Raw genomic sequence first — 105,431 nt, 5'->3', positions numbered from 1 at the left:
TTAAATTTATAGAAGTTAGAATAAAGTGTAGGAAAGGATGTGCTGTGGGTCCTCTAAAATTCTTGATTTCTTCCATGTGTTAAATGACTGTTCCTTGCATTCATGAAAGTGTTCTTTCCCACTCCTACATTTCATTTTTTCCCCTCCAATTTCATAATGAGATTAGAGATATGGATCATTGAACAGATATAAAAATTTTAAGTAGGTGGAATTTAAGTGTGGGATGGATAACGGTGTAGGGAGAGTTGACTGAATGGCACAAAGGTATTTACATTACATTAATTCTGTGTGCTCTGCATGGTAAGGAGGTCACCCCAGTTCAATGTTGTTTGTTTAGCTATGCTTTTTTTCTTTCTTTTGTGCTTGAAATTAGGAAGAATGAACATCCTTTTCAGGGTAGGGTCAGAAATAGAATTGGGAAGTAAGATATTAGACAGGAAATTAAATGTAATCTTTCTGGATGAACTCATCCATGGTGAGAAGAATCAGAAAATGTTTTTCTTCACATGGGTTTTTGTTCCTAAAATAAAGGAGTATGTGGATAATTCGTTACGAAAACACACTTGGATGATTCAGAGTATCAGACCTGGCAGAATAATGAGATATCATATTTTACTCCACTTATGTACTTTCCAGCTGAGAAGAGTAACCATATCATAAAAAAGTAAGCTCTTAATCAGTCCAGACAAGGTAATGGAGTCCTAGCTTGCCAGTTGCTTTGTTTGTTTGATTGTTTTTTTTTTAACTGAAAAGCAAGAGAATTTCTCTGTCTTGATGTTTACAATAACTTAAAGGCCAACTAGATTGCTAGCTAATTTAGATTCCACTCATGTAGTAGAAAACAGTCTATCCAATTTCTAGGTATTTAAAATACACTCTCCGGTCTCATGTATTTGTTACACAAATTTATGATTTTTCTGATGCCACCTCTATAAGCAGACATCTCCAAGCCATTAATATGATTTTCTGCTTACAAAAGTTATACTCCAATGCAGACCTATTGGGTTTAGTGAGCTATATTTATGTAAACATCTTAATAAAGTGAGAATGGTGCCTAAGGTTTTTCCCTGTTATAAAAGTATATCAGAAACACAATAAATCAAAAAAGCATTTACAGCAAAGCAACCCCTCATTTACTTTTCATCACATCACCACTTCCTTATTTTCTAGACATTGGTGTGGAGAGAGCAAACTACAGCTGATCATGCTCAGAACCCCTCCATGCCCTATCAATTGTATGTGATGGTGGGAGCCCTCTGCCTGGACACTAGAGTGCACCTCTTGTGTTGCAGGAAAGGGCCATCTCACCACTGGGCTGAATTGTGTGGCCCACGTGTGCAGAAACAAGGTGCAGGGCTGCTGAGAATTGATGTCTCTGGCTTCCCTTGGGAGTGGGAACATGAACTCTCTGACAGCCCCAGCTTGAGGAAGCATGGCATTCCTGGCTCTAGGCCACAGGTAATATTTTACAGTACAAAACTTTTATGGTCAGGAGGGTTGATTGGGTTTTCAGATATCATGCCATTACTTGGATTTTAGACACTTGGTACTATTTATCATGCCCTCTATCATTATTTGCATCTTACTGTCTCCTGCTAAAAATCCTTAACCACCACTTTCTTCAGCTCTCAGTACTTTTTTAAAGCTTCCTTTCATCCTTTTTTCCCATGCCTTCTCAATTTTTCTGTGCTTTTAAATTTACTTTTTTGCTTCATTTCAATTCACAATGTATGCCTACTGCATTTCTAATTGTTGCTGATCATTACTTTGTTACTAAACAAGAACAGCTGCAGCTTCACTTAACCCTTCTTGGTTGAGGAACTGTTTCTCAGCAATGATTACAATCCATTTCTGATTGCTGGTTTCTTGGCAAACACCCTTGGATTAACCAATTGTTATCTTCACCTCATAGAAGGGGTGTGATATAGAAATACCCAATGCTGCATACAAGATACCTTTATTGGATGTTATAACTCATAGAAGCTCTAAGGGATTTCACTTCAGCCTATATTCTCTCTCTTTTGAATCTGGTTAATTCAAAGAGACACAGCCATGCCAGTCCTCCTTCTGCTTATTCCTAGTTAGCACACTGGCTATGCACATTAGAGATTGGCATTAAGCAGTTCAGATTTCTCAGAAACTGCAGATAATGGATGTCCTTCTGTCTCCTCCCTTTCCCTTGCACCACATATGTGTTCATTGCTTTTGCCCGCTCTCCATCCAAATAGTCATTTTAGCCTTGGCCTATAGACCTTCCGGGAGTGTCATTATACCTAGGTGAATTTTGAGCTCTGTGACTAATCACAAAGTCATATAAGCATCTTTATGAAATTGGTTCAGTTTTGTTTGAAAGAGGATGAGTTGTCACTTCTCCGTTGCACTGTGTTATAGAGCATCCTTCTATGCTTTATGTCCAACAACAATCTGCTGGAGGCATTAGGATTTTAGTCATTTATGACATAATTGCATTTGTGGACTAAAGGTTCAGTTTATTGCTACCATTTATTCAGAGATGGGTTTACCGGAAGTGAGAAGAGTGTACAGTAAGCACTGTGTAATGCAACCTTAGTCCTGTAGCCTTCTTTGTGTAAACAGCTGTGTGCCAGACTTTGTGGCCCCTTGTACATGGTGTTTAGAGATTTTCAGAACACGTTCCCATATGTGAGCTTTAAAAGTCCTCTGGGAACACAGGTAATCTGAAACCCAGAACTAGCAGTCTATTAGTAATGTTATTTTCATTCCAATCAAAACAATGAAAGCAAAATGAAATTGAACTAAATAAAAAAGTAGCTACCCAAAGGACATGTATGCAAAAAATTCATTGCTTATGAGAGATTGAATCTTCCATCTAATCCTCCTAAAATTTTAGGTGATTTGTCACAATTTATCTGGATGATTAGTATTTGTCTTGTGTGTTCTTGATGCCCACATTGCTGCATGTTGCAGAGTGGGTCAGCAGAGGTTTCTAGGACTTTATAGAGGTGTCCATGGTATAAGAAGCTAGTATCAGTACAATATATTGTATTGTACAACCATAAGATGTTTGCCAATTTCTTTGAAATTACAATAGGAGGTTTTCTACAACCTAGTTTCAAGGTTCTCTCAATTCTTCTATTACAAGCAATTTAGTTAAATAATTTCTTATGAAAGCACTAATTAAATTGTCAAATGTTTATATTTGAATTGAAATATTACTATGAGTGCTTAATGGAAAACAAAAATGCTGAGCTTTATTAATCAATGTTCATGATTTATGACACTGCACACTGAGTTTTTGTGTTTTCTGTTTCAGATTAAATCAATTACATGAAAGAAAGCTATCGCATGACAAAACTAAATGTCTCTACAGCAGTGTTTAATTCTTCTCTGACTTATGAAATAATACATGGTAAATACAATACATACATTGAACCATGGCAGGAGTAGTTGCTTGAGAAATTTTGCCAAATAAGTTAATTTTAGGTTTACTTGATGGATATACACAAATCATATTGTAGTGTAAAGGAAATGTAATGTCAAAACAATTTCCCTTGGAACTTCTTTTCATCTGTAGACTGGGACTCTGAAGGCATAAAATAAACTATGAGAAAAATTAAGTTCTGCCTGTAAAATTTCATTTATAGCACAAAAAGTGATCTGTTAGTGAGAGGGGGTAGGTGTTTTGATATTTCCTTAACAGAGCAGATTTACTTTTCAATTTATGAAAACCGTCATCAGTTCCATTCAGTATAAAGAAAAGAAATCAATCAATCATTTGTTTTATCTTCATGTAGTGAATGTAGTTGGCAAAGTGTATGTTAGATGCCATTGAGGCTTTTGCAATGGTTAACAAATGGTGAGTCCATCTGTGGGTGTTTCAGTCCTGAATGAATAAACGTATGCAAAAGTTTCTCTATTTTCTAAAGGAACAATTGCAAGGCACCAATGAGAAAATAAAATTTGGTACGGATATCCTCATGTAATTCACATTTTACATTCTTTAATCATCTGCTCTATATACTTTTTATAAAGTTTTAGAAAAATTAAGTATTATATGGGCAAACAGTAATTTTTTAAAGGAGTAGATAGAGAATCAATTAAACCTTTGTGATGTGCATTCTGTTTTAATTAAAAGAAGTTTTTCCAATCATATTTGTGACTGTGGTGCAGCTGAGCGTCTTTCTAAAGTTCAGGTTACCGTGAAGGTAGGTTTGGTTTAACTGTTGTTGATAAAATTAAGCCTTCCACTCAGTTTTATTTAGTATGTTAAACATTTACAACTAATGAAGTGTTTTTCTTGATAATAACATGAGTCCAAATCTGTAAATCACATCTTGTGCTGAAATACATAGAATTTTTGTCTTTATTAGGCTATGAGATTACAAGACCTGGCTCATAATACCTGTGGCCTTACATAAAGACAAAATGCTATGTAGTTGTCTTGGATGAAGAACAGTTTCATCAGTCATTAAGTAATCTCTTTCATTAGTATATATAAATACATATATAATAAAAGTAATGGTGTGATATGAATCCCATCAAAGAATAATTCTTCCCTAATACCAAAAATTGAAGGTCCATAGCCCTTTTTAAAAGTTGGGTTTTTTTTTTTTTAATAATATCCTGGTTACTAATCAAACAATTGAAACCACTGACTTTCTTATTAAACTTAGTTTGATAAGTTCAAACTGCATCAAATCATAAACCAATCTTCATTTATTATAAATAATTCAAAAGGAAATGAGACCCAGTAGAGTGCTTCTGTCTTCTGAATCTGGCATAAAGGCAATGAAAAAGTGTTTTTTAGTTCAAAATGGTATTGAAACTGATTCACACTGTCAAATAAGGTATGTTTCTTGTTTGCTGTTTCTTAGATATTAACGTATATCATGAACACAGCTCAGCTTATATCTGCATGGATACACTTCAACAAAACAGACATTTCTGTGAAGCTGTCAAGAAAACAAACCTTTTACCACATAAAAATACATGCAACACTCCAAATGCTTTATTTTAATGAGTTTATTGTGCTATGCTTATCCCAGGCTGTGAGGCAGATGACAGTGATTTATAACTTGCAGAACAGTAGCCCTGATAGGATGATGAAGGACCATTTCTCCTCATTATGCCAGCAGAACTTCTTTTCATCTCTTCTCTTACTCTCTTTTCACTGTTCGCTCTCGTCATCATCAGTCACCAGGCAGTACAGTTTACAAACACTGTTTTGGCTGGCAGAAAATAAATTGTTCAGCCAATGGTGTGAAATTTATCAAATTCCTACTGCATCTTGAAACCCCTATTCAAGCTCTTGTCTAAGGCTGATCCATAGTTTAGATAACACTTTACTCCTAAGGGATAGATCCTTTCCCTTCTCACTTGTTACTCAGAGAAAGACGCATTTCCCTTAAGCTTTCTGTAGGCAAAGGCTGACCAACTTCCAAGAGCTGTAGAGACAAAATCATTTATCTTTGGACATAAATTTGTTACAAAAACCCATGTAGACAGCATTATGGAGGGAGAGAGAGAGCAATATTTGAAGTTCCGGGTAACCAAGTACAAATAACAGACCAACCTAATAAAAAGTAGCTGAACTTCATTGTTGAAGAGAAAAATATATAAACCAGAAAGGTGACAGGGACAGGTCCTAAACCAGAAACAATCCAATTGTCATGTTTATCTGCTTGTTAGTATCCACATAAAGTCATTTAAACTATAGTCACTTTTTTTCAAATGCCTTGGTATAATTCACAAACAAATGAGTTGACTGCAAATAACTGAAGACACTGGATGGGGACTTAAGTACTTATATATTTAAAACAAAAAAAGAAAAAAAGTCTGCATAACAAATCTGAGTGAAAGTACAGGCTCTGGTATGGCTTTCCTTAAATAATCCAGTTATCTGACAGAGTTGGTGTGATCATAATGTGACTAGAGACAGACTAGATTGGAGGAGTAAAGAAAAGAATTTGCAGAGTTTGAAGGCAGAAAGACAAGTGGTGTCTTCCAGTGCCATACATAAATGCATTTAGAACTGTGGGAACAAAGCCTTGAAAATACTCATTAACCATCATTATTGAGAACTATGGGATTGTACACAGGGAATAATGGAAAAATAATGTCATCTTTCAATCCACTACCTCTATATCTTATTGTTGTGGTTTAAACCCAATAATGGAAAAATAATTTCATCTTTCAATCCACTACATCTATATCTTAAATATCCATTTGAATGATTTGAAGTATGTTGAATATTAGTTTGGCCTTTTTTCTGTGGTACCCTCATAAGATGATGAACCTGAATTTATTGCTAGGTCTGTGTTAGTTTGGAAGTAAGGATAAAAAGAAAACATTTTTTCAGTGTTCTGACCTGTTCTACACTCCTGTTAACTGAATTTACTGTTTATAGCCCACATGGTGGTGATAACAATGATTAAAATCTTTTCTACAATGAAGCTAAGGAATAGAATGAGTATTTTTCAAGAGTTTTGCTCTGCACAAATTTCTCATAGGCGTCCATAATTATTTGCCATTAATAACTGGACATAAAAATATTCATAAAGTAGCCAGGAGTAATAGTTTCAACCCCCTAAGCAGTATTCATTAAGTTTGCAGTAGGTTATATGTGTGCATCCCATGCTCCTTTGCTTTACCTGTCTACAGTATTAATGCTAGGATTGCAATATATTCTGAAGGCTAGGGTGATTGGCACCACAGACCAGATACACAGATTGTGTGACATGCGGTGTGTCACCCCTGTACAGAACTGAATAACTTCAGCTGATCTTAACCGTTTCAGTCTGCTGAAGACTTTGCTGTGGGGTGCTGAAGGCTCAGTGCAGGCGAGCCCTGGAAAGACAGGTCAGGAGGGAGATTTCTCAAATCCTGTGGTGCATCATGCCAAATAGACTCCCTGATCCCAAATAAGACATTTGATTCCCAATTTTGTGACCAATTCACAGTACCCAAATGTCTAAGAATGCATGAGTGTCTCATGACCAGTGAAGAGTTTAACTGTCTCACTAGTCTGGGCTATCTAGAAGTTTCAGACCTGCTGCTGATTCTGAAGACATGGTGCACAGCCAACCCCACCCCAACCACTTCGTCTGGTTAGCTTTTCAGAAATGCATCAGCAACAAAAATTTTAGTGTGATCATTCTTTTTGCTACAACAACCATTTGCAGAAGGAAAGACTTGAAGAGAGTCTGTCCCTCAGAATGGTAAAATTTAGGATGAGAAACATGTTTGCTGTAAAAAATTTTGGGGGCTTCTGAAGTCCTTTTAAAATAACAGGGAAGTATGTTTTACTCTTGGTAAGTTTAATTAAGTGCCATATAATATCTCTCTCATTCCTTCTGTTTTAGTCATCGGACTGCCACAGCTGTCACAGATGTGGCTATCAAACTGTCTGAAGTATTTGTTTTAACAAATGAATTTGTGCTTTGGCAGCTTTCTCAGGCAGTGAAGTTGGTGGACTTTTAAATTACTGCTTGGATACTTATGAGATTGGCTGCCAATGTCCATTTAATTTGGGTTTTATCTTTCTGTGTGCACAGTAATTTTTATGAGATTTTCTTTGCTCATTTCTGAGGGAATTATACAGCTGCTTTTTGGTTTTCTGTATGCTTCCAGCCCTTTCCAGGATATGCAACTCTGCAGATGCCTTCCCTGCTGGAAATGTTTGAAATTTATCCTGTGAATACAGGGCTGGAAGAGAGTACCCATGTCACTGAGTCCAGCGTTCAGGCAAAGCAATGTTGTTGACACTGAATTCAGCACATTCATTCTGTTACATATCACTAAAAGATCCTAAAACAATGTTACACTTCAGCTACTAAAATTAGACTATAAATATGTTGCATACAGTATGTAAAAACAAATTACCTGACCAAATGTTATAAAATACTGTTGTTAAATCCTCATGAGAAAAAAAAAATACACAAGGTAGCCATCATTCTAGCATTTGCTATCAATGAACATTTAATATTGAAATTTCAAAAACTTTCTAAATAATTGTATGTACAATAAAGTACATATAAATTTTTCTATATTTTAAATGTGTATTCTTTTTTAAGATATTTTAATTTTTTCCTCGAGAAAATGTCCCTCTTAGCTTCACATTTTTAAGAAGGTTCTATTTACTTAAAGCTTTGCAAAGAATACAGGCATCTACCTCTATGAATGTCTCATAGTGACCTCCTAATATTTATGTCCTCCATATTTAATTGGAACACATATTGGAGTCTTGACATGATTATGACTTCATCCATATTTAGTTCTTGTAGAGGTAAGAAGGAAGATTATTTTTCTCCTTATATGAGTAAAGACTGAGGGGGAAAAAAGGGATCTTCACCATCTGAGTTACTAGATGCTGATTCTCAGAAGCATAGTTAGAAGTCTTTCATAAATAAATAACTGCAGTTCCACTTCTCCAAAGATTTATCCTACTTGAGATGTAACAAAGAAATTTAGATCGAGAGAGCTTGTAACATCCATGATGTTGAATTGCCAGAGTTCAGTCATATCTTTCTTAATGGATGTAAAATACCACCCTTAATTTTAGTGTGGAAATGTAATTTGACAGCAGTCTATATGGTGCTAATGGTTGTAGAGGTTGAAAAGTCATGGACTACTAGTATGTATAATTTTTTGGGGGACCACTTTTTTTAGTCAACTGTGGATATGTAAACAGCTGAAATTGCTATGGAGTCACTGTATGACACTATTTATTGCTCTACTGTTTTTCATGCAACATAGCCCTGTGTCTGCAGTGAAATCTGTATTAAAACTTCAGATACAACTTTCTCACTAAACTTACATAAAATGTTCTTTCCCATGCTTCCTTCTAACACTTGTTAAATGCAGAAATTTTTTACACTAATATTACTTGTATTAGGATGTAACTGGCATTAATGAGCATACTGAGTTTCAAAAATGAATTCTAGACCAGTAGGAAGGCCTGCAGACTCCTGAGTCATCTCAGTGGTTTCACATACAGAATGAGTGAGAAACTGCTAATTATTTTCAGACACCAGGAAGAACTGCTCTAGGAAATTCTTCCATATATAGAGTAACATCTATAACTGTTTTCCTCTAATGACAGTATTTCCAAGTAGTATTATTAATAGTCTAGAACAAATATATTTTTATTCTCCATCTTATGCCAGAAAGTCTCTTTCTGATCTTCGATTTAGTATTTCCTAAGTACATCTGTATGTACAGCAACAGCCTCTGAAGCTTCTTTTACTTAATATTATTTTTTCCTAATCATTCATTATTAAAATTTTGATTTTTTTTCAGTTTCTAATCACCAGAATAATAACATTAAGAACTCTTTGAATATATCAAACCTTCCAGAATCACGTTTGAAACAGTAGTTTCAAATTCTCACAAGCTTTGGAAATTTCTCTCCTTTTTATTCCTTCCTCATATGAAACAGAACCCTTTCAAAGATTCATTCTTTCCAGTAGACAGCTATTCTTTACCTCTCCTTATCACTATCTGAAAACCATGCAGCTCTTCCTCTTAGGAAGTCTCTCTAGCCTATTTAATCTGGTGGCTATAAAGCTGAATATTAAAAAAAAATAAAAAACTGGAAGGCTATTGTGCTTTTCTGAGTATCTGCTTCTCTTTGTGAGTTTCTTATCACGGTCTGTTGCATTTCTGGAAAGTTCAAGCTGTGCTGAAATGCTTTCTATATTTTTCATTTGTCCCTTCTAGTCTATAGTCTCTTACTTGCAGTCTTTTATGCATGATGAATGATAACAGTATATCTGAATTCATAACCGTAACAAGTCTATCAAGTAATACGTAATGACCAAAAGGTATGGAAAAGACCATGTGAAGACAAATGAAGTTTTCCTAGTGTTAGCCTACTCATAAGTGAATACTCAATCTGATTCTAGTCACAACTGCTCCTGAATGTGACATTTCCATCCAGTCAAATCTGTTTGAGTGATATAGTTGTAAAATCTAGTTGAGTTTTTTAATCCAACATAGGTCAGAAAATTAGAAGACTATGAATGAAAACCTATAAAGTTCCTTCACAGAACTATATTTCTTCAGAATATATATATTTCTCATACTAAGTTATTCTATTAACCCTTTAGATATTTTCTTATTGTGCTGTTTTAACAATGCTGTATTTTTATGTTTGCACATTCCCATGTAAAAATTATAATGGAGTCTTCCTTGGATATGCTTTAATCTCTTCCCTTAAGCTTTTGAACATTCAGCAAGGTTTTTTGTTATAACTTGTTTCCAAAGGAAACGTTGTAAATTTTATGCTAAATTTTACATGCTGTATTATGCTGGGCAAAAAGATAAATTAATGGGAATAATAGTTCCTCTTATAAGTCTTATGCATAAATAAAATAAAATTAAAAAATGACAATAAAGACAGCTTTAAATATAAATGCCTCAGGGTGTATATTTTAATTATCTTTTCTAAGTAAGGAAATTAATATGTCATCATTCTGGTAATACTTGCCTGTCTCTCTCCTGAGTGCTTAACACTTTCCTTGCTAACTGTTCTGGTGTCCTTGTGGCACTTGGGGTCACACAGATGGGGAACACCCCTACCAGACCTAGGCAGACTGTTAACATAAAGCTTTTCCTGTGGAAAAACTGGCACTTGCTCTGGAGTGCATTTTCTCTATCCTTCACTTTTAAACTGAACTGTCAGCAGGCAGTTGCACTATATGACTTATAGTCTATACTATATGACTTATAGTCTATACTATAGTCTATACTATATATATACTATAGTCTATACTATATAGTCTATATACTATATGACAGTCTATAACTATAGTTATACTATATGACATATGACTTATAATATATAAGCCTACTTTATATGCTATTCATTAGATGTCCCTTAATAAATGACTGACAAGCCAAATCTGAAAGGTTTCATCAATGATGTGTCAAAATGTAGCATGATTAACTCTCAAAACATAGAAGTTACTGTGATGAGGTTGTCAGTTTGTGTTCATTTTTTTGCTTTACTTGCTTTGACTTGCAAAACCTATCATTGTTTAAAATCATGAACCTGAGACTATCTCCCTGGTTCATTTGGGTTTCAGGATGGGTTTCTATGCAGTGCTGGAATCAAATACTTTACAGTGAATTTGTAGAGGAGCAGATAGACAAGTCTTCTGGGAAACCCAACACTTTCACACTTTATTTTAGTACCCTCCCTTAGCCTGCACAAGAGTATAATTTATCCTTTAGCTTATATCACCCATGAAGAGCCATTTCAGAAGTTAGAGAAGACTTATATATGACACAAGATTGGATTCTGGTTTCAAAGCTTATTAGAATCTAAGATTTAACACTGATTCAAGTAACTTTGAATCAACCCTTTGTTCATGGTGTTTTGTGAGTGCTGTTTTTAGCATTTAAGATGTCTTACTGTATGAGGTAGAAATTGTGATAACTGCTGTGTACTATGCATGCGTCCAAAACTTGTGCTGTGGCATCCCTATAATGTTTTTCAAGAAGTCTTAAACTGAATTGATCTGAAGTCAGCCAGGTACAGAGCCCAACCGAGAGAGCAAACTAACAGCGTGGCAGTAGGCTTGATTTCGAGTCTAGTATGTAAGATCATTCCATAATCATCTTCCTTTATTATGGGTGTATTTGTTATAGATACACGCAGTCATATCTACTGTGTATTAATAGGCCATATTGCAAAGTACAGATATAGCATGTATGAGCAGCACTTCAGTTAACCTCCTCTCAGATGAAACAAGGAGGCCAAAATGGAATTAAACACTGATGCACTTCCTTATCCTACCTTTTGCTGATAAAATACATCAGTGATAGACTAAGTCTAATCTATTAAGTACTCAGGAGAAGGAGCACTTAACGTCCCTTTAAACCAGTTAAGTTGGGTTTCATGGGTTTTTGTTAAGCTTACTAGATTTTCTTCCATGTTGTGTATCAATTCTTCTGGTGGAGATCCAGCACATGAAACTAAAAAATGAAGGTCATATATGTGTTTCAAGAGCTGTGGGTATAATGGGCTATTTTACTTCAACACATATTGTCAACATACATTTCCTAAAATCTTTAGATCCACTCTGTATCTGCTTTGAATTGTTGTGGATGAGAAAGTGCAGATTTCTTCCACGTGTATTTCTCTTGCTTAAAATAGTTGCTGCTACACAGAACCAAATCCTGAAACCTTTATTCATTATTTATTATGCTAAAAGTTCATTTATTTCTGAAAGATTTCTGCATGAAGTTTTGGTGGTAGCTGAAAGTTATGGATATGTTCTAGCATCATTATTTAATATTAGATTCTCTTGTTGGATGTCTGGCCTGGATTGATCCTACCTGGCTGCAGGTACCCACATTAAGAACTTTGTTGTTTTATATTTTTTCTATAATAATTTAATGTCTGAGTTACCTTGTGGAATTGCTTGTCTTTCCCTAATTGCTTAGAAGGAATTTAGGATGACAAGGCTCCTAATTTAGTTCCTGGATACAGGAGAATAAAAAGCTAGCTGAGCCCAAAGGACAGCTTAGCTTGAAACAAGGGGATGGAAGATAGAGCTCTAATTGCAGAAAGGGTGTCTTTCACTCTAGAAATTATTTGGTATAGGTGAAGAATTGTTCACATGGAAACATATTAAGAAATTCCAAATAATTCAGATTTTTCTTTTTTTTTCAGAAAGTCTGTATCACTAGGAAGCAGGCAATTTACAGGTCAAACATCCAAAAAATATAGCTTTATCTTTCTCAGGATTTTGGTGTAACACAAATGCCAGTTAATGAGTTGAATTGCTGTGTTTACCAAACTTATGCAGAAGCTTTATTTATGTTTTCAAGTGATTTGGGTACAGATTTGATTCTTATTTTAATGTTTCTGGGAAAAGTAATTAGAGCTTTTCCATTTTTACAGCTTTTCAACTGGTTCAGCAAAGACGTTTGTTGGATTTTTAAAAACTTATTCAAGTTAGCTTATTCAAATCTTGGTCTCAGTTTGTGTTTCTCTTCTCAGTAATGGTGCCTGATATAAGTCCTTCTAAATATAGTTGAACAAGCTAAAAGACCACAAGAGCAAAGAAACATGAAGTCATCTCTACTTCATCTAAGCAAATATGGATGTTAAAACATCTAGACCCCCAACTGCTTTACATTTCTAACTTAAGAAATAGAAATGTGATACATGCTGAGAAGGTCTGACTGCAGGAAGCTGTTAAAATAATGAGCAATTTATTTTGAGGGATAATAAGGGTTTAGGTCTGACTGCCTACAATGAGAAAAAACAAATGTAATGCAATTGAAGTATATGAAATTACACTGGTGTGAAAGAGCTCAGAATAAAGGGTTCTAAATGTATTTTCTGGTTCAAATATATCGATAAACAAAGTTGAATTTTTCAGGTAATATAAAAAGTTTGTATAATCGGGTATATTAGGATTAATTCTATGGCTTTTCCACTGTTCATGGAAAGTGCCTCAGCTTTATTGCTTATATCCGAGGCCTGGTCCTTTAACTACTGTTCACCTTGAAATGGACTCTATTCAAGTGAAAGCATTACAGCCTGTAGACTCACTGAGGTGGATAATGTTTGAAGGGCTCAGCCTTAAACTGATGAGTTGGTTTTTAAAAAAGTCCACATTAAATTAAAACACAGTTATGACTTTATGGTTTAAAACAAAGTAGCTTATTTTCCTATTTACAATCAATTCACACAAAAATTGAAGTATATCTAAATACTTTATGATGCATTTAAATCCTATTATAGAAGTCTTGTATGTCAAAACACCCACAAAGTTCGTTTTTTTATCTTTTTCTGTTGGGTTATGGAAAAATTCTAGAGAGTACTCTGTCATCCTATTATTCTCTGTGTAGCAACAAATGAAAATGCTGGATAAAAGTATTCTATTTTTACCTAGAAGAAGGCTAAAGTGAAAAAGAAAAAAAAAATCTATAATATAAAAGCCCAAACATTCTTTGTAGGTTTCATCAGGTCACTTCACTGTGTAATGTACTGTCATGTCACCTCAGATACAACGGGAAAGGATTTGGCATGATGTCACCTGAGATCATTATGATCAGGACAGACTCTTTCTAGCTTAGAAAAAAAATTATGTCAGTTATAAGAAGACACTGGGGATCAAAAAACATAGTTTCTGACATTTCTCACTTGGAAATATTTAGAAGAGCATTTTATAACATGGCAAAATTAAGCCAGTATTTTCCACAATGGTGTAGGTTCCACCCTTCACTATAAACAGTTATAATTTTCTAGGAAAAAAACCCAACTTGATTAAACCAAAGAAGATTCTTCTCTAATCAGTAGAATATGTTGCCCAGTGGCAAGACACCATGTGTCTCTCTCCCAGTATTGTTGAAGAAGCTAAAACTGGAATTTTATTCCTGTTTCCCATGATTTTGAGATATTGTTTGCTTTCAGATAGTTCTAAGTTGGGTATTCCAGTACGACAGTTATTCTGACAGGTTTGTTCTCAATTTCCCATGTATTGCAAAGGGGTCACATGTAGACCTGCAAAAGGCATCTTGAGTTAATGTAATTCTTAATGATCAAAACTAGCCCCAGATCTCCAGTTCAGAGTGGCATTAACTGTATGTTTTTTTCCTTACAAGAAAACACCATCAGGATATCAGCTCTTGCTCCTTGCTCCTTTTGTTACACTGCTGGTGTAAGTAAACTTCAAATTCACACATGACAATATGGTTCCTGAAATTATTGTGTTACATATACATCTCGGTTAAATTTATATATATAAGTTGTAATTTAAAATTACTGGAATTGGTTTCAGCTAGTAAAAATCTGTATGGCACTCTATGTAAGTCACATTATGTAAAGTCCTGTATGTCACATAATATAAATACAAAACTAAAACTTCGTTTTGTCTAGGCAGCTGTTTTCAAGCTAGTCATAAATGAAATAACTTGGCACAACTAACTGCTTCTGTTGTTGTGGGCCATTCTTACCAAAACAAACTAAGTTTGAAAATCATCTGTTCAAAGGATGACAAGTGGAAGTTTTTTAGGCTAATTTGACATTGTTCTGGCTTGTGTTCAGCATTCTGGTTTCTGGCAGAGGAAAGATAAAAGCCCACTGGGAGAGAGAACAAGGGGATGTTTTTTTTCCTTATCTATTTATAATAGTACCAAAGAAATCACTTTTAGAAAACCAGCTAATCCTGAAGTCTTGAGGAGAAAGTGACAAAAAGTCATCCTTTGCTGCACAGATGGTTCATGACAAACACAGCAGGAGCAACAGCAAAGCATTAATTTGTTCAGTTCAAGAGATCTGCTAGTCTGCTGACAGTGTCACAAGAAATATAGCTGAACAGGTAGAAGCAGAGCTTCAGATTCAACTGGTTTATATCTTAGCTAAACTTTTCTCTAAGTTTTGTATCATTGAAGTCTTAATTCATAAGCATGTTTAAATTTTAAATATGCTTCTAAATTAATTTTTAATAAGATTGTACTCCTTCATGAATGAGAAATGTTCTGTGCGGTGAAATCAAAGGCAATCTGAATGCCAAAAAGATACATGGATAAATAAATAAATGCAAGATAATTAGTGTTTGTGGATTTGTTTTTAACGTCTCAGTTATCAATGAGTTTAAATTATACAGATTCTTTGTATGCATTATATCATCTAATATTTGACAATCATTGTGTATGTCTGCAATATTTTGTAGCACAACCATTACCAAAATATCAGCTTATTAAAAAATTAATGAAATGCTTGTTTCTGATCTTCAGATTTTGGGGACTACATTTAATCATTACATAGTCATGAAATACATGGATCCTTGGAGTGGTAGATACACGTGTGGAATAACTACTGGGATCCAATCTACAAATGGATGATTGACATCTGTGCCAACAAAGAGGGACAATATTAATGGCCACCATACACAACTGTGGGCTTCCACAGTCCAATTTTTCAAGCTTATATTTTCAGAAACATTAATTTAAAAAAATTTTTTTTTTTAAAGAAGATCTTTCTTTATTGAAGAACTTGTATTTAACATATGGCTTTGTATTTATACACTTATATATTTGAAATAAATGATACCATATTACTTTTATGTTTATAGGTGCAGGGCATAGAGTTCATATGATCAAACAAGGTATGCAAAAGTGAGTGTTTTTTTTCTTCCAGGTACTTGACAAAAGGCTTGTACACAGAGTTACTGAAAGAAAAAAAAAAGCATGAGATTTCATGTGTCCTCCCCTAGCCTTAGTGTTTGCTACTACCTTACTCTAGACCATTGCTCTTAATCCACTTCCTGAACCTGGATCTTTCAGACACTATTGTGTATTCTGTTTGAAGGACTAGAAAGCTGACGTTCAGCCCATAGATCGTTGCAATTTTTTGAACACTCTGGTTTAATTCCTGAATTTATCCTTGAACCACATCTGGACAGATAGATGCAAATTAAAACTGGAGAGAATTAACTACATATTTGCTTTTTTTTTTTTTTTTAATTGATAGAATGCTATTTGTCCAAAACGTAGGTTTAAGATTATTGTATTTAAAGGAGACAGGAAACTAATAATAGACTATACTGAAAAAAAAACCCCACAATGGAGAAACAGTCTAGGAAATTATTCTGGCATACTAATTTACAAATAAATATTAAGGATGCGTTATTTATAACCAAGGAAACCCAACTATCATTTCATCTATAAAATGGTGGAAAAATCCTGTTTTTTCTGAAAGTTTTTGTTACCATAGTTGAGAGTTTTGTTGCTACCCTTTCACCTTCATGATGTACATGCAAAGAGCCTGTCTGCCAAAGGCATTGGTTTAACAGAACAAGTGTAATAGCTGCTAATACCATACAAACCCAAGGAACTATTCTTTAAATCAGCAGTTTGGTTGATGAGTGCAGTCTCTGTCTTTGACTGAAGGAGAATCAAGGCTTAGATCTGTGGTGGTTTTGCTAGTCTCCAAGGTAGAGTGTGCATATTAACCTAATGTGTGAAATTACAAGTGTTACTAAAGAATACATGCCTAGCACCAATGGTGAACTCGTGTTTAAGAGAGGCAGAGATGTTCCTTTAGCAATGTATATGTAAATGTTCTGTGAATATAGAAAAAGCAAATCAGAAAGGAAATAATTCAATAATGGAGATACAAAAAATTCTAGTCTTGCTTCTGATGCTTTCCTGTAACTTAAGGAGTGAATTTTTAACCAAACATATATATATATACACACACACACAAACAAACACACACACAGATATGCACACATCTGAGGGTGCTAGTTCTCTTACAGGGAAATCAAGGACAAATTTGCAGAAGCCAATTCTGAGACTGGCAACAGTGATTACTGTCAAACCTTTTCAGAGGAGGGGGAAATAATAATTTTAGATTCAGATTCAGGAAGAAATATGGATTGACTAAAAAGCTGTAGTTTCTGAAAAGAAAATGGATATATTATATGAACACTTTTATGTCAGAGGCTAAACATTTCCTTTTTTATATTAATTTGATCTAAGTAGTCCGACATTCCCGGAGAATGTTAATATCCAGTGTTATGGGACTCCCTGCTCTGAAGTTGGCAGTCTCTCATCTCTAGCCTCAGCTTGTCTGTCATAGAGGCTGAGGTACCATGTATCCAAATTCATCACTGAAACACTTGTGAGATAGAAATAACCATAGAGCCATCTGTAGTTCATTACCACTAATGGCTACAAACATCCTCTTCCCCAAAACAGAGCCAAAAAAAGGATTAGGATTTGGAGAAAACTTGCAAATTCTGACATATGGTCAGAATAATCCCACCACTATATAAATGACAAATGAAATTTACAGGATTAGATTGTTTGCTATTCTTTGTCAGCAAGAATGGCAAGATCACATGCAGCAGAGGTCTTTGGCATAAATAACACTGATCAGCAACCAAAGCTGTGCACCAATTGCTTATGAGTGTAGGCAAATTATGAAATTGTCTCATCACATATTGAACCAGGTGCAAAATAAACCCTTATTTTATTGCTTTCCTTTTTGAAAAATATTTGTCAAATATTTTTAAAACTAATCAACATTCTATCAAAAAAAATGACAAGCTTTGCCATTTAAGATTAGAAGAAATCTGAATAAAAAGTAGATTTCTTCCCTGAATCCTGAAGAAACTATTACAAGATGCCAAAAGCCTTTCAGCTCTGGTCCCATCTCAGGCTTCCAGTTCCCCACTAGTAAGCAGTAAGCATCAAGTTTGAATAACACATTAAATCAACAGAGTTCAGCCGCAGGCACCGAACAGAGATTACATTAGTGGTATTAAACTGTGACCTACTTGCAAGATCCTGGCCATGGTAAGAACTTGTTCAAAGTATTGCTGTCTGCGCTGATTTTAACACAGTGAATTACAAAATATTTCTGACTTGCCTTTGCAACACAGGAAAAACAGATGGGTTTGTTCTCTCTGACTAAAGCCAAATACTGATGGTAGATACCTGCTGTTCCCCTATCAAGGTATTCTGGGTAACTCCTTAAAAAGGGATTGCATTGTTTCAGTAATAGTTGATCTCAGGACAAACATTTTCTCTTACAGTCCTATGTAACTAGTATCCTTGCACTGTTACAATTATACTACCACAGCACCATCCTACATGGTTGTTGGGCGTTTGGGCATTTGTGTACTATTCCTGTTTTAACTCAGTATCTCTATGAGGTACCTATGAGATTTTGATGAGGTAAACAGGAGTGCTGAAAGAGAATCTAGAGCACATATTTCAATGATGTTACTTCTACGGTTCACTCTCATCTGGTTAAATTACAACTATGTCTACAGAGTTATAAATTAACTTTTAGGCTGTGATTTTGTGTCACAGGATGAAGCAGGCAGCTTAAGCTCTTTGTACTGGTTTTCAAACCCTACATTACACAAGACATCCACAGAGCTTTCATGACGCAGTCCATACAAGAAGCCCATTCCCTTCTGGGGCAGCAGATCTGAGCCCTATGTTTACATGACTGAAAACCTTTTGAGTTCATGTCACACACATCACACTCTTGCCAGAAAGAAATGGTCCCACTCCCTTTTCCTATACCCTTTCACTACTCCTGGCCATGTTGTCCCACTGTTTAATTTGGGCCAGCTCTAACAACCTACTGAATTTGTGTGTCCACGTAACTCATTAAAACAGAGGACATACAACACTATGCAAAACCTGGGTAGTTTTCTTCAAGGTTAGTGAAGTAAACTGAGACAGTGAAAGATTTCAAAGTGTTCTAGTGTAGCACACTGTTACGTTTTCTCCACTGTCTGTGGAAGTGCAGTCTTACATAAGCAGAGAGCTCAAAATGAGAGAGGAATCAGCTCAGACAGGAAAAAACTAAAATTTAAATAGCTCTTTACACAGGCAGCCATTTCCCTGGGGAAGTGCAGGACATCCCTGATGCTCTGTGAAGACTTTGGTGACTGATACTGACTTTATGAGCCCCTCTGTTTATTCCTTGACTTAATGAGAAATGTGCAAAGGGAGTTATATAGAATCTGAAGGCAGCCGTAATCATTCACGCACCCAGCTTAACATATACACAATATAAAGTGCATTCAACTGTTCTGATGGAGTGGAACAGCTATAAGGGAAATATTTATAAAATGCTTAACAAATATTGTGCTTTACTTGAAAATGAATGCCAGAAAGATGTTTCTGGCGTGAACAATTGTGTGTGGTATTAGGCCAATGGCATCACGGCTAATGGTAACTAGCAAGCTACATCCATTTCTTGTCTCTCTTTGCTGTAGTTTTGTTTGGTTTTGTCGTGGTTTTTTGGTTTGATTTTTTTTTATTTCCTCACCACCATAAATAATAATACTGTCTTAATTGCTGCAGTTAAAAAGGTAAAAGCTGCTTCTAAGCCTGATTTGTGATAGTTTTCTTTAATTTTACTCATCATGACAAAATTGTACTAAACAAACTCTTTAGTTTGTTAGATTCAAGATGCAGAATTTCTGCATAAAATCACAACTGCCTACAATCCTTGGTTTAATGATAGTCAGTAAATAAAATTTTTGAACTCTCTCATCCTGAATGAAGAACCTCACAGTTTTTTGCATAAAAACAAAAATTTAATATTGTAAATCTGTTCTTTCCTATGAAAGGCATAAAGAAATATCAATCTCAATAACTGCTTAGCCTTTCCTAAAGGGAGATACCAGACATAAAAATTGGAAAGATAAAGACATTAAAAAAATATATAAAAAATGCTGTTATGAAGAATGCATTCTGTTACATTCAGATATTTCAAATAAAACTTCAATATCATATTAAGAAAAAACCTCTATAGTAGACAGCAAGATGTACCCAGAGTTGGTTATTTTGTGTGTGATGCCATTTTTTTTGGTATGAAGGAGAACTGTAAAGCAAAATTTTTTTCTGAAAAAAAATTAGATAAATCTGAGGCCTCAGTACCATGGTATTAGATGGAAATTTTAAAGTTAAAATGATACTTGAAATGCTCCAAAGTGAGCTTTTCTTTAGCCCTAGCAAGATTAGGGTTTTGTATCAAAATAGGGGACTTAACACTTCAGTTCTACCTTAGACCTTCTTCAAGGTACAGGTTCCAGTTCTGAGGCACCCATAGATATTACCAGGAGTGACTTCAGGTTTTATTTGTAGGAGTTGTATTGAGAAGTCTGTGTATATCTAAAAAAATAAAATAATCCTTGTTCTGTGACAGTTTCTTCACTGACAGATGCTTTTGAAGGCTGTCAGTTGGCCATTCCTTAATCCACTCAGTTTGGGTTGTACTGATATTTCATAGCAGTCATTATTAAATCAGCTCAGCTTTCTTATGGTAGATTACAGATTGGTCTCTGAACCATCTGTGGCTGTGTATCTGAATGTGTAAGCTCGTGGGTGCCTATTTAGAAACAAGGCAGTAAATTGATGATGGTTCAGAAAGGAACAGGAGCTTGAAAAAGAGCCTGGCTTCTAAACATCTGAAAAGAAATGGTTGTTTTGTGTGGTGCATCTTGCTGCACCAGCATAGTCAAGATCTGCAAGAATCTTCCAAAATTGCCTCAAGTTCCTCCAGAATTTTCCCATTTAGAATGGGATTAACTAAGATTTGTCTTCTATAAACAACCAATAACATTTATTAAAACAGTGTAATAAGTTTTCAGACTAAAATTCACCATGGTTAGGGGAAAAAAACCCCACACATAGCCAGCTGTAGTTTTTTTATGCCTAATTGTTGGTACTGTGGGGGGAACAGAATACTGTTTGAATTTCGAGGACTTCTTGTGCTTCAACTATTTGACAAGAATCTAGTTTTCATAAGAGGGAAACTTTACCTATTCACATTGCTTCATCTCTCCTACTTTCTTGAGAAGTTGGTACTTCAAAAGAAGGATTTTATTATGATAATAATAAAAAAGTCCTCCCACTTTATATTGTGTAAAAAAATTATATCCTTTCTACCTCTAACTTGCTTTTAAAAACAGTTTTGCTTGAAATTTTCCATAAAAAGAGTTTCTCAAAAGGCTGGTATTAATAAGATATTAGGTTATATATAAGTCTGATTATGCGACATTTCAAAAATTCTGACATATTTTTCTAATTCTAGTGATATATACCTCAAAGACATTTGTTTTAAAGCAACAAATGCATTCATTTTTCCTCAGTGAGAACTGCACAAAAGACTCTTTAGCATATGCTTCAAATTCAGTTACTTATTATGCAATTTAATGTGGAATAACTTTTGAGCTAATTGGCTAACATTTCCCGCCTTCTAGAGAAAATGATATCAAGATATATAAGTGGTGTAACAGAAACTTTTACCCTGATGATGTAGAAGATTCCTCATGTATTTACATGTTATTTTTAAAATAAAGTGGAAGGTGATGTGGCACATGGAAGTACAGAACTAGTCAAAGGTATTTTATTTCTTCAGTTTTGTGATTTCATTGTTGTTTTTTAACCAGGTGGATTTTTTTATTTACTAGTTTATTAACCATGCTAGTTTAATGAGACTTCTAGTTGTCATCATTTTTAATCTACAAGATCTAAGACTTTCAAGTTTCAAAGTCATCTGATTTATGAAGGCAGTAAGAGTATGGATATAAATCATCTCTGCAGTGTTCAGAATCCTTCTAAAACTAAATGGTCTTAGTCTGAATCACAGCCTACACTACCTAATGTCAGCTGCATTGACCACAAAGTGAAAAAGCATATCTGTCTCAGCTATGGTCATAATTGGACCTGATGTTACCAGATAGGTGCCTCTGGATGCCTTTGTTCAGGAAATTTAAATTCTTATTCAACATCTTGTTTGGATTTAAAAAAAAAAAAAACAACCCGAATTTTGTAAGCTTTTTGTAGGAGACATTTCCCTGCAGTTGCTGAAGCTTCCTTCTTTCACACATTCTCAGCGTGTTTCTGACTTCCTGCACGACTTCATGCACTGGTTGCTGGCAACTTTGTCCCATGAATCAATTTATGGAGACAGGATATTTCCTGAAAAACAAACTGATTGTGTGTTCCACTATCTCTGGTTTAGGCTCATGAGCCAGAGTATTTTCTTTTTACTCTCAGCTTGTATCTTATGCTTCTAACGCTGAATTTTGCTGGCCATGGGAACTACAATGTGATTTTCTGCCACAGAGCACAGAGGTTCATGCCCAATCTTCCCAGATTGCAAAAAACCCTGTGTGCTCTTAAAAGCTTGTGCCAGTTTTTTTTTCTCTACAGTTCGTAAGCAACTTGCTTTCACATTTTCATTATACATTTATTTTGAATTCATTACCTCTGAGTACAAATCTCTGGTCACTGAAACCAAAAGGCCCTTTATTTCCACCTTCTCCAGGACTACAATTTAGAGGGAAACTATTTTTTTTCCCCTCTCCTTGTGAAGTTCATTATACTTTTCAAGAACCATGGGCCATTCACTTTTTAGGAGAAAGTCTACTTCTTTTACTCAGTAATTATTTGAAATATAAATGTGATGAGATGTGATTTTGTAAATTCAGTTAACTCTTCCATGTTACAGTGGACCTTGGAATACAAGATTAAATAAAATATGGAAACCAAAAACTAAACCAGAGAGTTACAAATGTATAGAAAAATGATAATTATAACAAACTGGCTGGTGTTTCGTCCACAGCTTGATCAGCTGATGTTTTATCCACAGCTCGATGCAGTGAAGTTATGAAGAAACTGGTACATTATGGAATATCTAACTCTGTAACACTTTTACTAGTCAGGCTTGTACAATACTCCTACCAGGTCAAGGACAATGGAGAATCACAAATCTTAACAGGTGGGTCCAAAGCACAAGCAAGAGAGAAGAATCTCTTACCTTCTTGAGCAGATACCATTACTTAATAACACACATGTCTCTGAATATTTGCTACTCAGAAGAGAGACATTTCCAGTTCTCTTTCCCAAGATGATAACCTAAAAAGGTCAGAGGTTATAAAAGACAACATCCAACACTGTTAACCTTCTGTTAGCACTTGGTTCAGTTGGGTGAATGATACTTTAACCTGATTTCACTTTGATTCTCTTCTGTTCCGCACACCAATGACAAGGCTTTTTTTCTTCTTCAGAAGTCTGATCTGATGAGTTCTGGTCCACTGTGATAGAGCTGGTTATAATCAATCAAAATGTGCTTAATGACAGCAAAAATGAAAAGAAGGATTAGTTACTGACTGGAGAAAAACTTTCTACAATTTTAAAGGTAATAAATAGGAGTCTGAAATCCTTTTTGTACTCCTTCCTTTTGTGCAAATAATTTTTCATTACCAGAGGGTTTAGGAGATTTTATTTTAGTCCCATCAGATTGTCAGTACCACAAAACCAGTTTTTAATCAACATTGATTGCAGGGAAGACACCTGTCTGGTCAATCATGAGGCATGGATGAGCTTAGGATCTGTACACACCACATGATGTGAACAGGAAGGCATTTACTTGACAGCTCCTTTTCCAAGGGTAATTCTTGATAGCTGTAGTGCTCTGTAAAGGCACTAGAGAATTTGGGACTTTGGAGGTCATATTCACACACATTCTTCAACCTGCTTTTCCTCCAGTGATTTTGTTCAAATTTGGTGATTCTTCCTGATAGAAAAAAGGAAAATCTGGTTCTAACTTTAGTTTGTATTAGTGGTTCCAGCATACTTGGGATGGTGTCATTTGTGGTCTATATTTACAAAATTTCAGGTTCAATATATTGTATAACTGTAAGCTCAGCTTACCTCCTCTTTCTTGTGAGCTCTGTGATGGTGGTTTTGTTAAGACTTGTGTCTGAGGTATAGAACGTGAGTGTTACACATAAAACAGATTCATACCTTTGTCAAAGTTAGGATAAGTAGAGGTGAAAAGTTCCCATTTAATAACATACAGAGAACTGTATGTTATGTCTCAATGAAGAACCCAATAAAGGCACTGACATCAACCACTAGTTGGTGTTAAGACCAGATGTGGCCAGATCTGACTTGTCTGTCACTTGCATTTCTCAGTCTCCCCAGATACCTGAGACCTCGACCAGCCCAAATTATCCAGCTCTAGCCTCAGCAGGAGAAGGATGAGTGTCAGCTGATGAGATCCCAAAAGCAAAAGAGAATCAATGAATGCTAATTAACTTCACCTCTCCTGACCCTAACACTTGTATAGTTGAGAGCCAGCTCTGCTAGTGATAAGGGAAGGATCTCTGCCTGAAACTTCTCTCAGTGTAAATACTATCTGATGGACAATGTGGACACAATAAATTTGCTTCTTATGCTTAGAAAGTGGTAATAGTATTTGCTCCTTTAAAGAAGACATAAATATCTGGGTGAAAGCATTCACCCTGCAGAGCCGATCTGCAGACCTCAGCCTGTATGACTACAGACCAAATATACTCTTAGTATAAGGCCACTTTAGAGGACCACAGACATCAAAATGTGAACAGGGCTGGTACACACTTGTCTAACAGAACTGGCATTCCACTTCACTCTTAGTTGCAGCTGGGATGTTGTTTTGGGGTGGTCTTACACGTAGAGGCCCAGAGGGAATACTGGTACTGACATTCAGAAAATGTTTGACAATTTTCTTGGTCCAGTTTGAGTTTAGGACACTCTGGTGTTGACTTGCTATGGCAATGGAGGAAAAGGATTCTGAATGGGTTCACCAACACATACTCCTACTGTGTCATACAAATCTCCCTAACCCTTATTATCTTATTTACCTCTTGAGATTTAAAAGGGTATCACACCTTATATTTCCCTGACATGCACAGCAACAGTCTCAGAGCTATTATTCTACCTAGTTTTCGTTAATCATTTACATCCCATTAGCATAGTTTATTTTTTCATACCCATAACATTCAGTAAGTAGCATAGAACCTTACTTTTAATGGAAACAGCAGTTTCAAAGAAAGTGGTATTTCAAAGTTGTGCTACAATGACTCATGGATTTATATGTGTAGTTTCTGAACTTTTAGCTATTTAAACCTTTAAATGACTTTAAATAAAAAAGAATCACAACACACTGCACTACTCTCAAAATTAATTGAGGTGAATAATTGAGAAAAATTGGCTATTTCTCTTTGAAATGACATAATTATCAATAGTTAGTACTCCTTCGTTTCTGAAGTGTCAGAAGCACCAAAAAAACTACTTAAAACAGGAACTTTTATCTACTTTTATGTTGTCCTATTAATCTCTGCAAACACAGACATACTATATGATCTGAGAATTTCATCAAAGACTGGTGAGGCAAATGGGATGTTTTCCATTCAGCAGAGACAAGAGTTCAGGTTTCCAATTAATCTTACAATTACCTGTGTCATTTTTGAATAATATAATGCTACCTAATATTACAACTCTTCTGAAAGTGCTAAGGAAGATGCTGAAATGCATGTCACCCATTACTGATTGCAAGCTCCATTTACTGTTAAAACAACTAATATTTGTGTTAGTTATTTTGTTCCTCTCCCTTACAAATACTGACACTTCTCATAAACAAGGAAAAGACTTAGGGATAGCAACTCATACCAGTGTAAACTGGGACAATATACCAGCTTTCCTCAGAAGAGGTTGACTCCAGTTCTCCTGCTGTTAACTTATACAACCCCACAATAAAAGACCAGAATATGACCATTGGTAATGCTTTGTGAGAGAGGCTGAGAAAGAAAATGTCTTGAAAAATGGCATGCTCTCCTTTGCATGACTGTGTTTATTTTTTAATATGTTAATGTTATCACTGAATTGGTGAAATATTTTTTTCTAGTTTACCATGGCTTAAAGACCACTTCTAAGATTAATTCAGGAACACAGAGGAAAGGTATCCAAAGTTAAAGGAAGCCATGAGATTTTATAACTAGCTCTGAGAGCTTTGAGGAAAAAAAATGCTTAGAAAATGGATGGCCAGTTTGTAGCTGCACTGTAGCAGGAGCAGGTGTACTTTGGATGGTAGTGGGAAATATTTAAAACTTCTTTCTGTTGCAGACACTGCTGCCTGCCATTAATGCCTACTTGCAGTTTGCAGAACACAGGATATTTCAAGAGATGGAGTGAATATTAGAAGATATATGACTGTCACGGCATCTGTGGGGACAGTTCAACATGAATTTTCAGTCCTGAAGAAGAAAAAATGCCTACAGGGGCATAGAGGAAATTGAATATCAATTGGGAAAAGTTACTTTATTAGCAGTTCTTCAGTATAACAGAAAAGTAAAATTAATGAGTTAAGAGGAAAAGGCACTGACAGTCCCTTAAGGGGTACAGATGCTTGTGTGAATGAGTCATACCACTTAGGGGAATAGGAGTCTGGATGTACATACTTTCTCTTTATCTCTGCACAAAGAAAGGATAAAATACAAAAGGGAGATTGTTCTGCAGAGGTAGAAAGAACTCCAGAACCCACAGGACTGCATATATTTTTTCAGAAAGGACAGTTCAGAGGAAAAATTGCTACCATCTAGTTGTTCCTTTTCTTTTATTATGCTACTTTATGGAAATGTAAGTGAGCAGCATAGCCTGCAAATTTAACCTCATAAATAGTGTGAAGATTTAGAGTTGGAGATAACCTTGTTATCTTACTCTGTCTTCCTGTGCTCATTTCAAATCTCATTAAAGTGTGTCATGACTAGGGAAGAAAAAAGTCCTGTTTATACCTAGTTCATTCTCTCTCTCTTTTTTTCTTTTTTTTTTTTTTAACCTGCAGAGATCCAGCCAGAATACATCTTTAAAAAAAATTGTTTTCATCTTTTAAAATTCACTTTTATGCTTCTTCATTTGCCTGCTCTCTCCTTGTTGCTTTTGTACTTCACACAGTTCTGTGTCTTTATCCCATTAGAGGTTTGATGAGAGGGAAAGCAGGCAAACTGCATTGCTATAGAGCTACAGCTTCCAGGCCATTCAGTGTCCAGATCTCTATGGAATCCCCCACGAAGCAACAGTGACACACGTTATCTCTCCTTGTGACCTAGGCTTGCCTTTTGCTTTCACTCACACACAGGCTGCTCTATAAAAAGCAGTTGTGTGACCCATGCTTGATCCTGTTACATAATCCAGATCAGGCAGAGGTGGGGCCGCTGTGGACCAGGCTACACCTTAACTGCACTTTTTAGAGGTGACAGTCATGGATAAATCTTTAGATAGAGCTGATGCAGGATGGCTAGATTGTGTTGGCAACTGATTGCATTTTTTCGGTTCCTTGAGACAAAGGAGAGAAGGAAGTAAAGAACAGGGCCTTCAATTTGTATATTGATAGGAAGGTGATTTATGCTTCAAATCTCCTTCAGGAAATTTCAAGGGAGTGATACCACATTTTGCGTTAGCTGATTTAGGTGTTATACTTGAAGTCCTACGAGTGCTAAATTGCTTGAATGTTTAATCCATGCAGTACAGTATTCATTGCAAAGAATATAAAGAGATATTCTCAGGTACAGACATATACTGATATTTAGTTCACAGAACAATCTGAAACCTTTGATCATTCTAAGGGTGTACTTTTCATAGGTAAAAATAGCTGTTCTTTTCTTTTAATAGCAGGATACTACAAATCAAACAGAGATGTATATTTTTTTCTCTTCAAAATTTCCCTGAGGCTGATTGCAGTGAACTGTCTCATGCCGTTTGACTTTAGAAGTAGGACACTAAAGTCTGCAGATTGCTTGCCTGGCTGACTAGGTAATTTTGTTCTATCACTGTCCTTGTCCTTACGTGCAGTACATCCTCAAAGTGTTGGTATCTATTCTATTTTTAGTGCATGAAGTTTATAGTATATGGACAAGGTCATCTAATTCCACAATCTCTTTCCACTCTCGTGATATTTTGTTCTGATTTGTGAGAATTTGACTGATTTTGAGGAAAATTTTCTCCTGCTGCTGCCTGCATGCTATTAGACCCCATTCTCTCGAAAATTAAGTCACTTTCCCCCAAAATCAGGGACAAAGACAGAAACCAACTGAAGAAGAGTGGGAAGAATTAAACTTCTCTTCGGTGGGGAAGAGGCAGGGAAAGAACAAATGACCTCTAAGTGCCCAGTTGTCTCTTCCCTTTATAAGTCAAAGACCATCTTCAACAGTGTCAATCAGACACACATTTCCTTCCCTGGTCTCAACATCACCAGTCAAAACAGCCCTACAGCACTCTGTTCACTGCCAAATGTTCCTGTCCCTTTCACTTTCAGCTGCCTCTGGAAATGTTTAATGTGGCACTGCAAAATGACTGGTAAAAAATTCAAGAGCATTATTTACTATGGTACTTTGATGTTTTATTGAATGAAACCACCTGCTCAGGAATGCTTCCCAACGTTGTGGGCTAGCTCTAGAATTTACAGCTGCAATATAGCTTGTCTGAGGGAGTTTCACAGCAGAAATGCCACTCAATGGATCACAAATATGTAAGACTAGGTGAGAGGAATATCAAGAAAGCTTCTATTTCCTACTACTCCTATAAACAGTGTCAACTGACTTCTTCATAGTATCCAAAAATAATTGCTTTTTTTTTCCTTTCCAGTCTGATAGCTATGCTTTATGTGCTCTAAAAACTTGTGATTGAGAGTATTTCCTGAATTACTCCAATGCCTCACAGGATGTCAAGTGTCTACTTGTGGCTGATAGCAAAATGCACTGTAGGCAGATTTATGGGCATCCTGCAAAGGTATCAGTAGCAGAAGAAGTAACAATGTGGTATTTCATTCACTTTTTCTTTTATACTGAATGAAGTGGGAGTTTTATAATGAGAGGAATAAATTTTAGCGTCTTCAGCTTCTGAATTACTTGTTGCTTGGAGGTGAAACAAGAGGCAGCTGCTGACAAAAGTCAGCTTTTAGGCTTATTCTGAGGGGTTTATAACAGCTTAGATATGAATATGAATTTTCCTTGATCTGTGATTGTAGCTTGGGCCTTCCTCATGAAAGTGTTTTAAATGTCTCATTGACATTTGCTTGGACTTCCAAGAACAAGAATAAACTTTGAGATGGAGAGCTGAAAGAATGCTTTAATTATCACCTTACTCTATCGCCAAAAAAGACTTTTTGTCAGTAGCCTGAAAATATGCCTTTTGAGGATTTATATAGATTTAAATGATTCATATATTTATATTTAATCTATATTTATAGATTTAAGGATTTATATAGATTTTTTCTAAATATACATAAGTTAAACTCAAGCATTCTGCATCATATGCAATGAGATAGACCATACTCTCAGATTTCTATTTTTCAGAAATGCCTTTGTACTTGAGAAAAAGACTTACAGGTTCTGAGAAAGAAAATTCCTTTAGTCCAAGTCCTCTGCCTACCATCCTACCATGAATACCTTAACCAAAACTGTACTTCCTGCTGAGTCGCAATACCGTAGTAGATTAGTAGAAACAAATGCCATGCTGTGTGAGTAGGCGGTATTCAGTTGACACATAATATAGTCACATACCTACTACTGCAGCTGCAAAGTTAACTAGATAAAGTTGTTTTGAAATAGGAGATAATGAGTGTTTTCCCTTGAAACCAATATATAAAAGAAAAGTGTAAAGGTACAGTGGTACTGCAATTACCTGCTATTCAAACACCCAAACAGTCAAGCAAGGACCAAATCACTTTGTACTGGGCCTTTTCTGAAATTTGGCTATGCTGCTGGAAGTGTCAGCAAGGACTGTGTATGACAAAGGAAAAGTTAGCAATTGTCAGTTTGCTTCCTGATTTTGTTTAGAAACAGAAACACTTAAGAATTTAGCATCTGTCCACATACTGCAGGAAACTTTTTCCCAGCTATGGAACAAAGTTATGCAGAGGATTCATTACCTAAGAAAAGGAAGCCAGAGGCTGAAGTAGCATTAAAAAGTTAGGTTGGTCTCTTGATCAGAGCAGGGATAATTTTGAAGTCACAGTCCAGTAGTTCAGGGCTCCTCTTCTGCAGATCTGAAAATGTCCAAAGATGATGCTGTGCACTCACTCAGTCACAGCACCTGTGGCACCCAGAGATCCATCTTTCCCAAGCCCCCCTAATGTTGCACCAAGGTGACTATATGGGATACAGCTTCCAGAGCCCATGATATTTTAAGATGTATCAGTTTACTGAATTGCCAAACTCACCCCTACACCCCCCTTTGTTCTTTCCTGGGTGGACCAGGCAGTTCACTCTTCCATAACTCTGAAGTTCATAATGGGAATTTAGCAGCAACATTATCTTTAGAACACCTTGCCTTGTCTTATAATACACACATGTCTCTCCTTACATCCCAGAACCTTATCTCTGCAAGCCATTCCACTGGTAGTAGCAATACAACAGTATATGGCACTACACTGAGATATGGATCCAGTAAAACGACCCTAAAAAAATTCCTTGGGTCAGGTCAATTCACACTTCTGGTGTCATAGGGGTGCCAGATGACTTATGGCAAATGAAAAATGAGGTGGAGGTGGGAACCAAGTACATCCTATTGTAGATTTAGGTTATTTACAGTATTTTAATAAATGAAATTAATCACACACACATACAGTATCACAGTATGCTAGAGATTGGAAGGGACCTCGAAAGATCATCTAGTCCAATCCCCCTGCCGGAGCAGGAACACCTAGATAATGTCACACAGGAATGTGTCCAGGCGGGTTTTGAATGTCTCCAGGGAAGGAGACTCCACAACCTCCCTGGGCAGCCTGTTCCAGTGTTCCGTCACCCTCACTGAGAAGAAGTTTCTTCTCAAGTTTAAGTGGAACCTCTTGTGTTCCAGTTTGTACCCATTACCCCTTGTCCTATCATTGTTTGCCACTGAGTAGAGCCTGGCTCCATCCTCGTGACACTCCCCCTTTATATATTTATAGACACTTATAAGGTCACCCCTCAGTCTCCTCTTCTCCAAACTATAGAGACCCAGCTCCCTCAGTCTTTCCTCATAAGGGAGATGCTCCACTCCCTTAATCATCTTAGTTGCCCTGCGCTGGACTCTCTCCAGCAGCTCCCTGTCCTTCTTGAACTGAGGGGCCCAGAACTGGACACAATATTCCAGATGGGGTCTCACCAGGGCAGAGTAGAGGGGAAGGAGGACCTCTCTCGACCTACTAACCACCGCCCTTCTAATACACCCCAGGATGCCATTGGCCTTCTTGGCCACAAGGGCACAGTGTTGGCTCATGGTCATCCTGTCGTCCACTAGGTCCCCCAGGTCCCTCTCCCCTACACTGCTCTCTAACAGATCGTTTCCCAACCTATACTGGAACCTGGGGTTGTTCCTGCCCAGATGCAGGACTCTACACTTTCCCTTGTTATATTTCATCAAGTTATTCCCTGCCCAACTCTCCAGCCTGTCCAGGTCTCGCTGGATGGCAGCACAGCCTTCTGGCGTGTCAGCCACTCCTCCCAGCTTAGTGTCATCAGCAAACTTGCTGATAGTACACTTAGTTTTAAGGGGGTCTTTTTAAAGAGTTGTTTCAAAATAATATTTATCAGCTTTGGTTTAAAATATGTTTTTAAGTAGCATGTCCTATTTTTAAACCTTCTAAATTAATTTTTAATTTGTTTGGTTTATTATATCTTATTTTTGCCTTGATTCTTCCTTTGTAGCTTGGGAATATGAGCAAGATCATACACTCAAACCTACCTGTCTCCTTCTTAAGGTTGAGATTTCTCACAATGTTAATATAATTCAGACATGGAGCTCTCAGGAAAACATGAGTTAGATGTTTTAGCAGACCTGAACTTCTGTGCACAATTATTTGGTGCCAATATCAATTTCAGCTTTGTTCGTACTTTCTTGTTGGTTTTAAGAGAAACATCCTACATGATAGTGATGGCAATATTTTAGGATATGGGATCTTAATCATTGAATGGTTTGGATTGGAAGGGACTTTAAAGATCATCTAGTTCCAAACCCCCTGCCATAGGCAAGGACACCTTCAGTAGACCAGGTTGCTTAAAGACCCCAGCCTGGCCTCGAACACTTTCAGGGATGGGGCAGCCACAACTTCTCCGAGCAACCTGTTCCAGTTACCACCACCCTCATGTTAAAGAACTTCTTCCTAATATTCAATCTAAATCTAACTTCTTTTAGTTTAAAGCCATTACTCATCTTCCTACCACTACTTGCTCTTATAAAAAGCCCCTTGCCAGCTTCCTTGCAGTCATTCTTTAGGTACTGGAAGGCTGCAAACAAAGTATCTACAAGGCAATAGACTATGCACTAGATAGCGTACATTTTTGGATATTTTAACAGGTCACTATACAAAGGTCATGTTCAAAAGCAAATATGAAACAACAAAACAAATCCTGTTTCTGCAATCATTTAAAGATGTTGTCCTGGGTTCAGCAGTAGCAGTCATGTTTCTCCTCCTTGGTAGCTGGTGCAGTGCAGTGTTTTGACTTTCGGCTCAGGAACAGAGCTGATAGTGATGTTTTGGTTTGGCCAAGGACTTTGTGAGCCTCATGCTCTGCCAGGGAGGAGGGGGAGCCAGGAGGAAGCAGAGACAGGACACCTGACCCAAACTGACCAAAGAGGTATTCCATACCACAGCACGTCATGCCCAGGATGTAACGGGGAGTTAGCCGGAAGGGTTGGGGGACTGCAGGGTTGGAGGAGGTATCGGTCAGAGCTTGGTCGGGCTGGGGGGGCGAGTTATCGGTTGACTGGTGGTGAGATGATGTATTCTCTTCCCTTGTTATTTCCTTTATCATTATTATCATTGGTGGTAGCAGTAGTGATTTGTGTTATACCTTAGTTACTAAACTGTTCTTATCTCAACCCGTGGGAGTTGCATTCTTTTTGATTCTCCTCTCCGTCCCTCCGAGAGCAGGGGGAGGGCAAGAAAAGGGGGGGAAGTGAGCGAACGAGTTACCTGACTGGGTTTAAACCACGACAGATGTCTAGAGAGCATTAAATCATTTAGAGAGCAGACTTTGGCCTCTTCAGGAGCCTGCTTAGTAAGGCTCCATGGGATATAGCCCTAGAGGGCAGGGGAGCCCAAGACTGTTGGTTGATATTCAAGGATCACCTACTGCAAGCTAAGGAGTCTTGCATCCCAGCTAGAAGGAAGTGCAGCAGGAGGGCCAGGAGACATCCTGGGACGGATAAGGAGCTACTGAGGAAAATTGGAAAGAGAAAAAGAGGCTTATAAAAGGAGGAAGCAAGGACAGGCAGCCTGGGAAGAGTACAGGGATGTTGTCCTGGAAGCTAGGGACCAGTTAGGAAAGCTAAGGCCAAGTTAGAGTTAAACTTGGCTAGGGATGTGAAAGATAACAGGAAGGGATTCTGCAGGTATGGTGCAAATAAAGGACAGACTAAGGACAATGTGGGCCCTCACTGGAAGCTATGAGGAGAACTGGCTACCCTGGATTTGGAGAAGGCTGAGGTTCCGAATGACTTCTTTGCCTCTGTCTTCACTGGCAAAGGCTCTGACCACACCACCCAAGTCTTGGAAGGCAGACGCAAGGACTGTGAGAATGAAGACTTTGAGGCCACTGTAGGAGAGGATCTGGTTTGAGACCATCTTAAAAACCTGAATATGCAAGAGTCCATGGGACCTGATGAAATTCATACACAGGTCCTGAAGGAGCTGGCAAATGAAGTGACTAAGCCACTGTCCATCATATTTGAAAAATCATGGCAGTCAGGTGAAGTTCCCAATGACTGGGAAAAGGGAAATATAACCCCCGTTTTCAAAAAGGGGAAAATGGATGGCCCAGGAAATTACAGACCAGTCAGTCTCACCTCTGTGCCTGGCAAAATCTTGGAGCAAATTCTCCTGGAAGGCATGCTAAGGCACACAAAAAACAACAAGGTGCTTGGTGACAGCCAGCATGGCTTCACTAAGGGGAAATCCTGCCTGACCAATTTGGTGGCCTTCTATGATGGGGCTACAGAACTGATGGACAGGGGTAGAGCAGTTGATGTCATCTACCTGGACTTGTGCAAAGCATTTGACACTGTCCCACCCGACATCCTTGTCTCTAAATTGGAGAGACACCAATTTTATAGGTGGACCACTCAGTGGATAAAGAACTGGCTGGATGGCTGCACGCAAGAGTTGTGGTCAATGGCTCAATGTCCGGCTGGAGACCAGTAACGAGTGGTGTCCCTCAGGGATCCGTGTTGGGACAGGTCTTCTTCAACATCTTTGTTGGTGACATGGGCAGTGGGATTGAGTGCGCCCTCAGCAAGTTTGCCGACGACACCAAGCTGTGTGGTTCGGTTGATACACTGGAGGGAAGGAATGCCATCCAGAGGGACCTTGACACACTTGTGAGGTGGGCTGACGAAGTTTAACCATGCGAAGTGCAAGGTCCTACACCTGGGTCGGAGCAATCCCAGGCACAGCTACAGGTTGGGCAGAGAAGAGATTCAGAGCAGCCCTGTGGAGAAGGACTTGGGGGTGCTGGTTGATGAGAAAATGAACATGAGCCGGCTTCAGTGTGTGCTCGCAGCCCAGAAAGCCAACCGTACCCTGGGCTGCATCAAGAGGAGCGTGACCAGCAGGTTGAAGGAGGTGATCCTGCCCCTCTACTTTGCTCTTGTGAGACCTCACCTGGAGTACTGGGTGCAGTTCTGGTGTCCTCAACATAAAAAGGACATGGAACTGTTGGAACAAGTCCAGAGGAGGGCCACAAGGATGATCAGGGGACTGGAGCACCTCCTGTATGAAGACAGGCTGAGAAAGTTGGGGCTGGAGACCTCATAGCAGCCTTCCAGTATCTGAAGGGGGGTTATAGGGATGCTGGGTAGGGTCTCTTCATCAGGGGCTGTAGTGGTAGGACAAGGGGTAATGGGTTAAAACTCAAACAGGGAAAGTTTAGGTTAGATATAAGGAAGAAGTTCTTTACTCTAAGGGTGCTAAGGCATTGGAATGGGCTGCCCAGGGAAGCTGTGAGTGCTCCATCCCTGTCAGTGTTCAAGTCCAGGTTGGACAGAGCCTTGGGCGACACGGTTTAGTGTGAGGTATTCCTGGCCATGGCAGGGGGGCTGGAACTAGATGAACTTAAGGTCCTTCCCAATCCTATCTATTTTATGATTCTATGATTCTATGTATTAAACTAGCTGCTTAATAAAAATATAATGTAAGACATGACCTTTTTGAGGCAAATGTGAAGCTGAGAACATTCCTTTATAATATGCTAAACATAATCCAGAAGCAACATAAAACTAAATGAAGATATTTGCTTTAATAAAGAAAACACTGAAAAAAGAGTTTGATTATATGTATATATATATATATATATAAGAAGCACTTTAATCAAAATATATCCATATAGATGTGAACTTGAGATAACATTACTTACAGGCATAACTGCGCTTAAGTCTTTAATCAAAACAGCTAGATACAATTATCTTTCTCTAGAATACAAACCTTGGTCTGCAGTGCCTAACACATTTTAATTTTTGGGTTTGTTGTTCTTATTTTTAAATGGATATGCTGAAGTATTTCCCTATATTTTTATGCATTTTAGGGAAATTATTTATCCTTGTTTACCTTAGAATACAAACAACTCAATAAATTAAAAAAAAATCCATTTGTGAATAAAAATACAAATATTTATAATATAATTTTGTAAGCTAGAACTATGTCTATTCTAGCTAAATATATATTTATTTTATGAAACTATGATAAAAAAGTTCACCTTTGCTCAATTATGAAATATGAGTGTATTTGCAAATTCTGCCCACATGGCTATTATTCTTTTTTCTTATTTAATGCATTAATGACAATTGCTTATTTATAAATATTACCACCTAGAATTTGCTTTAAAAAGCAATAATATTCTATGAGATCTGCTGCAATCAGAAATAACATCAAACATGATGTGCATTTATGTACTGATTTTACACACTAAGGATACTATAACATTCGTGAAATATCCATTTACCATCTACCCACCTACATAAAATTGCTTTTAGCATTTTATTGTTGGTCATAAACTATTAGAATATGAAGAAAAGGTCTGCATATGAATAATTAAAAATTCGTGGGACCAGTGAGAGGTTGACTTTTTAATCTACTAATCAGGGAATAAACTTGAGGGTCAGAGGTCCTCCTTTCAGTTCCCGAGTTAATATTGTAAATATGTATAAACTTCAACTATTGTATGAAGGAGGAACTTGAATCCAGGTATTTCTTCTCAGGTTGATTAGAGCTTTTTACTCATGGTGGTTATTTAATTATTACTTGAAAAACATCATCACAGGAGATGAAGAAAGAATTTCTGAATGTTTTCTAACCCAATGACTAAGCTTTTCTGTAGGATATGAAATTTGGAAGTATTTGAAATGCTTAGAGAAAGAACGTAGTTATTGCATTTCTCAACTACTTTTTTTGTCAGAGACTTGGTCTTTCAAGTGTATTGGCAGAACTCTAACATTGTCCTGTACCAAATTTTAGCCTCACTGAAAGTAATGTCTTAGCTTTCATGTTGCCTCATTATGACTTTTGCAAGGCAAGTAAAAAGAGGTCTTTTTGTTCCAACTCCAAATAGTTTTATCAATGCTGTTAGTACTTGGAAGATGGCAGCTGAATCAAAGGAGGATGGTTGCAAAATTTGAGATGAAGCAAGCTTTGTATTAATGAAAGTATATCTTCAGTGAGCAGCATTTATGGTTTGTTACAGAAACAGTTGTTTTCAGTTCAGCAAAGAACACATGATGTTCATGCCAAAGACAACTCCTGACTACTCCTACCAGGTGCAGGGACAGATGGACCGTGGGAAGGCAGAATGACATGACTCCTATTATAAGTTTTTTTTCATGTTGAATTTGTCAGTCAGCTGTCCCATGCAGCAAAAGATTTGAAGCCATGTTATGCCATAGAAAAGACCAATACTGTCAAAATTGAGTTATAAACAATACTTGATATACAGAACCAGAAACAAACATTTAGACAGCTGGACCAGGGCTGGAGGTGACTCCATAAACGGGAATACTCAGCTCCCCATCATCTTTCTGTTTCTCAGGATTATGTTAATATATCAGTCGAACTATGCTATATGAGCATCTAAAATAATATTTCATTTTTACATATGGAAAAGGTATTTTATGGGCATGGGAGAGTCTCATGACAGAAGTTGCACATAATTTCTTATACCCCATTCAGTGTAGAAAAATATCTTCCTCAACCTGTAAAAAAAGTCGACTCCCAATTTTTTCTACCAAGTTACTTTCCAGAGAATGCTGCTCTAATTATTTTTCCACAAAAACTCATTGTTCTCATGCTTTTACTGTTTAAAACTTCCATCAGAAAATGAAATTCATGATGTGAAGAATAGAAACTGTGTTCTACAAATGTGAGAAAAGCATCTCACCACTATATAACTTATAACACCCCTACATGAATAATTTATTTCCCTTGACTACACTGCCATCACAGCTGTATTGCTGCCATGAGCTTCATGTTGCCATAGCTAGACTGCTATCTGCACCCAGGCAACTACTTCAAAGCTAGTTCAGGTATGGCTACATGGTAGCCATGGCGGGCACCATGTACCTACAGACTTACCATGCGCTGAGTTCTGTGCTGGGGTCTCATCAGCTGGAGACACAATCACAGCCAAACTGCAGCCTTACAGATAACAGTGTTGTCAGGAGGATCCTAATAACTGTCTTTTCTCGTGAAATCAGTGTGAAGACTGGGTAGGAAACAGCATGATGGTGTGGATGTAGTTTGTCTCAATTCAGAATGTGTTCTGAATTGTCAGAGCAACATATATACTTGTACATAGTTCTAAAACTATTATGAACAATCTTAATAATTTTTAGTGTCTATCTAGCTCTTCATCTCAGTAATACTCTACATGGTTTTCCCCTTTATTAATTATTTGGCTTTGTGATGCAAAAGGATTGCACATTCAAACGCCATCGCAAATAGTCACCAGTGTAAAAGAAAGCATTCTGATAATCTTAGCAAATATGAATTTCTTCCATTAAAGCCCATTCAGAAAATGTAGTCATTCTCTAATGTAGGTAACATCAAAATAGAACTGACAGGGCTGAATACAGCATATGGGACTAATAAGTGAGGTAGTGTAATCACTACCTGGTAAAGATGTAATGTAATCATATGATGACTTAAAAAAATCTTTTTGCCTGGAGCATGAAAGAATGTAAATATGACCAAGTGGAATGGTATTTTGGATAATTCTTCATATATATATATGGGTTAACGTTGTAAATTTTATCTACTTACATCTGCTTATATTTTGTTGATATACAACATTTGACATTTTTGTCAAAGAAATAAACTTTCTTTTGCCTTTGTTATTTTTTCTGTAAGAAACCTACACGTAATGCTTTAAACACTGTTAATGCTATAGTCAGATCAGACATTTCCATTTCACATTCCTGACAAGTAGAAATTTTTGTTACAAATCTTACGAACACTTTCTAAAGAAGCATTCATACCCTATGATATATATATATAATTTGTATATTATATAGTTGTGTATATCACCTATGAATTGCTTTAAAGCATGAGAATGTGATTGTTTTATTATAATCACATTATCTTTTGCTATGTCTCGAGCAACGTTGTGAATGATTTTGGTGAAGGTGATTTGGAAAAGATCATAGTTCCTTTCTGCACAAGGACAGGCTTTGGCTGTCAGGGTAGAGATTCATGACAATTATTTCATAATTCCTGAAGTATGAAAGTATGTTATCCTGAAGACTCCTTCAGGAAAAAAGAAATAGTGCTTCAGGAAAAAAGAAATAGTGCTTCATCTGAGAAAACCTAAAGCACTCAACAAGATCATATACAACGCTGTCTGCACTGAGATCATGCCCATTTTAAAAGTGATGGGATTTCATTTGTATCTTCCCCCATTCCTTTTCTGCCTCTGTGCTAAAAGAAAAGTCTTGAAAGGATCTACAGTTTGACAAAGCTTTACACAACCTGGATATATTGCTGTCTTTAATTTACTGGCAACCCATTCGTCAATCATTCTCTAATACCCACTAAGCTGCTTTTGAGTTTTAGCTTATTTAATTTGAATTTATTGTACATGTAAATACAGACTTAGGTTCTCTACCTATAATATAGTCAAACTCAGTAATCTTTTCTTTAAAATTATTCTTCCAACTACTCTGCTTGTTAACAAATTATTGTGGTATTGCAAGCGAGAGACAGAAACATTGACTAATCATTACTTCTTGAGACTGCAGTCCATGGGATGGAAACAGTTGTAAATTCATTGGCTTACTCACCCATAACTCATTTCCAACTTGTCTGTAACTATTATGCTACTAAAGATTAGATAACTATTAACCCATAGTGCCAGGTTCTGGCCTAAATTTGTGAAATCTGTGTTCTTGCAGTGTCACAGGACTCCAAGAGCTACATGAACTGCAACTGCCACTTATGCTGCAATATTTCTGGTTATTTAGACGTGTTGTTTAAATGTGGAGAGGGGCAAGTGGAGATGAAAGTCTCTATCTGTGCATAACTGAATCATAGAAAGGATTTTTTAATTCAGAAGATCACAAAATGAAGGCAGGAAACAGTTTTCTTACCAATCATCCACAACATCTACAGAAGTTAAAAGTCTCTGGTACCATTTCTCATAGTGTGAAATTAAAATTAAAAAAAAAATCACTTCAAAAAAAAGCACTATTTTTTTTACCTTCAAGATACGAGCTGTTCCATGCATATTCCCTGCAGTGTTTTGTATCTACAAGCTGGGAGGGTGATTACAAGGCAGGTGGGATTCACAGATCCTGCAGAACAAGGATGCAGCGTTAAACATCTTAGAATGAGATTCTGTATACATGAGTATACAGAACTCATACATGATTATACTCAAACTCATACATGAGTATGAACACACATAAACTACATGATACACATTCAAGAAATGACTGTGTGTCAATGTGACATCTTTTTGCAATGTGAAGATCCCAAAAGAGGCAATGTGAAGATCCCAAAAGAGGCAATGTGAAGATCCTTATAGGAGCACCCATGTAAATATTCACTAAGGCATCATTTACTGAACAGTGACTGTGCCTGTAATCAGTGGTCAAGATGTTTGCTTTAGCAATAGAGTTGATACCTACTTTAAACTGCTGGCAACATTTCATGTCTTACAAGTACGATATAAACACAAAAGTTTGTGTGAACATGCTCGCATTTCTGGACAACCTTCCAAATCACAGTGCAGAAAAGACAGGACAAAAGGCAGTGGTAATTTTAAAAAGTCTGAAAATCACTTTTATAGACTTTACACTGTCTATATGCACATGCTTTTTGGAACTACTCTTCCAAAAACCTACTTCACTGTGAATAATGCCAATGGCATCTAGGAAAATAGATACTTTCATTCGCCAGTGAACAAAACTTCTGTCCATTAACAAAATTTTTTAAACCAGTTGGATGATTATGGTGACAAAAGTATCAGAGAATCTCTGTGCTTTACCTTTACAATCATGAAGACTGCCTTACGCTCTCCTGCTAAGTCTTTAAGGAAATTCTGAGATTACAAAATTCAGGGATTAATGGAAAATATATACATGGCTGGCAGTTTCTCTGAAGCCATAAATCACATCACAGTGGTAAAGGCCTAAAGATATTGAGATGACATCAGCCATATAAAGCTGAAAAAATCTTTGTTCTGAGGAAACCATTATGTGGCAGGGTAATCTTGGAGGGGCCAGCACTCTTTAGACAGCATTCAGTTCATCTCAGTGATTCCCTGAAAGCTTACAGCTGTAATTTTCCATGTGTCCAGAAATGACCCAATATGCTGCCTCTGCTCCATGCTCATTTTCCGCCGAAGACTGACAAGGACTCAGGCATCATGTTCTCCGAGTGAGCTTAACCTTGTGATAACTCTCGACATGTAGCATAATTGTGATTACTCTAGTTTTTGAATTTCTGCTGGAGAAAGCAAATGTAGACCCACCTGCTCTTTGTGTAACAGTTAGGGTATTGGCTTCATAGACAGAAAATTTGGGTTCAATTAGTGCAAAGGAGTTGGTTGGGTTCGCTGTGCAGTGCTCAGCAAAGTTTTCAGGGTGTGAGATACAGATTAGGCTAATCCGGTTTGACAGGTTGGAAGGCTTTGGAAGCCTGTATATTATTTCTTCTCCTTCTCTCTGTCTCCTCTCACTCTTCAGTGCCACATATGGTTCTCTTCCTTTTTTTCTCCCCAAAGAGTTTTTATCCTAGCTGTACTTACTAGATATTATCCTCAACAAAACAATAAAAAGAAAAGAAAATGAAAATTACTCAGATGCTCTTTTCATGAAATTTTCACAGCACAACATGTAGATTGAGATAAATACAGTCTTGCTACATCTGCTACTGATGTAATCTGAAATTCATAGAATTATAGAATAGTTTGACATTAAGTGATAATTAAATGGCATCTAGTCCAATAAGCAGGGACATTTTCAACTAGATCAGTTTGGTTAGAGACCCATCTAACGTGACCCTCACTGTTTCCAGGGATGGAACATCTCTGGAATCTCTCTGGGCAACCTGGTTCATCATTGCTCTCAACTGCTGCTGTTCATTTGTGTGCTGTGTGTGTTGTACTAATACAACTGGTCAGGAGATCATGCTAGAACATATAATTCAAATGATCCCTGCTTAAAAAAGAAAAAAATAGTCCAAAAGGGTTGTTTCCAGGGATGCAGCATCCACAGTCTCTCTGGGCTCATTTTACCTCATGGTAAAATCTTCTTCCTTATATCTAGCCTGAACCTATCCTCTTTTAGTTTAAAACCATTATCCCTTGTCCTATTGCTACAGGCCCTGCAAAAAACTCTGTCATATTTCTTCTAAGCCCTCTTTAAGTATTGGAAGGCTACAATAAGATCTCCCTGGAGCCTTCTCTTCTCCAGACTGAACAACCCTGAATCTTTTAGTGTTTCCTCATAGCAAAGGTGCTCCAGCCCTCTCATCATTTTTGTGGCTTGAAACCGCAATACACAGGGTACAAATGACGACTCCAACATTGTGACAGAGATGAATAACTAAAGATATTACCAGCTAATTGATTTTTATGCTTTGGTAAAACTACAGCCATTCTGCTAAATCATCTACACAGTCCTGAATAATGTAAATACAAAGAATACATGCAGTGGTAACAGCCTTTCCTATCGGTCTCATGTGGAGTCTGCAAACTGAGGCTCCCTCATGGAAGAGCATGCACATATTTCCCTTAGTAGTACACTTTGGAATTGAAGAGCAACTCAAAAATCTTACAAAGGACCTCCTGTGCTTAGAACATATATTAGGCAGCCTGCAGGATACTGCATCATCAGTCAAAAAATATAAGATTGCTTCCCCATCTATTACTGCCTTTTGTACTTTCAGTCTTAAATATATATGTGGACAATCCAAGTATGTGTACTCTGGTTTGTTTCAGAATGAAAAGAGCCAGACACCCACAGTAACAACAGTTCATCACTTCAGCAGATATCAGAAACTGTTAAAACTATTTGCATATAATAGATGTGGCTACATCCATCACTTTATTTTTTCTTTGCTAGAATAATATTTAATAAAAGTAAATATATTACAGGAAAACCTGCCTGAGTGCCTCCTTACTACTGGAGTTAGCAATGATGACAGAAAGCATAATTGTTTGACAAATATACATGACAAATATTTTTTTCAAAATATCATTAAATTTTATCAATGCTATTTTTCAAAGGCAGTAATGTCTGAAATAAATAACCTGGACATATATAACATCAAACTTTCATTTCTTTTGCACCTCTCAGGGACAAAGAGCACATACACAGGGAAGGGCTACTTTTGAATGTGACTCATGAAATGCAGTTAGAAGTGGGACATTAGCTCATGGTCCTCATCGTTTACTCTCTGTACTGAGGCATTAAAGAGAAGTTGTGGTCAGACTGGTGTCCATGGCATTATTTGTCAACACCCACTGCATTGCTCATACACACTTTTATTGCTTATGCTGCATAACAGAAATTATCAAAGCACTAATGCTAGAAAGACCAGGACTTCGGTCTGTGAACACATCAGTTTAGCAAGAAAAAAAATCCAAATTTGTCATAAAACATTAAGTATGCATATTAAGTACAAACCTGTCTGTCCCATTTTTTACTGTAAAAACATGTAAGGAGTGGTGGCATCTATTTTAAATATATATTTTTAATTTCATAAATTCAATTGGACAGTTAAGTTATGTAAAAACAAAGCTGTTCCACTACAATTTGTTAGATTAATGTAAAGATTGTCTCAGAAATAAAAGTTGTCCAATTGATAGTGGATAATACAATTTGTGTTTATAAAAATCTCAACGTAGTTATATGCTAATATACTATAATTACTTCAAAGATGATAAGTTGTTCCGGATAAAAACTAATTGGAGGCAGATTAAAATTGATTATTTGGAGCATGTGATATTTTAGTTAATAATTTCTCCTAATACAGAGATGAACTTTGGAAACCTGCTCCAAATATGCAATATTAAAGTATATTATCATACATTAAGAAAAAGAGTCTCTTAAACTATATTCCATTTGGTGCTATAAAACATATTTTAAATGTTCCCTGTTTAAAACAAAATTCAGTCAAGGATTTTAATTTAGATCAGCTGAGTGCTCTGGTTTGCAGTGCTCCAAAATAATATAGTTTTGTGAGAATAACATAAGGAGGAGGGGATGGGCTGAGTACGGGTGGGTATGAGGAGGATGGGAGAGAGGAAAGGGCAGTATTTCTTGGGACATCTCTTTCCCAGACAAAATGTATCCTACACCTGTATGTTCAGATTCCTCTGTGAACATGCTGACAGGCAAGTTTGCATTGATGGAGCTCTTCTTCTCTCTTTGTCACTACTTCATAAGTTTTTAATGATTTTTTTCCCCCGTACACTGAGAAACCCTGATCTTTAATTTCACAAAAATGCCTGAGAGCCCTCAGAATGGAAAGTGATTGTCTGGCCAGACAGTAGTGCCTGCCTTCAATTACATCAACCACTTATATGTGACACATCAGTCCTTGGCCTCTCATTTCATGGTAACTCCAGTCCTACCTCTCTATGAGAAGTCAGATTTTTTAAAAATATAATTTAAATGGTATTGTAGGTGGATACTTATGCATGTAGATATGTTCCATTTTGGCCCTCTTTAAAAATTGAATGGTTTGGCCATTCTCTCAGGATGCCAAACAGTTCCAAGACTGAAGAGTAAGAGTGTATCTTGAATGCCAACAGAAGGCATGACTGAAAAGGTGCTGCAGTATGGCAGCAATGGCAGCAGTATCAGAATAACCCTTTTGGCTACTCAGTACTGAAGACTGCCAGTTGCCCAGTTAACTTGCTCTCCCTCTCTGCCTGTATTTTTCCATCACATTATCTGCGCTTCAGCTGTTGCTGTATTTGTTGTTCCTTTTTGAGTCTTCTTGCCTGAAATGGATGAAAAGTCACCAGAGGTAGAGAATTTACTTCAGTATTCTCTAGTGGCTTATTAGGAGGTCTAAATGGGGCAGACTGTGGAGAACTTAGTCTTGACTCGTGTGCCGTTTCTGCCATCTCTGCCAGAATCCTGTCATTCTCACTTTAGTTCCCATGAATGAAATTTATAACTTTCATGTTTAGTTCTTACTATTGCTCTGCACAGAATAATAGTAACAAATTATTTAGTAATTTGCTAAAAGCAGTGTAAGAGCAGTGTATTTGAGTAATATGTTCACATGCAGTCATAACAGAAGTTATGACTGGTAACCATAAATCAAAGCGGATGCACAAAACTGTAGATATCAGTAAGGAAAATGGCTGTCAAATCTGATCTAGCCATAGTCATGAATGATGTAAAAAAAAAAAAAAAAAAACATTGGGTTTTCTTGTGTACCCCCCATATTAAAATGGAATGTTCTTAAGACGGTTATCCTGCCACTGTTAGCATCTTTTGGAAAGCAATGACCTTCATAAATATAATGTACTTGCATAACTGAAGAGTTTGCCAGGAAGTCTTTTTCCTTGCAGATGTGGAACAGGTGATCACTCACTCTTCCTCTGTTTCTTATAGACCCGATTTTTGAGTAAATTTCTTATATTTTTGAAGTGCTATTTTATTTTTTAAGTACCATTTAATTCTCTAGACCAACAGAGAGTACATTCTCCAAACCTGTGCATTAAAGAACACAGAATTACTCTTAAATGAAAAAATACCAAAGCACTTTTTCAACACATACGTTGAAAAAGTTTTCAAAAGAATTAAGCTACCTACCTAATATATATGCACAAATCTCAAAAGACTGGAAACCAGATGATCCTATTCTTTACCTCAGTGATTTTTTAATTATGTCATGTATTCATCATGATACGTTTGCTGGCAAAAGTCTGGGGGAATGATAGCATTAGTTCTGATTTCCTGCTTCTTGACATTTAAATTATACCATTTGGACATTATTCAAAACCCCTTGACGTAGATGCAGCAGGTCTCATCCACTGAAATGAGACAGTTGAAAATTGAACGACAGAAATAAAAGGGATCTAAAAAGTTTGATTACAGTGATGTGTAGCTGCTTCAGTCATTACAATGTCACAGTAAGGTTATGAGACATTTCCATTTTTAACAATCTTAATGGGTTCAGGTCCTGAAGTCCTTATCAAATTACAGTACAATTGATTTGTCAGTCTTAGACATAGCTTGTATTTCTGAGGTGGAAGAATAGATGGTAATGAGACCTGTCTTGGGATTTAAGCAGGATGCTGCTAGTAGTATCAATAATAATAATAATGAGTAGTATAACACATAAGTATACTCTCTATATGGAGTTTTTAAGTGTAACACTGTCACTGCCTGAAAGTTTCTGAAGCAGTGAAAAAAATTAACTGCCATCTCCCCATATCTATGAACTGTGAATAGGTGCCCAATCAAAATTTATATTCAAGAATAATACTAATTAAAAAAAATCCGTAAGAAAAGGATAGAGATTGGACTAAATTTAAGGAAATTTTAGAAAGAATTAATTCTAGAATTTTACAGAGTTTTCCAAAACCTTACCATTTTTAAAGTTTTATAAGCAGTCATGAGATATTTTGTCCTGTTTTTTATGTTTGTATTCACTATCACGTAACCTCAAGTTTACCGCTTTATAGAAAGCTCCCTGCTGAAAAGTAATAGCAAAAATGAAAGTGAGAACTTATTACTTTTCATCCTGTGTGTTTCAGTTAGCATTCTTATTCTGATTGTCTTATACTGGTTTAACAAAACCAGTATATTTCAACCAGTATATATCAATGTTAAAATATTTAAATTATAACAGTTCAAAAGCTAAGTGAAAGCAAAATTACATACAATTTAAATATTGCTTGCTTTTGTATATCTCTACTGTCTTTAAGCTTTCAAAGTTTAGAATTTCCCAACTTAACATCACATGTTTTGCATGTAATAAATTTCATTAATAGAAAAAATAGAAGGCAATAATTTATAGAATCATAAAATAGTTAGGGTTGGAAAGGACCTTAAGACCATCTAGTTTCAACCCACCTGCCATGGGCAGGGACACCTCACACTAAACCATGTCACCCAAGGCTCTGTCCAGCCTGGCCTTTTCTTTATGTCTCAGAAAACAAATTATTTTCAAAATAAATACATTTATATTACTATAACAAGAAATTTATGTGAATTTTCATCATAATAGAGATTTAACATTCTAAGTAAAGTTCTGTTTGTTTTTTAAGTATAAGCATAATATTAAATGACATAAGGTGCTGCAGTTATTAAATATGTCCAGAGTAGACATATTTGTAGCTGCTAGAACATCTGTGGTTTTAAGCTTCTTAATCTAAAAAAAAATGAAGCAAAATCCTCACCTGTCCATGGAAAGTATTGCAGGTCTGCACTCAAATGGAACATTTGAAATGGGAATAACAGAAAAACAAGTCAGGAAAAAAAGCCTATTAAATACAATGATAACCATTCCAACATATCCTAGTGATATAGATAATCCTAGAACACTAGATAAGGATTTTATCTATGTCCTAGAATGCACTTTCATCATTCACATGCATGAGGCGCAGCACAGCGCATTTTTCATTTTCTATACCTGACACATAATGCAACACGAAGACTTACACATTGCTTCCAATTACTATATATGGTCTGTCTTTTCTTGCAAAGATGACCATCACAAAAATGATGCTAAAAAGCACACCTTAAAAGAGATGAAGAGCAAAATATCCTCATATTGTTTACAGTCAAACATTTTGAAAAAGCAGAAGTGAGACCCATCTCATTTTCATGCACTGATTCACCTGGTATGGATGGTGAGAAGCAGACTGCACACTGCAGCGCAGGTAGTACTATTTTTTCCTTTAAAAGATAACCCTTTATGATGGCAGTAGTTTCTAGGAGTGCGTGCAGCATGCTCTGAATGACAGATACCTCATGCAGCAACACAGACTCTAGCTGATATTAGATCTCAGAAATTAAAGAGGCTTTCAGCATTTCCTGCATAAGCAACAGACCTGCATGCAGGGGCTCACTCAGATACACTGTTTAGTGCATGTCAGTCTCTCAATACTATGTGATACTTTTCCTTTTGCTAGAAACTCTGCATTGATTGTGCTGTGCTAGTACAGGCCACTAGAATAATCCAGACAAATCTAAATATTCAAAATTTTACCTCATAAAAGCAATGTGTTTGATCATTATGTAAGCTGTTTGACTGTCATTTAATAAATGGGAACTTAAAAAAGCCCTCCAGGTTTTCTGTGCCAGAAAGCCTGCTCCCAGAACCCACAGCACTAAAACTGAGGACAGAGAGCAAGTGCTAGGACTTTAATAGCATCCAGTGGCGGTTGCTGGAAGCTTTATAACATTGCCTGCAGGCATATTGCTGAGTGTGGTAGATCAAAGTCAAGTCTCTTTTAACTAGATGCAACAGGGTTTGTGCTTACTTGGTGAGCTATGCGTACTGCACATTTAAACCTATTCTTTAATATCTCCATACATTTATTTAACCAGCAATGGGTAATTTGTCTCATGCTGATCTTCACATTAAAGATTACTTTTACTTCAGCATTTTATAGTCTTTCTTAATTTTTTTATTTGTAATAGTATGCCTGTAAGCATATGGATGGTAGGCGCTAAGGGTCAGATGGGATCATCATACCAGGGTCTTTAATTTTCTGCTCAAACAGGAAAAATTAAAATGTGAAGTTGAAAAATTCTATTCCTATTCTTTCAGATATACAACCTTTTTGATATACAACACTATCTCTACTACAGTAGTAATTTCAAGTATTTAAATATTGGGAATGGTGGGTATATCCTTATTTCTAGGAAAATATAAGAAACCAATAGCAGGAAAAAAAAATATATGGCATTTAAAAAAGAATGTTTTAAATGGCTTCTGTGAGAAGGGCTAAGCATTTATTTTCATTTACAAATAGCAAGCACTTTGCGTTCTAATTATTCACAATTATTATAAAGGCTTTCTAAAATAAGACATAATAGTTTAGACTGGCAGTTTAAAGAGCTGTTTGATACATTGAAATGAAAAGTAAGAATATGAAAAATACATTTCATTACTTCCTGCTGCCTCAGTGTCTTGGGGCATTAAGTTTCCAGGGGAAAATACTGCAAATAAAGTAACCCACAGAGTAATTTTATGGTGGACATTTTCCCTTGATGAATATAGCAATTTGACAACTTCTTCCACATGTATGCATGCTGTACTGCACTAGATATAGATGTCATTTAGTGAAAGAAATGAAGAATTACAAGAAAGGGTTGAGTCTCAGCAGATGTCAGAGAACTGGAGTGCAGAAGAGGAAGCAATTATTTACTTGCAACAAGTGGGGTGTGCAAATTGCAGTGAACAGACTGGATTCTTGCATTCATGGGGGACCAATAATGTATTTCTGATATGACATTGCCACAACTGGAACTCTGTCTTATTTGAACAATAATAAAGTTGGGGACTGATTAGGTTAAAATGTATATAAAAAGCCCCCAAACTTCTGATCCCTTAGGCCTCCAGAGTTCTCCCAAATGTTGTGGGGAAATAGACCAAACCAAAACGTGTTGTTTCTGCTTTGTTTGGGAACTGCAGCTGCTTTCTCAGCTGTAGAGAGTTAATTATGGGCTTAAAAGCCAAAGACTTAACTTCCACACAGAATTGCTGTTGTTTTCCCCCAAAAGAGCATTGCAACCCTCGCTGCCTATTCCAGGTGGTAATCAGAGCAATTCTTGGGAGATGGAAACTTTCCTTGTTTTGAATTACACCATCAGCAGCAAATTATAGTCTGTTCTCCAGTACATTTCATCATGATACCAGCAACCAGCAAGTCCCGTAGGTAGGAGATGATGTCTTTAGTGCTGCTATAATATCATAACATTTCTGCTCTGCCATCCAATCCAGCTCCCATTGACTCCAGGTCTTTATGAGCAGCAAAAAGCACCATAAAGAAATCAACTCAACTTTTATTTTGAACCTAATAAATTCAATGAAGAGCTATTTTTGTGTACTGTAGAGAGAATCTTTAACCTAAACTCTGGTAGAGGAACATAGACAATTTTATGACACTACCATTATCTCTTATTCTATTTTTGGCTCTCTGCCAAGTGCTTTCCACTATAGGTATGAAGACAGGCTGGGGCTATAGCTTGTTCTATAGGCTTAATTAGTAGAGTGCTGCTGCTGCTTAAAGACATCATGAGGCAAATGCTGTTTCATTAACTATTTGTACTGAAACTGTTCTCTCCAGCTGGCCAAAAATTGCCATCCTGGTGAAAAAGAGCATGCTTTTATAATTAAGACCCATTTCTGAGATCTCTTCCTACTCTCTCAGAAGATTAAAGGCAGAGAGGAAGCCAAACCCAAATGGAAACTGGAAACTAATTGAGAGAAATTGTGTTTCTGGCAACCTGGAGTAAATGAAGAATGGAAAATTATTTCTGCTGGTGACGGAGGTCATTACGGGCTTACAAGTTTGGAAGAAAACTTAGAAGAGAACCTTGGAGGTATGATCAAGGTGCCAGGTACCCCTGCAACCATGACAGTGCAGAACAACAAAAACATTAAACAGAATGGATGCAAGAACAACATTATTAATTTGGACAGAAACTTGTAGAAATCAACTACATGGCAATGGGAGCAATATGAATAATGCCTGTTTCCAAGCCTAATTGATTTTTGAAAGCTAAAACTTATCACCAGATAAGTTTTATTATCTTCACAGGAGGCGGAAAACAACAATTCTAAGAATATTTTACTGCATAATTTTCTGCCCCATAAATTCTTTAACATTTTGTTTCTGAACCATGAAAATAATAGGTGTCTAATGTGTTTATCATCTTTAATAAAGAGAATCAAAACATGGTTATTAAAACTCATTCTGTTATTTTTGCACTTTTGGTATTGACTAGTGATGTCATAATTTAAATAACTACTTTTACTAGGAATATTTAAGTTTTGCTCCGGGGAATCCTATTTCTTATAGTTCCAGTTATTTCTTGATTATTTCCTATTCCTCAAAGATAGGGTAAATCCATCTACATATTTAATAATGCCACTGAAGCTATCCTCTTAGAATTTTCACAAAAAATATCCTGTCAGAAATGGGTGAAGTGACCCATATAAGGCAAAAATAGTAACTTTCTGTCCTAGCTTTGCATTTTGCTATTTGCAGATTTTTAAAAGAAATCTTAAGACGTTTTTATATGTGTTTATACCTTTGAATGAGCAGAGGTACAACGAAGAAAGCTAATTTTATATCATTTTTAATGTATCTGGAACCAGAATTTCATGAGGCTGTGCTTTTGAGCTAATTTAATTTCTTAGTTTATGGCTTTTAACAGCTTTGTTATATATCTTGAAATGTGACATGGATTCGTGTTTGTAGGTCTTGCCACATACATTTGCAAGGTTAAATTAATGACAACATTTTTCACAATGACTTCTCTGAAATTTTAGAAGCTCTGTTAGGAAATTGTCGTTGCTATCTGCTCCACTTAAGACCCACAGTTATCAGGGATGGCTATGAAATATGATTCTTATGCATGTATTATAGATAACTGCAAAAGATAAAATTCACTATTCAGTGAAAATTAATGCTAAATGCTACATTTCTTTAGTTAATATTTATTTGTTTGTATTTTTCAGATGTGCATTTATTAATTTTAAAAGTACTATCATGATTGCAAATAACTTGGAACAGTACAAGAATTGCATTAAGAAATTAGGATAATCTATGAGAAAACCTTGGGAAATTTGACTCATCCATGGGAGATGAAAATCAGGGGTATCCGAAAGAGTAATATGCAGTAAACATTTGCATATAATACTCATGCTTATACGTAGTTTTTACTGCTGCTAACCAAAGGGATCTGGGTGGTTGCACTTTTAGGACTTAAGTCTTGCTGCCATGGCAAATAAAGCTTTGTCTGGATTTGCTGAATATATTTCAGGGAGATGCCCTTGTTTTGCAGTTAATTGTCAAAGCAAACAGGGCTGCAGTAATTCTCCATCATGTTTACTCCAGTTTTACCAAAACAAGTGAAGTTTTCTGATCTTAGTTGTTATTTAGGAGTTTAGCATATTCTCTGGAAATCCAGAGGGACTTTGACAAGTTTGAGAGGTGGGCTAGTGCAAACCTCATGAAGTTCAATAAGGCCAAATGCACGGGTTTGCACCTGCATCAGGGCAATCCTAAGCACAAACACAGGCTGGTTGGAGAATGGATTGGGAGCAGCCCTGAAGAGAAGGACTTAGGGCTGTTGGCTGGTAAGAAGCTCAACATGAGCTGGCAATGTGCTCTTGTGAAAACCTACCTGGAGTACTGTTTCCAGCTTATGATGGGCCCCCAACATAAGAAGGAGGTGGACCTGCTGGAGAAAACCCAGAGGAGGGCAGTGAAGAGGATCAGAGGGAGGGAGCGCCTCTCCTATGGAGACAGGCTGAGAGAGTTGGTGTTGCTCAGCCTGAATAAGAGAAGACTCCAGAGTGAGCCTTCCAGTATCTAAAAGGAAACTACAAGATATCTGGAGAGGCACCATTTACAGGGGCATGTAGTGATAGGACAAGTGCGAATGGCTTTAAACTGAAAGAAGGTATACTTACATTAGATATTAGGAATTTTTTTACTGTGAGGATGGTGAGGCATTGGAACAGGTTACCCAGACAATGTGGAGACCCCATCCATGGAAGTGCTCAAGCTCAGGTTTGATGGGCTTTGAGCAACCTGGTCTAGTGGAAGGTGTCCCTGCCTAGGGAAAAGCAGAGCACATAAGTGTACGTTCGTGCTACATGAGCACCATGGTTGGGGCTGGAATGCTGCTTTATCATCTGGTGAACTTTGAACTGAAAAAACCCCACAGCCTCCACTCAAGAGAAAATGCAGTGTCCAAGAGACAGACAGACCCCACAGAAGTCCTTGACCAAGGTTTATGACATCTAGCTGATTCCAGGCTGCTCTCTCAACAAGTGTGAGGACAGGCCAGCTGGCCCAAGGACTACTATTCTTTCCCAAATGCATTATCAAAGGATAATCACAGCATATTGCAATTCACCTTGAAAAAGAATTAGAGTAAGCCAGGACAGTGTTTATCGGTTTGTGGCCTCTTTGCCAATTATGCATTGTAGATACCTGGGTGCTTAAACCAGATTACCATTCCCCTATTTTAACTGATATTAAATCAGGGTAAAAACCAGAAAGAAATACATCAAATATTTTTCTAAAGCTACAAGATGGAGCAAGTATTTTGCATGGATGCTATGCACTCATTCTAGGGAGGAATTATGTGACTAAAATAGGAGCACTGTTCATTTACAGTTTGGCATTCAAGTGAGCTGCTGTTTAACAAATACATTTTTTTCTTAATAAAGTTGAGGTTCATTTGATGATTTCCAGTTTAAATGCCAGCACAATTAAGTCCATAGCTGCTAAATAACCAAGCAGAATGCATCCAGCAAATATGCTTGTTCATTGTGAATGGATGTAACACAGCTTGTTATATCACTGAATAGACATTCCCTCAGACACTGCTTCTGGGAGACAGATGCACATTCAAAGGCAGTCAACACCCACTGTCACTCCCTAAAAACTGAGACATCTGGACTGAGTATTTTCTTTTGGGAAAGAAAACACATTGAAGATGACTGGCATCAGTTTAGAGAATGCAATGGAGTGAAGCACTGCCTGAGATTTTTGGGTTTGAGATGAAGAGATGCGATATAAAAATGAACACACAATTTCTCAGTTGGTCTCAAATAAACAGCCTTCAGATGCAAGGAAATTTTTCTGCAGGAAATGGAAACATATCAGTTCTTTATACATTTGAGTAAAAGATTTGGATAATTGGAACAATTGGTTCAGCATACAAGTGTTACTGATTCTCGTGTTGAAGAGTAAACAAGAGATCTATCACATCTTTAGATGACTGAATGTAAGCAAGTATCATGAGAAAGGAATGCATAACTAGTTAATGAAAGTATAACTAATGGAAAATTTTTATCTCTCTTCACGTATACATTCCTTGCTACAGTTGTAAAGGATACCAATTTATTTTAACATACTGTTATTATAAAGGGATTGTATGTAGCCCAAATGTATAGAACTATATATATTAAGAAACAGCCATTTTTCACAGTAAGTTTTTAAATTTTCAGTGTTAAAATAGTGTATCTTCACTTCTTTTTTTATATAAAAGGAAGCAGTTTCTGCAATACAGATTTTTTCTTGTTTTGCATGGAAAAAATTTTAACACATATCTTTTTGTGAGTGTTGCTCATTTTAAGACGTGAATGAATATTTTTCATACTGGGCAACCAGAGTGATTTTTCCTACAGTAGCAAAGGAATGAATGTAAAAAAAAAAATAAATTATTCAGAGACTCAGCCAGGCTCTTATACAAATACAGTTCATTTATACAACAGCAGAGCTAGCTAGAAAATAAAAAGAGGAGGGAAGTCTTTGTTGGAGTAACACAGAAAAAGAACTCACTAATCCTCCTGTTTTTTACACTGACACAACTCTTCCAAAAATCTATGGGGGTCTACCAGTCTAGCAAAGGTGGAAATGTCACTCATTATAAACAAAATCTGTTTAGATATTGGCAGATCTCAGGGGGAGAAAAATCCCTGTGGATTTTTATTATTCTGAACAATGAATAGTTAGATACTACCCAGTGTTCTCCATAAAGAATAAAAATTGTCCAGGATTACTGTTTTTTTTTTATATAGTCTTACACTTAAATTAACAACAACAACAACAAAAGAAAATCTCACAGAAGAAGGGAATAAAACAACATTACAGCTGGTGTCTAAATCGGGCTTTCTACAGGTCAGGTTGTGCAGTAAGCCTGATCATGAACACTATTCAGCAAATGAAAATATATTATGAAATTAGGCAAATAAGTAATTTTTTTACTATTAAAACAGAAATTAAGAATAAACCAGAAAGTTTTTCCAAACACAGGAAAAACTGTATCCGGCATATGTATCTATATTTTTAGATTGTTTTACCAAAGAGCAATATATACCAGAAGAAAACATTCAGAATATTTACAGAATGCAGAGAAAATTCCTAGTGACTTGCTGATTCCCATTTCTTTAATGGAGAAAGAGGAGAGAGAGACAAAGATGTTTTTGTCATACCTTTCTGGAGGCATAATCTGGTAAAATACTTGCACCATCTTGAAAACTGAGGCTGCTTACTCCTTAGCAGAATGAAAATTACTGTCCTAGATGAGAAAGATGATGCACTTGCATATTCAGGTAACAGGTGATATGGCAAAACTTCAGGGAGAAAAATAGCCAGGAGACATCTAACAAAAAAAAAAAAAAAAAAAGGGAGAGCCTGGTGTAATTTTTTTAATTGGTTATAACATTCACTTTGGGGAGATGCAGAAGCAGCTGTACTTTATCAAGGTTTAATTCTCCTCTCCCTTACACACAATTTACATTGCTTTGATTAATTTTATTTCTGTGTTTTTCAATCTATGTTTATGTAAAAAAGGAAAGATACCCAGTTTATACTCTGTCTTAATGATTCTGTCTCTGTCACCAAGCTAAGCAGAAAAATGAGCTAAAATGGTTACTTTGGGTTTCATTCTTGGAGATTTTCAGTGGGGAGCTCTTCCTGGAAATTACTTACTAGACAGGTCTGAGACATAGTTGTCTACCCAAACCATCACAGCATTTCACAAGCTTCTTAGTGTCATCTATCTTCCCAAATACAAAATGCATGAAGCCAGTCATGAAAACTACTGCAGTAAGATTTGATCTTTCTCCCATTAATGGCACAGTTTTTCTACCATTTCTAAAGAAATAATTTCAAAAACTGTGACAAGTAGTCTTATTTTATTATACAGTATTATGGTAGTTAGCAACCTGAATTGTGCTATGATCTAGTGGCACGTAGTAGGCTTTCATAATCTGCAAGTATAGCTAATCCTGGAAACCACATGAGCTGTGACTGCAAGGACTGAACAGCCTGTGCACTTGGCATTGCTTCTACTCTATTTTTTTCACACTCTATTTCTCATTGAGAAAACAAACAAGCAAACAAGAATTTTCTGTCCATAACATAATAAAAATGCTTGTACAAGCTCAAGCAGCAAGATAAGCTGATTATTTTGCCTTTTAGTTCTAGTGTCAGCTTGTTTTCAGCTGCTATCAAACACTGTCACACCAGATGCCCATTATATCTGTTACATGGCAAAACTGTTTCAGTACATAAAAGACAAAGTGCGTGATTTTCTCAATTCTCTCTGAAATCACCAAAGAACTATTCATGATAGCCGTTTGCTTACACCCACTGCAGTTCACTTTAAAGTTCTTTTCAAGTTCCCTTTATCATCTTATTCTCTCATGCTCATGTATGTGCATTTCAAAGTTATGACAAGTAACAAATCTTTAAGTTATGTGGGCTTTTTTTTCATGATCGCTTTTGCTTGGTCATTTTTCTAAGTAAATTTACTCTGATGACTAAAAATTGCAATGGTGTCCTTAATGTTGTATACTCATGATACAAATAAAACCATATTCCTTTATTCATTTTTTGTGTATTTCTTTACCTCTTAGGATGCCTATTTCAAAGTTTCCTTAAATACAAATACTGAATGCAAGCGAGCAGATGACCTCAATAGAGACACTATTTGCTTTGCAAAAGGACTCTTCTACTTAATGGTAAAATAATTTCTTCCAGATTCTTCTTTGCCAAGCCACTAACCTAACTCTTAGTTTTACTCTGTAGATATGGTTGAAAGTCATTAAAATTTTATTTAGCCAAGTATGCAATACTCTACCTGTACTCACTATCACTTCTGTCAGCTATAGGAACTTTTTAAAAACCTGTTTCAATAAAATCTATAGTTTATATTGGCTAGAAAGTATTTCTAGATATGCAAGTATGTTTTTCAAGCTACAGACTCAATATGGCCTTTTATTTACCAGTGTAAAGAAATGGCATCCAGCTGAGACAATTCCATGCTAGGCTGGAGTGTACATGGCTGAGTGAGCAGTATCATGCCCTCACCTAGGCTGCTGTGGAAGAAGGGGAAAAAAGGGAGTTTTACGCCTTTTGTTCTGTCAGTGGAATTTAAAGGAAAATGCATGCTTTAGCCAGTGACCAAGCAAGCAGCCAAACATGATGCTGGCCACAGACAAGATGACCTGTTCATTTGGCTGCAGATGCAAAACTCTTTGAAACAGCTGTATCATGGCGCAGCATTTGATGGTTTGCTTAAACACAATAAGCAAAGGCCCTCACACGTTAGAAAACAGACAAACCAAACACATGCAAATGCAATGATATCCATTGCCATTTATCAATTGTCACTTTGGCAGGTCACAGCAGCATGGAAGGGAGCCATCAGTTGAAATCCTCTATTACAGACTGGAAAAGTGACCTGTTTTTTTTTTCTTCCAAATATATCCATAAAGGAATTTTTTTCTAAGTATAACAGGAATACAGGGGCATCCAACACAGAAAATAAACTGCTATCCGATGATCATTTATTTATTCTTATGTATGGACACTCCTTCAATAGAGCCGCTGTTACTAGGTATTCACAAATGTGAATGTCATGACTATTTTGAGCTGTTACTAGGTATTCACAAATGTGAATGTCATGACTATTTTGAGCTGCTTTAACTGAATGCATATTTTGCAAGACAGAAAAGAGTTTTCTGATTGTCTTAATTTCATTTAGCTTGACCAATTATTTCAATCTGAAAAGGAGACAAAAATCCTGAAATACAATCTTAAAAGAGTTCACCTGAGGCTTTTTTAGTAAAATATATATTCCACTTCTGAAATATGAAGACAGCATAGAAATTTTCTCCAAGGTAAGATTAATACAATGCAGAGTGTCAGAATAAACTCTTAATTCCATTTAAACAGTAGGGAGACCTTTGGCTGACTCTACCAAGAAGTAAATTTCTTCCTAGATACAGATACCAGTTACTTTATGAAATAGGGTATTGGTCTTTTTTTCAGAAGCCCCAGAGGCACATTTAAACACAGGTGAATTCAGAGGAGAACTATCATTACGAAAACTAATGTTGTGTTGTTTCTTTCAGGCCAAATGACAAGCTGAATAATTTCATTAAACCTGCTTCTACAGATTTTCCCTGGTAAATTCATACAATAACAGCATTGTGTGTGTGTGTGTGGGGGGGTGTGGTGTGGTGCTAATTCTTGCATTTCAGTCATCAATTACTAAAATTGCTAAATTTTCCATTACATGTTTGCATAGCTAAGGGGTTAACTGATGTGCAGTTAAAACAAGCCAGTTCAGAATGCTTTGACTTTCTCTTATATTCAGTCTGTACACTGTTCCAAATGATAACACTTATTCCAAGCATAATACACAGACTGGGTAGAAGCAGGGCTTTTTTTTTGTAAGCAGAGTTCAGGCTTTCGGAGGGAACTGCTTCCATGGGGGTTCTATTTCCTCTGTTGACCTTGTATGGGAGTATGACCTGGTTTTATTTGGATGAAATGTTCCTGAATTCTGCAATTTGAAATACCCACAGAAAGGTTAGCTAAACAACTTTAATCTTTGATAGTAAGAATGTAGAAATATATCAAATATATACTAACGGACATAAACATAAGATGACTGGGTCATAAAATTGACCTTGGCATATTGTATCCTCTGGACGAGAAATACAGCTTGACTATAATAGAATGTAATGTAATTTACTTCCTATATATTGTAGTGATCAACTAGTTGCAGCAATACTAATTACATGCAGAAATGTTGCTAATAAATTGAAAGCAGTTTCATTAAAATGCAAAATGTGGTTTATTTTTATTAGCAGACAAAAAATAGACACTAAAAATTGAAGTGTTTTAATATGAAGTAGGGAAGGCTCCGTATTTCACCTTACTTAAAAATAATCAGTCTTTCTTTTGCCGTTTTCTTCTAAAATAAGAAACAAGTATGAACTAACTTAAACAGGCTTTCACTAAAGAAAAAGTGGCACATAAGAATTACTTACATTCTCTAGTTCTCATATTACTCTTGCAAAAATTGAATTTTTCCAGAGTACCTTTATTCCTAAAGAAAAAAAAAAAATGGAAATAAAAATAATGGAAAAAAAATTGCTGTGTATCTCTTATGCTCAATCCCAAATCCATGTAATTTTGCAAGTGTTCTGCAAAGTTTGGATTTACTGGGCTATCTAGTTACTATTGGTTACCATAAAGCTAAACAAAATCCTACACAACTTCAGATCACAGGGTTACACAATGTTATCTACCTTCCCTTGTGTTGTCTTTTCTCCCAAGTCTACCTTTGATCTGTACCATATATCGGGGTTCATAAAAATGATCATTCTTTTCAGAATGCTTTTATGTGCCATATTCACAGTTATTCTGAACTGCTTTCAAGGCTGTTTGGGGAACTGCAAATGGATGTTTCAAATGCAAGTAAATGATGCAGTGAAATCATATCAAGGTTCCTGAGCTACAGGTGGAAAGGAGTGTCTAAATCCTACCCCTACGCAGCATGTGGAGAGGTGGTGACAGCAAGTTTAGTGTGCATAGCAGGTTTATGGAAGTTGCTGCTTGAGCAGATCACAAGTGGTGTACTGATATTTTTAAGCTTTGCTCAGAACATGCATACCAAAAATCCATTTGGAGATGCAGTTGGGAGATCAAACTGATCGCTAGTTACGTCTTCAGCTGAATTCCCCCTAAGTAATAGACATGACACCAGCAGGCCTCATGAGCTAGCCAAATGCTAGTACACCTTTTAAATACCATCTGGCAAAACCAGTCTGCAATAAGAGCAATATCATAGAATCATAGAACAGTTAGGGTTGGAAAGGACCTTAAGATCATCTAGATGCAAGCCCCCTGCCATGGGCAGGGACACCTCACACTAAACCATATCACCCAAGGCTCTGTCCAACCTGGACTTGAACACCGACAGGGATGGAGCATTCACAGCTTCCCTGGGCAACCTATTCCAGTGCCTCACAACCCTAACAGGAAAGAATTTCCTCCTTATATCCAATCTAAACTTCCCCTGTTTAAGTTTTAACCCGTTACCCCATGTCCTATCGCTACAGTCCCTGATGAAGAGTCCTTCTCCAGCATCCCTATAGGCCCCCTTCAGATACTGGAAGGCTGCTATGAGGTCCCCACACAGCCTTCTCTTCTCCAGCCTGAACAGCCCCAACTTTCTCAGCCTGTCTTCATATGGGTGGTGCTCCAGTCCCCTGATCATCCTCATGGCCCTTCTCTGGACTTGTTCCAACAGTTCCATGTCCTTTTTATGTTGAGGACACCAGAACTGCACACAATACTCCAGGTGAGGTCTCACAAGAGCAGAGTAGAGGGGCAGGATCACCTGCTTCGACCTGCTGGTCACGCTCCTTTTGATGCAGCCCAGGATACGGTTGGCTTTCTGGGCTGCAAGCGCACACTGAAGCTGGCTCATGTTCATTTTCTCATCAACCAACACCCCCAGGTCCTTCTCCTCAGGGCTGCTCTGAGTCTTTTCTCTGCCCAACCTGTAGCCGTGCCTGGGATTGCTCCGACCCAGGTGTAGGACCTTGCACTTGGCATGGTTAAACTTCATGAGGCTCACAAGTGTGTTAAGGTCCCTCTGGATGGCATTCCTTCCCTCCAGTGTATCGACTGAACCACACAGCTTGGTGTCATCGGCAAACTTGCTGAGGGCGCACTCAATCCCACTGTCCATGTCAGCAACAAAGATGTTGAGCAAGACCGGTCCCAACACCGATCCCTGAGGGACACCACTCGTTATTGGTCTCCAGTTCAACACTGAGCCACTGACCACAACTCTTTGTATGCGGCCATCCAGACAGTTCTTTATCCACCCAGTGGTCCACTTATCAGGTTGGTGTCTCTCCAATTTAGAGACAAGGATGTCATATGGGACAGCATCAAATGCTTTGCACAAGTCCAGGTAGATGACGTAAGCTGCTCTACCCCTGTCCATCAGTTCCATAGCCCCATCATAGAAGGCCACCAAATTGGTCAGGCAGGATTTCCCCTTAGTGAAGCCATGCTGGCTGTCACCAAGCACCTTGTTGATTTTCATGTGCCTTAGCATGCCTTCCAAGAGAATCTGCTCCAAGATTTTGCCAGGCACAGAGGTGAGACTGACTGGTCTGTAGTTACCCAGGTCATCCATTTTCCCCTTCTTGAAAATGGGGGTTATATTTCCCTTTTTCCAGTCATCAGGAACTTCACCTGACTGCCATGATTTTTCAAATATAATGGACAGTGACTTAGCAACTTCCCTTACCAGCTCCTTCAGGACCTGTGTATGGATTTCATCAAGTCCAATATACTTGTACACATTCAGTTTCTTTATATGGTCTCGAACCAGACCTTCTCCTACAGTGAGCCCAAGGTCTTCATTCTCACAGTCTGCATCTGTCTTCCCGCATGACGTCCTTGTCTCTAAACTGGAGAGACACAAATTTGATGGATGCACCATTCAGTGTATAAAGAATTGGTTGGATGGCAGCACGCAGAGAGTTGTGGTCAATGGCTCAATGTCTAATGCCTTTAAGTTTGTTCTTTTTTTTCACAAAAAAAAAAACCGAAACAAACTTTTGATCACAAAATATAGCATTTTTTAATATATGAAACTTTCTTACAGATCTTTGTTATTTGCAGCACTCTTGGAAAGGATAGGGAAGGAGTTTTTTTATTAAGTACTATATAAATTAAGTATTTTGAATTACATAATTATTTCATATCCTAAGAATAACTACTTAATTAAATGTCAGTATAATTTAAAGTGATTTCAACTGGAGTATGTGATACTAATACTGTTCTATGCAGTTCTATTTTCTAAGGTATAACATGCATTATTCAGGTGTAGTGATATTGCATTCATGAAGTCATTGAGGGTCACTACACTGGAAGAGAACATATCAAGAAAGTTTCTCACTTTTGCCTAATTCAAAGTTTCAGCTTATTTTTAGAACCATAGAAGGTAGAGAGAAGAATTGTAAAATTGGTGAGAATTATTCAAGTGTCCAGTAAATGAATTAACTTTTATTTTTTAGGAAAACCATGTGCATTTATTGTTATAAAATTAATAATAGTGTTTATTTATTTATAGGACAACAGTAAACACAAAATTTAAATTTCATTTTTTGTCAACTTTTAATGAAGTGTATTTTACAGCAAAATACTTCCTAGAATATTTTTCAGTAACAGTACTGTTTCAGAATCATCAGTTTACAAGAAGACTTACAGGAGCAATAGAAACAAAACTCTCCTGCTCCAGAAGCCAATATTTTATAGTATAGAAAAGGACTAAATTCATGTGGATCCATGGGAGACAAAAGATATCAATGGTACTCTTCTGATGTGCACATCAATAATTTAATAGTCATTCAAAGAGGGGGAAATGAAACTTGGAGTCAAGCAGTGTGCTCAGTCCTCGAAGGTCACATTGTTACATACTTTTTAGGTGCCTGTCAAGTCACTATCAGTCACAGTCCAGTTTCTCATTCCCTAGATTCCTGTAAGGCTCAAAATAAGGTCCCTGTGGAAGGGATTTATAACTGGACAGAAGGAATTAGGAAGTTATAAGCATAGTGGTTTAACATGAAGCCTTACCCTGGGAGGCGTAGCTCACCAAGTCTAACATCCCATATCCAAATGTTGAAGACCTAAGTTAAAGGGGAAAAGGAACCCCCAAAAACCAACTGCACAACAACAACTAAACAACAAAAACCCTCAAACAACCTAAGGCTTTTTCTATTCTGTCTTTCAAAACACGAAAGAACATCTCATCTCAATGGCTGGTCCTGGGATTTAAAATTCAATTCAGATGTGTTAAACATATATACCATTCTTGCTCCAGCTTGAGTCTATATATCATAGGGTACACCCTCCCACCCCAATCAACTCAAAGGTCCAGTTTTAGTGTTTTAAAGCAAAACATTTACAGTAAATAATAAGGTAAATGTAAGCAAAATTTTGCGGAACCTGAAGGGACTTAAAGCTTTGGTGAAAGATTCAGCTCTTTTCAGGGAGCTCCTTTGTGCATGCTAAAACTTCACAATTGTGAAATTATTTTTACAGATAGGGTTTTATGATCACTTTTGCCTCATTGTAAGGTGTAGGTAAAGCATCTCTACAATCCTTCAGCTGCCTGCTCTTAAATTTCAAAGTGAAAGTGATTAGAGGCACTATATTACTACACCTCACTGGTTGTGCACAAAGACTAGATAATGGCAATATTATTTCTAACAGATGGTGCAGTTCTCTAATGTAAAGTACAAAATAAAGTAAGATTGCAAGTGCCAAATATGATCTATCCAGCTCAGTTAGCAGAAGCTGTGAAGTTGCCTTACATGGCTCCAAAAGCTAAATAAATATGGTTATGCCAAAGCAACTCTGTTTACATTTTCACTGTTACCCAGCTGAGACTAAGACTAGCTTGGTTTTCCCTGAATGTACTGTGTGTACATTGTCACATCAAAGTAGAGATTCAGTTTGTTTCTATAAATCAACATGACTTAGAGTAAAAACTGAGAAAGCACATGCATACAAGCTATTGAGAATTAGTAATACATGCAAATAGGACTTGGTTTTAGAGAGTGTGACTGTTCTCTTTAAAGGTGTCATCAGTTCACATCTATTAAAAAATCATGGAACTGAATAATAAATATATTGCATTACATTTTAGGGCTCTTTCTTCTAGCTCCTGCACAAGTTCCTGAATAGTACTGCATTTGCAGTCTTTACAGCTATGAAGATACCAGTTTTCCACAACTTAATGAACTGCTGCTTTAAAAAGAATATCCAGTACCACAGGTGTTTTGACAGAACACTGTAAAGGAAGTGCAAAATAATTTGTGATACCTGTATGCAGTAGACTGCCTACTGCTGTGGGAATAGCTTCAGCTGTGCAGTCTGTTACATACAGCACAGATTACTGAGGATCTGTTTGGCAGGATCATGGACAGTGTTGTGACAAATGAGCTGTAGTAACACAGTTCATAATCCTTCGAGACAATAGACCCTATCACAGCTGAGATACCCTAAAAGACATTAAAAACCAAACAAACATATAAAAACCACATACACACAGAAAAAAACCAAACAAACCCCATAACAACCTTGCTTGTCTTCATCATACACTGCAGTTAAGATTCTTGTGTATTAATAAGAACCTTTAATCAGGAAGTATATTTTCAATTAGGTACTCTTTCCAGATGTACTAGGTGCTCACAATCACTGAGGAAACTACCAGTTTAATAAAAGAAATGTACACAGCTCTGGCACAATCTCTGCAGAGATTATGAAGTTAATACTTTTAAGGGGCTAACTGTCCTAAAGACTCATGAGCCATCCTTTCAGATGAGGAAAAATACCAATTCTACAGGAGAAGCAGAATTATGTATGGGTAAAGGAAATAAGCACAACTTCTAAAATGGTGTCCATTAAGGCATCTTAAATTATTTTTCAACACATACTTTAGGTCCCACAAGGATTCTTGAGCCTTTTCTCACATCAACATTGACTACAACCACAGACAAAATGGAGGAGAGCCACTAAAGCACCTAATCAGGTCCTAATCCTGCTAAATGCAGAGGGCAAACCGTATATCAGAAACTTCATCCACCTCATCTCTTGTTTAGGAAGTCACCCTCTCCTTCTTGATATCATGCAAAATAAGCAAAACAAGGAAATATAGTCCCCTACTGCTAATAAAGAATACGATTTTTTTTTATTTCACCGCCTGTTGCACAGCTGGTGCAGGGAGACAGCACTCAGGCTCAATTCATTTATCACTGCCCCTTACTTTAGCTAGTACCTCCAGTTTACCTGTATACTTAATAATGCTCACTCACATTTGTGTACATAGTGATATGTCAGTTACCCCACAAGTGCTGGACAATCTATTGAACCTGATGGGATGCAAAAGTAGGCTTGTCTGACTGTCATTTAGGCTAGTTATAATGGTTATGTTGTCATTACTTGCAGGGGGTAATATTTAAGATTATGTTCTGACCAACAAGTGAGCAATGTAACTCCCCCTAAAACTGAGAAAGCAAAACAATATTCATCCAGGTGCTCAGTTCCTATTAGGAAGGTCTGGTAGCTATTAGCATAACATTCTGTACACTTTGTTGAAGCATCATGACATTTACACAGTCAGTGGCTAAAAGGAGAAAAATTATTCCCCAAAATCCCCTTTCCACTCATTATCAAGAACCCCCAAGGAGATCTCTGAAAAGCTGAGTCAGCTCTCCAGAGGTGCTCATTCAGTGGGGCTCTCCAATAACTTTTATTATGCTGAAAGAGCCCTGTCAATTATGTGCAGCAAAATGCTCATTCCATTAACATTTTGTGTGATCTGAAAGTATTTAAAGATAACTTCAGACTTTCGGTATCATGGCCTAATTTTCACACTGTGCCTAACCCACAACCTCATTGTTTTAGTCTGATATAGTTTATTTGCAACTTGAAATCAGATGTCTATTAGCAATTACATTTGATTTTTAAGGCAATTTAGGTTGAAATGCATGAATAAGGGCTAATGATAGAGCCAAGGATTCTAATTCTTCCTTTCATTATGAAGTTTTCTTTGACTCTAACTCAATAACTGTCAGCTTCCAGCTGTCCTGTTTGTGAACAATATCTCTATTGACAAAACAGTCTGTCACTAGTTATTTAATGTGTTGTGATGATGATCTATTTGGTATTAAAAACATCACTGCTGTGTATCCCTCTGGGAAAGTGATTATTGTGAGCTATAGTATGCTATAGTACAGTCCTTTTGCAGAGTGGCTTCTCCCACAAAAAAAGTGCTGTTGCTTGAATAACAAATATCATCCAGTCCTCCTGTAGTCGTATCCTAATGAAGCAGGCATTTCCCTGTTAGGAAAACTTCAGATTGTTTTGACTGTACATTTTTTCCGTAAATTTTCAGTATACTGTGTAGTGTTTGTTGCCCTGCAAAATAGGGTAACAAATGCTTTCACATTCCTTTCACTTGAAAGAAGATTCACTTCTTCAACTGCAATACTGATGAAAGACAGAGTTGTTATAAAAAGACGATTTTTTTCCCATTTTCTGAGGTTTTCAGACGTATCTTTCATATGACAGCTCTTACCAGAACACCTTAAAATAAAATCTGCTTTCTGTGCAATAATGTTACATTCTTGGATGATGTTAATCATTTACCTGCAAATATCACCGTAATTTTCTCCTGTGGTACTACTGCTTCACTAGCTTGTCTTTCTTAGAGTGTTACCTAATCTAAGCCTTTGATTTTGCAAAGCTTCCTGAATTTCATCTTGTTCCAAGGTCTAGGGCAAGCTTTTCACAACAAGATTCCCAATTGTTAAAATAGCTATATACTCTATTTTAAGCAAAGCTGCTTATTGGTATTCTGTATAGTATCTGAACCTTTACATACCCCTGTGGCACTGCCCTTGCAGCATCATCCTGCTTTGTCAGTGTGCTCTGGACAGCCAGTCTTTCAGTATTGCTGCTTATCAGTGTAGTGATTTTATGCCTGTGCTTTTCAAATGTCATGGAGGAGAGTATCACAACCTTGTTGGAAGCCAAAGTAGTTCAGTTTACTGTGCCTCATTATTCTAATCCCTACATCCCAAGTGATTATTTTGTCCAAGTGAACATCCAATCCTCAGTCATTTCCTTGTTCTGATCAAATTATTGTCCTTTTTAATTCTTTTTCTACTCTGAGTTGTTTTGCTAATTTCCAGCAATTTATCTCTTTAAAAATAATAGAAACCTATTAGTGCAAAAGGTAAGCCACGTCAATCCCTATTATGTAGAGAAAGGTCTCTACATAATACTTACGTTTTCCTGTCAACTTACAGAGGTGTGCTGTCACCTACTGAAACCAAATGTGTTTCAATGGCAGGAGTCTTAGCATGCACAGAGCTGGAGGTGATGAACAGTCACCTTGCCAAGCCCATGTAGGCTATGCAATACTGACAACTGTGTAGCTCCTCCTGTTGTACTCCAAGGGAGCTATTTTTGACTCCTGTGAATATCAGGTATGAATTGCAATGTCCTAAGATACATGAGAGCCTAAATTTATCCTCTGGGTTTATTTATCTCAGTCTAAATATTGACATAGATCTTAATCCCTGTGAGAAAATTTAAGAACTCCATTACTGTAAAAATAATACAACTACAATCAACTTTGTTATACTTATGTTACACAATGGTAAGAGGTTAATAATGTTTTTTTTTTCTCTGCTTTACTCGAACACAATCCCTGTGATATCAAATAGAGTCTGGTAGTGAAGAAAATTGTGAGACTATTATCAAAGATTATAAGATAGACCTTGATGAAAATGGAAATAACTGGTAACTTACACAAAAACGTGGAGCCTTAGGGTATATTGTGAAACCCAGTAAACTTAGTAGGTCACTTATGTACAACAACAAAAAATATTAAAAAGGATATCAACAATTTCATAAAATTGAAGCAAAAAAATGCAATTCTTAATTACAGTGACAAGTCCAGACTTTTAAAGGCCCAGTCCAAACCAAACTGTTTTATGATATATACAAAGAAAACCAAACAATCCAACCCCATAACACTCTCCTTCTACCCAGTGTTTAAAGTTGCTTAATTAAGGCACAGCACAGCAAGACTCCATGTTAAAATGCATCTAACCTGCTGCTGTTATGTGTATTCATAGCTCTGTCACAAGACCTTTAGGACAAACTTTCCCATATTTTTTATATACAATTTGAATATACAGTTCCCTTTTGCAGTTTAAATTCCTCACTCATTACTTCCAGGAATGTTAGTAAAGCATATCCTCTATGTACTAATATAGAATCACAGAATAGTTAGGGTTGGAAAGGACCTTAAGATCATCTAGTTCCAACCCCCCCTGCCGTGGGCAGGGACACCTTACACTCAATCATATCACCCAAGGCCTCATCCAACCTGGTCTTGAACACTGCCAGGGATGGAGCATTCACAACCTCCCTGGGCAACCCATTCCAGTGCCTCACAACCCTAACAGGAAAGAATTTCCTCCTTATACCCAATCCAAACTTCCCCTGTTTAAGTTTTAACCCGTTACCCCATGTCCTATCACTACAGTCCCTAATGAAGAGTCCTCCTCCAGCATCCCTATAGGCCCCCTTCAGATACTGGAAGGCTGCTATGAGGTCCCCACACAGCCTTCTCTTCTCCAGCCTGAACAGCCCCAACTTTCTCAGCCTGTCTTCATACGGGAGGTGCTCCAGTCCCCTGATCATCCTCGTGGCCCTCCTCTGGACTTGTTTCAACAGTTCCATGTCCTTTTTATGTTGAGGACACCAGAACTGCACACAATACTCCAGGTGAGGTCTCACAAGAGCAGAGTAGAGGGGCAGGATCACCTCCTTCGACCTGCTGGTCACTCTCCTTTTGATGCAGCCCAGGATAAAGTTGGCTTTCTGGGCTGCAAGCGCACACTGCCGGCTCATGTTCATTTTCTCATCAACCAACACCCCTAAGTCCTTCTCCGCAGGGCTGCTCTGAATCTCTTCTCTGCCCAACCTGTAGCTGTGCCTGGGATTGCTCCGACCCAGGTGTAGGACCTTGCACTTGGAATGGTTAAACTTCATGAGGTTGGCATCAGCCCACCTCACAAGCGTGTCAAGGTCCCTCTGGATGTCATTCCTTCCCTCCAGCGTATCGACTGAACCACACAGCTTGGTGTCATCGGCAAACTTGCTGAAGGCGCACTCAATCCCACAATACATAAACAGGCAGTATTTTATTATTGTTTTATTTCTATAGCACATTTTCAGTTCACTGTCACAGAATCAAATCACTTTTTCCAGATGTATTGGTTATATTCACTGTCTGTCATAGTTTATGCTCTAACCAGGTCATTTACACCAGGCTCTGGAGCTGTCAGCAAAACTTCTACATGTAAAGCTAGGGACTTCTGATCACATACTTTAGCACAAACTAGACCATGAAAGCTAGAGTTTAGGATTACAGTATATTTCATACCAAGCATAATGCAAGTGCAAATCCTCATCTTGCTCACGTTCATACCTATTGAACAGCTAAAGGTATGGAAGGTACTGCCATGAGCCCTCTAAGAGCTGAACACTGAATTAAGGGGTTAAGTTTCAGAATTCCTGCTCTTAATTCTAGACTGGTTTGGATTGAAATGGACCTTAATGATCACCCAGTTCCAATCCTCTTCCACGGGCAGGGACACCTTCCACTAGACCAGGTTGCTCAAAGCCCCATCCAGCCTGGCCTCTAACACTTCCAGAGATTGGGCAATGTCTTGTCTTGCTCAGCAGATGATGGGGGAGATGATCTCTTACCATACTCTGTGTGATTTACAGAGTTGAAAAATTAAACAACAATTAATTTTGATGTAAAATTCCCTAAAACTGTGCCAGAAGGAACAAAAGGCTTGGAAAGCTCTTATTCTTACAAAAGATCTGAAGTAGAAGGAGAAAAGCAGAAAAGAAAGAAGGAAAGAAAACAGAAATTGGCTCACTATCCCATGGATCCAGTGAGGTCTTCTCTGTCATTGAGATGAAATTCTTTAAGCTGTAGTCCATTCAGTTGTAGTCTTTGGAGTTCTTGTGGTCCTTGTAGTCAGTGGGTCTGCTGGGGTCCAGGGTGGTGGTGTGCATGTCATGCAGCTGAAGAACAGCTGTCTTCGTAAAGGGTCAGACTCTCTTGGAACCTTCCCACAGGTGGAGACTAATTTGCAGGGGTACTTGGTGGGCCCCAAACCTAGTTGAGTTGTGTCCTGACAGGCACCACAGTGCCCCTGCCGCTGTCTTTGAGTGGTTTGTTGCCAGCGCAGTTGATCTTCACAGCCTCAGGGCAGACAACACACTATCTCCCACATTTGTGAAGCAGGATCTCCTGGGCTTTGCCCCCATGCCATTTGCCTGAGCACTAACAACCTGTCCCTCCCTTCTATATTTTGACTACATGGGCATTACAAAGCTTTTAGGTACTTGACACAGCTTTTAGTTTGGCAGAGGGAACGAGCGGCACTTGCGTCTATTCAGTGAGGCCTCAGCATGTCAGCTGGCCTAGTTACATTGTCTTCAGGGGAATGTGACTTACAGTTCTGCCTTTGTCTGTTCTCTTCATTATAGACAACGCAGAAAACTCTCAGGGCAAACCAACCTGTGATATAAATACGAAACATCAGCTCTGTTTGGCCCAAATGCTCCTGGGAGGTCTCTGAGACTCTGAGACTTTCAATTTAGGAGCCAAAATTCTGAACAGATGCCTTTCTCACACATTTGCATAGATTTCCTCCTCACCACTGTACCATGTTCAACAGCAATAGTAGGAGCAATTGGCACAACAACAGTTGCAAATGTAGGTAAGTCCACACTTTCAATATACGCCGCACCTCTACGACTTTTCTCTTTTGATCTATGTCCATCTCAGATTCTTACCCTCTGGCTAAATTAACTGACCAGTACCCTCTTTTGTTTATTTATTGAATATTAATGCTAGGGCCTTTGTCTGGGAAGCAGGTTTGTTGTAAACAGTAATATCTTTGCTGTGGAACTACTGTAAAAGTAGTGACCATTTTGCGTTTTCCCTATTTGAACATGGTAACCATGGTAAACATTTTCTCCAGTCCTATTACTTAAGCTGTTTTTAAATTAGTTGAGTTAGTACAGTCAGATTGTGTTATTGTGTTTTTATTTGGTATGGTTTAGATATGTTTGAATTGGGGTGTATAAATCATAGAATAATAGAATAATAAATCACATGATAAATAAATAGATAATGTAATAAATCATAGAATAATTAAGGTTGGAAAGGACCTTAAGATCATCTAGTTCCAACCCCCCTGCCATGGGCAGGGACACCTCATGCTAGACCATGTCACCCAAGTCTGTCACAGTATATCCCAAGTTACTGATCCCCAGACTTGGGACCTGAGGGCAAAATGCCCTTGCAACCTCCACTTACAGGATTAAAAGCTTTCTGAGTTGGGGTCTTCTTAAAACTTCATCATATGACTTGTGTCAGATGAAAATTCTGTCCTAAATCTCATATTTAGATTGCCATGTAGCATATTTAATCCTATTGATATGAATAGCAGGTTTGTACCTAAAAAATAAAAGGAAAACATTAAAATTTTGTGAATCTACAATTTTTGTCTTTTAGTTGTGATGAAATTGTGAAAACCATTTTTTAGCAGGCAAAGGCTTGATAGGGTAGGTATTTATTTTATTTATGTGGAGAATTTCATTTTGATAGTAAAAACCATCCTGAATGGATTGTTACAACCCTATGTACCTGGCCAGGTCTCTTGCTTTATTTCCGTTTACTAGGTTCCTGCATGAATTCCTGTTTCCTGATCTGTAGAACTGCTATATGTCCTTAAATTGGAAACTGGAAGTGCAGATGTCTGCAAATGGCTTTCTCATTCCCCTTGTTCACTTCAGAGGTGTACTGGCTAAAGTGACAACTGAGACCTATCAAGTGTTCTCCCCTCCAGGTAGCCTTTTACATCTGACTGTTGAATGTTTGTTGCTCATTTTCATCTATAAAAGGTCAGGAGGTCTGAATGTGTCAAAGTTATTTTTTCTTACTTGACAAATTCAGAGTTGAAACTTTTTGCTGAAGGCTACAGCTTTGTCATGTATGTCAAAATCCTTCCACTCTAATTTGAAGTCAATAACTCATGAGAAAATATCAAGGATGTAAATGACTAGCAAGGTCATGACTGATTTTCAACATAAAGAAATCAAGAAATAGATGATCGAGAAAGCAAATAGCCAGGATGAAGATGTAAACTTGATTTGCTGCTGAATAGATCTGCAGATTTCAGTGACTTCACTGCTAAACTATTCCTAGAGAAGCATATCATACTTTTCATGCTGAAAAGAACTTTTTTACCTGTCAGTGCTTTCTGATGGAGAGTGAAATCCTCCTTGGGGATATTGACAGGTATTTTACAACTGAGAAAAATAACACTAACAAGTTTTTGTGTCCTTTAATATGTAACAGATAGGCAACATCCAAAGTAGATCTCTGGGGACACAGTGGAAGCTGGGAGATTCTTCAGCAATATCAAGACTTTGGAAGAAAATGCTTTTTCTGCTAAAAATGTGGATTTTGTAAATTCCGTACCTGTGCAGAGGCATAAAACAAAAGTAAAAACTGAGAAAACTCCTGGACAACTAGCAGAGACATCATAAGGTTGAATTGGCAACTCTTCAATGCCTTGTCTTTACCCAGAAGAGTGCTTTTTCACTCTGTTCTGGAAAAATATTCTGCAGAGACATATTCTTCATCTCACAAGGTATGAATTGATTTGAGTAAAGAAAACCAGTTACAGCAGTGTCAAAGTTTTGAAAACAACTGTAAGGATGAAACATAACTGTTTAAAATAAAGATATCTTATTAATTGAAAAGCTGTGAAAGGCCAACAGATGCGCAAACTCATTTATGACCATGTTATGTGATTATTGTATCAATTATAGGCAGAAAAAAAAAGAGAAAGGATTAGGTTTTCAACAAAGCTCAGTGTTTGTGTATAATTAGCCTTTGTTATGGATCTTTGCTGCTTGAATAGCTTACTTTGTAGAGATGGTGCCATCAGCTACATATGAAAGAAGCTTGCTATGTGTTAAGAACCAGTCTACTAAAAAATAGTTTGCTACAGATAAACATTTTTTAACCGAAGTCTGAATTTACATCATGGAGTACTCTAGAGTTATTGTTAACCCTGATTATCTGCAGTTATGCTTTGAAGACTGTGCTAAGTTCAAGAGAAAGCATTTAGTAAGGAAGCATATGGACTTCACAAAAGGGAAAAAATTGTCAACATAATAGCATTGAATGTACACCAAGTAAGCCCACCAAAAAACTCTGTGGTGATCTCCAAAGGGAAAATGTCAAAAGGATTATAAACAGTGAAAAGTCACAAAGGTTTCTTCATCTGGAACTGGAACTAGAGAACCAGAGACACAGAAATTTGGAGTTAACGCATTCCTTGCTTAAAAGGGGATGAGGGAAGAGGCAGGAAGAAAGTGTCTATTTCAACCATAAAACTGAAGCACTCAGAATTTTGTAAAGACATCTAAAAGTGTGGGAGCAAGAGTCTGAGATCTAAATTCACCTAAAGAACAGGAAAAAGGTGCCCATCCTACCATGTGCAGAATCAGAGCATACCTTTGAAATGTACTGCTATGAAAATGTATCATGCGCAAGATCAAAAAATGCATTTGAATGCATTTCTCATGGAGAAACTACTTGCACGTCATGCAAAACACCATGCCAAACTGCTTAAGGCAAGTCAAACCTCATATTTATATTCCAAACTAGACTCACCACTTGACATTTTTGTATTTGAGCTGTTTAGTACTTGGAACACATTATAGAATACAGAGATAAAAAGCTTAGGGCTTGTCAAAATTAATTGCTTCGGTGTATCTGCTTCTGCTTGACTTATAAATGGAGTAAAAAGGCTTTGGCTATCCAGCTTACTTAATTGAAAATATGTAAAACTGTCTATCCAATAACTTGTGGATTCATCTTCATTTTGAAAACAATCTGAAGCTCACATATTCATTTGGCTCTGTTGACCCTGCTGTTCTAGTGGGCAAGAGAATAGTTTCATGTATGAAACAAAGCAGGAGTTTCACATAGTATTTTCAAAAAACATGGTTCTAATTCACTTGACATTTGAAGAAATCGTACTCTCAGCATCTAGAATTCTAATGTAATAGTGGAATGTGTTGTGAAAAGGAGTTCTTAGTTTATCAAAAAGGAATTCTTAGTTACTGGGAGTGAATGGCTGCGTGGTGCTGTGTTACCAGCTGGGTCTAAACCACAACAGTTACAAAATATAATTTTTCCTTGTCAGTCAGTGAGGTTTTTTGAAAACTTCTACACCATTTTAGCATGCAAAACAAAGCAAACCAGCCTTTTAGTACCGGCATTATGCAAAAGAGCATACAACATGGAGTTTCTTTAAGGAGACAGTAGAGTGATAGTTTTTAGATTTCTACCAATGACCTTGAATCTGCACATATGTATACAAATACATGCATGAGGTTAACATAAACATAGAGCATTTGAAGGACTGAAGCCTAGCATTTGCAAAGGATTACTTACAGCTTGTTTTGCAGAGCCTTTAAAAAAGAATATATGAGATACACAATTTTTTCTTGGTTTTATGTTAAACCAGTAATGATTTGCTTTGAAGTACAAAGTCTCAAGAAAGAGCTGTTACAAATTTTTCTTGAAATGTTTGCTTCAAACATTTGTTGAATAAACATAAGAAGACTACAGCAGTTTAGAGCTGTCTGAACTCATGTTGTGTATACAACAATCTTAAATTCAAAGACAAAATCAGAGAAATGATTAAATTTCAAATCTGGAAAGACTTATGCACATGTCCAGTACCACTAATTGACCAGTCCACTGGTCCATTTGCATACACAAATTAAATACATGATTGTTTCAAAGAACTGGCCATAGGTCTGTAATATTAGGTAGCTGTTTTGGTTCGTGGTTTTAAAAGGTAATGTATTACTTAAGTATGAATCATTTTTTTCAGACAAACTAAATAGCTCCTGTGCCAAAAAGCAAGCCATCTTCAATTCATCTTATTGGTTAAAAAATAACATTCTTTCAAAACAATTAACAATGTGGCAATGAATTACCCAACAAAATATGTGAGATACAAATTTCTCTGCTCTGTAAAGAATATGGAGGTACATACCAATCTTTTAATATGTGCTTTTGCAAAAGGTATTGAAAAATACTGAAGGTATTAAAAGGCATGATCTTCTATGATTTCTTCCTATTATCTCCTCAGAGGATGTTTCAATTGGTCTTTAATACTACTTTCAAAAATGCTAACGGATTCAAGATGCTAGGAGATGCTCCCAATTTCACAATGTGCCACTAAAGTGTGCAGTAATTTAATTAATGAGTTATGAAAGAACTCATATGGTTGTTGTAAAAAATTATAAATACTAGTTAATGTTCTACCAACTATATTCCTCTAAATGGCTCTGTGGCACATCATTTCATCCATTAATAAATTCAAAAAACCTCTGAAAAGCTGACTGGAAAGATAGGCCTTAAGCATCTTTGATTTTCAGTTTATCTTTTAGTGTCTTTGCTTTTTTTTATGTCCTCTCATACAAGTTCCACCTTATATCTCCCATTCTTCTCTCAGCTTCCCTATTTTCCATTATTTTTATCTGCTTCTTTTCCCATTCTGTTTTCTTTCCTCACATTCTTTGTTTCATACTATCCCTGTTTTAGTTGCTTTTGGAATAGTAGAAATTACTATGCACATTATATATTTCTAAATTGTTCCCCCTTCCCCCAGTCTTTCTTCAGAGCCAAGAAAACACCAGTTCTGTCCCCCTACAGCAAAAAACAAACAAACAAAAACAACAAAAAAAAAACAAAACCAAAAAGATAAAACAAGATGCAGTCTTCTCCAGCAGCTCTGCCCTACACAGCTTATCTGTCACCCTTCTCTTTGGGACCAGTTCTTGTTCATCTGCCTCTATGATTTAACTGTAAGACAATAAAACCCTTAGGCATGTTTGTACTTACACCAGTTCACTGACATATCCCAAAACAACCTCCTGAGCTAAAAATCTACGTATTTTCCCCAAAGGGCTTCTTGTTCCTCCTTGAAGCTGTAAGTGCACTTCTGTTTGGATGCTTAGTTCAGTCAGCAGCTCAACTCTGCATCAACAGATAGGATACAAGATACAATACCTGATTAGAGAGATGATATTTAAAATTATTAATCATGTCACTCACTGTTGAGCAGGTCGAAGGAAGTGATCCTGCCCCTCTGCTCTCGTGAGACCTCACCTGGAGTATTGTGTGCAGTTCTGGTGTCCTCAACATAAAAAGGACATGGAACTGTTGGAACAAGTCCAGAGGAGGGCCATGAGGATGATCAGGGGACTGGAGCACCTCCCATATGAAGACAGGCTGAGAAAGTTGGGGCTGTTCAGGCTGGAGAAGAGAAGGCTGTGTGGAGACCTCATAGCAGCCTTCCAGTATCTGAACGGGGCCTATAGGGATGCTGGAGAAGGACTTTTCATCAGGGACTGTAGTGATAGGACAAGGGGTAGTGGGTTAAAACTGAAATAGGGGAAGTTTAGATTGGATATCAGGAGGAAATTCTTTCCTGTTAGGGTGGTGAGGCACTGGAATGGGTTGCCCAGGGAGGTTGTGAATGTTCCATCCCTGGCAGTGTTCAAGACCAGGTTGGACAGAGCCTTGGGTGATATGGTTTAGTGTGAGGTATCCCTGCCCATGGCAGGGGGGTTGGAACTAGATGATCTTAAGGTCCTTTCCAACCCTAACTATTCTATGATTCTATGATTCTATATTTGTGTTGCCTTCAGTAGCTGTAACTGTGTGTGCCTTTGAGGCCTAAAGCCATCCAGTACACGTGCTTGTTATCAAATTGGAGAAGCCTCCAGATGTTTTAGGAGTTCACATACTGCATTTGTAACACACATGAACAGAAGGGTACTCTTGCCCTGGGTATTGTAAACTCGTTTGCACCTCACATAGGCCCTCTTAGTTTGCATGTAAGCTCCTAAAGTTCCTGCCCATGAGCTTTTCAGTTAAAGGCTTTTAGTGCAGTTGTTTGGTGACAACTCCAACATTGTTGACAGACACATTGCCAACTGAGACTGGCAAGGTAAGAAAGTGCTCTCACACCACTACCTACAATCAAGAAGGAAGGAGTCAAGTAAAGTTTCAGTTCCCTCAAATGGCATTGTCTGTCCTATTCACAGTATGATCACTCTCCCTTGAATATAGACAGAAACCTATGGTCCCCTACAGGCTCCACAGCATTATTCACCCTTTCAGACAATGTCAACTGCAGAACTACCAGTGCCTCAAATGTACCAACAGAATGTAGTTGCCCTGACCAGTTAATAACCTCCTTCGTAATGCTCCCCTTTAACACCTTCACCTCTCTCCTAGGTGTTTAACCTCCTTTGCTCATGGCCTGCTTTGATATAACACATCTGTGCCTTATCAAAGCTTAGGTCTAAGTGCTATGAAAACAGTGAAGTTGTGAAAAAAGCTGTGGGAAGCCTCATCTGGGACTTCCACCCATGCAGCCTCCCAGGCATTAGGTCAGGATGTGCAGTTCTATTCAGACCCTTGCTCTAGCCTGAACTATGGCATGGGTGTGCTGTGCCTGGCATTGCAGTTTTCCTTGCCTTCCTGACTTGAATTCCTGGCTTGAACTTGGCCCTGCCTCATCACTACAGACTTGTCATCACTGGGTTGTTAGCTGAACCTGGCTGCTGAACACTTTCTTTGCTCTTTTTTCTTGGGTACTGTGGAACTGCACCCTGAGGGTGAGGGTGCTGTCCTGCCAGCATGGCTGTCACCCTTGTCTCCTGGCTTGCCCTCCCTTACAGAACAGGCCTCTCTGTTTTGTGACAAACCTCTTCAGGGTTAGAAACCCACCTGTGGTGCCCAGAGGCAGGCATTATTTTGCTTGTGCGTATAGTAATGTCCTACATGTTTCAATCTGTTTCAGTACTCATGTGCTCCATCCACTCCTTGAAGAATGAGCATTGAAGTAGAAGGCATGAGATAGATACGCAAAGCCATCTATCATCCTGCCTGCTGTAACTGGAAGGCATCAGGGAGGTTTTTCAGATCCTACATGTGTTCAGGTGTCAGACTCGCATATCTATCCAATATCCATCATATGGGAACCTGGTTGTACATAGGAATGTTTTTCTCTCTTATATTGTGGGCTCAGACCGCAAGACTCATGGTCTTTTTGCAGCTCCTTTGTAATGTTACCCGGACAGCTGTAGGGTCATCTCAGTGAGACTATGAGCTCACTCTAAGTACAGAAATCTATTGCTATGTGTGGCTACAGGATGGCATTTTGTGTTCCTGAACAACAGGCTAACATCCCAGTGGTATCTTCAGCATTGTAATCTGTTGAATTCCCTGGAAACCCAGAAGCTGCTTTCTCTGAGGTCAACAGAGACAGTTCCATCAGGAGAAGACTTGTAGGAGTGCTATTAGACACAGTAACTATTTTTGCTCTGACAGTACTGTCAGAGGAAGTAGACCTGGGCCCCATAAGGAAAAAAGCAGTACAACTCTGAGCTCATTAGTTTTAGGGATGTAATGTGGTTTAGACCCAGCCAGCAGTTAAGCACCATGCAGCTGCCAGCTCACTCCTGCATGCCCCAGCTGAAACAACCACAGTATGTGGCATCAGAGACTCAACAATAACAGTGCTATGTGAAATTTTTCAGTCCATATTCTTAAGGAACTTACCGTTTTAAAATTTCATCTAATTTTTAGCTTTATGACATTGAAATTTGCAAATATATGAAACTAATTCACTTTTAAAAAGTCTTAACAAAATATTTTTTCCCCTTCAGTTGTGCAAATTACTTTAATTGTATTCTGATAAATCTTCAGTATTTTAAATTGAACTGGAAGGGAAGTAAAAACCCCCTATAATTTACTTAGCTACTACTATTAGCATACTAGCTATTATATCTCACTACTTTCGATGAATATATAAAACGCAATTTCTGATGAAGTTGAAACCTTTGACCCCTTGACAGAGAAAGAAATGTTATTTACATAAACACAACAGTTCAGAAAGCAGAAGAAAATTGATTTATCTGCAATGTACCATGCATGTTAGAATGATGAAAGAGTTTTCTAAAGAAAAAATAATAGAAATTCAATGAAAGAAAAGCCTCCCTCACACTGTATTTCGAACTATGCACTAGAAAGTGAATATAGTTATAAATATATAACAGATATACGTGTACATTTCAGAATTACCTTACTGTATTCATGTAAGAAAGGCAAAATCTGCTGCTAGAAATAATGAACTCTTTCACAATAAGCAGTTTTGCTAATTCAGTTTAACAAATCTGAAGCAAACTATATTAACTTGGCATCAATTTCTTTCATCATCTTTATGTTTGAGAGCATCATATTGAAATGAATGAAGAAATAGCCCCCTTTTAAACTAGTGATTATGAGAATTTGCCCCTGGATATGATACTGCATAAGTTGTGACATTCTCTATTCTTGGACTGGATGTACTTACTGATGTGGTACGACAATCTTTTAAAAGGACTGTAAGGAAAGCAGTGTACAGGGCTAAGATAATGTTACCAGTTGTGAACTGAGACATACCCACAAGGACCAACAACCCAGGGATTATTAAATTATGGGCCTATGCCTGAAAATTCAAACACTGAAAATACAGCTGCCATGTATAAATCGTAGGAACATTTCACTCGGTCTTGATCTTCTACTGCAAAGCACATCTACTTTTGTCAAGCATGGGTTTATATAGCTTGCTTGATTATAGATGTATTTAATTACCTTCTGAAATTATATCAAAGAGAAATATAAAATTACAGAGAAACCCTTGAAGAGCTGTAGAGCTTCAGAAACCAACCATTTGATGGAGCAAATAGTTTATTTGTAAGTGTGCCATTTGTAAATTCAAATACATATTAAAGCTTGTCTCTTCTTTGGAATAATAGCCCTATTTCTTTTTTTCAGGCAACAGGATGATTATGTCTGGTCTCAGGTGTAAAAAACCTGCTTTTGTCTGAAAGCATCAAACATAAACAAATTAGCTTTATTTTGCTTAGTTTTGTTCTTGGTTAAAAATATAAAACTTACTTGCTTGAGATAGTACTAACAAATGAAAAAGAGACTTATTTATATTTCTTGAGTGATTAAAACTTCACATGATGCTAGATGCATCACTGGCTGATATTCTGGTGTAGTGATGCATCTAGAGGTGAAAGGGTTGTGCAATTATATACACAGTATTAACTGTGTTGTTTACTGTGGGATCCAATGCTACATTTCATCTGGGGACATCTTGCAGTCACGCTCATATTTTATGAGTGAAAATTATCTACTTAATTGTTAAGATAAATACTAATTCTATATTACATATCTTTTCCTCACATTTTGAAGAGCAAATCTATGAATGCTCTTCTTCTATTAACACTCTATAAAAATTCTCACTGTCCTTTTCCTCCCACTCCCTAGACTTCCGGAGTTAATTGTCCATGTCAAGGGAGAAATAATATAACTCCTCTTCTTCCTTTCAAAAGTGGTATTTTGAAATTGCAAGCCCCAACCCTTTGAAAGTCCTTTCTTAAACATTCTGAAAACAGCTTTTACACTAAAAGTGTTTCTAGAGAATTATGTCTTCATCATGCAAATTCATTCAAGCACAAAATACCAGCATCAGCAATGAACCTGCGGGGGTTAAAAGTATACCCCCCAAAAAAGCTGTTTTAAAAAGTATATCCCAAAAAAAAACTTTTATAAAAGTATAAAAAGTATACAATTTGTCTTAGTTGCTTGCAACTGTAACTTGATGTGCTAGGTCAGACCAATGAAAGAAGATGTCTTCAGCTGTGGCTGTTAACAAATACTCAGAAAATCAGAGTGAGAAATAGTATGCGTGCTTGAATCTTCCCCATGACACATTCCCAGTTTGTAGTGCCTTGACTATCACTGGTGAACTGTGCTGAAGAGAATGCTAAAGATTTCCTCCATAGATTAGAATCCAAAGCACAAATCTACTGTTTTTGGAGAGGTGTCATTTCTTGCTTTTAAAAAAAGATGCCCCTACACTTAGTCCACCAAGGTTCTTGGTGCATCTGTATTTTGTGGATACACAGGAACTTGATCTACCCGTGATCTGAACAGATGCAAGCTTTCTTTGGTATACTAAGAGAAAACCAAAAGAGAGAAGGAGAGTATATTGGCACAGAATCAATGCTAAAATATCTGCATTTGCATGGCTCCCTGATGGCTTGGACTGTGAACAGAGTGACTGTAGCTTGGCTGTGAAATATCAAGATGCACTTTTCTGTTTGATTTAAAAATATATACCTATATCTATGCAAATCTTTGCGGGAAAGGGGGAGGGAGGTTGTGTGATGGGAGTGGACTGGTGCTCTCTCTAAAATATAAGGGCATAAAGCTGGAGGGCTCCAGACCTTATCAGTGAAGTTCAGACATCTGATCAGGTGATTAACACCAGAAAAAGAAAGCTTCCATTTTTTAGAAAGGACAGCTCCAATAATATACTTCCTAAGCACCAAGAACAGAGAACTTGCCCAAGGACAAACAAGAAATCTGTAGCAACACCAGAAATGTAGTGAAGTTCCTGGGCTTTAATAGCAGACAGTCCTCTATGCCTTATTCGATGTGACTAAAGTATTATTTAAGAACTTTCAAACTGATAACTTCTGAAACCTTAAAAATGTTAATATTTTATTTGCAGTAAATGAAATGCACTTCATACTGAATTTATTCAAACATCATCAATAAATTGGTTAAAATTTGGTCTGGATAAGAGTCAGATTAGGTGGAGAACAACAATATTCTCATTCGTTTTTTCTCCTCTCGGACTAACTACCAAAAATGCAGCACAGTGGAAAAAGCAGAGTGACAGGAGTCAATCCTCAGCTCTGGCCCACATGTAAAGGGCGAAAAAAGCAAGAGCTATTGTCCTGGTGATGAGTACTTCAGAGTGGGGCACAGCAAGCAAGGCAGATTGTGAATTCTTAATCTTTCATGCTGCTGTCTTTGTATGGGGTAACAAAACAGCAGTTCTTTGCTTGGGGCAAAGCTGCAGTAGAGTCCAAAGCCAACAAAGCCCATCTGTCTTATGTACAACAGATCGACCAAGTATGTAGCACAGATTTACACCATGGGCTACAACTGTGAAGAAACACAGAATTATAATGTTATTCACTAGTTTAAAATTGCCACTTTCTTTATATAAACACGATAAAATATTTTTTTCAGTGTGGAAAACAAATTCAGGTATAATTAAAATTCATTGGACAGGCTTCAAAAGTGGTGATGAATTGGAATAAGGTTCCCACCTTCAGATGCTTGGCTATAGAATCTTGCTGATTCCTACTCTATTTCTGCCTTAATAAATCTTACCATTTATTTCTTTAAGTAACACAATTTCAAAAGAGGAACACAGACACTATCAAGTCCCCTCTCTCTTCAGCTTCAGAATAAATAGTACAACTCTTTGAAGAAGAGTAATGGGGTTAAAAGTTTTATAAAAGGGCAACTGAAACAGGGTAGCTCACTGCAAGACATACTTCACTACAGAGCCAAATTTGTTTGAATATTTCTCTTCTATTTCATTTTCAAAAGCAAAGATCACTCTTGCCTCCCTGAATTAGTGGAGTTTTAAGAAGACCTCCCTGCAGGCTTGAAATCAAGCCTCCACACTAGAAATTTGTAATTTAAAGTCAGGTTCTTCTCATTAGTTGATCTTATTGACAAGCTGAAATGCTCTAAAAACCGCTCAAAGCATGCTAAATTTACCTAACCCCTCATTTCAAACCACTTAACCTGCATTCATTGAGTAGCATAAACAACAGGGTTTTGGAATTAATCACAATTGTTCCAACATCTGAGTGTGACAAAGTCCTTTTTGGGTCTACCCTAAGTTCTGAACTACATTGGAATGATTAACATTTTTAATATAGTTCAGCTATGCAACTATTGAGAATGGTTTATTTGAATATAATTTTAAGCAAGTCCTGAGAATACAGCTTAAAATATTCAGTCTGCTTTCTCCGCTGCAATACACTTAATATCAATTTATATTATTTATAATACTATATAGTAAGATTAGTCTAGTATTACCATACATTAAGAAAATAATTGAGTTAGCAAAATTATATATCACCACCTGTTTTTTGCAAATGGGGAAAAGGTTCATTATTGTATCTTACAATTAATTCTACCATTTCTGGATATTATGACTTTTTCTGACATTCTTCCCTCATTTCTTAAAGTTTTTAATATCATTTATGCCTATCTTGACGCAGGAGAGGTATATCTATAATTGAACTCATCATCTACATGCAGTCCAAATCTCATACTCCATGTGTTTATCCCAGTAGTCAAATATTCCACAAAGCACCTTGATTTGTCTTATGTATTTTAAACCCTTCTCTTTTAAAAAATGTGCTTTCACTTTCTGTGTTTGCCAGCCTTTTCTTTAGCTTGATTTTGCTCTCTGTTCTTACAGCACCTGAAGTATCATATAATATGCTCTATTTCATCTCTGATCAATATAATTTTGATACCCCAGTCCCCCACTTCTACCTGTTCCTGGCAATTATTTTCCTGCATTTGATTTACTCGCAATCCTGTTATTTTTCCTTAACACTTGCCTGCTGCATAGGCTTAAATCTAAATGGCATTCCTATGCAACTGCAGCACTCTTCTTTCTCATGATCTCTAATTAAGTCTAGACTTCTATAAAGGAAAAGATGAGACAGTGGGAGAAATTATATCTAAGCCCTGTTAGCCACTGCTGCCACTTAAGAAGACAGCTGCAGAAAGATACAACAAGCAACAGATAGTCTAAGCCCAATTGGGCTGAAGGAGTAACCAAATTTTTCCCTGCATTTATCAGCTCTATTTCTCTCCAGATTTTTATCTTTTAGCCTCTTTTTCCTTTTCCATGAGATCACCTGCTCTTTGCTGCATTCTTGTCAGTCAATATTATATTTTTGTACTTTCTGTCCACGTCCGTCAGTATGATAAGCTCATTTCTCTATTGTATCTACCATTAGCAGACTTTTTGCCTGGGCTCTGTGAATACAGATCTCCTTCTGCCATGACAAGGTCTGCCTCACTTGTATCGAGAATATCTTCCAGTCCTGAATTACCTGAGTAATATTTTTACTCTTATACATGATCACATCCACAAAATCAGTACCTGTAATCATAGAATGGTGCCCTGGGTTCAGCAGTAGCAGTCATTTTTCTCCTTCTTAGTAGCTGCTGCAGTGCTGTGGTTTTGACTTTCAGCCGGCGAGCAGCGCCGGTAACATTGATATTTTTAGCTATTGCTCAGTAATGTTTACTCTGACCAAGCACTTTCTGAGTCTCACGCTCTGCCAGGGAAGAGGGGAAGCCAGGAGGAAGCAGAGACAGGACACCTGACCCAAACTAGCCAAAGAGGTATTCCATACCACAGCACGTCACACCCAGTATGTAAACTGGGGGCAGTTACCCGGAAGGATTAGATCACTGCTCAGGTCGGGCTGGGTATCGGTTGGTGGGTGGTGAGTGGTTGTATTGTCTTCCCTTGTTATTTCCCTTATCATTATTATTACTGGTGGCAGCAGCAGTGGTTTTGTGTTATACCTTAGTTACTGGACTGTTCTTATCTCAACCTGTGGGAGTTACATTCTTTCGGTTCTCTTCCCCATCCCTCTGGGAGAGGGGGGAGGAAGGTGGGGGAGTGAGAGAGCAGCTGCTTGTTTCTGGGTTTCTGGCTGGGCTTAAACCATGACAAATGGATAAGGTTGGAAGGGACCTTAAAGATCCTTTTTGGACCTATTCATTCATGAGATCTGTCAGGTGACAATGCATAAATAACTTTTCTTAGATGTCACCAAAAGATTGCACGCCATCAGCATGTTGTATATGCCAGCATCTTGTATCTTTCTGTTCCCTTTCATTTTCCTAACAAGGAAAATGCCTCAGTATTTGACATTGTCTTCCATTTTATGTACCTAGCCTGACAGAAAATAAGAAAATCCTGAAAACTCCTTTTATTAACACACGCCATGTTCTAGACAACATGGCTGTGAAACTTTCTGCTTTAGGTCAGGCTTTTTTCCTTTTTGAGCAATAGGAACAATTAACTGTCTGTCAGCTATGATCAGAGATTTTCCTCAACAACAAGTCCTCTCTTTGTCACAAAATGGAGATTCTACAAACCCCAAACAAGCTCTGCCAACCTAGTGACTGTTACTACAGGAAAAGTGAAGCTCCATCTACACCCAGGACACTAAAACACAATGCTATTATTTTATTTTTTTTTTAAGTTAGGGTGGATGCTTTTTTCCCTTCAGTGTAGGCTTTTCCCTTTGGTTAGGTTGCTGACTATCAGATCCCACCCATCTATGATCAAAACCAGGAATTTTGTTTACTGTCACATGAACTACACTGAGCTTGATAGAGTCTGTCAGAATCTGACAGGCTCTGCAATGGGAAATATTAGAAACTACAACCAGAAAAATCTAGCAAAGCACTAGGCAAACAACAACAGCAAAAAAACATACAAGGCTTTGTCTTAATTATATAAACCAGCCCACATTTACTGTTTGACAGCTTCGTTTTTGATTTCAGCATGTATGGTGCTCATGGGTAGTACTAGGAGATACTCCATGCAGCTTACCTTGGGTGACTTCAATATGTAAATGTGCTTCAGCTGGTGGTTCATCTTCTGCAACCTGGACACTTCAGATGTCTACTGTTGGGCTGATTGTGTAGTTTATTCTTTTTTTACCCATGTTTATAAGTTGAATTCTTGTCAGTGCATGTGGCAGTTTTCAGTCTGAGAGTCCAGGGAGGAAGTGCTATGTGACTGGAATTTCTTTGCATCTCTTTGAAGAGAATAGAAACAAAAACGAAATCACAAAAACTATATCTCTCAGATTATAAGACTAAAGTTTCACCTTTTATCTCTATGCCAGATGTTAACTGCTTCCTAAAATTGCTCATATGCATCTTTCTTGATAGCTAATGCCATTATAAGCAGTCTTAAAAATGAAGAAGCAACAAAAGAAAGGTGATGCCTTTATTGATCTTATCATGCTGTTGTGCAAGTCATTATTTGTTCTACAAACCTCCAGTCAAGTGCAGTCTGTTAAAACTAATATTGTCCTAAAGAATTCAATGTGGTCCTAGTCTTTGATTTCAGCTAAGACTGTACAAAAAGCAATGGTAATTGTAGAAAAAAAATAGGGAAAAAAAAGCAGCATTAATTGTTCTCTCACTGAACTCTATGAGTTCTATTATTAATTTCCGCTGGGTTAAGTTCATATTGGAGGGAAAACAACCTGTCACTTTGGTCGTTAGACAAGGTAGAAAACTAGTCACAAATCAGAACAGCTATTGCTTTAACATTTTATATGACATTATATAGTGCCACTTATGCTTTACCTTATGCTGAAACAATTCTAAGGCTGCTTTACCAGGGCAGCCCTACTAGCCCTCTCTAATGTAGTTGTACCATTCCTCCTAGTTATACTATTTTACATGGAGTGACAGAGAGCTCTTTGAGCATACTGTCTCACATGTACTGAGTTGAGAGTTGACGTTACTTCCTCCAGGCAAAATGCATAAAATTATGAATGTGATTCTGAAGGCAAAAGTCCTCTCAGGATTCTGGAGAAGACTAGAGGAAGAAGCAGATGCACAATAGCCATCATAATGCATTTCTCAGAGCATGCAATGATGACAGCTTTCCAAATGCTGTCAGATAGAGAAATAGTCAATGTCATCAATAGGCACACACAGGAGTGCTTGGTGTCATCAAAGGGATTCAGGTGAAGCTTATGGGAGAGGACAGTGGAAAAGATGCAGAGAGCTGGCCTGACAAAGAGAAAGAAAAAGGGACACAATTACTAGTAAAGCAGACGGATAAAAGGACTGGGTTTTTGTTGAAGAATAACCACAAAACCAGAGAGTTAAAACTAAAGCTAATAGGCAAAAAACCTCTGATAGAGAAGTCAAATCCTAAAGGCTTCTGTGTACTCAAATATCATACTAGTGAGAGTAAAGGTACCAGAAGTAACTATTTTCTCTTCCCTCATATGCAGACTTCAGATTAAAACCAGAGGTATCTTATTAGAGAAGACAATTTCATTTATGAAAAAGCTACTACTGTGTTAAGATGAAATATTGTTACTAAAATGTATAAATTATTGGAGATTTCATTTTAGTTACATGCAGAAAGAAAAATAATAATCTGCCTCAAAAAACACGTGTGTGGCAGAGGCATAGAAAACAGATAAAAACAGCAGCTACTACTACAAATTTGTACAGGCTCGCAGATTCCTGGCTTTGTTAAAAGGAATAGCAAAATACTAACTTCATTAATGTTGGACTTCCCAAGTGATAATATTTACCCAGGTTTTCAGTTGAAGGCCAGTCTACTCAGATAAAACCTAATTGTCTTATGAAACCACGGAGGTGAGAGGTGTAATATAAATAGAAACAACAAAAAACACCACATTAAAAAAAAACCATAGCTTTTACTAGACACAGACTTTTGTGTGATTTAATTCTCACTTGTATTAATGTCAAGAGAGCAATCTATGGTCATAAATGAAAATAGTAGAACTAATTGTTAATAATAATATGATGGCTTTATCACAGGACTATGAGGAATAACAAATAGCTTTTGTAGGTGATTAAATATTAGTGCACAGCTGTTACATTTAAGAATCTTACATTGTCATTACAACTATACTCCGGAGCCATGAACACTGTTCTGATATTTAAGACTGAAAAAAAGAGTTATAAAAGAAGAATATTTCCTTTGTTATAAGAGTGGTATTGCTTAATCTTAGCTGTGATCTTTCTGAAATATTCAGTGTATTTTGTAAACCAGCATGTCAAACTATTCTCCAGAAGCCACCTCCACAAAGAGTACTTCCAGTTCAAGTTTACTCTAATTGGCGCAATTTTGAAAAAGCCCAAGATACTGAGTGTGAAGACAGGTAATGTCACTTCTCTTCTTGAGAGTTCTTTGATACTCATTCAACTGCATGGCTTTAAAAAGTCAGTATTTTAACTGTTAATGAAGCACAAGCTTTGCAAAATAGAAAACCTATGTTGTAACCAAAACCCCACAGACAACAGCATAATTTTGTAGCAATCACTGCACTTTTCTTTAACTAGAGACAATATTAGTTCCTTTCATTATAATCTTGCAGTCACATATAATCCTGTTAATGATGAGAGTCAGATGCCCACATTCCTCCTGAAAATAGAGGTGTCCTCACCTTAGTAAGCTTTTATTCCTTGACCAGCTCTGGCATGAGCAGCAGTGGTGTTGTCCACTGTTAGAAAAGCCTGATGTTGCAAATTCTGTGCAAATAGCCACTGACTGTGGTGTTCAGCCTTTTTTCACAGCTTTTCTGGAGTAAAAGACCTGGGAATTATCAGGCATGCTAATTCTAGGCTCAGTAGCACTCAGAAGTAACACTACCTGGTACTCTGTATTTCCTGTAGACTGCCACAAGCATTACCCAAGAAGCACCCAACAATAAGATGGGGGGGGGGGGGGGGGGGGGGGGCGTCATAGTGGGATAGAGTTGATGTTCTAAGTTAGTTAAAGTCAGAATTGCATGTGATTCAAGCTAAACTTTCCATTTTAGCACATCTCCCATAAAGACAGGGAAATTAATTCAAGATCTTTTAGTTAGAATGTAGACTACAATTATTTGATTAAAATTACAATTATTTCCTAAGCATAGCAATAAGAATGGAAATTAACATAGTGGAAAGTAGTTTATTTAGCACATTAAAATAATAATAAACCCCCCCCCAGACAACTGTGCAAGTAAAGAGACAGTAAAAACTGGCTATAACGAAAGTAAAATGAAAACATAATTGAGTTTCAGGAAGTCTGAATGTGACTTATTACAGGAAGTTTGTTTGACATTGGAACATGTGTTTCCATTTAACAATCAGCATCCATAACGCACACAATCATTCAAGCTCATACCCTTTTAAGAAAAGAATCGCGTTCCTAATTTAAAATTAGCTAAACTATGTGGAGCCTTCATTTTGAAATTTTGCCTTCAGAACTGGCTGGGGGGGGGCGGGTGTGTGTGTGGGGAATTCTGGCACAGGTTTCACGATTTTCAGAGATGTGTTTAGCTCCAGGGGATGCCTTTGTAAAATGCCAGCCGCTGGGAATGTGATAAACCAAGATAAAGATTTACATTAGGAAAAGGTGGTTGTAATATTTAGAGATCATTGATGAAAAGCTAAGAAGAGATATAGATAAAAACAACTTAAACGCCTCTGTGTGGAAGGATCTTTTCATTCAGAATTATTTTCTTGTCTTTTTCTTCTGTCTGACAGAAAAAGATCCATATTTATTTGAAATGCAGCATTTTTATTTTTTTTATTACAAAGCCTTTTTTTGTTTGTTTTTTTTTTTTAACATAACAGAAAGCTACATTTTTGTTACTTTAAAGAAACATTACAATCTCCCTTTCCCACAAAGCTTTAAGATAACATATATGTCTTCTTGTTCTGAGAAAATTTGTCAGAAAGAAGATGTGCTGGTGTCCTTCCTCTTCATATTTAAAATCATAGAATCATAGAATAGTTAGGGTTGGAAAGGACCTTAAAATCATCTAGTTCCGACCCCCCTGCCACGGGCAGGGATGTCTCTCATTAGACCATGTTACCCAAGGCTCTGTCCAACCTGGCGTTGAACACTGACAGGGATGGAGCATTTACCACTTATTTATCATTGCAATTTCATGATACCCTGACATCACATCTGGCGTAACAACCACAACTGCCTTCCCACGGAACATCTGACCAAAGAGAGAGGTATACCAGCAGAGTGGAAAAAAACACCGCAAAAACTTCCCTGCCAGAAAAGATGACAAAAATGTATTTCTGCTGTGTATAATTCAATGTATGCCAATGAGCACAGTCTATTTAAAGAACATAATTCTGGATGCTAAATGTCATCACACACTTGAAATATTTTTTCTTTTAAAGATACAGGATTTCTGTTTAAGAGGTAATTTAATTAACATGAAAATATGCTCTTGATCAACAGGATGCACATAAGGAGATCTGACAGATTTATGACAAATGTAGTAAAGAATGTTTTTTTAGGTTTTGTTAAAACATGAACATTCTGGTGTATTGGAATAAAAAATAAATTGGTCAGAAAGACAGGAATTTGAGAAGCTGGGGTGAGTAGCTTGAGAGAGGATGCCTGCAACACCAGAGCGGAGTGAGGTGAGATCAGCATCCAGGAGCCTCAACTCAGAGCGCCAAGAGCCACCGAGGGAGCCTCAAGTCCTCGACAGGACCTGCCCGGGAGCCGGCAGCTCAGCTGACGGCAGCAGCTGACTCACAGGGGGCGGAGCCAGGAGGAGCGGCACCAGCCCTGAGCGGGTAAAAACCTGACCCAGGGAGCGAGAGCAGCCAGGAGTGCGGCGAGGCAGTTTGCACGGGCAGGCGAGAGGGGTGACCGCCTGATCAAGAGGACTCGACTGGAGCGCAGGAGGAAGGAAGGAAGGACTGCTTGCTTGTGCAGAGAGACATAGACGGACCGATGGACCAGATAGATCATGGTCACCACTCGATCAAAACCTGTGGTTAGGAATAACGTGGGTACCCGGACTGAGCCTTCCTGCAGACATGCGGCCGTGCAGGTCTCTGGCTGAGACCTGAATGCCTGAGCCTGGCACTTGTATCAGAGAGAGCCAGTGACACCCCTTGTGTGCGGTGTCAGCAAGCAGATGACCTGCTAAAGCCGGTGGTTGAACTGAGGGAGGACGTAGAAGGGCTGAAAGCTATCAGAGAGTGTGAAAGTGAAATTGATTGCTGGAGCCACACCCTAAGGCAAGGGCAGAGGGAAGTGGTTGAACAAGTGATGGATCCCCTTCCCTCCTACCATCAGATAGAAGGAGTGAACTTAAGGGACAAGGAAGTATGGAGGGAGGTCCCACCTCGGAGAGGTAAGCGAAAACCTTTACAATCCCTTTCTCCCTCCCAGGTGCCCTTGAATAACAGGTACCTGGTCTTGGAACTACAGGGCCAGGTAAAGGGAGATGGAGGGGTAGATCCATCTAGTGAGTCACCTAGGGCTTGTCACTCACCCCCATGCCTTAGAACTTCCTCAACTAAGAAGAAAAGAAGAGTAACTGTGGTGGGTGACTCCCTTCTGAGGGGAACAGAAGGGCCCATTTGTCGACCAGATCCATCCCACAAGGAAGTCTGCTGCCTACCTGGGGGCTCAGATTAGAGATGTTAAAAGGAAACTCTCTGATCTGGTGCAGCCCTCTGACTACTATCCACTGCTGGTTTTTCAGGTTGGCAGTGATGAAATTATTACAAGGAGGGCAAGGGCAATGAAGAGAGACTTCAGGGCCCTGGGACAGCTGGTTAGAGGGTCTGGAGGGCAGGTGGTGTTTACCTCCATACCTGTTACAAGCAAGGGTGAAGAGGTAAATAGGAAGAGTCTGCAGATTAATGTATGGCTACGTGACTGGTGCCAAAGTCAGGGTTTTGGGTTTTTCAATCATGGGCTGCTATATGAGACACCTGTTTTGCTGGTGGCAGGTGGGATACACCAGTCCCAGAGGTGGAAAAGGTTTTTGGGGCAGGAGTTAGCAGGGCTCATTTACAGGGCTTTAAACTAGATAGGAAGGGGGAAAGGGAGATAACTGGGCCTGTTGGGGACAAGCCCAAGAGAAACATACTAGGGCTTGAAGGATGGCAGACTAGGGAGGACCCTCAATCTATTGTTTCATTTGAGGGAAAGGATAGTTGTTTAGACCCTGTCCCGCAGGGGAAAAAGGGTACCTGGGCAAGAGTTAGCAGAGCTCACTCACAGAGCTTTAGGTTAGATTCAAAGTGTGATGGGGTTGTAGCTGGGTTTGAACTAGTGGGGCATTGTTCTAGTATGAATGAAGACCAGAAGGCCTCCCGCCTCCCAAGGGTGCCACTAGCATGCTCTGCTCGCTCCCTGAAATGCCTGTACACCAATGCACGCAGCATGGGGAATAAACAGGAGGAGTTAGAAGTCTGTGTGTGGTCTAAAGGTTATGATCTGGTGGCAATTACAGAGACATGGTGGGACAGCTCACATGACTGGAATGTGGTTATGGATGGCTATGTCCTTTTTAGGAAAGATAGATCAGCAAAGCGAGGTGGTGGAGTTGCTCTTTATGTGAGAGAGAGACTGCAATGTATTGAGTTCTGTCCAGGGACAGATGAGAACCAAGTGGAAAGTCTGTGGGTACGAATTAAGGGACAGGCTGGTATGGGTGATACAGTTGTTGGGATCTATTATAGACCTCCTGATCAGGTCGAAGGAGTTGATGAGGCTTTCTACAGGCAACTGAAAGCAGCCTCACGACTACATGCCTTGGTCCTTATGGGGGATTATAACTACCCTGATATTTGCTGGAAGACTTACACAGCCAATCATTCACAGTCTAGGAGGCTCCTCCAGTGCATTGATGATAACTTCTTGATGCAAACGGTGGACAAACCAACTAGGAGAGGAGCGTTGCTGGATCTAGTACTCACCAACAAGGAGGGTCTGGTTGAAGCGGTGATGGTCAATGGCAGCCTTGGCTGCAGTGACCCTGAGGTGGTGGAGTTTAGGATCCTGTGTGGGAGAAATAGAATACCTAGCAAGGCCACATTTCTGGATTTCCGAAGGGCCAACTTTGGCCTCTTCAATCAATTGCTAAGGGAAGTTTCATGGGAAAGGGTACTAGGTGGTAAAGGGGCTCAAGATAGTTGGTCAGCATTCAAGGGCCACTTCTTCGAAGCTCAGGATCAGAGTATCCCAGTGGGTAGGAAGTCAAGTAGGGGAGCCAGGAGACCAACATGGTTAAACAAGGAACTGTTGGGCAAACTCATGTGGAAAAAGAGAATCTATGGATTATGGAAGGAGGGACTGGCCACTTGGGAGGAATATAGGGCAGTTGTTAGAGAATGTAGGGAGGCAATTAGGACAGCTAAGGCCTCCTTGGAACTTAATCTTGCAAGTCGGGCTAAGGACAATAGAAAGGGCTTCTTCAAATACATAGTGGATAAAACTAACACAAGAGGCAATATAGGCCCACTGCTGAACAAGGTGGGTGCCCTGGAGACAGAGGATATAAGGAAGGCAGAGGTGCTGAATGCCTTTTTTACCTCTGTCTTTATTCCAGCAGACTCTCCCCGGGGGACCCAGATTCCTATAGCCCCAGAAGGAGTCAAGATAAAGGAGGAGTTTGCTTTGGTGGATGATTGACTTAGGAATCAGTTAAGCAATCTGACCATCTATAAATCGATGGATCTGGATGGAATACACCTGTGGGTGCTGAGGGAGCTGGTGGAGGTCATTGCTGGGCCACTCTCCATCATCTTTGGTAAGTCATGGGGAAACAGGTGAGGTGCCTGGGGATTGCAGGATGGCAAATGTCACGCCAGTCTATAAGAAAGGCAAGAAGGAGGACCCGGGTAATTATAGACTAGTCAGCCTTACCTCCATCCCTGGAAAGGTGATGGAACAACTTATTCTTGACACCATCTCTAGAAATATCAAGGATGAGGGGGTCATTAAGAGCAGCCAACATGGCTTTACCAAGGGGAAGTCATGTTTGACCAACCTTATAGCCTTCTATGAGGAAGTAACTAGGTGGCTGGATGATGGTAGAGCGGTAGATGTGGTTTTTCCTGATTTCAGTAAGGCATTTGATACTGTCTCCCACAGCATCCTCATAGATAAGCTAAGGAAGTGTGGGCTTGATGATCAGGTAGTGAGGTGGATCAAGAACTGGTTGAAAGGACGAAGGCAGAGAGTTGTGGTTAATGGGGCAGAATCTAGCTGGAGGTCTGTGACTAGTGGAGTCCCTCAGGTGTCGGTGCTGGGACCAGTGCTGTTTAATATTTTCATCAACGACCTGGATGAGGGAACTGAATGTACCCTCAGCATGTTTGCTGATGATACTAAACTGGGAGAAGTGGCTGACACACCAGAAGGTTGTGTTGCCATTCAGCGAGACCTGGACAGGTTGGAGAGTTGGGTGGGGAGAAACTTGATGAAATTCAACAAGGGCAAGTGTAGAGTCTTGCATCTGGGGAAGAACAACCCCATGTACCAGTACAGGTTGGGGGTTGACCTGCTGGCAGTAATGAAGGGGAAAGGGACCTGGGGGTCCCGGTGGATAGGAGGATGACCATGAGCCAGCAATGTGCCCTTGTGGCCAAGAAAGCCAATGGCATCCTAGGGTGCATTAGAAAGGGTGTGGTTAGTAGGTCAAGAGAGGTTCTCCTCCCCCTCTACTCGGCCTTGTTGAGGCCGCATCTGGAATATTTTGTCCAGTTCTGGGCCCATCAGTTCAAGAAGGACAGGGAATTGCTTGAAAGAGTCCAGCGCAGAGCTACAAAGATGATTAAGGGAGTGGAACATCTCCCTTATGAGGAGAGGCTGAGGGAGCTGGGTCTCTTTAGCTTAGAGAAGAGGAGACTGAGGGGTGACCTCATCAATGTTTACAAATATGTAAAGGGTGAGTGTCAGGATGATGGAGCTAGGTTTTTTTCAGTGATGTCCAGTGGTAGACAAGGGGCTGTGGGTGTAAACTGGAGCATAGGAGGTTCCATGGGAGCATCAGGAAAAATTTCTTTACTGTGAGAGTGACAGAGCACTGGAACGGGTTGCCCAGGGGTGTTGTGGAGTCTCCTACATTGGAGATATTCAAGGCCCGCCTGGACAAGTTCCTGTGTGATGTAATCTAGGTTACCCAGCTCTTGCAGGGGGGTTGGACTAGATGATCTTTTGAGGTCCCTTCCAACCCTTGGGATTCTGTGAAGTTCATCAACTACAGTACCTTCTCAGAACACAAGTTCATGAATATTCTTATATATAACAAAAATAATGAAATACTAGTTTCTTAATATTTATCACCATGGCATTAGAACACTGTTGCAGTGATAGCAACATCATTACTGAAGAATTAACTCCTAAACCCAGTGCTTTTAATGGTTTTATGGCACTTGGCAGAATAAAAGAACAAGAATTACACAAGAAATGCCAATCCTTTACTTCTCGAGTGCCAAGACACACCAATGACATAAAGAAAGCAGAAGGATATTATACAGTTAATTTTAAATCTCTTCTAGTCTGGAAGGTAACAGAACATAGCACTTTAAGAAAAAAAAAGCAGAGTTAATGATAAAAGTAACTGTCACATGTGAACTATCTGAAGTATGGGATTGGACCTGACACAGAATTTCAGTCAGCAATGTGTTAGCTCTTGGGTGAAAATGTGCATTATTTTTCCTTTTTTTCCAAGCCAGGCTTTCAGCTAAAGACTACTTAAAATCATAAGAATACAAGTCATACGCATAAAGCATCTGTGCACAAGTGTAATTCTGTTGTTTTCTAGAACCACTGAATAAAATTACTCATGCATGTTAGTACTTCTAGAATCTTCAATTCTGGATAGTTTGGGAATATCTCCCCCTCTCTGTCCTCTTACAGGATTTTAAAATCCCATTGAACCTGGAAGTTAGCTACCAAAATGAGAAACTGATTCTCAAAACCTTCAGACATAAAAATCTCTATGGTGAAGAACTTGTCACATACCGAGACACTTAAGTCTTGGTCTCAAGTGCTGGTCTCAAGTGCTAAGCATCAAAGTACCTAGTTTATGAACAAAATCAGAAGCCTCAGAGGAGTATTGCTTGCCTATCTTTTCTCCATCTGTTAGAGTTTTCATACAGCACATGGAAGACTGGCATTTAGTTCTGTTTTCTGGATGGTGAAATTCAAAGCCATATTACTCATCTCTTGAAAGAGAGATTTAAATAGTTCTCTCTAGCAGGATATTGAAGCTGAGACACCACTCAGACTAAATTCCACCTAACGCCTGCTATAGTATCTCAGTACTTTTAGGTCTCTTGTAATATATACTGAAGATCAAAGCCTTCATTTCCTAACACAGTGATACATTAGAATAAATGAAAATATTTATAATTCAAAGTCAGTTTGATATCATAGTTAATATCAGTTTGTGATAATATAGGACTGTCTTTTAAATAGATGCTTACACATTTGTGCCACTGTTCAAATTTGACTCACATAAAAAAAGCCCCTTAGAACATCCACAGTGTAACTGTCACAAATAAGCAACTATTTAATGAGGAGTTCTTACTAGTCAATAAGTTTTTACTGAGCAGTTTGATTAGTTAATGAATAAAAGTGGCTCTCAGTGTGAGTAAAGTTTTTCATTTCAGCTCTATGGCTTAATTTCGCTATCCTCACTAGCACTAAGGAGTTCTTCATCCTGCAAGTATTCTTACTCAACATTGTTCCTAACTTCATGTTCACATGTAAAGGTAAAACTGAATCAACATAAGCTCTACATAAGGGCTTATAAACAGAGAATTACCTATTTAACTCATACCCTGACAGCTGTATGAACCTGTTTGTCGTGGTTTAAGTCAAGTCAGCCACGCAGCTTGCTTGCTCACTGCCCCGCCTTCCTCCTCCCTGGCTCTCAAAGGGAGGAGAATAGAAAGAATGTAACTCCCATGGGTTGAGATAAGAACAGTCCAGCAACTAAGGTATAACACAAAACCACTACTGCTGCCACCAGTAATAATAATGATAAGGGAAATAACAAGGGAAGACAATACAACCACTCACCATCCACCAACCGATACCCAGCCCGACCTGAGCAGTGATCTCATCCTTCCGGGTAACTGCCCCCAGTTTACATACTGGGCGTGACGTGCTGTGGTATGGAATACCTCTTTGGCTAGTTTGGGTCAGGCGCCCCGTCTCTGCTTCCTCCTGGCTTCCCCTCTTCCCTGGCAGAGCATGAGACTCACAAAATCCTTGGTCAGACTAAACATTACTGAGCAGCAACTGAAAATATCGGTGTTATCAGCGCTGTTCGCAGGCTGAAAGTCAAAACCACAGCACTGCACCAGCTACTAAGAAGGAGAAAAATGACTGCTACTCCTGAACCCAGGACAGTGTTCAAAAATAATTTCTATTAATTGAAAGGAAAAAAGATTGGTTTTATAATCTCAACAACCTTGGTGGTTTTAGATTTTAAACGCTTCTTTTACAAAGACATATGGTGAGAGAGGTACCAAGAACTACAAAAAGATTATGGGAGATGTGACAGTCCATCAAAGCTTACGGAAAACAAGATTCCCAAAAGGTTTAAAAAAAAAACCCAGACTGCACTGGGAAGAAATATAGAGAGAGATGCAAGAAAATATAGCACTCCAGATTAGCTCCGAGTTCTCTTTTTTTTTCTTTTTTTTCAAGCCCCAGGAAAAGATAGGCTATTCTATGAGCAATTTTTACAAGCTCAATTCTAATGAATACAGAGCCAGAGAACTAAGTACGGAATCATGTGTTTTCACATTAAAAAATAAACTAGAAAGCACATAAAATCTCAGTAGTAGAATCAAACTATCTGAATACATTGAAGGTAACCTGATGTTAGGCTATGATTCAGCATACTTACCTAACTATAATGCACTGTTCAATTAATATATCCATTTTTTATTGAAGATCTTAATTTTTAATTAAATTGCTTTAAATAAAACAGTAATTCTTCAGTAAATCTGATTTTTATATTGGAACTTAATTTTAAATTAAAATCAAACATTAACTAAATGAAGTAATGTCTTAATAAAAACCCAAGTTCTTCTATATATTTATATATGTATTTATTTATATACTTACATATTTTATACATACATTTTAAAATATAATTTCAGCCCCACAAATGAAAGTGTACAAAAGAAGCATTTAGTGACTAATTAGATAATTTTTTTTAGCTGCATCCAGTTAAGTGATTTGAATTCTTGCACATTTGCTATCCTTCCATATTAATACTCTTACCAGATTTCAGTCGGTTGCCATGTGCATTCACTGAGTTTTGTTGTATTTGGTATGTCAATGATTCCTCCCTTACAGTGAAATGAAAATTATTTTTTTTACTTTCTGAATTTCATCACATTCTTCCTATACACCTGATACTTTCAAGCCTTTGAAATAATTATTTTTCAGCTTCAGCTCCTAGATACTTAGGAAATGAATCCTTTATCACTGTACTTCATCAGCTTCAAAATAGTGCCTCTTTCAGACTGCCTCACACAACACCACATTTAGAGGCAAGTAAGTTTTATAGGCTTGAACCTGGGGATATCTTCTTCCTCTTCAGCTGTTTTACCAGTACCAGCTTCAAGTATAGGAAAGGCACTTGTTTCTTCCTTGTTCCCACAGGGTTGGGAGAAATTTCTGCTCCAAAAAAGCTTTATAAAAGCTCTGTTATGAAGCAAATCATGCTGCCTCATACATCCTCCACAGCAATGGCAATTTTCTGCAAATTGGATCTCTGGCTGTGTTTTACAAGACTTTCAGTTTTGTTACAGAACTTCTTAATTAAGTCCTTGGAGATAGGAGTGTGTGTTACACAAAAGCCATATTGTCTTCTCTTCCCCTGTTCTGCTCAAACCCAATTTTTTCACGTGACAGGTCACTCGTATGCTCTCAAATGCTTATTTTCATATCTGGATTTTATAAATCTGTATTTTGTCCATATCTACAGCTGACCTCTTTGTGTATAATTGTTGTGAAAACCACATCTCTTTGTAGCGTTATTACTAGGGAGGAAATGTTTGCCTTGCATTAGCTTTCCTAGCAGAACCCGAAAGCTTTTTTCAGGGGCTGGGAGAGTTTGCTGTAGCCCAGAGATTTTTCCATGGCTTGAATCAATACACATTTGACAATCAGCGTGTACTAATCCCAGCTACTCTGGTCGACCAGGTGAGACTTCATAACAAGCAATTCAGAAGCAGCAGGTTTTTAAACCACCTCTCAACTATGCTAACTGCTTGTCCATTTGAAGCCAGCAGGAAGTATCACTTTCAGCAGTCAGTTCAGCTGCTCAGTTTAATGTTGGCCCTGAAATATAACAAAAAATTTGCATAGTCAGACACACATTTCAGTGGAGCACACATTTGGTTACAGTAGAGATCCCTGATCACCATCAGCCACACTCTGTTCTGTGAGGCCTAACTTCAGCCTAAATCTGCAAGCACGTTTTCCTTGCAGATACATGGTGTTGAAATGTTGTTGTAGGCTGTAAACAGTTATATGCTTTCAAAAAAACCCATAATTTGATCTTAATATAATGAAGTTACTTATGCTTAACTTCTGAATTCAATTGTAAGTTGGCTTTCCATTCATTTAGTTTGACTTGAAAATGTCATATGAAAATGTGTAGGCTTCATATTTATCTCTCTTGTACTTGGGCCAGTTCAATAAAATTTACAAAGTGGCAGCATTAGTGTCACTCTGATCAGTTAGGTGCAACCGCGATAGGTGTCTCATGAAAGCAAATCACTGCACTTATTCAGAAAAGCTATAGATATTATTGAAACTTTTATATTTCATAGCAGCACTTTGACGATGCTTAACACAGACATGGCAGTTAATCTCCTATGTGTGTGTTCACAGATACGTATTGATGGAAGGAAGTATTCCATATCTGCTGTAACTTCCCAGAAACATACTGTGTTGTTGCTAGAATCTGTTTCTGAGGTAAATAAATATATATAAAAAAAATAATTCTATGGTACTCTCCAATCTTCTCATCACTGTATTCTTTCTCTAAATGGCCTCTCTTAATGAACCTTATAAATGTTCTTGGCAGCTAACTGGGAAATGTTAATCAAGGGTTTCACTTAATATGGAGCTGCAAATTATCCAACTTGTTAAGTTTTCCGATAGCCATCTTTCAGATTTAATTATTAGCACTGTTTTTTACCCACCACTCAGAGACAGTGCTTTGACTGTTTTATAAATTGCATTATCAAGGTTTTTTCATCACTGTAATAAATAATAATTCTGTTAAATTCTTACAGAACATCACCCTAGTGAGCTATTAACAAGCTCTTAATAGTTATCATTTCAATACATCTGATAAGTATTGTAAATCTTAATACAGAAAAATTATGCAAAAAGCCCCATGGGCCTTGCTGCAGCTATGAAAGAATTACATTGGTAATGCATATGGAAACAGATGTCAGATTTAGAGCTCGAGCTGTTGCAGTTCCTGTAGCTGGCTTGCAATCTAGGCTCCTATAGTGGCAGTCTGACTATTTCCTCACTGGGCTTCTCACTCTTCTAATTGTTCAAGTGAGTACTGTACATAACTATTGTGTAAACACCTGGGATGAGAGCTTAACTATTCTCTGGACCTTTTGATTTATATAACACATTTAAATCAACAGAAAGAAGGGGTAGGCCAGGGGAGCTTTCATTTAGAAAAATTCTTGGGACATACTTATATATCCCAGGCATAGAGTAAATTGAGGCAGTGTGCGCTTGCAGCCCAGAAAGCCAACTGTATCCTGGGCTGCATCAAAAGGAGCGTGACCAGCAGGTCGAAGGAGGTGATCCTGCCCCTCTACTCTGCTCTCATGAGACCTCACCTGGAGTATTGTATGCAGTTCTGGTGTCCTCAACATAAAAAGGACATGGAACTGTTGGAACAAGTCCAGAGGAGGGCTGCGAGGATGATCAGGGGACTGGAGCACCTTCCGTATGAAGACAGGCTGAGAAAGTTGGGGCTGTTTAGCCTGGAGAAGAGAAGGCTGCGTGGAGACCTCATAGCAGCCTTCCAGTATCTGAAGGGGGCCTATAGGGATGCTGGGAAGGGACTCTTCATTAGGGACTGTAGTGATAGGACAAGGGGTAACAGGTTAAAACTTAAACAGGGGAAATTTAGATTGGATATAAGGAGGAAATTCTTTCCTGTTAGGGTGGTGAGGCACTGGAATAGGTTGCCCAGGGAGGTTGTGAATGCTCCATCCCTGTCAGTGTTCAAGACCAGGTTGGATGAGGCCTTGGGTGATATGGTTTAGTGTGAGGTGTCCCTGCCCACGGCAGGGGGGTTGGAACTAGATGATCTTAAGGTCCTTTCCAACCCTAACTATTCTATGATTCTATTAGAGCTATATGAGTTTAATTTCAACTACTGTAAGTACTAAAAATGATACGAATTTAATTTCAACTACTGTAAGTAATAAAAACTATACGAATTTAATTTCAACTACTCTTCCTCTCATTAACAAAAGCAAATTTTCTCCTATGCTAGGAAGATGTAAATGGACTTCAGCCATGCCAGCCTCACACTGTATATCCCTATGGCTATGTCTGCCCTTAGAAGTATGCATTCCCTAGGGCATACTCCCTGCCTTCCTCCCAAGCAGCACTGACTGGCTTATGTATACTTTCCAAAAGCTTTGAAGACCACAGATGAATTCAGGCCTGGTCCAGACCTTGTCTAGGTGGCTTATTGACCTCAGCAGTTGTAATTCCACTAATTGTCTATAGCATGAAATCAAGGGTTTATACCATTTCACACCATGTGTGTGACACAAGGTACTTCTGTGGCCACATGTATGAGTCAAAGGCCGGTTGGACTATCTTTGGAGACCTGTGAAGGTCAGGAGGAAAGAGCCCTTGCACAGGCTGTTTGTCATATCCATTTCACATATTAGGAAAGATCTCTAGTGAACTGTTACTAGACCAACACCTGGATTTTGCCCTGGAGGAAACTAGTTGTTTCAGTCCAGAAGGGAGCCCCAGGGACAAAGTAGCACTTGTCAAACAGAACTGAGATCCATCTGTGAGTGAAGTTTTTGGATGATGTAGACCTTTGAATTAATATTTCTTTGGCTATTTGACAGAACTGGATAATGTTTTAAAAAAATAATGCTGTTGGTAATGCAGTGCTTTCAAAAACAAGTGGCAGTTGCCTTAAGATTTCTTGTTTTTCTAGAATAATGAACAACTCTGACTTTTTAATGTGTTTGTCTTTTTATGCCTTTTTAAAAATCCTGATCTAAATTTATTACATATATAAAATTTGTACAAAAATATAACTTATTACAAGAAAAAGTGCTTATGGCCATGAACTAAAAGAATGCCAAATTCTAGTAAAACTTTAAAAAGTCTTATTAAAAATATTTCTTACTGCTCCTGCTGACGTACAACCATTCTTCTTCAGTCTGCATTTATGGTCTTTTATGTTTCTGATCTGTTTCAGTTGAAACCTTGAAATAAAATAAATTTTGTTGAACAAATATTACCACATCACTGAAACAATAGTTGAATAATGCTTAACAGTTTTGGCTGAAAGCTTATAAATATGGGAAAGGAGACTAAGTAATGCTTCTGTAGGAGCAATAAATTTCCCATGATTTGTTCATTATTTTCCTCAGTGCTGTACAAAGAAAAACTGTATTGAAATATGATCTAATGGTGTCAATCCTAGCTATGCTTTTCAGACTCTGACAACCTCAATTTGAACATCTAGTTATGGATTAATCTTTTATATAACAAAAGGAAGACAATATGAAAAGTATTCATAGTCCACATGCAAACCTCTGTAAGTTTTTATATGTTAACCAGATACCTGTCAAATTATTCAGGTATGATCATAAAAACTCTTGGGATCTAACCTAGGTGAGTTATCAGTTAAAACTTATAAGTGAGTTCTAATTAAACCTCAAGGGGATTCGACAAGTGCATCTACAGGATATAACTATGTTAAACTGGACTAAGAACTTTTTGAACACTCCAAACATCTTTCTGTATATATCTGTAGACTGAATAATCTATAAAAATGAAAATTAAAAAAAAAATAACAACTTTCACTATAGTTTTTAAATCTAGTTGTAAAAGTCAAAATATTTGCAAATATTTATGCTAAAAAGGGAAACATTCAACATAGGAATGAACCCATCTCCTCCCTTTTATACAGCACACATAACTAAAATTGCTTTCCCTGATTCTTTGTTATTTACACCTTTACTGAATAGATGTAAAACTTTACAGAAACAGAACTTTTTTTTAAACTCCCATTCTGCATAGGTGTAAAATGATTCCCAGCAGAAGCTTGGTATTGGGCTGTGGACACTGCACCAAATGAACACAGGAGGAGAACTTCTGTAAATGTCAAAAATAACCATCCAATGTGGACCAACTGTAGGACTAAACTGAACTATCCTTTCTTTGCTTGTTTCAGTTGAGTCACACCATCAAAAGTACTATTCCATAGTCTTTACTAATGTTTTAACTGGGTCTTGCTGAAATTCCAGTACATCTACATTATCAGATTCTCTATATTTGTATTATTACCTTTATTGTTAGAATGGCAGTTTCATAATTTTTTCTTATGTACCTGACAGAGCTCCAAACTTTTAAATTGCGTTTTCAAAGAAAAGATGTGGGTTGGAATAGACAACACCTACAGTTTCCAAATCTGAATAGCTTTTCATTTAAAAAGAAAGAACAGAGGGAATACCTGAAACTCTCACAGCTATCTAAAATCAATGAGTGGAGCAGATGCTGGTATTGCGGGTGAGATAGTATGTGCTGAAGAAAGGGAGATGTGGAGGTATCACACCCCTCTATGCCACTAGTAGATGTGTATTCAGATTGTCTTAGACAAAGGAGGAAAGTGAAATAGCTCTTCCACATGTTAGAGGTTAGAGGTCAGAGGTAGGTGTTGAAATTTTGGAACAGGTGGGTTTTGAGGCATTCCCGTTGTCATTGTTTTTCTTTAGCTAGATTACCTCCCTGACTGGTGTGACATTTTCAGCATCATTTTGCTGTCCTTTAGTATTACTGTATAGTTAGTGAGGTGTCTAACTTGCACATTGAGAAATCTTCTAGGACCTGGTTCAAACACCATGGCACCAGCATTGTGACAGCTGATTCCCATCTACAGATCAGTCTGAAAACTAACTAAGCATTAACCTTTTGTTCACTGTTGGGTGCATACATTGTGATTATTCAGAGTTTTTCTCATTAAAAAACCAAACCAAACCACCACCCACACACACAGAAAAAAAAAAAAAAAAATACAAAAAAGAGACTCGATATCCTTATAAATTACCATGACAGAGAATGGGTTAACCAGGAACCAGGAAAAGCCTGAAGACTCCTGCCAAAAGGATGGGGCAAAATTTATGGAAAATGTGAGCTCAGTGGATCAGAATTTACATCTTACTGGAAACAAACACCTACTAAAATTGAACAGTCACTCTCTTCATTTTTTTCGTTTGTATCTTGATACAGCTGCAATGAACTTAATTTCTTTTTCTTTCTTCTTAATGGCTAGGAATATGATTATCCCTCAGAGAAAAGCTTTCAAACAAACCACATAAAAGCACTTCTCCTGTGACACTGGTGTCTATGAACCATGGTTTGGACATGTTAATGTGCTGCTGTAGTGATAGATAAGGATCGAAGTGTGTGGTCGTAGAAGCCAGAGTTGTTTATAAACACCCTTTAGGGAATAAGGAACAATCTATTCACTAATATAAATCATGAGCTGTTAAAGGAAAAAAATATAATCTCCTTTGCAGGAATGAAGAAATCACCAGACATCAATAAAATTACATTTGGTGCACTGATGTATTATTCAGTAGACAATAGGGAATGCAGTAATTGATTTTGGAGAGGATAAGATTTGTCCAGATGAATCATGTAAAGACAGCTAAAGTCTTTTTCACCCTATTAGTAACCTCAGCAGCAAAGCCATGACTACAGCTCTGAAATGAAGTTTAAGATGTTTATAGCAGTGCTGCTGTAGTATTTTTACTGTTTTTCTGTGAAAAATCAATCTTTCTTACTTAAGTGCTCTGTTTAATCACAACTGCCATTGTCACTTCAGACAAATCCAGTTTGACTTGCCTTTCCTGGATGTTTAGAAGACACCTTTACTCACAGATAGTGTCTCTGTAGTTTATTTACCTTTGTTTAGAAAAGCAGGGATTTCCAAAAGAAATCTCTATGTTTCTTTGTTTCTCTGTAATAAAAAAATCTCGTCTTTTAAAGGGAGTGGCGCTCTGTACAGCTGAGTTACCCAGTATCGCCTTCCTACTCCAGTTTCTCAGATCCAATAATTTTCTCCTGTAATGAAAGCTAATACAAGACTGAAATCCACTTTTAAAGAAAGTATAGGGAAAAAAAGAAATGCACATCAAAGTCTGATTTGATAGACAAGTGCTGTAGACTATTATACTTTTGCTGTGGCAAATAGATTTCTTAATCCAATATTAGATGCTAAAGATGCACCTTTTTTCTCCTATGATTTCTCCTTTTATTACCAAATATTTGTTTCCCATTCCAAACCTACATAGTGGACAAGAAACTAACTCCAAGCATGGAGTTAGTTTATATGCATAAATGAAACACACACTGCTCTGCACAGGGAAATATAGGAATACTGAAGAAGTTGGTGTTTCCTATCCCTCCTTTGTAAGAGGTATCTGAGAATATATCTGTTTAGCTCCACTTCTGACTTGTAACCACAACCATAGCTCATAATCTACTAGTTTACGAAGTTGGACACCTCAACTAAGCCTAGTTTCCACTTGAAAAAAAAACCAAAACCAAAAAAAACAGCATTAATTGTGCTTGTCCACTCAACAGCAAAATGACTAGGAAATTCAACAAGGATACTAAGATTTAAGGCATAGCACTTGCTGTTTCTGAGGCTTAAATCAGCCTGTTGTTGGACTACCCTCAAGCAACTCCATGCTATGTGTAGCAGACATATTTACAGGACAACAGCAAATACCCAAATCCTCTCTTTTAGGTAGGGACAAACTGTCAATATGAATTAGTGAATATGTACTTATTTAAATATTAAAAAGTCAAGACCACATATACCTGTCTGTTGTTCTAGAAGATGAGGACGTGTTATTAGTCTTCCATAGTCCTGATGAATTCTTTAAAGGTACTATCTTCATTCCTCTGTTTTGTGAGGTCTGACTGAATTGATGTTTTGTTGGGTATTTTACAAGATTGGATTGAACTACCTGCGAAATGGGCAGAAATAAAGTGATTCAAAACTAGGATCATTCATGAACAGACATTCCTTGCCACTCTCTCAATTCTTACTTCTTTGCTTTCCATTATACTGCAAATTTACTGGTTTTACCAT

General features: G+C 37.8%; 2 long non-coding RNA genes across 2 annotated transcripts; one reads left to right on the top strand and one right to left on the bottom strand.

Annotated features, from left to right (window-relative positions):
* The first annotated feature begins 12,120 nt into the window (after positions 1–12,120).
* On the top strand, positions 12,121–15,814 carry LOC134161772 (uncharacterized). The gene is made up of 3 exons (XR_009964151.1): positions 12,121–12,328; positions 15,148–15,314; positions 15,733–15,814. It is a non-coding gene; the product is annotated as an uncharacterized LOC134161772 (long non-coding RNA).
* A 6,469-nt stretch (positions 15,815–22,283) lies between these two features.
* On the bottom strand, positions 22,284–55,141 carry LOC134161363 (uncharacterized). The gene is made up of 4 exons (XR_009964021.1): positions 54,968–55,141; positions 40,011–40,104; positions 23,291–24,049; positions 22,284–22,449 (listed from the first exon to the last, which is right to left on the bottom strand). It is a non-coding gene; the product is annotated as an uncharacterized LOC134161363 (long non-coding RNA).
* Between the last annotated feature and the right edge of the window lie 50,290 nt (positions 55,142–105,431).

Source organism: Pezoporus occidentalis, unplaced genomic scaffold, assembly GCF_034315485.1.
Source record: "Pezoporus occidentalis ecotype Australia unplaced genomic scaffold, CSIRO_AGI_Poc_V1 ctg1, whole genome shotgun sequence".
Taxonomy (NCBI): domain Eukaryota; kingdom Metazoa; phylum Chordata; class Aves; order Psittaciformes; family Psittacidae; genus Pezoporus; species Pezoporus occidentalis.
Note: the sequence above shows the minus strand (reverse complement) of the source record. Positions and strands in the feature narration are given on the sequence as shown.